At 42.7% G+C, this 144,179-nt stretch overlaps 3 protein-coding genes and 1 pseudogene across 4 annotated transcripts; 1 reads left to right on the forward strand and 3 right to left on the reverse strand.

Moving 5' to 3' along the window:
• The first annotated feature begins 390 nt into the window (after positions 1 to 390).
• Positions 391 to 39,181, forward strand: LOC141941644 (uncharacterized; annotated as a pseudogene).
• Positions 39,182 to 42,506: 3,325 nt separating this feature from the next.
• Positions 42,507 to 48,685, reverse strand: TTLL2 (tubulin tyrosine ligase like 2). 2 transcript variants are annotated; one of them, XM_074864805.1, is made up of 3 exons: positions 48,595 to 48,685; positions 47,844 to 48,047; positions 42,507 to 44,401 (listed from the first exon to the last, which is right to left on the reverse strand). In XM_074864805.1, exon 3 carries the CDS (start codon positions 44,391 to 44,393, stop codon positions 42,747 to 42,749), a length of 1,647 nt encoding a protein of 548 aa, XP_074720906.1. In that variant the 5' UTR covers positions 44,394 to 44,401; positions 47,844 to 48,047; positions 48,595 to 48,685; the 3' UTR covers positions 42,507 to 42,746. The 2 variants fall into 2 exon arrangements, with proteins under 2 accessions (XP_074720906.1, XP_074720905.1); XM_074864804.1 differs by having other exon boundaries at positions 47,840 to 48,047.
• A 5,620-nt stretch (positions 48,686 to 54,305) lies between these two features.
• Positions 54,306 to 72,879, reverse strand: UNC93A (unc-93 homolog A). Its single transcript, XM_074864806.1, has 8 exons — positions 72,793 to 72,879; positions 70,198 to 70,379; positions 69,171 to 69,400; positions 66,235 to 66,360; positions 63,114 to 63,331; positions 61,837 to 61,972; positions 60,096 to 60,227; positions 54,306 to 54,571 (listed from the first exon to the last, which is right to left on the reverse strand). Exons 1-8 carry the CDS (start codon positions 72,877 to 72,879, stop codon positions 54,306 to 54,308), a joined length of 1,377 nt encoding a protein of 458 aa, XP_074720907.1.
• A 2,342-nt stretch (positions 72,880 to 75,221) lies between these two features.
• On the reverse strand, positions 75,222 to 94,069 carry LOC141941823 (protein unc-93 homolog A-like). The gene is made up of 8 exons (XM_074864807.1): positions 93,983 to 94,069; positions 91,388 to 91,569; positions 90,361 to 90,590; positions 87,425 to 87,550; positions 84,304 to 84,521; positions 83,027 to 83,162; positions 81,286 to 81,417; positions 75,222 to 75,761 (listed from the first exon to the last, which is right to left on the reverse strand). Exons 1-8 carry the CDS (start codon positions 94,067 to 94,069, stop codon positions 75,496 to 75,498), a joined length of 1,377 nt encoding a protein of 458 aa, XP_074720908.1. The 3' UTR covers positions 75,222 to 75,495.
• Between the last annotated feature and the right edge of the window lie 50,110 nt (positions 94,070 to 144,179).

Below are 144,179 nucleotides of genomic sequence, written 5' to 3' on the forward strand. Positions count from 1 at the left end.
AATAGAATCTTATATCTGTTCCTGTTTGTCTGAGACTTTAGGATTTGATAGTGAGAAAGCAGGCAGTACATCTAAGCTATTTTATCTGGTAGAAATACTGTGATTTCATACGCTTTTTGTATTGCATGTATCCTAACAGTATTTTACATATATATGTGTATATTCATATATACTTTTATATATATATAAATAGATATATGTATGTTTTGCAGTTTCTGAAGTCAGAAGTTACTCTACATTCAGCCTGGCCTAAAAATATAATCTCTTGCATGAAAAAAAAAAAAAAACAAAGAAAGAAGACAAACCACAGGATTTACTATGTCAGTATGACATATTAGTTCATGGTGGTTTTTACTGCACATCCCTAATACGGATTTCGGAAAGCAGGGCATGGAAGCAGATGCCTTTAAGGATGAAGACCATATGTCACAGCAGACCACCAGTGATCTGGCAAACACTATACTGTCTTCCAATATAACAATTAAGAAGGTCATGTCTTCCTTATCCCCAGCTCAGGTTGACAATACAAGTGAGTCTTCTAGCAAGCAATGTCCAGTTTTATACAGTTCAGAAGTCAGCGGTATGATGGGCAACAGTAATGTCTCAACAGATAAATTGGGCTGCACTCAAGGTTTTCAGCATGCAGGGCAATTATATTATTTGGCCAGCTCTGATTTTTTTCCTCAGAAGTTGGCTTCTGGTGTAACCCAGGCTGGAATTCATGATGCAAGTGACACCTTGGAAATGTTCACTCCTCCTCTGCTCCCTGCCTCAGAGCCTGGGATGAACCATTATGCTCCCACCTACAAAATCACAGAACAGGTTAGTTTTCTTTAAATAATCACTGAATTTATAACTCCATATTGTACGTTTCTGATAGTTGCACAGCCTCTTCAGGAAGAAAGGGCTGGTAAATTTGTGTCTATCTATGAAGCAGAAAGCTTTACTGGCAAGCACTAGGAAGTGTATCATAATCCTATGCATCCATGCAACAAAGTGCTTTTCCCAAGAGACAATTAATCCATTTTTTTATTATTCCTTTTGTTCAATAATCATAGCTATATCCCTACCTCTGGCAAAAATGACTGTATGTTCTAGGTCCATGTTCTCATGTGTCTAATGGTTGTGGGGCATGTTTATGTTCTTATTTGCACCTGTCTTTCTGTCAGGTCTCTCCTCATGCTCCATCTCCTTTTTTATCTTTTTTCCATTTCTGACTTTTTCTTCTTCTTAGTTTTGACAAAGTGATGGAAAACAGTAACTCCACAGTATCTCTTCCACTGAGTGCTCTATAAGATAGTAAACAATACAGTGGCTTAGTTGCATATTTTAAATAAACTCTTATGTTTCCAATACAGTTGAATTTATTATTTAGGATGTGTCCTTGTTGGCAGTTCTCAACACTTTCTCCACTGAAAGTTTATCATCGTTTTAACATTTTTTGATGATGTCAAAATCAGAAGTTCCTATGCTAACAAGGCTGCATTGTCTGCCTCTTGCCCTGAGGCCATCTCACCTTAGGGCTTTTTTCTTGATGTTGTTGAATAGACAAGAGCTGGGAAAACTGTTGTTCTTCAGTCATATGTTAGGAGATTTGCAGGTGGGCTGTGCCAGTGCGTTCGCTCCTCAACTATCTAAATTTCCTGTGTCTGAGGACTGCTAAATGGGGTGTTGAGGCTGCCCTGGGATCCAGTTCTCCACTGTCTTCTCAAGGGGATACTTAAGAGTCAATCAGGAGTCCTCACCACCCTTGGATCACAATCTAATGACGATTTTAGTACCTTACATATGGGGACAGGAAACTTGTTATTCCTTGGATGCTGGGAAAGTATTAATTGTAGGTAAGGCTGAAGTTGACGATAACTTCTTGTGAGTCCCAGGAGTCTGCTACTTCTTTTCTTGGATGACATAAACCAGATCATTAAGTTTAATGACCAGAATGTATCCTGTGATATCCTAAACTGTCAACAGCTGCTCATAAAATCTGACACTGGGTCTTGGGCATTCTTTGTTCTTTGGTGGCTTCTGGCAATTGACTATGTGAATTACTTAAAATGTTCTCAAAGATTCTGGTAAAGAAAAAGTGAACTTGGGGTTTGCTTTGTTAGATGGTGCTCTCAAGTGATACCTGAGAGAGGGGAAGTAGGGTGAAAATGATGCTTCCAGGCAGACTGCTGGGAAGCTCCAAGCACAGCAACAACATGAGGGTGTCTTTACACTGTAAGTTTTAGTTCTGGAACAGATCTGGTACTTCACAATAAATAAATTAAAAAAAAAAAAGAAAAGAAAAAAAAGATCTGTCTCTTGCACTGCTGATCTCTGGTAGTTCTTCTCAGTGGACAGTACAGATGAAACAGATGAGTGGGAGGAGTCAAATAAAGATAAACTGGGAAATTCAGAAGGCCAAGACAAGTTGGATAGGTGTGTACCTGCAGAGAGGCGGGAGTGTCTGGACTGCAAAGGGACTGAAGAACTATCAGCAGCAATTAAGTCAGAGACGGAGTCCATCCTTTCTCCATGTTAGTGAAAATTTCCATGGAGACAAAGACTGAACTTGTTCTTCTATCTTTTCGTCCCTGATTGCAGACTGTGCTCATATTTCCTCCTAATTGCATCTGTGCTCTGTGGATATTGACTTTTGAAAGCTGCTTTTCAAAGATGATACTAGTAATTTCATTTATCAGATAGTTCAACAAACAATGAAATGTTGTACCCTGGCACATTTTGAAGTTTTACAGTGAAGCCTGACCTGAGGGTATTACCTGCTCTGATGCTGTTTTAACACCTTGGTGCGAAACACGGATAGACACTTCTTTCCCTTTTGTGCTTTAGCTTCTGTGGGAAGGAAATCCCAGCACACAAACCAGAAGAAAATGCTGGCTGGTGTGAGGCTGAGTAGCAAAACCTGGTAAGGCACATACTGCCTGCACAGTGTCAGTGTATCCTTTGAACTGTAAAATGGCAAAAGAGTTTTAAATACAAAAGCCAACATTCTTTATTAAAAATAATACACACTTCAAGAAATACCTACCCCCAAAGTCCAGATATGATGATTCTTTCTGATTAAAAATCATCCAGAAACATACTTTGATAATATATCTTCATGATATTTTCAGACTCCAGGGCAGCAGGACCAGGTGATGAGGCAGCAGATGGAGCAGCTGCAAAGGCTGGTGGCTGAACAGCAGAAAGTCATCTCACTTTACAACCCAGGTACTTGGGGAATCCCTCTTGATGCCGTGGCACTCTCACCCGCTGATGCTTGCACTCCAGCAGTGAAATGTGTCAGTTAGTTGTTTTCAGTGGCTGCGGGCTCCTCCTCTGGCAGTTGAGCTAAAACGTTCATCTCTTTACAAAGATTACACACAAGATGTAACCCCCAGAAAATGCTTCTTTCCACTTTTGTATATTAAAATTCCATGAGAACCATGAGGAGGAGTCCTTTATGTTTAATAACAGACCTTCTGTACAGACTTCTATTGAAGTATAGATTTGAATGGTACTGCAGACAATTATAGCATAGTGGTGAGCATTACAGAAAAGCTGAAATATCCTTTTTTTCTGTACCTATATATGAAGGTTACAGCTTTCACGTAGAACAAAGAAGAGGAAGAAAGTTGACACACCCTGCCTCTGTTAATAGACTTTTACCTTTAATAGTACAGCCTGTTCCTCACAGCATGATACAACTCCTTGAACAGCTTCATTTTACCAGTGGCATTGCTAGAAAATGCCATCTGCTCAGCAGGTAGAAAAAAAGGATCCCCCCATCCTTCCCACCCTGTCGACAGTAGTAGCACATTCTTCTCAGCTTGTGACCCCATGGTGAAAGAAGAATTTAGGGAAATCACATAGACTTGTGACAGCATTGGCCTGGCTTTAGCAGGGCTGCTTGTGCATAGCATCAGGCAGGGAGCGTCCAAAAAGGCATAGGAAGACCAGGTGATCCTTGGATTGCTGCTGCTCCTCAGATAACCTGCTGGGGTTACCTAATCCACGTGGTAGGAGTCTCAACAGCCTAAGGCATCCCCTGCCTGCATCTGTGCATTGATCTGGCATCAGGTTTCTCAGTCGATTTTTAAGCTTCTTTGACCAGTTGAGGAGCTGCAAGAATCTCGTTCTGCTAAGATTTCTGAGGATACTTAGGAGAAGTGATGGCACCTTGCATGCTAGAGTTCTGTGTACCCTGATGGGGTCTTACAAATAGCTTTTTAGAGCTGAAAAGCTACATTTTTTTCAAAATTTGCTTCCCATGTTCCAACCATACATGGTGTGAGGAAGTCCTCTCAGTTAAAGACAGCCACGTTTTTTGCTGTCCCTCCATGCATGTATAAAAATACTTCATAGCACACCTAGTTTGACCAGTTTGGACAGAATAATTTATAATCAAAATTCTATTTCAGTTGCCATATGAAGAACATCTGCCTTCAAAGGCCCACTCAAAACAATAGGCATTACTTTATACAGAGTTAATGATAATAATAAAACCATCAAGCATTTATGGTCTCTTGCCTTCCCCCCACCCCCAGCACAGAAACTCTGGAGCTGGCACTTGTTAGTTGGGTTTAGGGAACCATGACCTTACATTATTGTTGCCATGAAAGAAATTGAAATCTTAGCAAGTTTCATCTACCTCACTAATGTATATAGTAGCAGTTACTAGCCAACAAAATAAAACGGTTTAGAAAAGTGGAATAAAACAACGTTGGCCAGGGAAATGTTTGCAGACTTTTAACTTCCCTCTACTTCCAGTGTAACAAAAATGGAAGAAAACTTAAAAAAACCCAGTCTTTTAAACCTGTGTATATGCATGCATAATTAGATCTGTATAAATATACCAAATGGTCTCTGTTGGCTTCAAGTGTCAGTGTCTTTTAAGAATATCTGAGCTCTGGGGCTTTGCTTCATTCCCTCAGCCACATAGGGTCAGAGACCTTTCTGTTAGAAAGACAAAAAGTTGGGCTGGACAAACACCAGACAACTGCATCCATTGTGCTGTTGGGGTGCAGCAGATACTGACATTGAACATGTTAGCACCTTGAAAAGCTGTATGGCTCTCAGAGGTGCAGTATGTACATAATTAGCAGTCTACATGGGGGTATACGCACCAAGTAGGAAGCAAGGGCCAAACACCACCCCACAGCGACCATCAAAAACCTGGCTTTCTGCAGCTTAGGTTGTCTGCTTGTATTATGGGGACTTTTCTGAGCTTCCCGACGATGCCAGCAGTGCAAAGCAATATGAGACTGAAGGGAACAAGAAACTTGAGAAAGAACACAGTGTCACATCTGTTTGAAGGTCTTGTTTTCAAACGTGATGCTGTGTGACAATCAGTTTTTTAGGCTAGGGGGGTAAGCAGGATCTCAACCATCGACCCCACAGCCAGAGGCCAAGCCACACCAGCAGCGAAATCAGCAGGCCCAGCTGTCATTGTACTGACTTTCCTGATGGAGCTATGCCACTGTGAAATAGCTGTCAAGAGTCACTGCTGTATACTTGGGAGACAGCTTGAGAAAGAGACAGAATGAAGGCTATGGCTGAGTAAATTAAATCTTCATGATCCTGTGCTTGTTGCCTCAGAGAAGTCTGGTTGAAATGGCAGGCAAATGCTCAGCAAGCTGTCTGCAATGGCCAGGTTGAACAAGTACACAGTCTGTGGCTTCCAGGTTTCCTAATCAAAGCCAAACATCCACAGAGCACTTATGTTGCTCATTAATCCCTGCCCAAATGCCACAATTAGCAAGATGCTTGTTGTTACTTCCACCGTTAGCTATGAGCAGAACAGTTAGGCTGCCCCACTTTCTTCGGGTTCTCAGGAAGGACTGAACAGCATGCAAAGGAAAGTGCCTTGGGTACTGCTACGCTTCATATTCCCCCTTCCCCAGTGCTGTAAATCACTTGATGCGTTTCTGAAGAAAGTGAGCACAATTAGTATCATGAGCTGAAGACCAAGCTCATACAGTAAGAAATATTTATAGGATGCTGTTTGGGTGTATTTACATATCCAGATACATTTAGCTAACATATAAAGCCACAGACAAAATGGTTACTTGAATGAAAAGGTGATCAAAATCTGCACTGAAAGTTCTCATTTGTGAGTGGAGACAGTGTAGGTTGAGGGTAGCAAAAGACATTGCATGATCTGGTCCCATTAAGCTTTAAAGAAGTAAAATATGAAGAACTACTAGGGTTATAATTACCTTATTATGGTAAAGGTAGTTGCTTTAATATTGCCATGCATTTAAAGAAATAATACAGTGACCAACAATAAAATCAACACCTCATTGAACTACAGGTTGTCATTGAAACGTCTCATGGTAACACAGACAGAAGTGGCTCTGCCCATCTGCTAGCTGTGTGGTTAGAGCACCTGTCCAGAAGCAGTGAGGTGGACTTTCATTTGAGTCTGTGCCAGACCAGATTTAAATCCACAGATCAGCCTTCTTCCAAAAAATGCCTTAACTGCAGGGTGAGGCAATTTCAGTCGCAGGCACTCTCTATTCTTGTTGAAGTCAGGTCACAGGACAGAAAGGAATCATGGTGTGGAGAATAAAGATAAGAAGCAAGCCTAATTTTGTAACCTTATAAAGGGGTTTCTTTCCCAGAAGTAGTGAGCCTGGCCTCCGGTCCCTATGCAGAACTGCTTAAGCCTTTTCCACTCGGAAGTCTTCTAATAAAATATGTAACAGCCATCTAGAACTAAAAGGAAAACCTTCCCCTCTTTTGCATCAAGGAGAGCCTCAGAGACACTTTGCAATACTTAACTTTTACCTGCTAAGGGACTTAAGGAGTCCTAGAGGAAAGGTGTGTTTTACGTGCTCAGGAGTGCTTTGTAAATTCTCTTTAATTTAGCATCCCTGTAGCATATGATAATTTTGTTTAGGACTGATGATTGCAGCAAGCACATTTTACAATTTAAATAAAATAACAAAAGCAGAATTTGATTATATCACTCTGAACATGCAAACCATCAGGGAGCAACACTGGGTTTTGTGCAATACCAGTTTAGCAAGAGTTTTCTAGTTTGGTGCAAAATATTTGTCTTAAGCTTCTCTAATTTTCTTCTCTGGTAATTATTTTTAGGCCTTTCTGTTTCTCCTGGGATACCTTCCCACCTAGCAGCCACGATGCCACCCTTTCCATGCTTTCCAGCTACTTTCATTCCTGTCCAGTTCCCATCAGAAAAGCCTTCCCAAGTTGAGACCCTGGAGTACTTACAAAGCTCTCCCTTGGCAAAGCACTCTGCTTGGCAAAGCAGATCCCTGCTGTGCATGCCAAATGAGAGCAGTTCAGAAATCTCAGGAGAGCATGTGCAGTGTTCAGATTCAGGTGGGTAAAAAGCGCTGGAAATCTGAAGCTAAGGCTATTGTGCAAGTCCTGTGAATTTTTGCCCTTGCTAGTGATTGTTACTGATTTTATTGCAGGTCAGGGGAAGGTACTTTGTTTATATGGTGGTTTGTTCTAAAAGCTTTTAAGGAATTTTAAACTTGATTTTTAAAATTTTTTGAATCACTGTCATCCTGTGTCTCATACTGACAGAGAAATTGGGCCTTGTAGATATAAATGGAGAAGAAAGTCATTAAATTGAAAAAGCTGTTATATGAAGTAGGGAGGATGTTATATTTAGGGGGAGAAGTATAAAAAGTAGGAAGTGGATATAGCTTCCAAAGGCAAGAGGGTGTGTTTCTTAACTAGGAAGGCCTGGTCTTTGTCAGCAATCTTGGTGTTTCTCAAACTGACACGGAGTCTCAACATTTGGAGGAAAAACAACGTAAGCTGTGACTTGGCGTCATTTTGTTACACTTTGCCAGCCTTGTCTTCTGTGGGAAGATACCAAAGGGTGAGAAAGAAGAAAGAGTGATTTGCAAGAAATCAAAAGCTGATTTCAAAATGGGTGAAAGAAGAACAAAAGAAGTGGAAATGAAACCACTTAAAGGGGAAGAAGATGTAAATCAGATCTGCATCCTGGATTCCTTTGAACTTTTATAGCAAGACTTGACTGTGATGCTGTGAGACAGTCCCATAGTACAATTGAAACTTTAATTTCATATTCTTCAAGCTAGCTCAGGACCAGTACTCTCACTGAAAGAGACTTGTCTCCTTCCTGTGCCTGGCACTATTATTTTCTTGCTGGATTAACCTGAACCAGGGTCAGTTGCCCAGTGAAGTTTATCAGAGAGTTTCAGAAATACTTCTGCCAGCACAAATGTGGGAAGCGGGGTGGATAGGACAGCTGGAACCTGAACACATTAGAACAGAGGACAGGAGGAGGTATGGCTGCTTTTTTTGACAGCAGTGCTGACTTAGACTTGCTTCATGTATGTAAAACTAAGGCTTGAAGGTGCAGAGGCCTTAGTACATCAGGTTAACTCCTGACTGGAAGCTGGTCAGTGCAGTTGCCTTTGAAATATGCTTCAGCTGAACGTGTGCTTGAGGACTGGGCTGAACTAAGACCTTCCTGACTGTTGTGTCGAGTGTGGGTTTTTAATGCTGAAACATAAACATGAATGTACCAACAGCTTGTATAACACTTCACGTTCTTATTTAAAGGGATAAGCACCGAGCCATTGCTTCAGTGTACTGAGAACCCCACAAAAAATGTTTCCAGACAAGATGCTCACGAAGAGAACAGAAAAGAAAACAAAGGTGAATTACACAGTTGCTTGGACACTTTGTTCTTGCCTTGCACTGGGAAGCACTAGTTGAAAATAACAGTGCTGGGTCACCGCTCCTATTAGAGCATTCTGGAGACAGCATAGCCCCACGCAAGACTGAGGAGGGACACATGGGTTTTACATCCCTTGCTGCTGTCAATCTACTGTGTCACCTCTGCCTCCTCAGCCGTATTCTGGTGCAAGGCAGGTGAGAAGGTTGCAGAAACAGCACTGCTTGTCTGCCATCAGACTGGAGATTTTTGGTGTGTAGCTGGGAAAGGCTGAGAGAAGGATGTGATGCTTTTGTATGCCTGTTGTTGGACCAGAAAGTCCTTTCAGGATGTTGCAAAGGGCTTCAGTAGCACTGGGTGCATTAATGAGAAAAAAGTGAACTATATAGTTCCTGGCAACAGTGGGTAGTATGAATGAGCCAGTAAAGGCTTTTTGCTCCGACTGACAGGCCTAACATGAGCTAAAAGGGCAAGTCTTCATTAGCTGACACTTACAAAAAAGATTAATTGAAGTGGGAGCCTTGTAGTGAACATAGCCAACAAGCTTCAATAGGAAGATGAACAAATTTGCATTTTTGTGAAATAGAATAGAAAATGCCCAGTTAGAAAGTCTCATGTGTACAAATACTGCTTGTTAAACTGTTTAATGAACTGGCTTGCAGGTCACATAATTACAGACACATGAGTAGTTCAGTACCGTCTAGCAGAGTGTCTCCACTGCAAAGTCCTGCAGTGAACACATTAACCAAGCATTACAAATCTCTAGAGGCTAGGAGTAGAAATCATACCATTTGCCCTTTCCTTATTTCTAGCAACTAGACTTCAGGAGCCGAAGCCTCTTTTTTTCATGGGTTACATCCTTCCACCTCCTTAATTCAATTGTATTTTATAAAGTGTTTTCAAAAATCAAAATCTTGCATATGTTGTTGAAAATTTAAACAATTCTCATTTATTTTATGTTTATTTTTCATTTATTCATTCTATAAAGGCTTTGCTTTCATTGACCTTTTTCCTGCTGCTTAGATAACTGTCAATTAAAAGAAAGGAGTTTCCCTGAAACTTTTTCTGCTGTCAAAGAAGAACAAAGAGAACAAATAAAGGAAGAGATTCCTCCATCTCCCTTTGGCATAGAGGGGAAGATGAAGACTGGAAACATAGAAGACAGGTGAGAAATTATCTTAATCAGCCCATCAAGCTACAAAAGCATGTTTTCCTTGATTGTACACATACTGTATGCGTTATATTTGCAACACAAAGGCTCTTTCCTTTGAGAGTGGCAGGTATGCGTGGGCAGAGATTGGACAGGTCTAGGAACTGGCAGTTAATCTACTTCTATATAATAGGATGCTGGTTTAGCCAATTTAAATGAACCGGTTTTGCAGCTATGATCTTCAAAGGATAGAAGTCAGTCAAAAGCTGGCAGGGCTAGATAACTTCTTTTGTTATGCCATCATTTCTTCTGCAGTGGTCATCAGTTTGTGATGACAGCATCAGTCTGAGTAGTTCATTCATTCTTGTCCTTGCTCTGACTCTTCAGCTGTGACAAGACCAATTTTTATGTGCCTATATAGTGAACATGTCAGTGAAGTAATCCTTGTTAAAATGATCTGGAGAGAGGTAAAATGCAACTTTTAACTTGGACCAGTTGTCTGATCTGGTTCATCACTGCATTGCAGAAGTATTTGTAGCAGCACACTGAGGGAGTGCTCATGGCTAGGCAAGAATTGCTAGGTTGGCGGTAGTGATGGAAGAAAGGCTTGTAGAGTTGTTACCTTTCCTCAGCTGTTGCAGATAGAAGCAGCAGCTTTTTGGCACACCAAGCCTTCCATCAAGTATAAGAGAGAAGCAGCAAACTTCTAGGCAAGTACAGACTGAGAGTGATTGTCATGAGTGTGTTTTAGTGCATTAACCATGTGGAAGTCGGGCAGAGAAGGAAGACAGGGACCCGCAGAGCAGAGGGCTGGGAAGAGGTGGCAGGACCATAAGCACCTCTGGGCAAGTGGGCCTGTTCACATATGCCTTTTTGGATTAGCAGTGAGCTTCTGAAGTCTGTCTCCCAGTCACCCTGACTTGTGCTTTGGTTTACACTGTGGTCTTAGCATGAGCTGGATGAATCTAAAGCACAGAATGTACTCCAACTCTTCATGACATTTTCGCTATGGGACAAGGCTATAGTTAGTTTGAAGTAAACTTCCCTGAAATGTGTGTCATCTAACATTGAGTCCTCAGTAACAACAGTTTTGCTCTACAAATCTAATCCTATTAGGCCATGGCATGTGCTAACAGACAGTCAGACTGACAAATGAAAGGATTATCCCTAGAACAGTGCTGTTAGGTGGAGGTGGGGTGTAGAAAGAACAGTAATGTGCTGCATAACCAGTACCTCTATTAAATCCAGGATTTTTTAATATTCAGTAGAAATTATTAGTAAGTGACTAAATTAAGGCTCTAAGCACACTTCCAATGAAATAAGATACATTCATGTATGCTGTATTATGCTTCATTTTGAGTCAGCATTCAATTTGTCCCTCCACAACGTTATAGATGTTATTTTTCTCCTCTGTCACTCTTCACTAGCTAATTCAACCCACTCTGTCAGAGATAGTGAGTTCTTTGTGACTGTAACCAGCTCTAGTCTGGAGAAAATGCCTGAAATATTTTTCCTTTTGGCTATTTTTTTATTTTTAAGGAGAGATTGATACCAGCCAAAAAATGTTACTTGCTAAAAGTGTAATTAATTTTTAGACTAGACAGGATGTTTTAAAGTGAGACTCAGATGTCACACAATAGTGGGCTCTTTATTAAAATGCTTCACATTTTAAAAAATGCAGAGAACATTTCAGTTCTAAACTCAACATTGTATCCATTTCGAAAGAAAACTAATTGGAGAACCTTATAAATAAGTACCTTCTTGTGCATTGCCTAGGCCAATCACACTACCCATCGGTATTAGACAGAAGACTTCTGAAGAATTTGTTGAAGAACAACTTAAAGTAGACAATCATCTCGTAGAAAAACAGCAGAAGGAGCAGCAGGTACTCTGCCACTGGTGCATTCACTTTTTTTTTTTTGACAAGTTCTCATGGACTTGGGTATTGTGTGGGCTCTGTTTTGGCTCACTGCATGACAGCACATCTTTCCACTGTTCTTTCATGTGATGTTGGAAGATTTTTCCCAAAAGTAAAAGAACCTGTATTACTCAGTCACTGTCATATTCCCGACTGTTTCCCACTGGATTCTTCTCTTTCCACATACTTTCTGGGTCATAGTTTGTTCCTGAGTCTCAACACGATTAGCTAAATTAGACCTCAGGGTTGATTCTGTTAGTTTATTTCACAATAAATCTTTTGCTTTTTGCCTTATGTGCAGTTTGAGATGACTTTATGACTCAGCATTTTGTTAGGTTTGTTGGCTTGGAAGATGCACATTTCATCACTCAGGAATTTTCTCTATGTCTCCCTGGCAAAATAACATCTCAGACTGATGCATTTATATGTTTCTGAGTCACATTGTAAAAAACACTCAAACTTCATTTAAAAACAAAGAAACACAGAACTTTTCTCATCTTCTATCATATAAGCAGTTAGCATCACCTTAACCACCTGACTCTACTAATAAATTAATGGAGCTGTCACATAGTGACTGCTTCTAAAAGTTCTCGTACTTTCCCTGCAGTCTTGGGGCTGTTACTTATGTACTCAGTTATCCATAGCCAGTGTCTTTAAGACTTCTGGTGTCTCAGCTTTTTCAATTATCATAAATATTTTTCTTTCTGGAGAATGATACTCAGACTGTGATTGTCAGGATTTTTGTTTTTTTCAGAGCAAGGTGAAAGTAACACCTCAGAAAGCTTTTCTGAAACGAAAAGAAGGTATGGCAAGGCTCAAAAAAAATAAACAGAAGCCTTTAAAAGAAGACAGCAGGCATTCCAGAAGAGCTGGTTTGGACTGCTGGGATCATTTCTCCCAGCCTGGCCAAGTGGATGCAGGTATAATGAAGCCAGGGGAATGCTCTGAGTTAAATCTGCAGGTCAGTAGTTCCATGCAGATCAGTACACATGAAAAAAAAGCAGACTGTGCTTTAGCTAAGTGGGAGATAAAGACTCAGACTGACTGTGAAGTAAAAGTAGTTGACCAAAGTGCAGAAGAAAAAGAAGTGATTGGGAGAGATGAAGATGTAAAGGAAAATCCTGTTGACTCACCACAGAGAAGGTGGCCTGAAATCCTGCAACCATGTCCTGAAAAAGTAACAGAAATGAACCTACAAGAAGGTGAGGAAAAGGAAACTCATCATATGGATTCTCCAGGGCAAGCAGGCAGAACTGGTGGAAGACCTGTGGAGGGTACTCCGCAAAAGGACCTAGGTAGGGTGGAGCAGCTTCTGAAGGGTCATCTCATACAGAGAGCAAAAACCCCCTTGGAAGTCCTGCAAAATCATTCTCCACTTCAGGATTTAGAAACAGATCACATCAAGGAGGCAGGGTGGAGTGCAGGCCCTGAATTCAGACAGGGTCAGAAGTGGGTTCAGGTATGCCCACAGGAACTTGTTTCAGGAAGCCAGATCTCAGACAGCAAAAGACACATCCATACTAGGTTTAAGATGGTCAATGATAAAATAGTAAAAATTACATGTAGCTCACCTAAGGCTGTGGAGAAGGGAAGCTCATCCTCAGCTTTGCAGCAGGAGTGGCAAAGGAAAGGGACAGCTGCCTCAACATGGCATGTTGCATCTCTGTCCTGTGAGTCAAGCTGCTTATCCTCCAACAGTGATGATGACCCCAAACCTCACCATGCTCAGTACCCCTCCCAGCATGGGCCTCAGGGAGTAGATCACATTGACAGACATCTGGATCTTTCTGACGGTGATTATGCTAGCGATGAGCCCAGTGGAACTGAAAAAATGTCTGCTAAAAAGTACAGCAGATCACCCCCAAGGAGGCGAGATAGTCAAGCAATCTCAAGACAGAAAGGTCTCCCCTGCAGCACAAGCAGCAGCGATTCCAGTACTGGGGCTGTCAGGCTGAAAGGGAGCAAGGCTCATCTCACAAGATTGAAAAGAAGAGAGCAAGAGCTGGAATCAAAGAATGAGGATAGGGCCAGGGATGTTAAAAGCCTACATCTGCCATCCTCAACAGTGGCTGGTGAGATTCCTGCTTTCAAGATTAAAGAAACCCCTGCAGTGGAGGAACCATGGAAAAAACTGTTTGCAGACACATTAGGTAAGAGCTACCCAAGTTTTGATTTACATTTATTTTCCATAGGGGAAAAAAATTTCTCTTGGATTTATGACTCATTCTGCCTGTGCTCTCCAGGTATATGCCCACCTCTGTTAGTATCTGTCAGTCCTAAACTGGAAAAAAAGAGAAGAGGGGAGAGATATATCTGCAAGCCCCTTGTTATGCTTGGGTCTCCATTGTCACTAGCCATTTTTCTTAATTCTGTTGCTTGAATTACAATTTCAGGTGCAGACTTTTGACCCCATAAGATGTGTGAGAGATTCAGTGAGTCCCTGGAGTCAGTGCTAGGGTTACCTGTAGCTTAGGTATGTTTCTCCCACTGACCCCTTGACAATGAGATGTTCACATTTTCTATTTACCCTCCTCAAAGATAATGTGACTTCAAAAAAGGTGGACAAAATAATTTCTCAAATTTGCATGTTTTTTTCCTAAGACACAGAGAGCCTCACATCAGTGGAAAATGATGATTTCCTAAGAACATCTTCACTCAGTTTGTCCTGAATATGGTCCCAGTTCTTTGGTCAACCAATCTTTCTAGTCTTTTGGCCCAGCGATCTTACTTCTAGCAATGAAATGGTATCCTGTTTAAGCAGGATTTACTCCTTTTTATTAAACTGGTTCTTGACTTTTCTTCTCTCTTAGTTTCCACTGAACGACTTCCCCCACATTGACTCCTCATCCCAATACCATTGGCTGTGTCTTTGTGTAGGACCAGTCAAAATCAGTTGTCCTGCCTGCAGTAATCACCGTGCAGAAATATTAACTTCTGATGGCTCTCAATTGCTCTGTCACAACTTGCCAAACACACTTAGGCTGCTGTTAAAAAAGGGTTCCTGAGGCCTCTTTGAAAGCTACATTCAAAATTAGGTTGAACTATCAGGTGGCATTCACATTCCTGAAAAGGAATTCAGCTACTGACTCCGATATATCCCCAAATCCGTTTCACTCATCATGATTTGTAGGGCTTCGATTGCACTACTAAGAACTCTGCTGGGAACAGAACACTTGCATAATTAGGCAAAGATACATTAATTCTTTTTGATAGATTAAGCAATAAAGCTTACTGCACTTATGCGGTCTGTGGCTTTAAATACGTAGAAATGTTTCATAAATATTCACAGAGTTCTGTGTACTAACATAAATATCTTTATAGAAGAAACCCAGAACATCCTTACCAGAGGATTAGAGACTGGTGTACACTGCCGAGGAACCCCTTCACTGACTAGGGTGAAAGAAGAACAAGAGAAAGCAATGCATTTTCGCAGGTAAATCTGTATACACCAGAAATTGATTTGTGTGTGCAGTGAGGCAAATATTTCCTTTAGGATCCTTAAAATCAGACTGCTAAATTCTTACTTATTAGCTAGCTTCTTTTAGAGGGCATCTATGTTGACTCAGAACTGAAACACTTATTTAGCTGTCTATATTAAAAGTAAAGCGCCTAACTGAAGGGGGCCAACTCTGAAAACACTGGTGCAGTTTGGGTCTTAAAGCTGAGTAATGCCAAATGCTTTTTATAAGTTGCTGAACATCTTCAGATAACACTGAAATCAGTAAGAACTCAGGATAATTTGTTTTATGGGATTGGGGCCCTGATAGAGTGAAGGATAAACTTCTCATATCACATTCACATCACTGTAGCCTGTATTTCAAAGTTAACAAAAGTGTATACCATATGTCAATGTTAACAGAATTGTTATTTCAGGAATACCTATCTTCAGACTAGACTGAGGATGCATTTTGTACCATATAAATGAAGAACTTGAAAATTCAAGAGAGTTGCTTTTGTAATTTGTAATTATTAAATGCTGAAAATTGTTTTGGTTTTGTTTTGTTTTACATCTTCATAGAAGAAAAACAATTCTTTACCACAAAATCCCTGCAAGAAATAAGTTTTGAAACTATGGGGTTTGGAATGGAAGTGCCTTCACAACTATAACTAATCACAGGTTATGCAAATGCCTCTAATAAAAATTGAGCATACTTACAATCAAATTAAATATGTATTTTTGACGTGATGAAATCTGTTAGAAATTACTAGGCACTATCTACTGTAAACACAGGAGAGATTCTTTTCCTCTTTGCATTTCAAACCTAGTTCTTAACTAGTGCCAAATTAATGTAGTTTAGTGATTTGAATTTTTATTTCAATATATAATGCAAAGTAAGAAATTATTTTTCATGTTCTTGTCCATTCCTCTTGATTTCAAAGACCATGGGATTAGTGCCAAAGGGTATTTCTGAATTACATTTATCAGTTTGTATAATTTCCTCCCATAGATGTCTTTCAGCAAAATACTTTCAACGTCTTAAAAATAAATGGTTTCCTTAAAGGTCCTTCTCGTTTGTGATCTTGAAAACATATCAGAAGATGATCTCTGGCTGACTGTGATAGGTGTTCCAGATGTGAATATTTGTGGGATTTGGCAGTTCATAAAACTACTAATGAAATTAGGTGCTGCTTTTACTTTTATTGGTGTAAATTTTGGCTGTGGAGTGATGTACTGGTGCAGAATTACTGCAGTGCTGCACCCTGCCAGCATTGCATTCTCCTCCTGCTGACAGTGCTGCCTCTCAGATGACATGGCTTTGATTTTTTTTTTGTAATAGTGCGGTTTTAAAAAGAGCTTTCCGTCGATTTATTCATGTCATTAGCCATAGTAGCCCCTAGCATTTCCATACAGATGTTTATCCAGAAATGCCTGTCTAGTATAATGTGCACATCTTTTCACTTACTTTTTCTAGCTTATGAGCTAAAGCTAATTGCGAAAGGCAGCTTATTCTCCTTGAATGTGTTGGCCCTGTGCTGATTTATGCAATCCAAGAATCTGTTTTGCATTTTCAAACCAGTAACCCTATCAGGAACACAAGATGGCCACCACATCAGTAACACTTCACTTGTGCCATGTTGACAACTTGTGCTCACTGGAAGCAAAGAGAATCCTTTTGAGAGCAGCACAAACATGCCTGGACCTGCTCAGTCTATCCATTCTTTCATTTCCAAGCACTTTGTTTTCAGACCTTTGCAGGCACAAATAATATAGGCAAGAGGGTGAAAACAGTTGGGAAATAGTGTCTTGTGTATATCTGGTGCCTAACAGAACCTGGACAGTGCTCAAGGCAGTAGCCTATGGCTCCACCCTTGCAGCACTGAGGTAGTTGTTGCCAGATCTTGGCATCAGTGAGGGGATTCAGTGATGGTTATTTCCTTGTTTCTTCAACAAGGACAGCTTTTTTGCCATTTTTAATACATAATTTCCTCATAGTATTGAATCTGCACTCTCTCTGGACTAACAGCAGTAGCCAACATGTTGGTTTTTTTTCCCCACATGCATTCTCACTAAAAGACTTTTTCTTGGAAAAAAGACTTTTGATTCAGCTATGTTTTTGCCTCACAGCCAGACTGCTTCAATGTGCGTCATACAGAGCTGTGCCTGGGATGCATGCAAGAATTTGAGTTAGCACAAAGTGCTTAGCCTTTTTTATGTATTTTATATCTGTGTTGTGCATCTAGCTCCTATTTGTAGTTTATAGCTGGGGTATGAACTGATTGTCAGAAGCTCTAAAGAAGTATTGTGTGTGCTTCTGGTGTCCTTGGTTATTACATTTCCTCAGGTCAGGGTCTGTTTTCTAGCCTTGAGGCAAAGAGGCACAGCAGAATACCTCCATGTGACCAACCTGTCTTACCCTGCAGACCAGAGTGGGCACAACCAAGCCGTCTGCCGGACCTGATCCCTGGGCTGCAGTAACCTCCAAACCTTGCCTAGCATGGCCTAGTGCAGTGCTGGATGGCCCATGCCAAGACCAGAGGTCATGCTAGCAATGTGGCGCTCTGGACAATTGCACACTTGGGTTCATGCTCCAGCTCTGATTAGTTTATTTGTACAAATGTGTAACTCTTGTGCAATTCTGAATAGGTTGATACCAGCTGAGATGCTGGAAGGAATAGCTAGCTGGATTTTATTTTACAGGGTGCAAGAAACTTAAGACAGTACTGTTCGGTCCTCAGTGGAAGATGTTATATATAGCTCTTGCATCTTGCTTTTGTTCTAGTACATTGTATTTCAGGGCAACTAGTCTGGATATGGAGCAGTGGTAGCTGGACATAATCATGCAGGGGCTATATCTGCTAATTTAACTGTATTAATGTGAGGAGAGTTAATACTTCTATTGACTATTGCTGAGACTTTTTTTTAGCATGCCTTTAAGCAGAATATTAGACAGGCTTATTTAGGATAGAAAACAATGAAAAACCAAAAATTAGGTAATGGATTGTAAAGAGCAGCAGGATATGGGGAGTTTGTTTATCTCTTAGTATCTCTGAGAACTTTCATGTTTTGCTGCTGAAGTGCAAAACTCCATTACTGACAGAAAACATGAGGTCATGGTCGCCTCCTGTAGCTCGTGTTGCTTTTCAAGTAATAGTGGCGGCCAGATGGTGGCTGTAGGCCATGAAGTGAGCTGAAGCAGAAAGCTAATAAATAATTTAATATCATCTTAAAAATGAACTAAGCAGCTAGATCATAGTCATGCAAATATACTCCATCTGAGGATATATGTAAAGATTTATACCCTTCCACTCTTGCTGAGTTTTTAAGTGCACTTCCAGACAACTCATGCCTTGAGACACTGAGTTCAAAGGCAAAATCTCTTCTGGGTGCTGAGCTCCCACTTTTAACATATTTACCTATGGAAAGTAAAGTACTTTATCCCCTTTCATTCAGGTCCATGGCTGTTCTGATTTGTAGTAATGACTGGGCTGCTGGAAATACAGCTCAGACCACAGCCTTGCGTGATGAAGTGCTTCATAGGTGTAATGCCAGGGAACAAGCTGTGCCTTCTGCAGGTTTGCCCTAATTTAGCTATCTGTCTGAACAGAAAATGTGTTTAAAAGCCTCTAAGTTCATGGTCATTATGTTGTCAGAAAATTTTGATAAGAATTGTTTCCATCTGCTCAATAGAATAAATTTTGAAGCTGAACGCATGCGTGAGTGTTCCCAGTGACGAAGGACCACAATTTTGACAAGTGCTGATAACTTGCCACTCCCAGCAGTATCAGCATATATGGCACATGCCCAAGCCCTCCAAAAATCATGCCCAAAGAAGGTACATCTAAAGATAGTCTTTTGTTAGTTTTTATGACAATTTCATACTTTTTGTTTACCTTATGAACAGAACACGAATGGACCAGCTCAAGACTGCCAGAAGCCAGGAGCTAACTCACCCTTTGGAATACAATAGACACCAAATTCACCCACTGCAGAAAGAAAAAAATGCCCGTAGCAAGTTCAAAGGAACAGCTAGAATCACTGCAGAAAAAGTGAAATCAGAAGAAATACAAGTAAGCTGTCTTCTGTAGAATAAATATGCAGTTCTCATCAATTAATAACCTTCCATGCAGCATCTTATGACAGTACCTGAATCCTTCCATTTGCCACAGATGGCCAATTATTCAACTTCTATTCAACAACTATTATCCTTCTTGAGGACAGTTGTGTGTACAGTGAAGGTGTTTTATGTTACTAGGACACTGCTTCGGCTTGTATTTTAAATGTACATTCTGCTTTCTTTATATAAGAAACAAATTAGGTTCTGCCTTTTATTTCTTAAGGAAGGTTGGGAGGTTTCTATGTTCCTTATTCTTCCTTGTACTGATTTGCCCAGATCTGAGGTGGCTCTTGAAAAATTTCCAACTCCTGCCACAGTGGGCTTTATGTCTTTTTGATATAAAAAGCCATTGTGCCACAGAAGTATTGGCCATCACTCTCTATTCTCATCCCTGAGCTGGGAGTTTGCTGATTTTTCTCTTTAAACTATCCTGATCTTTGGCTTTGAGGTATTTTGAGGATATCTAGCTGTGTACCTAGCAACCTAATCTCCCTAATAATATCCCTGAGTCATGTTTTTTTCTAAGTTCCTTTAGGGGATTCTATCTGTTTGAATCCTCTATTTCACCCTCCTTAGTGATAAAGTAATCTCTGAATATCTGTGGCTATTGTCCCTATTAAAAACAGCTAGACATAATATGACTTTAAGTAATTTTCTAGAATCACTGATAAAGAGAAAAAAAAAAGTAAGCTATGTGAGCCAGTGATAAAGGAGATGGGGACAATTAAAAGCCTTATTTTTATAGAATAAAATAGTAGGCAATGGTAATGCTCAGAAATGTCTGGAACAATGTTTTGCTGCAAAAGGATGTCTAAACCAAACTGATATATTTGACAGCAAACTGACAATTTCAATTATTTTCTTGACCAGAACAAATAAAACTGGCAATAGAGTAATTTGTTCAAACTTTCTATACTTTATTTATCATTTGTGTATTTTCAAATTACATATTTTTGTACCATACATACACATAGTGAATGTTTTCTCTGCTCATGTTCCATTTTTCTCTAGAGGTAACATTTACAACAGGAAATTATTAACTGTTTCAGTGAGGTTCTTTTAGTATTTTGATTAAAGGTATTTTGAATGTCCTCTCTGCACAATATTTTGAAACATCATCTTTCTTTACATCTGGGATTTAAAAAAGTTGTGAGAACTTCTGCCAGGGAATAATAGTGTTTCCTGACTAGGTCTAGTTCTAGAGATGAAGTTTGATGAAATTATTTTAATCTTTTGTTCCCACCTGATAACATAATTAGTGCAGGTTCAAAAATTTAATTTTCCACAAAACAGCTCCAAAACACTTTCTGAGTCACGTATTTGTGTGATTCCCAAGTTCAGAAGTCTGCTTCTTCATGAAAATGGCTGATGGACGTGCCAAATTCTGACCAGGCAACTCACAACAAAGAAAGGATGGTGATTAGGACACAAGTGGGCAGATACACAAGTGAAGGAAAAGTAGGAAAAGGGTGCATGTGATAATTGGTTGACTACAGAGCAAACTGCGCATATCTAGCTTAATGCCATGAATATTCCATTTTCAGTATCCAGCATGAGTGCTCTGAAGGAAGACGACTCAGTGTGGGTTTCAGCACGGGTGAGGGAAGGAGAAGGCAGTAGGCAAAAACAATGGAGATGCAGGTATATGGAAAAGGCCTCTCCAAAATGCACCAAATTTCATTACTTTAAGTTTCCTGAACTCATTTGGAAATTATGTCTCTGCAATCCCCTGGGGGATAGAATAGGGGGATAGGACCATTTAACTATTCAGGTGCCCTTGTCACTACATGAAGATCTGATGAACTGACATTTTTGCCATTAAAATATATCTTGTATTTTTGCCTTTTTTTTTTTTTTAAATATTCACATTTAAAGGTGTTTGTTTGCATGATTAGTTTGCATTTCCTGATTTTCCTTCATACAGCAAGGACTCTGTTCACTTTGTAACAATTGGTTGTTTTAAATATAGGAGCTTGCAGGGTAATGTTTCTTTGTTAGTTTGCGGTTGATTTTTGGTTTTTTAGTTTTTTAAGAAATCATTTCAAATGTGTTCATTTATATTGTAGACCTTTATATTGAAGACCTTTATACTGTAGAACTTGAAGCAGAATAAACGAGCCCATGCTTCCTTCTGGATGTATAAGGTGGGCACACTGAGTCCAGAGCAGGCAATGACAGGGCACGCTTTTTTTCTACTGGTAGATACTAAAACATCAGATTGCTGGACTGCAGGAGGAGTTCAAGAGAAATGAGTCCTGCTGGCATGCTGCCTACAGCAAGCTGAGAGACCAGGTTGAGATGCTGACCAAGCAGAACATGGAGCTTCAAGATGAGCTCAGAGTTTCAGAACATCAGAGACGAAAAGCAGAAAACCCCCCAGAAGCTGTGAATTTCATGGACAGAAAATCAGAGACCCCGGTACTGGAAGATATTTTCTGTTTAATATTGCCTGAAAAGTTCAGGAGTAGTTTTTCTTTGGAACTGGTCTGTGTGAATACTGTTCCTCCATTCCTGCCATGCTTAGCCTGAAGGGGGGGAAATCAGCTCTGTAGTAAGCCATATTAAAATATACTCTTTTTGTGGTCCTCTTCCACTTAGCCTTACTGATCCAAGAGGTGGGCACCTCTACAAGGTGATATAGCCAACCTATCTTAGACACTTATATCAGGGCAGATGACTCCCTCTACTAACTAGGGAGGGAGTCTAGATAACTAATTTTCATTCAATGCCTAAATTAGACAACTAAAATATCCTGAAATGAATTCTACTCTTTATGTATATAATGCCATTCATCTTTTTAATAAAACAGCTCTTCAGCCAGGTGCAGGTTGGTTTCTGGCAACAGATATAGTGGAACCTTTTATTAAATCTAATTTCAGTTCTTATTTTGTGCTGTAAACTTTCTGTGAAGAAAACATATGTTGAACTCCTGAATGGAAGTTACACTGGGGTGGAGCAGGAAGGACAATCAGGGTGGAAAATATAGCTGGCTAGCTTAAATGTCTCTGATGATCTCCTGAAATACAGTTTAATCATAGGTTTACAGATTCTCTTGTCATTTCTCATTCAATATCTCATTTGTTTAATATACTTGTAGGGTTAGTTGTTACCTTGGTTTAGTAATTTCATTTAAGGGAGTTAAATGAAGGGAGAAAAATGCTGTGATCCACTTCTTACATAAGAGACAGCAAGTCTTGGTGAAATTAAATGGTTGAGACTAGAATTCAAAGGACAGAAGTCTGGTTTGAGTGGGTCACTTCATCTCCTTGTGTATTCAAGGGAGAAAAATATGTGCCTTTAAAGAAGGATCAATTTCATCCTATGTGCATCAAGACAACTAGAAAAAATAATTATCTTCTAGATGGTGCAGTGTGGTGAGATGAATCCTACTCTTCCACAGAGTGGCTGAACCTAGGAGAAAATAAAATTGAGCCATTTATTCCTAGGTATTTCTCTAATTTGCAAATCTAATTTTTAGTAATGTATCTTTAAAAGACATTAGAACAACCAATTAACCTGTTCTTTGCTTTATGGAGTGAATAAGTTTTGGTCTTTCCTTTTATTTGATTTTAATGTACTTGTTAATGACATTTTTCACCTAACACTATTAAGTTCCATTGAGAATGTAATTTCAAGTTACATTTCACTGTATTTTTAATTTTCCCAGACCTACCTGTTCGTATGACTCATCCTTTTATAGATTGTGAAGATCAGAAAAAAATATTAGTCACATGTACAGAATGGAAAATATTAAAATTCCAATGAAATCAAGGATAAGAAAAAGCTAATTGGCTTCTGCTGTAGGCTAGATTTCTGTATTATTTCTACTGCTTTGGAACATTTGGTGATGTAGAACTACTGCTCAAGCCACTGAAGATTTTTGTTGTGTGAGAGTAATATTAGGATGTTGTATATGAAGATGCTAGGATGCCATATACAAAGGTTGTTGTGTCTGATACTGGGGATTTTCAGTCCCTAGCAGAACAATATGTAGAATTTCATTCATTGTGTTTAAATATAATAATCTTTATTACAACAGAAAACCAGATGGCTTTGAGGGTTGTTTGATTCTACTAGCTGTTAATTGAACTTAAAATTATATAACAAATTTTCCATTAGGTTGCAGAAGCTATTCTGCGAGAGACAGCATCTTCATCCAAACAAGAAGAAAGATCATGGAGAAATAATCACAAGAGCCACAGCATCTCTCATGCGGGACCAAAGACATCTTTGCAAAAACACTTCTTTAGAGATGAGAATAGTAAAGTATGCATTCCTACTGTCAGTAGTCGCTTTTCCACAGTTTCAAATATTTATTTAAGATAATGGTTTTTGGAATCAAAATGTGTGCAGATGAAAGTGTCTGTATAAGCATGGTCATGTTTTCTTGCAGTGGGCTTGTGCTGTGTGATCGTTCAGCATAACTTTGTAGTTTTTCCTTCTGGTTTTGCAGTAGCAGGAGACAAAACTTTTTTCCTTTTCTAGACCTAACTGAATTGCCTGTTGTTTGCAGGTATGCTCTGAATTCATTGTACCTGTTACTTCACAGATTGGTTTTATAGGGAACTGCCATACCTTGCCTCAGCAAACCATAAATCCAGTATTTTGCCATTTGAGGCTTTACTTGCACTAGTGGTCTTCTGCCTGATAGTCAGTGGGAAAATCACTTAGCTTTTTACAAGTTTTGATAAGTTAACTCAGTATGTCAAGTGACATGCTTGTTTCTGTCTGGTATCTCTACAACTGCTCCTCCACAGCCAGTTTACCACATTTCTTATATATCTGACTGTTTAGAATATATAGATTTCTAAGTATCTCATTGTGCTCTTCTTTCTCTTGGCTTTGTACTTCTTGCTTCTTATTCTGAGCGTCTTGATTATTACAACTCCCTTTTCTTCATTTTGCTCACACTTAGCTAAAATCTGTGCTCTGTTCAAGCGAACAGTCTTTCTTAAAGTCCTCCTACCTGCTGGAAATTAATCTCCCGATCTATTGGCTAAAGTAAAACTTAGCTCACATTAGCCAACGCACCTCTCTCTCTGCCTGTTTATGGACTGAAATCAAATGTAAAACATGTCAGGTGAGAAAGGAGGCAACTATTCCACTCTAGTGATCATGACAGTGTGTGTCCTGAAAGTCACTAGACAGTGGCTTTAGTGAATCCTGCATGGTGCCAGATATGAAAAGAGATAATGATAAGAACAACTTCAAACTGAATATGCTTAAAAGAGCAGAATCAGTCATGTGTGAAATACAGCTTCAAAAAGGATGCAGATATTATGTGCCTACCTTCAAGACTGGCTATATTTCTAAGCAATATATGTTGTTTATAAATCAGAAGGTGGAAGGTTTTTAGCTGCAGGAAATTGTTTTATTTGTTCTATACTGATGTCGGATATCCCCAGTCCCTTCTATAGCTGGGATCTCTCCATTTCTCTGTGCTGTGGTGGACAGAATTACTAGTCAGACAAGGAATGTATAATATACTATCTGCAGTTAAAGTGTCCAGTAAAGTCAAAAGGCTATCTTTGGTAGCTTACCCTGGAAAGGCATGAAAGAGTTTGCTTCAGCTGAACATCTCAAGCACTCTTGCGAAATGAGTTAAAATCAGAAACATTTATTCTGCATAGACACTCCCTAAGACCCAGTGAGTTCATTTGTCTCCTGTGGCACACAGCCATGTGCAAAAAATATTGTGGTTTCAGTAACAGTTCTGAGAAGGGGGAAGTTGAGGACAGCAGACTTTTGGGCTCTCTGTTATCTAAGCTTTCACCATCCATCCAGCATTGGATCCAATCCAACTGGAATCCAGCACAAGCATGAACGAGACTAGTGGGCATAGTGCCTGGATGCCCTGAGTGAACTCTGAAATGTTTGACAGAGCCACATGTTCTTTATGTGATCTGATGGCAGAAGGCGGCCTTGCAGTGAATAGAGTAGCTGCTGATTGTTTGAATCTAGAATTGAAGGCTCAGGTAAATGGAACATTAAACAGAAGCCCCAAATCTGTGTCATAGCAATAGATCTGAACATGATGACTCACTAGTGTTTCCTTTGTATTTGAGCTCTTTTGTTCAACATTTTGCTTCCCCTCAAAGATTCTGTGAATCTAGAGAATTCTGAATTTTGGATATAGATAAAACAAACTCTCATGCTGTTTCTGTCCAGAACTGAGAAACTGTGCATGGTAACACATCAAAGTGAATGGGATAACCTTGAGCAACAGAAACAGAGATGCATGTCACAGGGACATGTGTATACTTGTATATGGTATTTAAGTTAAAGCTAGCCAAGATTGGTAAGGTTCATCAGCTGTAGTCAAGAAGGCAAAACAACACTTAACATCTGACTTATTTCTGTCAAAATTGATAGAATTTGGAAAAGGGGACACATAACCCCCATTTTTAAAAAGGGAAAAAAAGAAGACCTGAGAAACTACAGGCCAGTCAGTCTCACCTCTGTGCCTGGCAAGATCATGGAGCAGATCCTCCTGGTAAATATGCTAGGGCACATGGAAAATAAGGAGGTGATTGGTGACAGCCAACATGGCTTCACTAAGGGCAAATTATGCCTGATGAATTTGGTGGCCTTCTATGGCAGGGTTACAGCACTGGTTTGATGTCATCTACCTGGACTTGTGCAAAGGTTTTGACAGTGTCCTGCATGACATCTTTATCTCTAAATTGGAGAGACATGGATTTCATGGATGGACCACCTTCCTATCAAGGAATTGACTGAATGGTCATACTCAGAGTTGCGATCAACGGCTTGATGTCCAAGTGGAGAGCAGTGACAAGTGGCATTCCTCAGGGGTTGGTGTTGGGGCCAGTGTTGTTTAACATCTTTGTTGGTGACATGGACAGTGGGACTGAGTGCACCCTCAGCAAGTTTGCTGATGAGACCAAGCTGTGTGGTGCAGCTGATGCACTGGAGAGAAGGGATGCCATACAGAGGGACCTTGTCAGGCTTGAGAGGTGGGCCTGTGCAAACCTCATGAAGTTCAACAAGGCCAAGTGCAAGGTCCTGCACACGGGTCAGGGCAATCCCATGCACAAATACAGGCTGGGTGAAGAGTGGATTGAGAGCAGCCCTGAGGAAAAGGACTTGGCGAGTAGTAGAGGACAGAAAACTGACTATGAGCCAGCAATGTGTGCTTGCAGCCCAGAAAGCCAACTGTATCCTGGGCTGCATCAAGAAAAGTGTGGCCAGCAGGTGGAGGGAGGGGATTCTCCCCCTCTACTCCACTCTCATGAGACCCCACCTGGAGTTCTGTGTCCAGCTCTGGGGCCCCCAACATAAGAAGGACATGGACCTGCTCAAGTGGGTCCAGAGAAGGGCCACAAAGATGATCGGGGGGCTGGAGCACCTCCCTTACGAGGACAGGCTGAGAGAGTTGGGGTTGTTCAGCCTGGAGAAGAGAAGGCTCTGCGAGACCTTATAGCAGCTTTCCAGTACCTAAAGGGGGCTACAGGAAAAGTGGGGAGGGACTCTTCATCAGGGAGTGTAGCGATAGGATGCAGGGTAATGGTTTTAAACTGAAAGAGGCTGGATTTAGGTTGGATATAAGGAAGAAATTCTTTACAGTGAGATTGGTGAGACACTGGAACATGTTGCCCAGAGAAGCTGTGGCTGCCCCCTCCCTGGAAGTGTTCAAGGCCAGGTTGGACGGGGCTTTGAGCAACCTGGTCTAGTGGAAGGTGTCCCTGCCCAAGGCAGTGGTGGTGGAACTAGATGATATTTAAGGTCCCTTCCAACCCAAACCAGTCTATGATTCTGTGATTTATATGTATGAAAACAATTGGGGAGCAAGTCTCAATAATGTACAAGTTAAAGACACACATTTTTGGAAGACATGATTTTATGAAAAAATACCCCATATCTGAGAGATGTTCTACACCTCTGAAAAAGACATATTCTGGTTGCCTACAATACTTTTAATGATGTTTTCTTTTTGTATTGCAGCATGACCTAGTTGATGAGGAACTGGTTACTTCAAGCTGTGCTTTAGTGAGACGAGATAAATGTCCATTTTAACTGCATATCATTAATGATTATTTTCAGAATATGGCTTGAAAGATGTACAAATTTGCCAAAATTGTTAATACTTATTAATATTAATATTTATTAATATGAATTATCTCCAAACAAGCTGATTTCTGAATGCATCACATTATACATTTAGCAGGAACGAGTTGCCAGTTTCCTGCCAGACATGCAACTATGGATAGATCTTAGTGATTTTTATGAGAAAAGATAGATTCATTTGCATGGCGGGAATTCTACTGAAAGGTATACTGATAACATTTCTTAATGGTTTTGTTGGAAAAGTTTCAACCAAGGTCAAATGTGCTTACTTCCAGTCTTATTAAATGGATTTTACTGTCTAATTTTGTAAGGGATTTTGATGACCTTTAAGCACGTTATTTCCTTGTCTATGAATGTTCTTCCTGACCATTTACTAACTCTGAAGCAGGGAAAGTATGAGTTCTGGGAATACGTAGACAGTCTTTTGTTGCTTTTTCTCAGCTTTTTGATCTGTTAGTGGGAATGCAAACTCTACATGACATTGTGATATCTGAAGGTTATAAGAGATCCTTATTTATGGGAACTGACAAATGAGAGATATCCAGGACAATTTGATTTGTATCAGAATGATGAAGAACTGTAGGTATTAACATCAGGGAGGAAAAAGCTCAGAAAATTTAAAGGATTTTTGTTGAGCATGAGGTTCAAGGAGAACATCATATTTTTAAAGTTTCTCTGGTCTAGGTGGGCCCTGAGTAACAACACCTCCTCCTGCTCTCCACTGCCTGCCTGATAGCGCAGGACTGGAGGAACCTTGAGAGGTCACCTGGTCAACCCTTTTGCGAAGAGCAGGATCAGTGTCACTGATGGTTACTTAACCTGTGATTCTCTAGCTCCTATGAGAAATATCCAAAATGAGCCAGCATCTTCTGTTGCCTACTTGTTCTTTTAGTTAAGAAGTTTTACTTCATAACTAAAATCTGTATCTCTTTTGTTGTTGCCAGCTCATCAGCTGATTAATTTTTATTCTGTTTTCAGTGGAGATGGGAAACAATTGATCTACCTTGTGCATGCTGGGAGGCTGTTTCTTCCTCCATCCCTGCAACCCCTCTGTATCAAGGGTCTGCATTTACTGGTGATCCATGTGTTTCCAATGAAGAAAAGTAAAAAGATTTACTGAGATAATTTGATGACTTTGTTTATGAAAGTGATGGAATTGAGAGAATCTTTATCAAGAACCTCATTGTGTGTGATTAACCCAAATACTTAGTACTTAAGTCTCTTAAAAAGTGTAGAGCTAAATTGCAGTGGTTGCCTGGGTTACAGTGATTGTTACGATTTATGAAACAATCTCTTAGAATGACATCTCTTAGAATGAATATATGATTTATGAAACAATCTCTTCGAATGACATCCGTCTGTATGAAAACAGAGACCACACATAATTCACTAAGCCTGTCTTGATTCCTCTGACATTATTGCTTTAAAAACAGGTATGCTACTGTATAATATAAAAATGTGTAATCTATGTGATGCACAAAAAATGAAATCAGCAGCTTTTACAATGGCATATGTAGCAAGCTGGAGTACCCTTCCTAACACTGCTCTGCATGGAGGCTCCCTCAACTGAAGAGCTTGTTTAGATATATCGTGAACAAAACTCACTCTGTTCATGGAAACACCTCTTCTTTCTCTCTGCCTTCATCTTGCTCCTTCATTTTTGGAGTTCTACTTCATGAGCTCATTAGTTCTTTAAGTAAAAAATAATGAGCACATGCCTCTTCTCATCATATTTTTAAAGCCTATACAGTCCCTGTCCCTTGGCTATGGCATCACCCACTGCATTGCAACAGTAAATGTTGACTTCTGAACATCCTTTTCAAAGGTGGCTTTTGGATAGCTCATAAGGCCTCCTTTTCTAAAATAGTCTTTCTAGGCAGCTCTGTGTTAAAAATATTGCCATAAAATATTTTTTATTTACAAGTCTTACTAGGTAGTTCTTTAAAAGCTTGAATTGCAATGTTCTTTCTATAATACACCACAGCAAAAAAGAAAATGCCGCCACATGTTAGTGTTTGACTGAAGCTGATGAATAATTAGGCTGCTGTGGCCCTCTTGGCACTTTCTGATGATGGTGAGCTAGCTGGCTCAGAACTAACCAGGCAGAAAAAAGCAGTTCATTTTTGCCTGATTCTACTCGCTGAGCCAGGTCCATACCCCTCTGTGGTTACTGGTGCCACATAAAGGAGGTGCTGGAAATATGTGGCTGGGAACAGAGGAGGAGGAGTGGGACTCCAGCAGTCTGGGCTGAGATTGACTTGAGCTGCTGTGAAACTGCACCAATAACTTTTCAAGTTCTCTTAAATCACTTGGTAGTTTCAGTCTGAAGATCTTTAGCAATAAAATGGTGGCTTAGGAGCTCTTTTGTTCTATCAGTCTGTAATTTCTGAGATAATAAATCCTCATCAAAAATAGTTTTAAAGGTCTTTAGTACCATACCACTTGTCTCAAGCTGAAGTCCCAGGCATATTTTGACAGTTTGCCTGCTCACTTGTATTTGAAATCATGATTATATTTGGAGAACTCAGGCATATTCACATAATCTGCCTGCAGAAAACACCTCCAAATTTAAAATAGAAATCATATTCCTTTAACAATGAATTCTATTAATTTCTGTATCTTTTAGCACCCTTGTCTGAAAGAGCTAAACAGTTGCCTATCTCCTGCTCAGAACCATTTTATGCTTGGAGGAAAAGATTTAGCCTTTTAAAATTCCACAGCTTTCTGGTGTGGCAATAGGATTTCTTTCTTGGCTCCTTCCTTGTAAGAACATCCATTAAATTGTAATGTTATTTATTTATATAAATAAGAGGTCACCATCTGCAACAACACCAGATCCCCTAAATTTCATTGATCAAATGGAGGAAATTTTAGCTGTCAAAAAATGGCCATGGTGACTGTTGTCAGAGAAGGAAATGTGCAGTCTTCCCATGTTTGTACTTTGCTAGTCCCATGTCCCTTGATCCATAGCTCACAGACTTCAGCAAATGAAGCTGATGGCAAGTATATTCTTTCCATGGACTGCTTACACTCATCTTCCCAAGCAGCCACTCTCCAGTGTGTGAGACATTTCAAAATCAGAGTACCTGGTACCATTTCCATGGGTTTTTTGAATGCCTCTTTGTTTCTGATCATCATGTGCTCACTCCTAGTCATTCATGAGCTCAATGCATTAGAGATTCTTCTGCTACCTGTTCCAACAGACACAGACATCATCCCTTGCCATTTCTGGGACAACTTCATCAATGTGAGCAGTGAGACTATGCCTTTGTCTCATACTGCCAGGCATTTCTACATTAGGTTCAGTACCTTCAAAGTTTTGACTAGGCAAGAGTGCAGCCTTAGTTTTCCTGTCATACCAACATAATGTTTTCTATGCAGCTGCCAACCCTTGGTAGTCATTGTGTAAATCCCATATATCTCATGGTGGTCATGCAAGAATATTTTATGTTTCTCTGTGCTCTGATCTAAGGTTTCCAAGAAAATCTGGGGAAGTGCTTTTGAGTAACTGTAATCTTTCCAGTCTAAATATCTGCTATAGTTTGTTTGAATCTGTTCCTGTTCACATGTCATTTCCCTTCTGTGGCTCATACCTCTATTAGGGGCCTACACAGCTTGTGTCAGCCTCAATAGATGGAGAGGTATGAGGGCAAAATGTAAAAAGGGTGGAGGTCTGGCAAATAAAGATAAACTGTCATGCAATATGTTTTACTGGGTCAGCTCAGCCGTGGTATCCCAGAGAGAGATATCTTTCCTGCTGTTGGCAGGATGATTGGGACTGAGGGATGAGAGCCTGAGAGCAGCTGCTGGGCTCGCACTATGTGCCTTGGAATGCCCTTGACTTGCATCATTGTCCAAGTAGAGAGAAACGTGGGAAGCATAATAAGACTCCAGATAGAGAATTATGTATAAAATATGTCTGTGTGTATGCCCACGTACACAAATAAACATTTTCCTAAAAGTTTTAAACACTTAATGATGCACCTGTTGTAGAAGAATTTTTAATGCAATTTGAAGATGTTTATATCAACTTAATACAAATGTATTCAAACTTTTTAGGCAATAAAAAGCTCTGTGCAAAGGGCTGATCCCTTGAGATTGATGACAAAGGAACATCAAGAAAAGAAAATCTCTAACTGCTCCTTTGGCAGAAGCACAAAACCAACTGGCAGGAGAACACCCCACCAGGGAAGACTGACACCTTTTGAACCAGAAGAAGTAAGTCAGTAGCAAGGTCTATTTAGACGGCCTTTATTTTCTTTTTCCTGATCCCCACATAGCTGCCGCTTAAGTCTTCTTTCCATGGTACTGCAGGTTTTTTGCCAGAAATTATCTTAGACACTGTTCATACATTGAGCTATTCGGGCACTTGCAGGCTAGAGCACAGATGAATGCTTTGAAACCTGCCCCCCTTGCCCTCAGAAAAAGTTCAGAGGTGATAACCTGCATCAGTGCATCGCACAGGCCAACAGCTCCCTGGGGCCAGGGGCTGGGAGCATCAGGAGCTCCCCAAGGAGTCCAGCAGGGCAGGGCCTGTCCCAGAGTCCCAGGGAGAAGGGCAGGTTAGGGATGGAAGTCAGGGTCAGGCCAGAATCCCAATTGTCAAAGCCCATAGTGATGAGACAGGTCTGGGGTCACAACAGGAAGTCAGCCCATGGGTTGGGATGTGGATCAATGAGGTGCATGGCCAGGCACAGGCATGTCTGTGATGCAACCCAACATGGCCCAAGAGTGAGAGCTGCTGAAGTGCAGCTCCCAGGAGAAGGGACAAGGGAGTGGGAGGTAGCCCTGTCTGAGGCTTCTTCCAACTCTTCCACCCACATCCTTTCTCCACAACAGTCTGAACCAAGATTAGACACCTGTACTATATCAGCAGACAGACGGCTAAACACCTAGGAAGGGGAAGTGCACTCTGGCCATGCCACTGGTAGATCCCATATTACTGTGAAGCACGACTGTATGTCAGGGCCTCTCCATTTTCCTTCAGGTTGTACATCAACCCTCTCCTACGGAGATAACAGATGATAGGAAATCACCTGGAGCTGTTTCACATCTGAGTGGTGGTTTTAAGGAGCCTAACTCATCTTCCTATGTAAAAGGTAAGATTTGTGGGAACTTTCTGTCTGCTTAGAGTGGTCTGCAAGTGACTTGGAAACACTGGTCCCCAACTCTTGGCTCACAGGCAATATGTTGTCACTAAAACTCTCCTATGATTCTTAGAAGAATTATGGAATTTATATTTTACAAGAGAGGGAGAACAGATTGTGCTGTTGCCTGCTTACTGAGTTTGTTGTCCTGGAGGCCCAGAAGATGGGAGAATGGATGTGATCTGCACTTTACTTTGGTCTAGGACAAAGCACCTTTGGGAGGATGGACAAGCTGTTAGCAAACATTATCAGTATGGAAGCAATGTGTTGCAGGAATCTGAGAGCTAGCATCTTTAAAAAACCTTCTGGGATAGGTGTGGAAACATGTGATATGGCAATTTTCATAAGCTTTCAATGACCCCTTTTACTTTGCTTTTTCTTACAGGCAGGTCTTTGCCCATTTCAGGTAGCTCAGAAGACATGCCCCTCTCACATAACCACAGCAATGACACTTGCAGCTTTGCATTCTGCAGTAACAATGAAGAAACAGAGGTATTTCACATGTAAATCTATAAAATAATTCAGCGAGTCTGTGATCTCAGTTTTCATATAAACATGCTAACTCCCATTCATCTGGGAACAATACTCTCCTGGCTTTATTTTCTTGCCTATACTCATGATAAGTACAGTCTTTAAACCAATATTGCAATGGCTTACAAATAATACAGTATCAAGATATTCCTGCACAACTGTTGGACATTAGTAGATTTATGTTGCTAGTTAACATTTTAATGTTGGCTCAGGAAGAAGAGACTCTTGATCTTAAAAAGACAGAAAAATTTCTAAAACCTCAGAATAAAGTGGCTTTTGTGACCACACACAGGAGAAGTGGCATAACTGCATATGACAACAAAGTATCTACACACAGTTCTGCATTTCTGGATGCTGAAGCAAAGGTTTGAGGAACTTATGATTCTGGCTCTTACATGTTCAGCAACTGTTTTCTTTCCATTTGTCAACTGAAATAAAGCACACCAAGAAAAAGAAAATATTCCATTCCCATTTCCTATGCTATGCAGCAGACACAAAGCTTAATGATGGATCTGGCAATTTCCAGCACTGTGTTTACAGCTTTGTACTGGAACATATCATTGCCCTGTGGGGAGCAGTACTCCCTGCTCCTTTGGATCCCACAATTCAAAATACAGCTCATCTTCAAACTATAATTAACATTAGTTAGTAACTGTTCTGGATGATATGTGACAGATGTCAATTAACTTAAGGGTCTTTTATGCTGCCAGACAGTGCAAAGACTGCTCAATAGTAAATTGGATGTGTAACAATCTGAAGAGCCCTTAGTTACATAGTTAGCATCACCTACAGCTAAGAGCCATGTAATTTGTTCTGGAAGAGTGGATCTAGCTAATACAGGTACCTTTCTTTGCAAATCACTAACCCGGTACTCAGACATAGTTCTGTTCTTTGTTCTTATGTTTATTCTTTCAGTTTCCTATAGCGTAGTTTCACCAGAATGCACTCTTGTCACCTAATTTTTGGACTTTCTCTATGCTATCTTTTGCTTTGCAAACTGAAATTAACTGGAGTTAATGTACAACATTTCTAGTTATGAATAAAAGATCAAAATTCACTACAAATGCAAGGCAATACCAGAAAGGGCAGCTTTCCTGTGTGTGTGAAAGTAAATATGGTTTTTGCACAGTTGACTAAAATCAATGAAAATATTTTAAAAACATTTCTGTTTATGTAACACTGACTGTGATGTTTTCATAATATAGCCTCCAAAATCAATATTATCTAGAAGGCCAATGTTACATCAAGAAAGAAGAAAAAGTGAGGAAGAGGTGCAGGAAAAAATAGAGTATCGTGATGGAAAGGTGAGATAAAATAGAATGCAAAAATACTTGAAGAAATCACCAACAGGACTGCAGTATAGATGAGAATCACTGCTTCAAGTAGTCATAGACAATTATGTCTCCAATTGAGTTTCTGCTCCTTAAGGGAGAGCTGAAGTGTAAAGTTCACACCATGAATGGTAGGAAATATGTATAGCTGATGGGCTGGAAATCAAGTAACCAAATTATTTTCTTATCTCCCACATGGATTTGCTCTATGACTTTCACAAAGTCCTTTTTGTTTCACCTACCTCATTTGTGGTCTGGGAGGAATGATATGCTTACCATTAGAAATGAAAATGTGCTAGTGGGGTAGTGATGGTGTTTTGTAGCGCAACATTCAAGGTCATTTTTTTCTTCCCTTCGGAGTGAATCTAATGGCAGTGAGCTGTGCCAGCTGGACACCACTTGTGGGAGAAGTCTTTCATTATACACAGCTGGCTACACCTGCAGTAGCATCGGTGGAGCTGGGCTCAGTGCAGCCTGTCCAGTTTGCTCCAGCCACCTGTCAAAATTCCTAGTGATTCCCCAGCTGCATCTAGAGATTGTTTCCAGATGCCCCTTGTCCTGAGGCCCATAGCTTAGCTTGGCAGCTGGTTTCATCCCTTTCCTGAAAGTTGCTGTCTTCCAGGAGGGGATGAGTGGGCAATTCCTATAGGCTTCCTATTGTGTCCCTGCACTCCTTGCCACAAAACTGGGTAATTTGTCCCCAAGTGGCCATGTCACCTTTTCTGCACAGCACCTCAGGAATGATCTTGAAAGGCTGGTTCTGTAGATGAGTCTATGCATTGGAAATTTGGTGCATTGCTGCTGCGAAAGGTTGTCGGCAAGGTGACCAAGTGAGCTGGTGCTAGTTTCACTGCTGATAGACAAGCACTCTTTCCAACACTGTCGCTGCTCATCTAGGCCAGACCTGAACTCAGTCCCAGATGTCTCTTCAATTACACTGCACCAGGCTTACCCAATTAAAACATTCCTTTGATATTGACTGAGTTTTCAATTCTGGATAAGATTTTTGGCTAGATAAAGTTAAGACAATAATTCAGTTTCTGTGTCTGTTCTGTTCTGGGCTTCTGTTCTCATCCTGCCAATACAGGTGTTGATTAATGAAACCATGAGCAGTCACAGAAATTGCTTTTGCAATGTAACAGTTGTTCAGGGAATACTGGTTTGAGATGACAATTCTTTTATAGTTAATGCTGCAATGGGCTCTGTGAAAGCTTCTACCAATCACAATTCCCTCTTGTAGAAGTAGCAAAACCAGTATCTGTTGTTTGGATGCTCAAAAGAAAAATAATTATAAAAAATAGTTCACTCTGACATTTTTACCACTGGATTTTATTAATAAAGTTGAGTGGTGGGCTGGACTTTCTTGTGCAACTAGAGAGAGAGGTCAAAATAGGGAATGATGCCTTTAGAAAGAGATAACAACTCTCATTTAAACAATGTGGACTTCTTGTAGCAATGCCTTTTGTCATAAGTAGGTGTAAGAACATCTTTCCATTACTAAATAGTAATGTTTAAATAAAATAATTTCTAAAAACTAATGCCCTCAGTAAGATGGAAGTATTTTTGTTGGGAGGTATTCCCTTTCTGTGGAGAGTCTGATAAAATTGGAACCATATGGCAGAGCTATAGTGCATATTCCGGTTGTCTTCTTTGGACTTCACCAAATGAATTATACTATGAAATTTGATATACGTTGAACAGAACTAGCTACCATAGTAATTCCAGGCAAATTGATTAACAAGAGGCTATGCTAGGTATGAAGTCTTCTTTGACCAATGTATTTTTTGTAGAAGGGCACACCAATGACATTATTGCCCCCTGTTGCTAAGAAGTTTTGAGCAATTTTGCAGATCTCTGCAAGCAGCCACATTTAATTCAGTAGTACCGAATGTCCATACAGGGTTAGTTACTTGGAATAAAATGGTTGTTAACCTATGTCAGCAGTCTGTGTTAATACATCAAGTAAGTTCATTTTGATTCACACAATCCAGAACCAGGGTCTCTTGAGTGACTTGTGTAGAAGGTGCACCAGAATATATGAAAAGAGTACAGACAGTTACTCACCGAGTTTGGCCAAGGAGAACCTTGAATGGCTTCCCTATTGCCACAGGGCTGTGTGCCTTACCTTACTTAACAGAAAAACAAGGTGTTGAGGTGGGAACTTGGGCCCAGTGCTAGAAGTAAGTTCATTTTGTTAAAAGAAAATTACTTTTGTCCTCTTTTACACACAAATGAAGCAAACATGATGTACCTGTGCTGCAGACATAGCTTTTGAAATACAAAGGCATAGTGTGACTTACTTCAAGCTCCAATTTAATTGGAAGGCAGTACAATGTTACTCATTTCCTTTGACTTCATTTACATTAGATGCTCTATGTGTTTGAAGGTAGAAGAGGTGCTTACTGATGGACGTCGAATCATCACTTTCCGCAATGGTACTAAAAAAGAGATCAGTGCTGATAAAAGAATGACAACGATTAGCTTTTTCAATGGAGATATAAAGAAGATCATGCCAGATCAGAGAGTGGTGTGTAACTTTTTTTTTCTTTAAGGAAAATAAAATGATGAAGCAATTTTCCAACAAGGTCCTATTATTTATCTTGATCTATCAATTCTGGGAGAAATTGATGAGGAAGGGTGTTGGTTTAACAACCCTGAGCAGTGAAACTGGTTCATCTACAAGGACAAAAGTGGAAAAAGATGAAGGTAACAGTCAAAAAAGGAACAAATGGGTAGCTGGCCAAGCAGATTAAAGGAAATTGAAAGAAGGCAAAGGACAGGGGCAGCCATCTGAAGCAAGTTTTTATGTATTTGCAGGGTAGGTAGCACAAGGGGTTCTTCCCTCTTGGCATTATGTAAATACAAATAGTTAATAATAATGTGAGCTAGGGTGGAAATAAGTGAGTCCTTGGCAGCAGTGGGACTATTTTAAATTAATAGTGCATGGATGGGAGCCAAAGCAAAGAGGTGGGGAGATGAGTTTCATGTGTGCACTGTTCTCTTGTATGCTACAGAGATGAAAGTAGCATCATCTAGACACAGCCATGAGGAAGGGGGTGAATGAGAGAAAGGAACAGCAATGCAAACATAGCTACTTTTGTGGATGGCAGATACAGAAAATCACCTTGAAATGACTTTTTTAAGATGGCTTATTTTTAAGCAGAGTTACAGTTGAATCTGCTTATGCAAATATTGTGAACATGCTGTAAACACTTCACTCTCCTTCCAGATTTATTATTATGCAGATGCACAGACAACCCACACTGCTTATCCAGATGGCCTGGAGGTGCTGCAGTTCCCTAATAATCAGATAGGTATGCAAGAGCTCAAAAATGTGAACTATATGTGCAGTAAGATTTCTATTATGAAAGTCCGATTCTGACTCCAGCAGACTGGGTATTTTCTTCTCATTTTGCATTGTCTTTGCATTTAACTTTCAGTATTTTCCATCACTTTTCTGTTTGGTTTCCTCCTACAAAGCAAAGATAATAATGGGATGTAAATGCATCTCTTCTACTTTTGATTATCTGATTATTTGATTCTTTAATTTCTTTAGCAATGTGCTGGATATCATATCCATCCTCACTACAATGTCCAAAAAAAATCTGGTCTAGCTCTGTGCAAAGCAACATGAAAGAATACTAGACAGACTTTTTATATCTTCTTTTCCACAGAAAAACATTATCCTGATGGCACACAAGAAATTGTGTTCCCAGATCACACAGTGAAATGCCTCTATAGTGACGGACTTAAGGAAACTTTCTTCCCAGATGGTACAGTAGTAAAAGTAGAAAAGTAAGTCTCGTGTTAATGACAGGAACCAGGCATTGGACACAGGTACATTGATACTGACATTTAAAACTGTGGTTGGATTCTGCATGGCTGGGAAATTTCCAGATGAAAGGAGAAAGGATTTGTAAGATAATGAGCCTTTTGCTACAGCAAGGCACTGAGAATTGTTCACTTCCACCTTGGATGATAGGTGACCATTTATCACTGGCAAAGTGACTGTGAAATATTCCTCATTTAGTTCCATGTAACTTTACACTGACCAGGGTTGCTGGGAGCACGGCTGTCTGTGCTAACAATCTGGGTATTAGAGGACTCAGGAGGAGGACTCCTGAGCTCTATTCCTAGCCTTTTGGCTCCCTTTCTGAGCTTGGGCAAGGCATTTCATGTATTATTTCTCTACTCCTCCATGTAAAATGAGGAAAAACAACAATAGGACTTTCTTACACATGCCTCTTCTGGCCTTAGGAAGAATCCTGTTGTAAAATAGATTTCCTGCTTGAAAAATGCCTTGAGATCCCTGCATGACGAAGTCATGTAAAATGCAGATTTCACCATCCATTAGGTATTATACTATGCACTGAAGTACCTTTGTATTGAAATCTCATTGTGAGATCTGATCTCTAGTGCCATCCCATGTAAGTTCAGAGGTGAATTATAACCTGAGAACGTCTCCACTTGACATTATTTTCCACTTTCATTGTGCCACATGAGACAGCTCAGTGAGATAGGTTAATAGCAGACAGTGCCTTCTCATCACTTCATTCATTGCTATTTCTTTCAGGAATGGAGATAAAACAGTGGTATTCAGTAATGGCCAAAAGGAGATTCACACTGTGCAGTTCAAGAGGCGGGAGTACCCAGATGGCACTGTAAAAACTGTGTACTGCAATGGCAGACAGGAAACCAAGTACTCCACTGGACGAATTCGAATCAAAGATAAAGAGGGTAACATCATCCTAGATAAGAAGTGACTCCTCCCCTCAAAGGGCTGCACTGTACGTAAGTAGCTCAGCCCATTTTCTTGGCAGGTCAGAACTGTTAGGAACATTTAAGTCTTTGAAAATGAATGGATGGATCTGTAGGGCTGAAATTTGCTTTGGCTCAGTGACTGGTGCTTAGTTTGGAATAACCTTACCCGAATTAAATGTCTCTTGAGTGAGACTTGAAGGAGACGCAGTCACGCCCTCTTTGTGTATGTAACATTAAAATAAATGCCCATAGTACTTCTCAGCAAAGTGTTTGTTTCATGATCCTGATCACCCTTTCCTGTGTTTTACTGCTACTTAATTGCAAAAGTGACTACAATTAAGGAGCATGGCATAAGAAGTCCAAATCTACAGAGTTTTTTGAATTTCAGTTCAGTGCTGCCTTATGCTGCCCCACAAGCCTATGTGGGTTTTTTTTCCCTCAGTTAATCATCACAAAAAATATGGAAGTGATTAATGTTTCCAGTTTGGTTGGGTTCTTTGGAGCAGAAGATGTATCAGGCCTGTACATTAGATCAAAACCTGAGCAGGAGTTGAGTGAACAGTCACAGTTCTAGATGTCCCTTACAACCTAAATTATTCAATAACTATGTGATCATAATCTAAGAACTCTGTCTTGTGCATCTGAAGTCAAAATGTAATGTTTATTCCATCCCGGTCATTATTCCAGATTAAACAGCCCTTTCTTCTTCCTCCAGCAGTCTTTCCTCAGACCTCTTGTGTTGCATTGTTTTTGAATTAACCTCTCTCACTATTGCCTTTATTCTTCCAGTAGTGGAAAAGTATTTCTGGTCAGTGAATTTCTCCAGCTTTAAGGATCTTTGGATGACACTTGATACCTAGGGGGTTTAATCATTTATCAGACCCTGCTTTCAACTGTCTTCCCTGTAGACTGCCTGTCCATCATCTGTCTTGAATTTTTCCAAAGCACTGAAGGATTTCCCCTGTAGAACTCAGCTCATTACCTGCCCATTGACTGAGAAGACCAATTATTTCCTTATGCCCTTCAAATTCCTGTAGCAACAAACACACTTTCATAGCATGCTGCTTTAGCCTTTTCTCACACCTAGGTGCACAATAATTGCAAGATTACGGAATTGTTCTTTCTTCTCTTCAGTTTCCAGTGGGTCAGACTATCAACAAATCACCATTCAAATTACAGAGCATCTTTGGAAGAAACAGATTGAATAGAGCAAGAAGTGTTGCTAATATTTATCATACAGATGCTTCAGTTTATGAATTTAATTATGATGCTGTGAACATCCATGTAGTCTGATGTCAGCTGGTGCGATAATAAAATTGCACTGTTTCCTTTACTCCTGTATAACAAAGGAACAACTTATAAACCTGTGCTTTTTCACTACTGAAATATTTAATATATTTTATGTGTTTTGTAAAAGGAAACTAATTAAAATAAATCCAAGATATCATTCTTTTCCATGTTTTGCTAAGAATTTCAGTTCAGTGCTGCCTTATGCTGACCAAAACAAATCTATGTTGATTTTTTTTCTCAGTTTAGCATCATGACAAAAATGAATGTGATTAATGTTTTCAGTTTGTCTGGGAAACTAGATGTGATACTAATGCTTTCTAAAGGACCACTGTTTTTTTCCCAGGAATTCCTTTTAATAAAAGGTCCCTGTTCTCTAGTTAATATGCTGACATTATCTTTGTTTCTATAGTAATACAGAAAACAGGCTTTGTTTGCAGCTTTTAGCCTTACATCACTGTTTGCCATCCAATAACCTGTGTATATAGTCCCTTCTAAATGTAAATTAAATAAGGAACAATTTTGTTTGTATGTTGCTTGCTCCTTGCTTCATTTAGCACTCTCGACTGCACTTGCAGGAACCATTCTGATTCTGGAATAATTCAGCGTATGGTACTGCACAGGTGTAACAGTAGGGGATATGTGATTCTCTAAAACTACACATGCAGCGACGCATGCGTGCAAACACCTTGCTGACGTATGCATTCACCTTGCTGATGCATGCATTCACCTTGTTAGCACCTGCTTACATGGAGGCTGCAACAGGACATAAGCACTGGCCTGGTTTTACTTTCTGGCAAATCAACAGCAAACCTTCATCTGGTGAAATCAAAGGGTGAGACTACTGAGGATTTCACAGCACTTTTGCCAACCTGTGTCTGGCCACCGCTTTTACCAAGACACGTTTTTCAAGTGATATTTTATAGTATAATAGCAAAGGGATTATTGAAATAAGGGGCACAAATTTGATTTGAAAAGGAGAAGACAGAAAAACACCTACAAAAATGACATGCTCTGTCAGGTATGTTATAACTGGGAGTCCTTCACAGACCAGTTATGCCACATTATTTTTCACAGGCTGATTCTCACACCCTACCTCCTCCACTTTCCACTTACATTACTTAACCAGAAGCAGCAATGGCTCTACCAGCCATAGTTCATAGCTGTGGGACCACAAATAATCCAAAATAAGTGTAACTGCCTATGTACTTAAACTGTAGCAATACGCATACCTACGTTACCGGTTTTTGTCCTAGAGGGTTTATACTGAACAAATTTTTATGAATCCTTCAGGGAGGTGGAACACAGTTCGGAAACCCCACTTCTTGTCTTTCCACAGGTTTTCTGGCATTAGCAGAAGCATGCTACAGCCAGTATTTGGTCTCCATTTTGATTCAAATTTAGAATACACTGTGACTTCTGAACAGAGTAACTTCCATTCACACAGCTGGGGGCAGCAAAGATGTACAAGGAAAGGGTAGTATTTTGACCATCACCTCAAATGCTTCAGTTCACTGTTAGTATTTTTCCATGCACCACTGATCAGTTTTATTGCAAGCAAAACAAAGCTGCCTAACCACGGTATCCATCAGGTGGCTAATGCAGAGTCTGCAAGAGAGAGGTTTGATCCTGTCTTCAGAAAATTATATTCGCAGTTTATATTCTGCCCTCTGATAACAAATTTCTCTGTTATCTTGGGAAGTCTAATTATTTCTTTATTAAGAGTTTATCTGAAACAAAACACTGGGGCAATATATAGATTTTTTTTAAAATTACTTTTCATAAGAATTCCTACAGAAACCTACTGGTCATAAAATGAAAATTACTTCTTTCTGTTGTTTCACAGAATGCAAAATTTATCTCTGGAAATGAATGTCAGGAAGCTCACTGGATTCTTCAAAAACATGATAGTTTTGTGTCATCTGTATTACCTGCACCTTTGTGAGTGCATGTTGAATGCTTCCTGGTGTAAAGTGACCATTTTTTCAAGTCATAAAGACCCCTTAGTTAGAAAAGGAAAAGAAGCAAAGATTGCTGAGAAAAGTAATAAACAATGACCGGCATTTCTGAGGATGTTTTGAGAAATGCAATTCTCCATTTTTATTCTGGGATTACTTTAATATTGCAAGAAGTACTTTTAAAAATTGGTACTCTAATTTTAAAAAGTAATCTCACGGTAATTGCTAAATTGTTAAATTTTTAAATTGTGTATTGTTTGAGATATCTCTCTTGCTCATTCAATTTTGGTGTACATCTACCTCCTTCCAGCTAAAGTTGTCATTTATGGTATGTCTATCTAACCTAACATCATGAAGTTACACAGAAGTTAAGTAGCCTACCCTTTTCTTTGTGTTCTGCTGTTCCAATGGTAACTGTTTGCTAATTAATTTGTTTATTTCCTTTATGATGCTCTTTATATCTGTCCCATCCCTGGAAGCTTGAAGTGCAGCTTCATTGAAAGGAAAAATAAGGACAAAATCTCCTACGCGGGGGATAGGCCTCTGGTCTTTATCGGAGAGGAAATAGGGGCGTGTGGTTAACCTGTAGTTGCAGAAGTCAGGTGTAGGTAACCAGCAGCTGAGTGGGGCAGACTTGTGTGGAGAATGCCCAGCTCCAGGGAAGTGTTTATTTTTAGTTTCAGCTTTTGCTTGGGAGGGTATTTTTGGCATGTTCATCCTTTCCCGCAGCTGGGAAGTCAGTGTTTTTCTTGGATGTGCTCTGGCAGCTCTCCTAGTCAGGGTAGCCACCTTACGAATTGATGCTCTTGCAGCCTGCAAAGCAGGTTGTTCAGAAGAAGCACATTTAGACACTTTTTGGCAAGTGAGTAAGCCAGGAGTCTCCTCTGTGGCACTCTCACCAGCTGTGCTCCTTCTGCCAGCCTTTATCCCGGCCACTTGTTTTTGCCTGAAAGTGTCAATCTGCTTGTAGTTCAGCAGTTCAACAATATCATGAAGAAGTTTTCTTTTCACAGTGTCATCAATGGAACAGTCTAAACACAAGGCTGGATTGTAGTTGACTTCTAAAAGCCATGGCTTGAATTTGTCATCAATCAGGATGTCAAAGCCAAAGAGCTCAAAGCAGTTGGAAGCCACGGGTAAGGGGGTTACAGCCAGGAGGGTGAGAATCACTATGTTATTGATCTTCTGCCAGAGGACCACGTCATCAACCCCAAATATTCGAAGGTAAGAACGAAATTTGCTGAATGTCCATTTGCAGCCACGGCCAATCCCTTCTTTATACTTTTTATATGAGGCTCCATATTTGTTGATGCTGGTGTTTGTTAGGTGGGCATAGACATTGTCCAGAGAACTGAGGTCAAACTTTTCAGTGGCAAACCTCACCAGTCCTTCTTTGTAAGTGTAAATGGTGAGGGGGCAAAAACTGGTGACACACACATAAAGGCGCAGATCCAGTTTATAACCTGAAATGAGCAAGGGGTTGCTAATGTACTTCTGCACAATGACTGTACAGTCATATACTAAGTCTTTAATGTCTTGGAAAATGAGTATGCCCCTTCCACGGGAGAGATCCACAGGCTTGCAAATCCAGTAGCTAGGTCTTCTGTCTACTGACTGTCTCTCCTTGCTATATTCTGCTATAAATTTGACATAGTCATTGGGCATGATGAATGCCACTGGACTAAATTCATACAGAGCTGATCCATATGCTCCTTTCATACGTTTCAGATGCCTTGCCAAGTAGTCTTTTCTGGTGATCCGGACAGCTTCCGGGTAGTGGTTGAGTCTCTGCCATGGTTTAATGCTGTGGTGGTCTGTCATGTGGAAAGGTGAGTTCCGCCAGTACAGGTTCCAGTCTGCATCATCTTGTCCCTTTTTGTCAAACTCAGACCAGCCGCGTTCCAGTAAAACCTCACGGACTATTGAAGGGACATTCTCATGGAGACGGAACACCAATGGCCTCAAGATATCTCTTGTATCATAGTCATCTGCCATCATTTCCATCTTACTAGCTGAAAGAAAATAGAATCGCCAGGAAGGAAACAATGAAATTAATGTCACAGATTGTGCCAGCAGTCATCACCTTCATTTTATTCTTAATGCCTGTCACTCTCAATGTATTCTCAAAGTATGTTGTCCCTGTGTGTTTCTATGGTCCATGACTGAGAAGTCAAAGGCTGTGTTTAAGTTGAAAGATATATAAAAGGGCTTCTATTCCAGATAGTTGTTAAGGCAGCACAAAGCACTGACTGCTACAAAGTTATGTGTCTCCACACTTTCTTTATGTTTTCTTTGAGGTAGCTTACTGCAGCAGTAGTTGTCCCAAAGCTTTTACAATTCTTGGATACTTAGACTTTTTTTTTTTGCAACTGCTGTCAGCCTAATGGCTGTAACTTTGCCTAGTAAGACCTACTTTGCACTGCTGCATAACTGAGACATTCTGCCAACTCAGCATGTTGCCCTGCTCTGAGCAAACCCTCTTAGTTAAGATTATAAAGCCCAATGTAAAACTGTCAGTAAACAGTAGGAAAATGCCTATTGATTCCAATGCTCTTTTCCTCTTCTGACATATGCTGATTTAAATCACTGATAATCTTCTGCTATTCCCCCAGTGAGGTCCTCCCCAGTTCCTGAAGAACAGGGCACATTCTTGTCTCATCACTTTCCTCTCAAGAAAATAATGTTTCATAGAAATGTATGTAGATTCTGGATGAAATACCATTTCCTACTATCTACAGTAGAAATAGATGATGGTCTTCATCTATTTTTATGGGTAAGAAACATACTTGGGAGTTATTTTGGGCATAGCAATTCTCATATAAACAGTTCGTGATGTGTGCTCTTCCCTCCCCACCTAGTTCCATACATACAAGACTCAAACTAAAGCACCTGTCTGGTGGCATAGCGGACAAAAAGTCCTATGGACCTGTAGATCTGAGACTGTTGTTGTTTCCCTCAGTTTTAATTTCCTGAAACCCTACAGAGCTGCTCCCTGAGGATCAGACTCTGTGTTTGAAACAGAGTGTCTTGGACAAGAGAAGAGTGTTTCTGCTGAGGACCATTCTGACACAACATTAACATACCAACCTTCACCTCTTCTCAGAAAGTAGCAAGCAAAAGAAATACAAAGAGGGTGGGACATATGCTAGACAAGACTCCTTCACACCCTATTAACAGAGTGACATCCTTGTCCTTTCTTTTCAGGTTGAGTTTTAGACTCCAGAATAAGTAGCCTCTGCCTTCCAAATAACTTCAGAAACTAAGGGAACATGTCACACCTGGAAGTACTCAATGCAACGTGCAGCCGAGTTGGCCACGGATGCTTTTTCTGTGGAAAAATTACAATTTGTTGAAATGGACAGCTTTTTTCCAGGTAACAGAAGTAATCTTTTGCCAGACTTTTTATTTAATTTGAATTTTGTTTTGAAATTGTCAGAATATTTTCATATTTTTAAAAGACAATGGTTCAGAAAGGCTTTTTAAAAATGTTAATTTAGTTTTAAAACTAAAAGCCCAAATGTGAAATGAAATGCTTTACCAATATCAAAATGTAAATCAACATAATTCAAAAGCTTTGCAAGTCACAAAAGAGTTGAAGATTCTTTTTATTTGAATGTGAAAAACAATTCAAAAATTCTTGCAGGATGAAAAAACGTGTTTCTCTCTTCAATCTAACATTTGGTGACTCTCTCATATGATGTACCTATGTCTTGGCTGTCCAATGCATTCTGCTGCTGCTAACAGGCTCTGAGGGCTGTGTAACAGTCACAGAGATCTTCTACAAGCAGTGTTGTGGAGTCTGTAACAAGTGCATTACAATGCAGAGAACAAACCCAGCAGAGTCTCAACCAGGGCTTGATGGGAGGAGGGTTTTAGAGAAGGGTCCAGGAAGTATTTCAGGGAGGCTGGGAAGCAGGGCTAGAAGTGGTAAAAGTACATAGGACTGTAGTGTGTAGGTTAAAAATAGTCCTGGACCATCTTATATTCTGTAGTGATGGAATCATTGCCTGAAAATGAAGGGATTTGAAGCAACCTTTGGTCCAGGATGTGAGGAATGAGACTCCTAATGGAAAGGAACTTTAGGCCTCATTACTGGGCTGAGATTGTGGCCAAAATTTGATTTCTATATACGATGACTTTCTATATTCCAAAGTAATATGTAATTCTATATTCCAATAGTAATAAGTATATTAATATATTTAGTGATGTTTTACAGTCAGATTTGCAGTACCCTTCCATCTCAGGTTTAAGCTAGTGTTGGAAGAGATCAAGATCTAAACTGCACTGGGATTATTCCTCTGAATCCCCTTAGAGATCAGAGATTCCCTCCCTTTACAGACTGCAGCTGAACTCTCCTCAGCGAGAGGTTTCCTTGGGTGAGAGGTTTATAGGGAAAAGGAGAGAAACATGGTAAGTAGTTACTGAGGTGCAGTCATGATGTAATAGGACTTACATAAAATACCACAATAGGGAAAGTAGTCTTGCTCTGTCTCTTGCAGTCAGTGCTCCTTTTCAGATACCACGAAGTTGGGGGCTTGCTGCTGAGTTTGCACACAAACCTAACGTGGTGGTCCCAGGAAATGGCTGTTATTTTTGCTTCCACTTTCATTCCTGGGAGTTCTTTTTCCTGTCTGCTTATTAAACAGCACTATGTCACATGCTTTAAAAAACCCCAAACAACTATACAAAACTAAACAAGTTTTATAGTAGTTGGTTCAAATCCTTGGGCAAATATTATTAAATTAAGAAAAAATCTACGTAATTGAAAGTAGCCATGCTAAGCATTTGGATGAGTCAATTTACGAATTACAGTTAGCTTTGTCTTTTCTGCAGTGCTCAACATTGCTACTAGAAGTGTTTCAGTGAAAGGCACTGTTGTACATGAATTCAGTGCGTGGTAAACTGTGCCATCACTGTCTCAGAGAGGTAATCATAAATTAAGGTGTTAGTAATGTCTGAACAAGGAAGCCTTCTTTGATGGTTTGTTTATTTCAGCCTGTGTTAACGGAACATCTTTTGTACCTCCTGCATTCAGGGAGCAGTTTACAGGAGATTGGCTCTCCAAGTCTAGATATAACAAATGTCAGCTTCAAATTCCCTGGTAATTAACTGCAAAGAAAATAAACCATTTTAACTAACAAAGAACACCTACCCACTTTTAAGGAAGTCATATCACATATAAGCAGAAGCTCCTGTGGTGCAATTATGAAACAGTAATTCTAGGATTAGGCATCGGTCTGAATTAATGAACACAAATTTCACTCACTTTACTCTGTATAAATGTGTATCTAGATGAATGCCCATCTCTTCATTAGCTCTGCTCCCAAGAGGGCTGTGTTCAGCCCATTCCGTAATAACTTGGAAACCTACAGGTGTGTTCGCAGACATTTTTCCACAATGCAAAAAACCTGCTACAGCTGTCTCTGACCACACTCAAGTTCAGCACCTACCTACCGCTGTTGCCGACTGGCACCCAGAAGCAGAGACCTCTCCCCTGAGGAGAGCAGGACGCTGTCACCTGCGACCTCACCGCTCCAGGGCCGTGCGGTGGTGCCGCTGCTGCGATGGCAGAGCTCGCACTGGCGGCCCCGGAAAAGTGCTCACGTCAGCTCGGGCTTCATGCTGGCCGGGGCTGATTCCGGTTGCTCGGTTTTACACCTATGGGAGGAAATACGATCCTTAATGGTTAGGCATTAAAAGTGTGTGTTTGCCGAGTTAATCCGGAATGTCTCCGTGTAATTAAACTCGGCAGACCGACCAGGCGGTCTTTCCTATCGTCCTCAAGCCCCCAGGGACACAGATGGTAACGCGGGCCTGGCAGCTGCCCACCTTCGGATTTAGTTTCAGAAATAACCATTGTAATTGTTTCTTGAGGCGATGGTTTCTGCCCGGTACAGCATCCAGGTTCACCCCGCCTGTCCCAGGCCGCGCTGCTTCACCCCGCGGCTCCTGCAGAGGCCGGGCGCTGGGCCGCTGCCCCCACAAGGCCAGGCTCTGCAAAACCGCCGCCCAGGCTCTGCGGGCACACGGGGCCCGGCGGCGCTGGGATACTGCCGCCAGCACCGGACAGCCCTCCCCGCAGGCACAGCGGCGAGCCTGAACTGCCGCACATCGCGCTTCTATTAGCGAAAGCATTAGCACTTAAAGCGGTGGGCGCTGGGGCGGGGGCCCGGCTAAGCCCCCCCGCCCCGGCCGCACATCGTACCTGGGCCCGGCCGGACCCGCCGCCGCCGCCCTGCCCGGCTCTCCACCCGCACCGCCGCAAGCCCCGCCGCCTGCCCCGGCCCACCCCCGGCCGCGGTAGCCGGGCGGGCGGGCGGAGAGCGGCGGGGCTCGGACAGGCCGGCGGGCGGCCGCAGGCCGTTGCTGGGCGATGGGGAAGGGCGGGCCCTCGCCTTCGGCTCCCCCTCTCCTCCCCGGCAGCGCAGGCGGCGGGTGACGGCAGAGCTCACCACAGCTGCCCCGGCCCTGCCCTCGCAGGGGCTGGGGCTGTTTGTTGATTTAACCGCCCGCAGCGTTTTTACCGGAGCCTCCCGGGGGAGACGCACACCCAGGGCGCCCGTAAGGGAAAAAACCCGTCCCCTGCAGCTCCCCCTCGCCTGCGTGGCGCTACACCTGTCGCCCGCGCCCAGGGTGCTCTCTGCTCCCACGAGGGTCGGGACCCCCCACCTGCCCAGGGCGGAGCTCCGTGCCCGTGGGCCTGATGGGGAGAGCCTGCCGCCCAGGGCCCGCGCCGGCAGGGCCGGGTGACCCGGGAGCCACCTGTGCTGGTTGAGCCCCTGCAAGTCTCCTCTGTCCTGAGCGTGCATCTGAGCCCCCAGCAGCTTGGACCTTTGGCTCATGCCATAAGACACCAGGGTATTATGCGCCTCATGAAAGCAATTACTCAATGTGTCAATGTTAATTACCTGAACCTAACTATTTTACATTGCAGATGATTGCCACAATCCACAGGCTTCCCGACACCTAGGTCTTCAACAGAGATTGATGTGTGACCCAGACTCAGTCCCTGAAGTCTCTGGAAGAAATGGCTCAGGCATCCTTCCTCAGGGCTTCTTCTCCTGTCTGACATAGGTGGCCCCTCACTCGGAGTCCTCATTAACTGCATTGTCTCATGGTTCTCTTGCGTGAAGGCCTGACTTACCTCCTATACCTGTATGGAACCACAGTTTGGAACTGAGGATACCAGGGAAAACGGGGTATTTGGTAGATCAGCATTGCCAGGCTTATTACCTATTGCCAGGTTTAGACCTCTTGAAGGTTTCAGGCATGTGACTGGGCCATTCATCTGGCTACAACTTCAAATCCCAAAGCTAGTGTCCGTTGAGATGGCTACAGCTGCTCTCATTAACCTCACACAGTCAGAGTCAAACTGATAAAAGCTATTGTTTCATTGCGGAATGAACACTGTTGCAGTGGGTGAGATAAGAGCTTGTGTAGTAGTGAAACACGGAGTGAAGAAGGGTGAGTCTACCTGCACCCTGATGGTGGTCAAATCTTCAGTATAGACAGACCTATGCTGCTCGCTGCCTGCTAGGCTGAAGCAGGTCTGTGGAGTCTTCCTTGGCCATGAAAGGGCAGAGGCCTCCTGCCACAGCAACCTCAACCATCATTTTGTTTCTTGCATTTCAGTGAAGAGGTGTTCCTAGCTGAACTTCTGCCTGAAGTTTTTTTGATATAGTATGCAGCAAAACTCCTGTTGCCTTCATCATAAACAAAACCACATACATTTTATAACTGTGTATTTTCCATTCATAATGATGCCCTAAATGTCAATTTCCATTTAGATCATGTCCAAGACAGTTGATCACCTTTATCCTCACCCTGTCCCAGGAGTAAGCATGTTCACAGCATCATCAATAGCTGTAGCTGTTGCTTTCATTACCAAAGTAATGGAGTTTTCTCCCTTATTTTAAAACTGGGGAAATGACTGCAGTAAAGTTCTGTGACAAAATCAAGAGTGGAAAACAGCTCCCCAAACCACAGGCCACAAGGTCCTGTCTACCATCCTGACCATCTGTCAGGTACTGAGGTTCTCTCCAAGGTCAGAGCACCTTTTTCTTGCTCCTTGGTAGCTCTGCATGGTTTCAGCTGAAATCTGTGGAGTGGGGAGCCATTTGCTGGGATGCCACTGCTGAACTTTACTGCAGACAAATCCTGGGCACACAGAGTACAAAACAATTAAGGAGGTGTGCTGGGTTGACCCTGACCACCAACAAAGCACCCACCTCATTGCTTACTAACTCCCCCCACCAACAGGATGGGGGAGAGAATCAGAAGATCAAAAGTGATAAAACTCCTGGGTTGAGATAAAGACAGTTTAATAGGTGAAGCAAAACTGTGTGTGCAAGCAAAGCACAATAAGAAATTCATCCACTACTTCCCATCAGTAGGCAGGTGTCCAGCCACTTCCTGGAAAGCAGGACCTCAGTGTGAGTAGCAATTGCTTGGGAAGACAGACGTCATAACCAGGAACATCCCCACTTCCTCCTCCTTTCCCCCTAGCTTTTATTGCTGAGTACGGCATCATGTGGTATGGGATATCCCTTTGGTCAGTTTGTCTTAACTGTCCTGGTTGTGTCGCCTCTCAATTTCTTGGGCACCCACAACCTACTCACTGAGGCAGCAGAGTGGGAAAAAGAGAAAACCTGGATGCTGTGCAAGCACTGTGCTGTGCAAGCAATAGCCAAAACACTGGTGTGTTATCAACACTGTTTTAGTTACAATAATCCAAAACAGAGCACCATATGGGCTGCTATGAAGAAAATTATCTCCATCCCAGCGAGACCCAGTACAGGAGTAAAGTGAAAAAAGAGGAAAAAGAGAAACAAATAGAAAAAGCTATATATCTTCTGAGGGAGGGATCATCTTTTTGTTCTGAGGTTGTGTTGCATCTTGTGTAGTGAGATGCTGATTTTTGTGTTGGGCTGTTACAAATAAACAATAAATTATTACATTCACACAGATCAGATTTTCACTGATGATCTCAGAAATCCTCTTTGCTTCACTTGCTGTTGAACGTTGCTGAGTAAAAGAGAATCAGAGGAGGATTCGGGGATGTATTTCACTGTCTGCTATGAAGACGAAATTAAGTTTCTGTATCAGATGGAAGCAGGGCAGGGTGAGAATCATTAGCAGCCTAGTAAATCCATCTGCAATCTCTGAGCAGCTGGGGAAGCCATCAGGATTCTGCAGCCACATTAGTTTTGCCATGTGTATTTCCAACAGAGAGATTAACAGCATGCCTTTGAGCTGACAGGGCAAAGGCACAAGAGAAAGGTGGATCTGTGAGGGAGCACGCCTGTCACCTTCTTTTCTGCAGGACATAAGGAACTCTACTTGATTGTATGAGACCTGGAAAAGAAGCTTATCATTTGAGAAGCCATGAGTAAACACAGGGGAGGTCTGGAGGGGAGTCCGATTCTTGGGAACAAGAAATGTTACAGAGATAGTAAAGTAGCATGAAAGGTACTGTTATTTAAAAGCCCTAATAATTTGGGGATTTTTTTTCCACATAAATGGTATTGATTTCTATCATGTTGTCACACTATATAGTGCCTCATCCTCCTCTTATGTTTAATAGCTGAGAATAAGTAGTTTCAAATTTTAGCTCCCTGGCATGCAGTAACTTAACTAGCCATGTAGTTTATTTCCAGGGGCAGCACTAGTCTTGGAGATGAACAGCACTTGTCTTCAATTCCTTTATGCTGTCTGCCTCACACAGAGGATCCGATCATAGTATCGTTACCAGTAATGATCAGGATATCTGTACAGTGCTTTGACATCAAGATGTGGGGACACTGCCCAGTAATTGCACTGTAGCACTCTTCTCCCTGCAGTAAAACCACAAAAATACAAATCTGAAAACAACATGGTATGGATAAAACTAAACAGAAGTTGAAATAAGCTGAGGGACATCCTCATCTGAGCCAGTGCTAGATGCATATAAGTCTCAAGGAGATATTACAGCATAGGCCCATCCTCCTTTTCTCCTTCTCACTCTTATGACATGTGCTGTTGTCTGCATCCTTTTCATGGCTGGGTTCCCCAAGTAATGCGCCCTGGCTGCTTATCTTGAAAACAGCTCTATCCGTGGATGGGGAAGTGGGAAAAGTTCAGAATGACTGAAGTATTTGGTCGTGTGGAAGTCATCTCTTTTGGCAGAAAGCTGCTGTAAGTGGTGAGGGAAAAATTGGAGACAGGGAAACCAAAAGGCAAAGAGTGCTGGGATAGAGGGATGACATGGACAGAAACACAGTTGTCTGATGACCTCAGACAAGTTGGTGTACTCAGCAGCTAGCAGATTATGTGGTGTCCAGATACGAACTGTAGATATAGCCAGTTTATAACGATGTTATTTACAGCAAGTGTTAAGTAATGCTCTTTAAGGACAATATAAATCTTTATAATTAGTGGTTCCATGAAATAATGTGTGTTGTCTGCAACTGGCTGAGCCACCCCAGTTGCTGTCATTTTCTGATTTTGTATGTAGGCTTTTCAGGTTTGATTGTAAAGCTATGGTACTAGGTCTGATCCACAGATACAAAACTGTGAGGACTTTAAGAGTCCTGATTACATTTATTAAGACTTTATTAATTAAAAACAGATAAAACAATTAATTGGTCATCTGTATGAAAGGGTGAAGTCAGATAATCTTCCCTTATAAAGCTGAGGTCATAGAGTCATACAATCATACAATACCAGGATGGAAGGGACTCAAGGATGATCTGGTCCAACCTTTCTTGGCAAAACCACGGTCTAGACAAGATGGCCTGACACCCTGTCCAGCTGAAAGTGTCCAGTGTTGGGGAATCCACCACTTCCTTGGGGAGATTATTCCAATGGCTGATTGTTCTCATTGTGAAAAATTTTCCTCTTGTGTCCAGTCAGAATCTCCACAGAAGCAACTTGTGCCTATTACCCCTTGTCTTTTCCACGTGACTCCTTGTAAAAAGGGAGTCTCCGTCTTCTTTGCAGCCACCTTTTAAATACTGGAGTATGGTGATAAGGTCTCTCCTGAGCCTTCTTTTCTCAAGGCTGAACAAACCCAGTTCTCTCAGCCTTTCCTCATATGGCAGGCTTCCCAGTCCTTTGATCATATTTACAGCCCTTCACTGGACCCTCTCCAGCCTGTCCACATCTTTTTTGTATAGTGGGGACCAAAACTGAACACAGGTGTGACCTGACAAGTGCTAAGTACAGTGGGATAATGACTTTTTTATCTCTGCTGGTGATGCCCATGTTGATGCAACCCAGCACCATGTTGGCTTTTTATGCCACAGCAGAACACTGTTCACTCATATTGAGCTTGTTGTCCACCAGGACCCCCAGGTTAGAGATCCCTTTCCACAGAGCTGCTCCCCAGCCGGGTAGATCCCACCCTTTGCTGTACTCCTGGATTATGTTTTCCCAGGTGCAAGACTTTGCACTTGTCCTTGTTGAACTTCATAAGGTTCTTGTTATCCCACACTTCCAGCCTATCCAGGCCTTTCGAAAGTGTCCACTTCCCCATTCAATTTGATATTGTCAGCAAACTTCATCAGGGTACAATTGATCCCCTCATCCAAATCACTTACGAAGATATTAAAAATCATTGGGCCCAATATCGATTCCTGAGGGACGCCACTTGTGACAGGTTGCCAGACTGAAAAGTAACTATTTACAACCACGCACTGGGTGCAGCCTGTCAGCTGGTTCCCCACCCACTGCACAAACCACTTGTCTAGATCATAACATATCATTTTCTCTAGGAAATGTCAAAAGAGATTTTAACTCCTAAGACATTTGCATAATACTGGCCTTGAAACCTGTTCCTTTACCATCTTTCTGGAGACAGTGCAAGTTGGAACGCCCTTGGAAACAGGCCTGCAGGAGCCAGCCAGTTTGAGTTGCCTCCATCGCTCTGACTCTGTTGCATTACATGCGTGTTTCCTGGGCACACGGTTCTATATTTTCCTTCTTTGTAGCAGTAGGTGTCCCAAGGGAGCTCTTAGCTTCGACGTATTCAGCTGCTCCATACATCACCATAGACAACACAAGCACAGACAATAAAATGTACAGTTTGATGTAGACTTGCAGTTTGGTGCTGTAACCAAAGGCGATGACAAATCCAAGTGATTCCCAGAGACGGTAATTTGCAAAGGCAGCCTCCTTGTGTTTCTCAAAAAAGATGCCATAGAGTACTAGAAGGAAGGAGAGACACGGCTTGTGAAGGTTAATTCTGCAACCATGTATTTTCTGCAAAGGGAATAAATAGACCCCAATGGGGAAGATAGACCCTCCCTCGTAAATGCCACAGAAAGGAAAACACAAGCTTTGTCTTAAAACACTTTGTGCTCTTGTGAATTATTATAAGTGAAATAACAGAACAAAAAGGGCAAAATAGAGAATATCAGAGAGAAAGGGAAAGAAAATGGGAGGGGGAAAGGAAGAAAGGATGGTCTCTGTTGAAGTGAGATGGCAGGAAGTTTATTTTTTCAAACTATCAGCCACAAAAAGGAAAGTTCTTGCACTGACGAGTGAGTAAGTAAGGAGGAAGAGGAGATGGCAAGAAATGGCCATTGACACTGTAGAGTCTCCACGTATAACTATGGAGAAGGTTATACCACATCTTCAGGTGGTTTTGTCTAGGGACACCATGGTCCTTAGGGATCAAGTTGCTCTTTCGTCATGGGGTAGAAAGGATCAAAGAACCATAGGGACCTCCCTGCTGCCATCCTTCACCTCTCTTTGGGGGAACCTGCATGGACCCTGCATACACTGTCTGCCTGTTCTTCAAACCATTTCTTTCACAGGCCTAAGAACATGCAGAGACTGTTCACATAAAATGTGTGTTCCTTGTTGTCACCAGAACTTGGCCTCAGGGAGCCCCCCCAAGTGAGGCTCGTACAGTGATGCCAATGGTGGTAGCGTGTGCTAGTCATAGTTGCCAAGTTACGAGAAGCAAACTGACCCAGAACAGTTGAGGAGAGCACTAGAACTGGGGTCAGATTTAATGTGTAGAGAAGATTTGCCTGTCTGAGACAACCAGGTTTTCAAATTTTCAGCTCCTGGATAGGTTGGCAGAACAAATCTCCTTGATGCATACAGAACCTCTGGGCAGCAACTGGAAAACTTGCTTGACCTAGAGACTCAGTTAAAGTGATTGTCCTAACGCAGCCGTGTTCACTGGGAAGCTCCCGCTGAGTTCAGTCAGCCGCACGCCCGCAACTGGGAGTGAGGGTGGCATTCCCAGCCTCCCAACCTGACTAGTCCGGCACACAGGGAAGGGGAGAGAGCTTGCTTTCCTCTGGGTGCTGAGCTGGCATCAGTGGTGATAAAGTAGTGGGCATTTCCACTGACTCAGCTGTGGTGTGCAGGGAGGGAAGGGGAGGAATATCAGGAACCTTGACTTCTCATCCACTTCCCTGTCTGACACCGCATCTCTTTGAAATATGCACATTCAGCCACAAGGTGCAGAGGAGTACAAAGTTCTCTGGAAATCTGGGTAGGCTCAACGAACCCTTGAGTTTTGTGAAGAAGGGGGAGACATCATCCTTATGTAAAAACTTACTGCATCCTGATGAATATAAGAGGACATTTACTGAATGTTTCAATTTAGACACGATGGAAAATCTGGACAAGTGCCTCACAAGATGTACTTAGTTCATTAAACTGGCTGAGTGTAGTGTAGTGTGAATTATTTCATAATTCCTCCAAGTTTTGCCTAAGAAATGAACAAGTGCAAGTTGTTCATATAACTTTTCTGCTCTGCCCCGTGTTATCTTCTGGAAAGGGATTAGCGAGGAGAGTTTCATATAGGAAGATTTCTGATGCCATGACAATTCTGTGTGTAAAGATTCTGGCTTTCAGCTGGTACCTGTTTTCCCTTGCAAGCACGAAGCCTTCTTTTTCAGTCAAAGCAATGGGAGAATTGGGTGAGGATCTAGTCCAATGTTGAGCTATCGGAAGGGCTGACTTGGCAGGAAAGTCCTCTTTTCCAGGATGCATATGTAGTATTAGGTAGCAGTTACATTGGAACACAGTGTTGTTTTTGCCTCGAAGCTAAACATTGGTCCTCATCACAAACACTGTCAAGTGCAGTGTGGCGCAAGTTGCCTGGCTGAAGCTTTAGCAAGGCCCTGCTAATTATCTCCCTGTTTACCACTGCCCACTTTCCCACTCCTTTGCCTGGTCCTAGTAGGGAGAGGCATATAACAGGACTGCTGGAAATGTTTATAAACGTCCATGTTTATAAGCATTCCAGTCTGATTCATAGCCTTTCTAAAGATGCACGTCAGCCTGGAACGAGCTTTATTTTACTGTAGTCTACCCAATAGCTCTGTGCTACACAATTGTTGTGCCCCAGTGCGGTTATTGCCAGAGGGATAATAACTGCATCTGTTTTCAGGTTAGATAAGAGAGGGCACTACACACTGTGAAATGGAGCAGCTTTCCTTGGAAACAAGTGAGAGTGTCCACACATGTACACAAACAGGTTAGGGAACGGTGAGAAGTGACTCATCTACTGTGAGCCTGTACATCCTCCTCTAGGGGGAACTCCAGGATTAACTATCCGCAGCAGGCCAAGGTGAGCCATCCTCGATTGCCATAGAATGCCTTAAGTGTGTGGCACAATGCCATTGTATTTATTCAGGGGGTGACCTACTGAGGCCCAAGCAGCAGTCATGGAGCTTGCCAAAGGAAGGACCACAGACCTTAGTCCCCAATGCTGTTTTAGAGGCCTTATCGGACCTCATAGCCTTTGGAGATGGGAATTTCTCATGTGATGTGCATCTGCGTAAAACTGATGAAGGGGAGAAGAGATTTAGTCTTAAATGGGCATGTCAAACTGAAGATCCTGTTCTGGGGTGCAGCATTATGGAGCAAAGTCACTGCACCCTTCTGATAAGGTTTCCTGTCATCACTTGATGTTTCAGTGTGACAATGCGACAGAGCAAACTCTGTGTAACTTTATAACTGGGAGCTGTGGAAGAGCTGATCAAGGTACAGACAAAGAAAGATACTCTGCAAGCATGAGGAACATTTGTTTTTTTCGCAGCTAACACAAACATGAAATTTTCACAAGTCTCCTGCAGGAATCTGGAAATGGAGATGACCTGTTCCAGTGCTGTAACAGAGGTCAGTCTTGTCACATAGCTGCAGAGCTCCCTGGCCATCATGTAAGCATGAAGCATTGTCCACCGTCTGTGTCTCATCTGGGGGTTGGGAACTGCAGCCACTTCCCAGCCACCTTCTCTGACACATAGGTCCTCCGGACTTACCCCGTTTTTCCTAACGAGGGCATCAGGTTCATCTTTGTCAGGCATGCAGGGACCTTACTGAGGAGCTGTCCTTCTCAAAGGACCTCTCAAATGTATGTAAATCCCTGAAGAGAGGGTGCAAAGCAGATGGAGCTAGGCTCTGTTCAGTGGTGTCCAAGAAAAGTGGACAAGAGGCGATGGGCACACACTGAAACACAGGAGGTTCCCTCTGAACATCAGGAGAAGCTTTTTCACGGTGAGGGTGACTGAACACTGGCAGAGGTTGCCCAGGGAGGGGTGTGGAGTCTCCCTCCCTGGAGCTACTCAGAAGCTGACTGGACATGGTCCTGTGGAGCTGACTCTGCCTGGGTGGCCCTGCTTGAGCGAGGGGGTTGGACCAGCTGACCTCCAGAGGTCCCTTCCAACTTCAACCCTTCAGTGATTTGGAAAGAAGCCAAGTGTCTGAGGGCAAGGCTTTCTGGGAAAGAGAGAAGCAGGATAAAGGGCAGGTCCCTCATGCCAGTGGAAGACTAAGATATGGCTCTCAAGAGTGTTGGGAAGAAGCCTGATGAACAATTAGGAAGACTGTGGCTGAAGAAGCAGGCAATGAAGGAACAGCTTTGCTTCAGAGAGAGCAAATCCTCACTGGTGGTGTCCTTCCGTGAACGTGAATAATGAGAGCCCTGATTTAAAACTGTATCACAGGCACAAGGGTTGGTATGAGAGAGGATGAGAGGGTGTCCCTTGATGTGTGTATTAGCTCTCCTCTAAGGGATATGAGCTGGAGCTGCTGGAGGAAGAGAGCAGAAATCTGGCCGGTCACTTCCTTGTGTGTAGAGGCGGGACTTTAGGTGTGCTTGAAAGGAGATCACTGTCAGTGCCGGGCAAAGGACTGTGGTGTTTTCCCTTTGGCTCTCTAGGAGGAAGATGATCATTTATCTAGTGGGTGAAATCACCTGAGCTACTGAAGCAAGCAGAGGGACCTGAAGGAGGGAGGCCCAGACACTTAACCTGATGTGGGCCCAGACGAGCTAGTTCTGTCACATGCCTATTCCTATGGCATCTGCCAAATATGAATCTGAGATAGAGGAAAACAATATTCATGAGATCAGAGGCAAAATACGGGAGCAGATGGGAGAGCATTTATTTGTCTCACTGACAGGAGCTATGGCATTGACTTAAAAAGAGTGTGACTGACAGTCATGAACAGACTTTACTTCAAGTCCTCACAGAGTACAGCTCCTTCCTGCCCTCTCCAGCATTTTAGAGCCTGACTTTCGCCTCTAGAAGAGAACTTCCTCTCATTTTGATTGAGGGGTGAGTTTAAATAATCCCTTACGGAAGTCGGTTTGTATCAGCTCATTATCTGAACTGTCAGTACACAGTAATTGCACTGTATCACAAAGCAGAGGAACATAGAAGATTGTAAGAACAACTGTAATGCATCAGATAAGAAGTCCAGTGGTATACCTCCAGTGACAGACTCCTAGGATAAGTGTAAGAAATGAGGCAAGTATACAGTGCTCTTTCCCGCCCAGTGCCCTCCTGACTCTGGCCTTCAAAGACATAGGGCCTTTCTGAGTTGGGGGCTTCCTCTGGACCACCAAGTTTAAGAGCCGCCAAGAACATCTTCCCCTGAAGGGTTGTAGTTCCAGCTTAAAAACAGTTACATTTTTGGCTGTGAATTCTGTACTTTGATTATGCATTGTGTGAAAAAAGCATTCCTTTTGATTTCTGTAAAGCCAGCTGCCTGATAACTTTTATTTGGTGTCACTAGTTCTGTTATTAGGAGAAATAGTGAACTTCTAATCACCTTCTCCATACTATTAATGATCTTACTGATTGCTTTCCTTACTTATCACTCGTCCAGGCTAAAGTGGCCTAGTTTGTTAGTCTTCCTTCAAGTGGAAGTCTCCCATGACTCAGCTCCTTTTTATTGCTTTCTTATGCCTTATCACATTGGATTGTGATTTTTGAAAAGGGGCAAATCAGAACTGCATGGATTCACTTGGTTGTATAACGTTGCTCTCTGTGGTTTTCTCCTTCAATTTGTTTCTAATAACTCCCAACAGCCAATTTGCTGCTTCTTTTGTTGCTGAGCTTTGAGTTGATTTTTTATCCAGAGTGCTGTCCTTTATTGCAAATGACAGGCTAAATGTATCCTTCTTCTTAGTTTTCTAATTTTCTTTGAAACACTTATACTCCTCCAGAATGTTTACTCTGAATAGCTGCTACCACCTTCTGAAGTGTCCTTCTCTCTTCATCTTGGAAAAAATTGTTTAATGAATATTTTACTTTCCTACTCCCAACTTGTTCTTATTTCTTCCACTTTTCAATGAGCTAATGGATTTCTTTTGGACGCTGTCTTAAAGCCGTTATCATTTTTAGGCACATGTTGTTTTATAAATACAAACTTGCAGATTTATATCTCAAGAGAATACATTTCATTGTCACCAGGACTTACCATTAACTTGTGTCTGCCAAATGGCATCAGATAGGCCCCAAAGAGCAGGGAATACGAAAAACACAGCAAGCTGCTTAGGATGAGGTCTCCAGAGCAGTAGTGCTATTATACAGGCGGTGTTTGTAACTGTGGCTGTTGGTTTAGAGAGAAAGAAGGGAAATACAGATGCGGTTACAAACAGGACAGACAGTGGTAGGTAACGTGTTCAGGTTCTTCCCCCAACTAGAGCACAAGGCAATCCGAAAATCTTACTAGTTCCCTGATATGTGCACTGACTGAGTTGGTATCTCAGGAAACACAAGACAATGCAGTCCTTTTGACAGTCTTCAATTAACAGTTCTGAGCAGTGTCGTGAGCCAAGAGGTCCTCAGTGCCGATATGGCTGTTAGCCCAAAGGACAAGAACTGCCACTGAGTAGGAGAAGGGGCTGCCGGAAGACCTGCAGTCACCGTGTGAAGCATGTGGAAAGGGGGAGGAAGCGCCCTCCTGCTCTCCTTACCTCACCCTTAAGCACGGGTTTCCTTTCCAGGACAGAGGAGACAGCTAAGGATAACTAAAGGGTCTGGTGACTTTTTGTCTTTCCTTTTGAAAGCGGTTTGTCCATGAGTCTCTGACTCCTCCCCCCCCTGGCGCACCTTCACAGGCTGAGTATAAAGACTGTTAAACAGAACTGAGAGGTTCAGAGGTCTTGCATACCTAACACTATAGTTCTTGTATTATTATCATTCTTATTATGTGTTTTGGTCTTTTTTAATCTAAAATGAGTTTCACAGAGTGAGACATACACCTAGGACAGACACATACGGAAGAATCTCTGAACTAGTGACTGTGGCATAAAGGACTCTGAACGTCTTCTTCCTTGTCCAGGTTTAAAATTTCCTGCGGAGGAAATGTCTAGAATTTGTCATAGGCTGACAACTCAGTCAATGATGTTTCTAAAGCTACAGGTTACTGTGTAGTGGAAGTAAGGTATCAGTACACTTTGGTAGGCTTAGTGGATACAGGGACACAAATGAAACACTTCTTGGTATTTTTCTGCCTCCGTTACTCTGTTGTTACTCATTGGAATGGTGTTCTCTGGAGAGGGAGATGTTCTTAAATATACGAGTCTCTTCTCCTTCTTCTGCAAACTGGAAATTACTGTCCCATGCATAAGCCCTCAAGTTACTCTAGCCTGACACACTGGCAGATGACTTGCTTTCATTTTTCTCCCTATAGAACAAGAGGTGAAAAGGACACCAGGCCAATCTGCAGAAATCTTCCTAAAATTCCCAGATTGCTTGCTGAAATTTCCAAGTTCACCACCCCCTGAGACTCAAATTAGCAGTGGATCTCATGAGGTTCTCAGCTGCTTTCGCTCCATAAAGGTGAGGAGGTTTCACCTCAGTGGAGAAATCCTTCTCAGGTATAGTGTAGGCCCCAACATCTGTATTGTAAGATCATTTATCACTGGTTGCATCAGAGCTATAAAGCATCAAAGCTGTAGGGCGCTGTCTGAGTAGATAGTGCCCTGAAAAGCAGGGTGAACTACACCACCAGCAGAGTGATGCAAGGCAACGACCTCAATACAGTGGTTAACTGTGCTGCTTCTTTTCTCAGGAATGAAGTTTGCCTCCAGAGTGACTGTGGTTTTAGTTGACAGCTGACAGTGAGCTCTCCCTTTCTAGTGCATGCAAAGGGGGGAGCACTGGATTTGATATATTACGCGAGGTGATCAGTCCTTCAAGTGACCTCTACATACCTAATGCAAATAGAAGTTTTCTTCCCGTGAACTGAGAGATCTTTCCAAAGAGCAGAGAGCAGAGGGAATTTACAGCTGAAAAGCAGATCATCACATAACCAACATAATGTATCCCCAGGGCACAGGTCACATACGTCTGGAAGAGAAGAGACAGCGGTGCCACATTTTCTTCAGTGAAAATATGCAGCTCAGGTTCAAGGGTCTTAGCCTGAGTGTTTGGTAAATATCCAGCATGGACGAGATCAAAGGAGCACAGCTAGAGAGTTTGCTGACAAGTCCCTGGTGTATTGACATAGTTGGTCTTCAGCAGCAATAGTCCTAACCCAGTTCCCAATCAGACTGATGTCATGCAAACAGAGCAGTAACAAGCAGACAAAATCACAGCACTGCTTGCTTTGCAAACAAAACTGGTGGAAGTGGCACGAGGAATTTTCTACCCTTCCCTTCATAGAGCAAGAGATGAAAATTGACAGTCAGCATTATGGTCATTAGAGAGCAGCTCCCAAGAGATGGAGAGGACCTCACCTGTAAGAGCATACAGCCAATGGAGGTGGCCATGGAGTGCCCCTTTTGATCCATTCCAGCACAGGAGCAAGCGCACTCCACCCTCTGCTTATATGCAAGGTCTGAAGGCTTAAGTGTCAAATAAGCACCTCGGGAAGATTGCCCCCTTTCTCTGGAGGCTTTCTCACTGAATGTCTGGAGAACACACCAGCTGTGTGTCTGGGTTTGTAGAGGAACTGGAGGAGCAGAGGTGGTTTTGATCACTTCAGTCCATCAGGGTTTGGACCTGTTGCACTAGTGACTGGTGAGGGCTTTCAGCCAGCCACGCTGAGGATTTGCCCTCTTACCATAAAGGTTGTCAAAATAAAATACGTGGTATGTGTGCTGACTTGCACTTATACGAGCTCTAGGGAAACCAGAAGGAAGGAAGATAGAAAAGCTTTGCAGACTTCTGGCTTTTCTCCCAGTTTGTTATTTACAACAAGCTGAAGAGTTTGAACCTGTAGCTCTCTGCTGTGGCCTCCGCTGGTGAGTTAAGCTCCCTACCGCGTTCTTTTTGAGGCTCTTCCAAGGGACACATTTACTGCTGGCCTCTCCCGATTGAAGATGTCACTCAGAGTTCATTCAAGTCGAAGTAAGCAGTAATTTAGCAAACCACAAATCACCGTTGAAATCATCTTGATTTAACAAGTAACTACAGATCAGATGCAATAGTAAGACACAAAGGCACACAAACCAATCAGACAGAAATAGATTTTCATTGTCACCCACACCTTTGTGTAGTCACCAGAAAGAAATCCCTGTTCAAATCCACTGTACATTGTCAGAGGGATTAGAAGACACTGCCTTTTATCTTTAAGATGCTGCAAAGTTGCTAGGAACGTAGACCAAAAGGATGGTGTCTCTAGTGCCTCTTTCTCAGTCTCTGCTTGGTCAGATGTGATCTGGTCCAGAAATACAACGATCAGCAACACCGCTAGCACACCACTAGCTGCAAAAACAGAACAAAAAGTTCATGAAAAACTGAGGAATGCTGGAAGAATGATGGGAAGTTGCCTGCTGCTGTTATTGTTCTGACTTAGGGCTTAGTGCTCTGTGGGACGTTTTGGCCGCTGCCTCCGATTCCGCTTCAGTGTAAAGGCCATTTCTGTATAAACAAGAAGGCCTGATCTACTTTCACATCTTCTCCATAGAGCTGCGCAGCTCGCAAATCCCCTCAGTTTAGCTGCGACTGGCCTATTGCGACGGTTGCCAGGCCGGCTGCGTGGCCGCAGAGGGTGAGCGCTCACCCTTCCAGGGCAAGCCAGGGGTCGCGGGGTTTGGGAGCCAGCCAGAAACAGCTCCCTCGGGAGCTATCAAAGGGCTTTAAATCAACACGAGAGAGGAATATTCGCTTCCAGTGCCAAGGTTTTCATGACTGGGGGGAGGATCTTCCTTCAAATACATGGAAAGAAAAATAAAGGGCTAGAAGTAGAACTGCTGTCCTGGATCCCAGGATATGTCACTTTCTTGTCTTTGTGGGGTTTTTTTTTGTCACCTCAGAGCCATGCTTTGAGTACAGAATAGGTGCTATTTCAAAGATGATGGTGAGCAACTGTGGGTGACTTGAAAAAGATGCAGGTTACAGCTTTGAAGCTGTAATTTCCTAGCAGAAGCAGCATACGAAATAATATGTGGAGTAGGTAGTCAGAAAATGATCATGTACACATCGGTCTAGCTTTGTTGCTTGTGGAGTGAATCAATAGGATTTTTTTCAGGTTATGGAGAAGATAACTGTGTCTCATAATATACACGGAGCAGCCACAGATTCACAACTGATTGCTTCGTTACAGATGCAAGGCATGATTATGTTTCCTCTCTTACTTAGGCTGGCTAGAATTCCATCCATGGAAACAAGTGGAGTTCAGAGTAAGAGGAGAACCAGGCACCTCTTCCCATCCCCATTGCCTGTTTAATGTGCTCCTATGTTACCGTGTATGGGCATGCTCTTTTCTGTGAACTTTTAATGTCCAAATACATTAGCGGATTTACAGCAAATTGCCTCAGTTTTTTATTGCTTGTTATTTCTCATCCACGTCTCCTAGAAGGAAATTGTATTCTGCAGTGTCCTGGTTCTCCCCCACGGCTGAGTTGTAAACCCTTTGTGACGTAAGTCATTGTCGGTTCTGCCAGGGTGTTTGTTAGTGCTTATGGGCTGATTGCAGGACTTACATGGGCGAGAGCAAGACGTCCATATTTACAAGACAAATATTCTAACAAATACATCAAAGGAATCAAGAGGAGTTTTAGGAGATAAGCAACTGCATGGCTTAGTAGTGGTTTGTACAAACATAAATAGAAACATCCACAGTCCTCGACAGAACTGAAGAACATAAGACTTATCCGCTATTGTCTCTACCCAAGCTGGGCAAAACATGTATTCAGCAACCAAATAGAGGAGACATGTAAAAAATGTCTGTGAATGAGATATTTAGCTATTTGGTTTCCCTCGAGGTAGGAAAAGACATATCTTTTTATTAAGAGCTTAAAAGAAAAATGAAACCCTGCTGACGCAGGGTCAGTAGACAGCAGGGTTGCATTCATTTTGCATGAGCAAAGCCTAAGGGAGTGCTGTATATGTTAGTCATCAAATTTAAATTTGAACTTGTGAGCCAAACCTGCCTTTAGCAGAAAGGCATCAGCTCCAGCACACTCTGGAAGGGAAGTGGGGGGCTATTCTCTGCATTTTGTCACCAGTTAGGAACGGGGCTGGGGAAGGAGGAAGTCTGCTGCAATGCCCTTGTCCGGTGAGGGCTGGCTCTGACCAGATCACATACGCTCTCTGTGAGCGTATGGCAAATTCCGTGCATCTGTCTCAGCATAGAGAGTACATCTGTGTGCAGAGACGGCAAAGATATTTTAACAGAGCTTAGGTGACACATTGCCTTGCCAGATATTTCCCCTTTATGCAGAGAATAACTTGTTTTGAGACGGATACTTTTTGAACTTTCCTCGCTGAATGAATCTTTGCACATCTATTTTTGTCTTTCCGAATTTTGATGGCATCAGCCTTCCCCGTCTTTGGTTCCTTTCTAAGCCTTATGCAAGGAAGGTCTATAGCAGCTGTAGTTACTAAATGGGAGACGTGCCAACATGCTAAGTGCTTCTCTTTATCTTTGCCTTTCGCACTAAGGTATTATAATTCAAGCGTCACGACTGAGAGTTGAAGTTGTAAAATCTCAGCTTTTGAGATCAGGATGGAGCCAAAAACCTGCCCCCAAATGACTGCATGTTCTGGGAGCTGTGGTTCAGGTCCACCTCTAATCACATGCAGTTCTTGTGCTAGGACTGTTTTACACGTGGTAGGACACCAGGCAGTTCTGGTAGGCATCCCCAGATGACTAGAAGTTGGTGAGTTCAAGTACCACTGGCTGGGCTGCTCGTAGCATCTGGGACCTCTGCATGCATATATAAATCTGCCCAAGGCCATCAATAACTAGTTTGCTATTGCTGATCCTGAAGGTAGTGAATTTAAAACCCTCTCTCTCGTGCATAACTGGGTAAAGTGCTGTAAGCCTCTAATTGCAATCTGGGCATCCTTTGGATTCTGGTCTGTAGAGCAACACTGACTTTGGGTGAAATCGTGGTGTCGTCACCATACTGGACTTCAGCTTTATTCCAGGTGAAAAATGTAAAGAATGTCTTGCTCCCGCAGACAGGAATGACACAGCACAGGCACAAAGCATTTGAAACTCCTTAGGAAGGAGCTGTTTACAGCTCTCACATATCTTATTTCCTTTTAGCAGATTGGATTGAAGGAGGAAGTTGGAAACTTAGTCTGCAAAGTCACACTAGCTTTCACGAGTAGTATGTTCCCCATCCGTGATACTCATTGAAGCTTGTGTGATTACTTACCAGTGTAGATCCCTAGCAGAGTGTAGATTAAGGAGTTGGAGAGTTCTGCTGACCCAGTGGTGTTAGTGGTATGAGTGATGCAGTCATACGCTCCGCAGCATGCCAGGTTTTCTTCTGAGATTTCCACTAATTCAGTAAGAACCAAAGGAAGAGATCAGATGAGTGCACGCTATACGAAAGCAGATAAGGAGAAAGGAATCCAGCACTCGGTGATTGGTCCTGGTTTGAAATCCTTCCCGATTAGAGATGCTCAACTTCAGGATCCCATTTTAACACACAAAAATTTGGCTTAAGAGATGCAGTTGCTCAAGACAGGACACTAAACGGATGGTTACCTGGAGACGTGGACTAGAGCCAGAGGCTGAGATCTGAAGCCAAGCTCAATTTCAGTATGTAAAGCTCCAGGGTGTATCTGTACCTCTTAACCGTAACACCCCGCAAGACAGGCCCCTCAGTTTACACCTCCACTGAACTGATGGACCTCAGTTCTTACAGCCAGAGCACGTTATCCCTCTCCAGATAATTTCTTTATACGTTACAGGAACGGAAACCGCCTCGAGACATCTTTTTGTTTTATAAATTCAAATTACGATTACTCACTAATGCAGTCTTCCAAGAAATCAGCTTTTCCTGGCTTTACTACTTTATTACTGGCTTTATTACTCTTTGAGAAGACACTTGAAACTAGAACAGTTTGGCAGGTTTTGCAGTAAGACCTCTGCTTTGTTCAATCCCATCAGTGTTGTGCTGGGCATGTGTCAATGCCACGCACACACGTGTACTCACACACCCTGCGTGTCACCACGACACCGTGCCCACTTCCTCCAGTACCCTTTCTGTAAAGAGTACTAACCTGAAGTGTGAGCCTGAGTAAGCTGTGTAGAGTGGAAGGATGATCAAAACCCCGCACAATTATTTCAGTGCTTTCACTGCAGAATTTGTCCCTGCTCCAAGCATAATAAAGGGCAATACAGTGTACCTTGGCTGACGCCTTAAACAGGACCTGATCTGCAATTTTTCAATTAGGGTTGTTGTGTCACTACTTTTAGTGTGTTTTGCTCCATTGCTTCCAATCAAAGCTGTTTAACTAGCTTCATAAACAACTTCAGGTTCAACATCAGATAAAACTTTGCAACATAAGTCATTACCTTATTATAGCCAATGGCTACGGCTACACAGTTTTGAACAAACAGACCCTCGGCAAAATTACCATATGCAAAAGGTGAGTCACACTGGTAAAGCATGGCAATACATAAAACAAGTTTTTTATCTGTTCATGCATCACCTGAAGATGAAGATGCACATGCAATTAGTGATATGGAAGCTGCAAGGCAGGGTTTGCTCTGTTCCTCTGGAAATAAGGCTGCAATATTGATGAGCGAGAAAGGATGACTCTTGTAATTTACACTGATTACTGTCTTCCGTTGTACCTCATGGTGTAGCTTGCCTTGCTGTGTCTAGATGCAGTGTTGCAGGCAAGAGGTCAAGTGCACGTACATGTCTGAATTTGATGCATTTTGATTCTGCAGATACATACCATATCTTTCTGACTGCTCAGTCAGTCACTGCTACGTTTTAAGTGTAAGACAACATGGGTGGATACCTTTCCTGCACTGTCAGAGGAGAGGAAAAAAAGCGAATGACTGGAGAGCCTCACCCCCTCGCCCCCCAAGAAGCTCCCTCTAGGTGAAAGCTGAGTCTCACTGAGAAGGCACAGTTGGGAAGCTTATGGTATGCCTGCCCATCACTGTTGTGAAGATACACAAGGCCTTTGGCTTTGAGAGCACTACAGCCTCTGCCCTGCAAAAGAATTCAGAACGGACGGTCCCTCTCGAGACATCGTGTGGCTCAGTGGTCAGGTCAGCGGGGCTCTGTTGCACTTGATACAGCCCTTTAGCACTCTGCTTTGGTGGTGTTTCAACTATAGTGGCTTGGGTTTAAAGGAAGCTTGCTTCTCCAGAAGTATCACACCTTGTGACAGCTACTTTGACATAAACCCGAGGGTTCAAAGAGTAAAACCTGACGCCAGCTCCCCGACCTTTAGTTTTAACCTAATGCCTATTTGAATACCCTCCAGAGGACATACCGCTTAACTGGGTCGGGGAAGAGAGGTAGCTTCTGGCTATTCATAGTAGCAGTGTATAGGGGAATCTCTTTCCATGTCCCTCGTGTTTGGACTTTGACAGGACAGGGAATGCACGGGAGACTGCAATGATAATACACGGTAGGTCTTTGAATCTCTAAGGTGGTGCCCAAGTATTATTAATTTATCTTCACAACTGCCCTTTTAAAGCTTACACCAATTACAGGCGTGGGAAATGAGGGCAGTGCTGTTGAGCGATTTCTTCAAGCTATATCGGCATCTGCTGTCTGAGCCTGAAATACAGCAGAGGAGCCCTGGCACGCAGTCTCCTGCCAACAGCTACTTCTATTTCTTCTTGGCAATTCTGTAAAGCACTCATTTTCAGCAAGCACCAGCATCAGCTTGACTAACCTTGAATGTTTAACAGCAAATTAATCCAATACTACAAGTTTTGCAAAAAGGCTGCTCCAGTGTTTTGCCTTTTGTTTCAATCCACTTTAAATAGAAGTCAGATGTGAAAGACTGTCACTGCCAGCAGCCTATCTGTGCTTTACAACACACGGGTGGAATTCAAAAGGAATTCAATAGACATCTATTTCTGCGCTAGCTGTCTGAACTCTCTTTATGGCTGATGAAGAGTTGATAGAAAATAGACTCTTCCAGAGAGCAATTTAGCCCATCTGTTTCAGACATCTACCTTCAGATGAGCTAACTCGCATCTGAAGTGCCTGTTTCAACTGACTGCGAAGGCAATTGAGGGTCACCAGCTCAGCTCCCGAAATCTACCTTTTAACTATCTAGAACTAGCTGATGATTATAGAAAGAAGCACCAAGATTTCAAGATATATTTTACCTTTGATGGAAGCTTGGCTGAATATCAAGGATGAGATGAGATTTCCCCAGATGCCAGAGGACTGAAATATCAGAAAGAAGACCCCAAAGTATTGGTTGATAATGTCTTTCCCATTTTTGCCTGCTTTCTCAGCGTAGGAATTGCCAGCAATGGTGAGGTAAGTGCATTTGGCAGACCAGAGCGGTGCTCCTCCCAAGCCCAGGATCACAGAGGTAGGGATTAGTGTGTACCTGCGAAATAACACTTTATTTAGCATCGTTATTATCCACTAGCATCATAATAATAACCATTTGCCCAAAGATCCAGAGGCAAAAATAGACATCAAAGAAATAGATCTACCCCTTGTGTGATTCAATACATCTCTTACATGGAACCAAGAAAGGGCCAGTCTTATGAAGTTTAGGATGTGCAAGCATTCCCAGCTTTGTCCGGGAGCTAGGCCTAGGCTAGGCTGGCTAGGCCTGTGCTCATGTGCCTTATCCTCTTGTAACTGAGAATTAAATCGCACCTGCCCTTCAGAAGATGGATCACAACAACTTTCCTCCGCAGAGGTGCGTCTCCTGTCACTGGAGAGCAGAAGTTGTTCATCCACCTCTGACAGGGCAAGGCAGGAGATGGCCTCTTCCTGCGGTCCTCTGCTCCCAGAGCCACTGGCTGGAAGGCAGCCTCCCCCTCAGTCTGTCCAAAAACAGTTCTAAAAGTCATTTGGATTTTACATGAAACTTCTGTGGTTTTAGGTTGGGTTTTTTTGGAATGGAAATCTCTGCTATACACATGAGTTAGAGAAGCAGCTTCAGGTGGGCGGATGGATGCGTTCATTCTGGCTTTTTGCACATTCGCACCTCTCTCCTTCACCTGCTACTGCATTAATTTGTCTCTGTTTCTTGCAGTACCACCTTTGGCATTCAACTTCCAAATCCACAGCACAGAGGTAGAGCAGGAATTGAGAAGAAAAAGAAGAAACTCCTTTGCCCTTACTGATTTTTTTTGAAACTCAATAGACAGGGTTAAAATATTTAAATTGTACCAGCTAGCGTAGAAGTTCCCTAAGGAGAACGCAACGTAGCAGCACATAGAGCCTGCGATGGTCCACTTGCAGCCCAGCTTCTTGATGAGGATTGGAGGGAGGAACATGGACGATAAGATGAGCGCAGCATAGAGAACGCTGAGGGAAGCAACGCCCAGGCCGCCTTCTGAGTGGAGACTGCTCTGCACGGACAGAAACAGCGGCTGAGAGAAATTTTATCACAGGCACATGTTACTGTGGTGTACAGGGAGTGACTTCAGGCAGGAAGAGAGGGACACAGAAGCTGGGGCTGGGTATTACTGTCTCTTTTCCCCAGAGCAGCCTGATTATGGATTTCTGGTTTTGCTCACAGTGACAGCCCATTTATGAAAATGTGATACAGAACTGGGTGAGGACTGCTCAGGCCCAAAGCCTTGGTAAGTCAGGCTTTAGATTATTTAATGTAACTCATGTGAGTTTCTCTCTGAAAACAAGCTGAATGAAGGATAACCTCTTTTCTTGGCCTTCACTTTTTGTCTCAGGCAGGAATATCCTCAGGTCTGCCTTGCAAGGGCTGTCTTAGCAACAGTGGAAGCTCCTTTGCTTTAAACAACAGGGTTTTTCCAATTTCTAAATTCTTCAGAGGCCAAGGTCCAAATATCCTAATAGGCTCACAGCAGCCCTTTGTAGTTGGAAGTAATTGATTCACCCACATTTTCACAAGGGAGGAATAACATTTTACTGATCTAACCAGGTTTTATATTTTTATGCTCAAAGTAGTTCTCCCCTTGTCTTGATACTGTGAAAGTTGCAATGAGAAGATCAAGATGCTACTTATCGACATTTTCCTGTTTGTTTTCATGAAAAGCTGATGCGATCCAGTACGATTTTGGAAGGGGGGATGGATGCTGGGGGAGTAGCACTGGAGAGCGCTGGAGGAGAGCGCGGCTGCTGGTAGCTGCACCGAGCACTTCCAAGCGCTGCGGTGGCTGCGTGGTCTGGCCGCGCAGGACAGGACCGTGGTGGCAGCCGCGCAGCACCACTGGGGAGAAGCAGGCAGCAGGACTGCAGGTGAGGAGGTTCTCTGTCGAGCAGCGTCACCGTATTTGAGAATTGGAATGTTTGTTCTGCAAACCGGCAAGGAGACTTCCTGATCACAGAGGCCTTGTTTCTGAAACACCACACGCCTGGTTTTGTCAGCTACAGCTTCCAAGAATTAGATGACAGGCCTCCAAAATCATATCATTAGCTTAATCCTTACTGGTTAGGGTTTTCTGTTTTTCTCGGGGGGGAGGGGAATGTTGAAATAAATGTTGAAAATTGTTAATGCTTCTCCTGCAGGCTACAATACAATAAAATAATTTCTTTTGATTGCATCTCAGCAAGTCCTCTTTAACCACCAAGACAAAATGCAGAGAGAAGAGGGCTGCATCGTGAGCACGAGAAGGCACCACTGCCTCCTGCAGCATTAAGGGAGGCTTTATGTTCCAGCACTTAACCTGAGCGTGCACCGTTTCAGATGGTGGGGCTGTCTTGCGGCTTCTTGGGTTTATCTCCCCCTGCCTCGTTAGTCTGCCCAGCTCATAACATCTCCGTCCATTTTTGGGACTGTTTTTGCAGAACTTCCCTGAGCTGTGAATTTGAGTGTCAACGAATAGAAACTGCTCAAGGAGAGGAGAAGAGAAGGATGTACAGAGCTATCAGGGACCTCTTCCTGAAATGAGGTCAACCCCTTGTTATTGCAAACAAGTGCCTCGCCTTATGTATCAAGCTCCACCTTTAAAGCATCCAGATTCTCACACCAGTGGGAAAGTCTGACCCAATTGATCAGGGTCATCTTTCAATATCCTGCCTCAAGTTGCCCATGGATGGCTTATATGCATTTATTTGTCGTTAGACCAGCAGAGTCTTCTAGTCTGAGAAGTTCCTCCTTGTGTTTATCTACTCTGAAGTATTCACAGACAGCAACAGTAACGCTCAGTCTTTTATTTTGGCTATGCTAAATGAGTGAGCTCTGATGGTATCCTGCATGTTCGAGTCGTTCTAGAAACCCATTTCTGCTACTGTGTTTTAAGATGTTAATTCCAATGCAAGCCACAGATGACTTGGATTTAAAATTATATTTTTTATTATTATGCCATGTCACGATGCCAGGAATTGCTGTATTATTTTATACTTAAATTTTTTAATGGATTGGGCATACATTTTTATTATTCTCTACTGCTGTATACTACTACTAATAAAATGATAGCAATTCAGAAATATTCAGAACAAACCCTTTCCAGAAATGGAATTTGTTTTCCATTTTGCCATATCTTCTGAGGAAAACCTCAGAGAAATTTAGTTTTCATTCCAACCGCTTTTGTGGACCTAAAGAAGTAGTGTGACACAAGTATTCAAACTCTTTGAGAAGTACTAGAATAAAATATGAGGTAAATGCTATGGATCTGGGTGAGGAATACTAACCTGCACCATGTTGATGTCCTAGCCCACCTCATAAAATGTATTGTGCATGCCGTCATCACAGAAACCATGGAAAGACTGATGGGTTTCACACTGGCCTGATGCCCTTCCAGGCCAACTGTCCTGCCAACAAGTGGGAGATGCTCCACTTACCTGTAGACTCTGTAGTCCTCCATAAGCAGTGAAGAGAAGTAAAAATCCAAAAGAAATGACCAAAACATTCTTAAGATTCCTGTCCATGTTGGTTCATACAAGACAAAAAGTCTGCTGGTGGGCAGAGCTGGCCCAATTGTTGCAGGGGATGCTTTGAGTTGGAGAAAAACAGCTTATGTTTTGTTGGAAAAAGTCACTTCTCACTGTATTTGCAGAGAGAAGAGTTGTTAATTATTTGAGCATTGGCCAGTGAACTTTACTTTTACCGAAAACTCCTTGCGGAGTTGTTACTCATTTACCTGTTGTGACTGAGGCAATAACGAGCGCTCCCAAGGGACATCTATCAGGTTTTATTAGAAGGTATATAAGTCACTTGCAACACTTGGACCGATTTCAGTATTGCCGTCGTACGTTATATGGCTCTCTCCTATCACAAGCACAGATGAAAAGAATTGCAAGCAGTGAAATGACTGTCTGGCATAAAGACACACTAATCCATAAAGGGTGAAGATTAAAAGATTGTACTGAAATCTATATTAGGCCTAATGCTCAACTAAGGTTACAGAAGCGTACTAGGAAATGAGATTGTGTTACAGGGTTGCCTGCATACACCAGCTCTATAGCCCTGTAGCGTAGCAAACCAAGGTTGCTGGCTGCTTGGCAAGCGGGAGAGTCTTCGTCCGTGGTGAACCCCGTGGCTTTGGTGTTTCAAATTTACCGAGTCATACTCACGACAATCATTTTCCCCCATCTTTCCCATCAAGTCAGAAGCCAAGAAGAAGCATGGATTCAGCAGATAAATGAAAAAGCAACTTCCCCTCCCCTCCTCCGGCCCCGGAAGGACACAGCCTTTGTGGGGTGTGTTTTGCCTTGCCAGTGCTGCCTGGCTCAAGGAGTGAAAAGTTTCCCCCTAGACAGCCAACCGTGTCATGTTTGCCTCTGCTTTCCCCTCTTTCCAGAGCCTGCCCTTGTGAAGTTGCAGTGTCTCTATTTGTGATACAATGGCCGTCCTGCAAGTCCTGCCTGAGCTTTTGAACATTCCCCTTCTGAGCACACAAAGCTTGTGCCCTCTCTGCCCCCAAACTTGGCAGGGCAAACAGACCCTTCCTGCAGCTGTAGCAGAGGAGGGATTTGAACTCGGGAACAAAGTGGAATCCCAAAAAGTCCATGCTACAATGTAGAGAGCTTCAAGTGGAGGTGGTCTGTAGGGTGTCTGTAGCGCCTAGTGGGAACGCACAGCTAAGGCTTGGTCTAAATCCCACTAGGTGGCACAATTTTGCTTCCCACAGGGACATTCGAGGGTGAGGGGAAGACGCTTTAATGCGTTAATTCTTTTAATACATGAAAGAGGTCACAACTAGTTTCTACTTTGGAGAAAATTCCAGTATGTGCCTTTTAATTTTCTTCTTTTGTCTTATAATCTTCCTGAATGAAATAATGCAGAAAACATAATCTTTTAATTCTCTGTTGTTAATGGTACTTCTATGTTGCAAGTCTAGATAGCAAAATACTGCCTTTTTTTTTACAGACTACTAAGGGAGAAGAGATTTTCTCTCCTAAGACATTTTCATTATACTGGCCTTGAAATCTGTTTCTCTACCATCTTTCTGGAGACAGTACATGTTGGAACACAGCTGGAGACAGGCCTGTAGGAGGCAGTCAGTTTCCTTTTTCTCCATCACTCTGACCCTGTTGTATCACAGATGTGTTTTCTGGGTGAGGGTGTGGTAGGTGCACCCACCCTGATGGAAAGACTGTTGAGCCAAACTTTTTTTTTCTCTATCATTTGTACCTTTTCATTAGACAAGAATTGTTGACCAAATCTGGGACTAGGAGTGGTTCCAGCTGCACCTAGACTCCTTTCTTGAGCAGGTGTTTAGAAAGCAAGGGAGTCCATTCTGAACCTCATGAGTTAACAGGAGAGTCTTCCTGACAGTTTTGTCTGAATCTGTCCTCTATGCAGTAAATATCAAGTGGACCTTACCATCTTGAAAACAGCTCTGTCTGTGGATGGGAAAGTGGGAAAAGCTCATCATGAGAAGTATTTGGTCATGTGGAAGGCAGGAGACAGGGAAATCAAAAGGGAAACAGTGCTGGGATAGAGGGATGACATGGGCAGGAACACAGCTGTATGCTAACCTCAGACAACTTGGTGGACTCAGTGGCCAGCGGATTATGTGGTGTTCAGATACAAACTGTAGATATAGCCAGTTTATACCTTGATGTTATTTACAGCAAGTGTTAAAGAATGCTGGATTAGAGCAATATAAATCTTTATAATTAGTGATTCCATGAAATGATGTATGTTGCCTGCAATTACCTGAACCACCCCACTTGCTCTCATCTTCTGATTTCATAGGTGGGCTTTTCAGGTTTGACTGTAAAGCTGTGGTATTAGGTCTGATCCACAGATACAAAAATATGAGGAGTTTGAGTACCGTTTTCATTTATTAAGATTTTATTAATTTTAAAAAAGAGAAAACAATTAGTTGGTCATCTGTAAGAAAGATGAAGTCAGATAATCTTCACGTAAAGCTGAGATGTCAAAAGAGATTTTAACTTCTAAGACATTTGCATAATACTGGCCTTGAAATCTGTTCCTTTACCATCTTTCTGGAGACAGTACAAGTTGGAACGCCCTTGGAGGCAGGCCTGCAGGAGCCAGCCAGTTTGAGTTGCCTCCATCGCTCTGACTCTGTTGCATTACATGCGTGTTTCCTGGGCACACGGTTCTATATTTTCCTTCTTTGTAGCAGTAGGTGTCCCAAGGGAGCTCTTAGCTTCGACGTATTCAGCTGCTCCATACATCACCATAGACAACACAAGCACAGACAATAAAATGTACAGTTTGATGTAGACTTGCAGTTTGGTGCTGTAACCAAAGGCGATGACAAATCCAAGTGATTCCCAGAGACGGTAATTTGCAAAGGCAGCCTCCTTGTGTTTCTCAAAAAAGATGCCATAGAGTACTAGAAGGAAGGAGAGACACGGCTTGTGAAGGTTAATTCTGCAACCATGTATTTTCTGCAAAGGGAATAAATAGACCCCAATGGGGAAGATAGACCCTCCCTCGTAAATGCCACAGAAAGGAAAACACAAGCTTTGTCTTAAAACACTTTGTGCTCTTGTGAATTATTATAAGTGAAATAACAGAACAAAAAGGGCAAAATAGAGAATATCAGAGAGAAAGGGAAAGAAAATGGGAGGGGGAAAGGAAGAAAGGATGGTCTCTGTTGAAGTGAGATGGCAGGAAGTTTATTTTTTCAAACTATCAGCCACAAAAAGGAAAGTTCTTGCACTGATGAGTGAGTAAGTAAGGAGGAAGAGGAGATGGCAAGAAATGGCCATTGACACTGTAGAGTCTCCACGTATAACTATGGAGAAGGTTATACCACATCTTCAGGTGGTTTTGTCTAGGGACACCATGGTCCTTAGGGATCAAGTTGCTCTTTCGTCATGGGGTAGAAAGGATCAAAGAACCATAGGGACCTCCCTGCTGCCATCCTTCACCTCTCTTTGGGGGAACCTGCATGGACCCTGCATACACTGTCTGCCTGTTCTTCAAACCATTTCTTTCACAGGCCTAAGAACATGCAGAGACTGTTCACATAAAATGTGTGTTCCTTGTTGTCACCAGAACTTGGCCTCAGGGAGCCCCCCCAAGTGAGGCTCGTACAGTGATGCCAATGGTGGTAGCGTGTGCTAGTCATAGTTGCCAAGTTACGAGAAGCAAACTGACCCAGAACAGTTGAGGAGAGCACTAGAACTGGGGTCAGATTTAATGTGTAGAGAAGATTTGCCTGTCTGAGACAACCAGGTTTTCAAATTTTCAGCTCCTGGATAGGTTGGCAGAACAAATCTCCTTGATGCATACAGAACCTCTGGGCAGCAACTGGAAAACTTGCTTGACCTAGAGACTCAGTTAAAGTGATTGTCCTAACGCAGCCGTGTTCACTGGGAAGCTCCCGCTGAGTTCAGTCAGCCGCACGCCCACAACTGGGAGTGAGGGTGGCATTCCCAGCCTCCCAACCTGACTAGTCCGGCACACAGGGAAGGGGAGAGAGCTTGCTTTCCTCTGGGTGCTGAGCTGGCATCAGTGGTGATAAAGTAGTGGGCATTTCCACTGACTCAGCTGTGGTGTGCAGGGAGGGAAGGGGAGGAATATCAGGAACCTTGACTTCTCATCCACTTCCCTGTCTGACACCGCATCTCTTTGAAATATGCACATTCAGCCACAAGGTGCAGAGGAGTACAAAGTTCTCTGGAAATCTGGGTAGGCTCAACGAACCCTTGAGTTTTGTGAAGAAGGGGGAGACATCATCCTTATGTAAAAACTTACTGCATCCTGATGAATATAAGAGGACATTTACTGAATGTTTCAATTTAGACACGATGGAAAATCTGGACAAGTGCCTCACAAGATGTACTTAGTTCATTAAACTGGCTGAGTGTAGTGTAGTGTGAATTATTTCATAATTCCTCCAAGTTTTGCCTAAGAAATGAACAAGTGCAAGTTGTTCATATAACTTTTCTGCTCTGCCCCATGTTATCTTCTGGAAAGGGATTAGCGAGGAGAGTTTCATATAGGAAGATTTCTGATGCCATGACAATTCTGTGTGTAAAGATTCTGGCTTTCAGCTGGTACCTGTTTTCCCTTGCAAGCACGAAGCCTTCTTTTTCAGTCAAAGCAATGGGAGAATTGGGTAAGGATCTAGTCCAATGTTGAGCTATCGGAAGGGCTGACTTGGCAGGAAAGTCCTCTTTTCCAGGATGCATATGTAGTATTAGGTAGCAGTTACATTGGAACACAGTGTTGTTTTTGCCTCGAAGCTAAACATTGGTCCTCATCACAAACACTGTCAAGTGCAGTGTGGCGCAAGTTGCCTGGCTGAAGCTTTAGCAAGGCCCTGCTAATTATCTCCCTGTTTACCACTGCCCATTTTCGCACTCCTTTGCCTGGTCCTAGTAGGGAGAGGCATATAACAGGACTGCTGGAAATGTTTATAAACGTCCATGTTTATAAGCATTCCAGTCTGATTCATAGCCTTTCTAAAGATGCACGTCAGCCTGGAACGAGCTTTATTTTACTGTAGTCTACCCAATAGCTCTGTGCTACACAATTGTTGTGCCCCAGTGCGGTTATTGCCAGAGGGATAATAACTGCATCTGTTTTCAGGTTAGATAAGAGAGGGCACTACACACTGTGAAATGGAGCAGCTTTCCTTGGAAACAAGTGAGAGTGTCCACACATGTACACAAACAGGTTAGGGAACGGTGAGAAGTGACTCATCTACTGTGAGCCTGTACATTCTCCTCTAGGGGGAACTCCAGGATTAACTATCCGCAGCAGGCCAAGGTGAGCCATCCTCGATTGCCATAGAATGCCTTAAGTGTGTGGCACAATGCCATTGTATTTATTCAGGGGGTGACCTACTGAGGCCCAAGCAGCAGTCATGGAGCTTGCCAAAGGAAGGACCACAGACCTTAGTCCCCAATGCTGTTTTAGAGGCCTTATCGGACCTCATAGCCTTTGGAGATGGGAATTTCTCATGTGATGTGCATCTGCGTAAAACTGATGAAGGGGAGAAGAGATTTAGTCTTAAATGGGCATGTCAAACTGAAGATCCTGTTCTGGGGTGCAGCATTATGGAGCAAAGTCACTGCACCCTTCTGATAAGGTTTCCTGTCATCACTTGATGTTTCAGTGTGACAATGCGACAGAGCAAACTCTGTGTAACTTTATAACTGGGAGCTGTGGAAGAGCTGATCAAGGTACAGACAAAGAAAGATACTCTGCAAGCATGAGGAACATTTGTTTTTTTCGCAGCTAACACAAACATGAAATTTTCACAAGTCTCCTGCAGGAATCTGGAAATGGAGATGACCTGTTCCAGTGCTGTAACAGAGGTCAGTCTTGTCACATAGCTGCAGAGCTCCCTGGCCATCATGTAAGCATGAAGCATTGTCCACCGTCTGTGTCTCATCTGGGGGTTGGGAACTGCAGCCACTTCCCAGCCACCTTCTCTGACACATAGGTCCTCCGGACTTACCCCGTTTTTCCTAACGAGGGCATCAGGTTCATCTTTGTCAGGCATGCAGGGACCTTACTGAGGAGCTGTCCTTCTCAAAGGACCTCTCAAATGTATGTAAATCCCTGAAGAGAGGGTGCAAAGCAGATGGAGCTAGGCTCTGTTTAGTGGTGTCCAAGAAAAGTGGACAAGAGGCGATGGGCACACACTGAAACACAGGAGGTTCCCTCTGAACATCAGGAGAAGCTTTTTCACGGTGAGGGTGACTGAACACTGGCAGAGGTTGCCCAGGGAGGGGTGTGGAGTCTCCCTCCCTGGAGCTACTCAGAAGCTGACTGGACATGGTCCTGTGGAGCTGACTCTGCCTGGGTGGCCCTGCTTGAGCGAGGGGGTTGGACCAGCTGACCTCCAGAGGTCCCTTCCAACTTCAACCCTTCAGTGATTTGGAAAGAAGCCAAGTGTCTGAGGGCAAGGCTTTCTGGGAAAGAGAGAAGCAGGGTAAAGGGCAGGTCCCTCATGCCAGTGGAAGACTAAGATATGGCTCTCAAGAGTGTTGGGAAGAAGCCTGATGAACAATTAGGAAGACTGTGGCTGAAGAAGCAGGAAATGAAGGAACAGCTTTGCTTCAGAGAGAGCAAATCCTCACTGGTGGTGTCCTTCCATGAATGTGAATAATGAGAGCCCTGATTTAAAACTGTATCACAGGCACAAGGGTTGGTATGAGAGAGGATGAGAGGGTGTCCCTTGATGTGTGTATTAGCTCTCCTCTAAGGGATATGAGCTGGAGCTGCTGGAGGAAGAGAGCAGAAGTCTGGCCGGTCACTTCCTTGTGTGTAGAGGCGGGACTTTAGGTGTGCTTGAAAGGAGATCACTGTCAGTGCCGGGCAAAGGACTGTGGTGTTTTCCCTTTGGCTCTCTAGGAGGAAGATGATCATTTATCTAGTGGGTGAAATCACCTGAGCTACTGAAGCAAGCAGAGGGACCTGAAGGAGGGAGGCCCAGACACTTAACCTGATGTGGGCCCAGACGAGCTAGTTCTGTCACATGCCTATTCCTATGGCATCTGCCAAATATGAATCTGAGATAGAGGAAAACAATATTCATGAGATCAGAGGCAAAATACGGGAGCAGATGGGAGAGCATTTATTTGTCTCACTGACAGGAGCTATGGCATTGACTTAAAAAGAGTGTGACTGACAGTCATGAACAGACTTTACTTCAAGTCCTCACAGAGTACAGCTCCTTCCTGCCCTCTCCAGCATTTTAGAGCCTGACTTTCGCCTCTAGAAGAGAACTTCCTCTCATTTTGATTGAGGGGTGAGTTTAAATAATCCCTTACGGAAGTCGGTTTGTATCAGCTCATTATCTGAACTGTCAGTACACAGTAATTGCACTGTATCACAAAGCAGAGGAACACAGAAGATTGTAAGAACAACTGTAATGCATCAGATAAGAAGTCCAGTGGTATACCTCCAGTGACAGACTCCTAGGATAAGTGTAAGAAATGAGGCAAGTATACAGTGCTCTTTCCCGCCCAGTGCCCTCCTGACTCTGGCCTTCAAAGACATAGGGCCTTTCTGAGTTGGGGGCTTCCTCTGGACCACCAAGTTTAAGAGCCGCCAAGAACATCTTCCCCTGAAGGGTTGTAGTTCCAGCTTAAAAACAGTTACATTTTTGGCTGTGAATTCTGTACTTTGATTATGCATTGTGTGAAAAAAGCATTCCTTTTGATTTCTGTAAAGCCAGCTGCCTGATAACTTTTATTTGGTGTCACTAGTTCTGTTATTAGGAGAAATAGTGAACTTCTAATCACCTTCTCCATACTATTAATGATCTTACTGATTGCTTTCCTTACTTATCACTCGTCCAGGCTAAAGTGGCCTAGTTTGTTAGTCTTCCTTCAAGTGGAAGTCTCCCATGACTCAGCTCCTTTTTATTGCTTTCTTATGCCTTATCACATTGGATTGTGATTTTTGAAAAGGGGCAAATCAGAACTGCATGGATTCACTTGGTTGTATAACGTTGCTCTCTGTGGTTTTCTCCTTCGATTTGTTTCTAATAACTCCCAACAGCCAATTTGCTGCTTCTTTTGTTGCTGAGCTTTGAGTTGATTTTTTATCCAGAGTGCTGTCCTTTATTGCAAATGACAGGCTAAATGTATCCTTCTTCTTAGTTTTCTAATTTTCTTTGAAACACTTATACTCCTCCAGAATGTTTACTCTGAATAGCTGCTACCACCTTCTGAAGTGTCCTTCTCTCTTCATCTTGGAAAAAATTGTTTAATGAATATTTTACTTTCCTACTCCCAACTTGTTCTTATTTCTTCCACTTTTCAATGAGCTAATGGATTTCTTTTGGACGCTGTCTTAAAGCCGTTATCATTTTTAGGCACATGTTGTTTTATAAATACAAACTTGCAGATTTATATCTCAAGAGAATACATTTCATTGTCACCAGGACTTACCATTAACTTGTGTCTGCCAAATGGCATCAGATAGGCCCCAAAGAGCAGGGAATACGAAAAACACAGCAAGCTGCTTAGGATGAGGTCTCCAGAGCAGTAGTGCTATTATACAGGCGGTGTTTGTAACTGTGGCTGTTGGTTTAGAGAGAAAGAAGGGAAATACAGATGCGGTTACAAACAGGACAGACAGTGGTAGGTAACGTGTTCAGGTTCTTCCCCCAACTAGAGCACAAGGCAATCCGAAAATCTTACTAGTTCCCTGATATGTGCACTGACTGAGTTGGTATCTCATGAAACACAAGACAATGCAGTCCTTTTGACAGTCTTCAATTAACAGTTCTGAGCAGTGTCGTGAGCCAAGAGGTCCTCAGTGCCGATATGGCTGTTAGCCCAAAGGACAAGAACTGCCACTGAGTAGGAGAAGGGGCTGCCGAAAGACCTGCAGTCACCGTGTGAAGCATGTGGAAAGGGGGAGGAAGCGCCCTCCTGCTCTCCTTACCTCACCCTTAAGCACGGGTTTCCTTTCCAGGACAGAGGAGACAGCTAAGGATAACTAAAGGGTCTGGTGACTTTTTGTCTTTCCTTTTGAAAGCGGTTTGTCCATGAGTCTCTGACTCCTCCCCCCACTGGCGCACCTTCACAGGCTGAGTATAAAGACTGTTAAACAGAACTGAGAGGTTCAGAGGTCTTGCATACCTAACACTATAGTTCTCGTATTATTATCATTCTTATTATGTGTTTTGGTCTTTTTTAATCTAAAATGAGTTTCACAGAGTGAGACATACACCTAGGACAGACACATACGGAAGAATCTCTGAACTAGTGACTGTGGCATAAAGGACTCTGAACGTCTTCTTCCTTGTCCAGGTTTAAAATTTCCTGCGGAGGAAATGTCTAGAATTTGTCATAGGCTGACAACTCAGTCAATGATGTTTCTAAAGCTACAGGTTACTGTGTAGTGGAAGTAAGGTATCAGTACACTTTGGTAGGCTTAGTGGATACAGGGACACAAATGAAACGCTTCTTGGTATTTTTCTGCCTCCGTTACTCTGTTGTTACTCATTGGAACGGTGTTCTCTGGAGAGGGAGATGTTCTTAAATATACGAGTCTCTTCTCCTTCTTCTGCAAACTGGAAATTACTGTCCCATGCATAAGCCCTCAAGTTACTCTAGCCTGACACACTGGCAGATGACTTGCTTTCATTTTTCTCCCTATAGAACAAGAGGTGAAAAGGACACCAGGCCAATCTGCAGAAATCTTCCTAAAATTCCCAGATTGCTTGCTGAAATTTCCAAGTTCACCACCCCCTGAGACTCAAATTAGCAGTGGATCTCATGAGGTTCTCAGCTGCTTTCGCTCCATAAAGGTGAGGAGGTTTCACCTCAGTGGAGAAATCCTTCTCAGGTATAGTGTAGGCCCCAACATCTGTATTGTAAGATCATTTATCACTGGTTGCATCAGAGCTATAAAGCATCAAAGCTGTAGGGCGCTGTCTGAGTAGATAGTGCCCTGAAAAGCAGGGTGAACTACACCACCAGCAGAGTGATGCAAGGCAACGACCTCAATACAGTGGTTAACTGTGCTGCTTCTTTTCTCAGGAATGAAGTTTGCCTCCAGAGTGACTGTGGTTTTAGTTGACAGCTGACAGTGAGCTCTCCCTTTCTAGTGCATGCAAAGGGGGGAGCACTGGATTTGATATATTACGCGAGGTGATCAGTCCTTCAAGTGACCTCTACATACCTAATGCAAATAGAAGTTTTCTTCCCGTGAACTGAGAGATCTTTCCAAAGAGCAGAGAGCAGAGGGAATTTACAGCTGAAAAGCAGATCATCACATAACCAACATAATGTATCCCCAGGGCACAGGTCACATACGTCTGGAAGAGAAGAGACAGCGGTGCCACATTTTCTTCAGTGAAAATATGCAGCTCAGGTTCAAGGGTCTTAGCCTGAGTGTTTGGTAAATATCCAGCATGGACGAGATCAAAGGAGCACAGCTAGAGAGTTTGCTGACAAGTCCCTGGTGTATTGACATAGTTGGTCTTCAGCAGCAATAGTCCTAACCCAGTTCCCAATCAGACTGATGTCATGCAAACAGAGCAGTAACAAGCAGACAAAATCACAGCACTGCTTGCTTTGCAAACAAAACTGGTGGAAGTGGCACGAGGAATTTTCTACCCTTCCCTTCATGGAGCAAGAGATGAAAATTGACAGTCAGCATTATGGTCATTAGAGAGCAGCTCCCAAGAGATGGAGAGGACCTCACCTGTAAGAGCATACAGCCAATGGAGGTGGCCATGGAGTGCCCCTTTTGATCCATTCCAGCACAGGAGCAAGCGCACTCCACCCTCTGCTAATATGCAAGGTCTGAAGGCTTAAGTGTCAAATAAGCACCTCGGGAAGATTGCCCCCTTTCTCTGGAGGCTTTCTCACTGAATGTCTGGAGAACACACCAGCTGTGTGTCTGGGTTTGTAGAGGAACTGGAGGAGCAGAGGTGGTTTTGATCACTTCAGTCCATCAGGGTTTGGACCTGTTGCACTAGTGACTGGTGAGGGCTTTCAGCCAGCCACGCTGAGGATTTGCCCTCTTACCATAAAGGTTGTCAAAATAAAATACGTGGTATGTGTGCTGACTTGCACTTATACGAGCTCTAGGGAAACCAGAAGGAAGGAAGATAGAAAAGCTTTGCAGACTTCTGGCTTTTCTCCCAGTTTGTTATTTACAACAAGCTGAAGAGTTTGAACCTGTAGCTCTCTGCTGTGGCCTCCGCTGGTGAGTTAAGCTCCCTACCGCGTTCTTTTTGAGGCTCTTCCAAGGGACACATTTACTGCTGGCCTCTCCCGATTGAAGATGTCACTCAGAGTTCATTCAAGTTGAAGTAAGCAGTAATTTAGCAAACCACAAATCACCGTTGAAATCATCTTGATTTAACAAGTAACTACAGATCAGATGCAATAGTAAGACACAAAGGCACACAAACCAATCAGACAGAAATAGATTTTCATTGTCACCCACACCTTTGTGTAGTCACCAGAAAGAAATCCCTGTTCAAATCCACTGTACATTGTCAGAGGGATTAGAAGACACTGCCTTTTATCTTTAAGATGCTGCAAAGTTGCTAGGAACGTAGACCAAAAGGATGGTGTCTCTAGTGCCTCTTTCTCAGTCTCTGCTTGGTCAGATGTGATCTGGTCCAGAAATACAACGATCAGCAACACCGCTAGCACACCACTAGCTGCAAAAACAGAACAAAAAGTTCATGAAAAACTGAGGAATGCTGGAAGAATGATGGGAAGTTGCCTGCTGCTGTTATTGTTCTGACTTAGGGCTTAGTGCTCTGTGGGACGTTTTGGCCGCTGCCTCCGATTCCGCTTCAGTGTAAAGGCCATTTCTGTATAAACAAGAAGGCCTGATCTACTTTCACATCTTCTCCATAGAGCTGCGCAGCTCGCAAATCCCCTCAGTTTAGCTGCGACTGGCCTATTGCGACGGTTGCCAGGCCGGCTGCGTGGCCGCAGAGGGTGAGCGCTCACCCTTCCAGGGCAAGCCAGGGGTCGCGGGGTTTGGGAGCCAGCCAGAAACAGCTCCCTCGGGAGCTATCAAAGGGCTTTAAATCAACACGAGAGAGGAATATTCGCTTCCAGTGCCAAGGTTTTCATGACTGGGGGGAGGATCTTCCTTCAAATACATGGAAAGAAAAATAAAGGGCTAGAAGTAGAACTGCTGTCCTGGATCCCAGGATATGTCACTTTCTTGTCTTTGTGGGGTTTTTTTTTGTCACCTCAGAGCCATGCTTTGAGTACAGAATAGGTGCTATTTCAAAGATGATGGTGAGCAACTGTGGGTGACTTGAAAAAGATGCAGGTTACAGCTTTGAAGCTGTAATTTCCTAGCAGAAGCAGCATACGAAATAATATGTGGAGTAGGTAGTCAGAAAATGATCATGTACACATCGGTCTAGCTTTGTTGCTTGTGGAGTGAATCAATAGGATTTTTTTCAGGTTATGGAGAAGATAACTGTGTCTCATAATATACACGGAGCAGCCACAGATTCACAACTGATTGCTTCGTTACAGATGCAAGGCATGATTATGTTTCCTCTCTTACTTAGGCTGGCTAGAATTCCATCCATGGAAACAAGTGGAGTTCAGAGTAAGAGGAGAACCAGGCACCTCTTCCCATCCCCATTGCCTGTTTAATGTGCTCCTATGTTACCGTGTATGGGCATGCTCTTTTCTGTGAACTTTTAATGTCCAAATACATTAGCGGATTTACAGCAAATTGCCTCAGTTTTTTATTGCTTGTTATTTCTCATCCACGTCTCCTAGAAGGAAATTGTATTCTGCAGTGTCCTGGTTCTCCCCCACGGCTGAGTTGTAAACCCTTTGTGACGTAAGTCATTGTCGGTTCTGCCAGGGTGTTTGTTAGTGCTTATGGGCTGATTGCAGGACTTACATGGGCGAGAGCAAGACGTCCATATTTACAAGACAAATATTCTAACAAATACATCAAAGGAATCAAGAGGAGTTTTAGGAGATAAGCAACTGCATGGCTTAGTAGTGGTTTGTACAAACATAAATAGAAACATCCACAGTCCTCGACAGAACTGAAGAACATAAGACTTATCCGCTATTGTCTCTACCCAAGCTGGGCAAAACATGTATTCAGCAACCAAATAGAGGAGACATGTAAAAAATGTCTGTGAATGAGATATTTAGCTATTTGGTTTCCCTCGAGGTAGGAAAAGACATATCTTTTTATTAAGAGCTTAAAAGAAAAATGAAACCCTGCTGACGCAGGGTCAGTAGACAGCAGGGTTGCATTCATTTTGCATGAGCAAAGCCTAAGGGAGTGCTGTATATGTTAGTCATCAAATTTAAATTTGAACTTGTGAGCCAAACCTGCCTTTAGCAGAAAGGCATCAGCTCCAGCACACTCTGGAAGGGAAGTGGGGGGCTATTCTCTGCATTTTGTCACCAGTTAGGAACGGGGCTGGGGAAGGAGGAAGTCTGCTGCAATGCCCTTGTCCGGTGAGGGCTGGCTCTGACCAGATCACATACGCTCTCTGTGAGCGTATGGCAAATTCCGTGCATCTGTCTCAGCATAGAGAGTACATCTGTGTGCAGAGACGGCAAAGATATTTTAACAGAGCTTAGGTGACACATTGCCTTGCCAGATATTTCCCCTTTATGCAGAGAATAACTTGTTTTGAGACGGATACTTTTTGAACTTTCCTCGCTGAATGAATCTTTGCACATCTATTTTTGTCTTTCCGAATTTTGATGGCATCAGCCTTCCCCGTCTTTGGTTCCTTTCTAAGCCTTATGCAAGGAAGGTCTATAGCAGCTGTAGTTACTAAATGGGAGACGTGCCAACATGCTAAGTGCTTCTCTTTATCTTTGCCTTTCGCACTAAGGTATTATAATTCAAGCGTCACGACTGAGAGTTGAAGTTGTAAAATCTCAGCTTTTGAGATCAGGATGGAGCCAAAAACCTGCCCCCAAATGACTGCATGTTCTGGGAGCTGTGGTTCAGGTCCACCTCTAATCACATGCAGTTCTTGTGCTAGGACTGTTTTACACGTGGTAGGACACCAGGCAGTTCTGGTAGGCATCCCCAGATGACTAGAAGTTGGTGAGTTCAAGTACCACTGGCTGGGCTGCTCGTAGCATCTGGGACCTCTGCATGCATATATAAATCTGCCCAAGGCCATCAATAACTAGTTTGCTATTGCTGATCCTGAAGGTAGTGAATTTAAAACCCTCTCTCTCGTGCATAACTGGGTAAAGTGCTGTAAGCCTCTAATTGCAATCTGGGCATCCTTTGGATTCTGGTCTGTAGAGCAACACTGACTTTGGGTGAAATCGTGGTGTCGTCACCATACTGGACTTCAGCTTTATTCCAGGTGAAAAATGTAAAGAATGTCTTGCTCCCGCAGACAGGAATGACACAGCACAGGCACAAAGCATTTGAAACTCTTTAGGAAGGAGCTGTTTACAGCTCTCACATATCTTATTTCCTTTTAGCAGATTGGATTGAAGGAGGAAGTTGGAAACTTAGTCTGCAAAGTCACACTAGCTTTCACGAGTAGTATGTTCCCCATCCGTGATACTCATTGAAGCTTGTGTGATTACTTACCAGTGTAGATCCCTAGCAGAGTGTAGATTAAGGAGTTGGAGAGTTCTGCTGACCCAGTGGTGTTAGTGGTATGAGTGATGCAGTCATACGCTCCGCAGCATGCCAGGTTTTCTTCTGAGATTTCCACTAATTCAGTAAGAACCAAAGGAAGAGATCAGATGAGTGCACGCTATACGAAAGCAGATAAGGAGAAAGGAATCCAGCACTCGGTGATTGGTCCTGGTTTGAAATCCTTCCCGATTAGAGATGCTCAACTTCAGGATCCCATTTTAACACACAAAAATTTGGCTTAAGAGATGCAGTTGCTCAAGACAGGACACTAAACAGATGGTTACCTGGAGACGTGGACTAGAGCCAGAGGCTGAGATCTGAAGCCAAGCTCAATTTCAGTATGTAAAGCTCCAGGGTGTATCTGTACCTCTTAACCGTAACACCCCGCAAGACAGGCCCCTCAGTTTACACCTCCACTGAACTGATGGACCTCAGTTCTTACAGCCAGAGCACGTTATCCCTCTCCAGATAATTTCTTTATACGTTACAGGAACGGAAACCGCCTCGAGACATCTTTTTGTTTTATAAATTCAAATTACGATTACCCACTAATGCAGTCTTCCAAGAAATCAGCTTTTCCTGGCTTTACTACTTTATTACTGGCTTTATTACTCTTTGAGAAGACACTTGAAACTAGAACAGTTTGGCAGGTTTTGCAGTAAGACCTCTGCTTTGTTCAATCCCATCAGTGTTGTGCTGGGCATGTGTCAATGCCACGCACACACGTGTACTCACACACCCTGCGTGTCACCACGACACCGTGCCCACTTCCTCCGGTACCCTTTCTGTAAAGAGTACTAACCTGAAGTGTGAGCCTGAGTAAGCTGTGTAGAGTGGAAGGATGATCAAAACCCCGCACAATTATTTCAGTGCTTTCACTGCAGAATTTGTCCCTGCTCCAAGCATAATAAAGGGCAATACAGTGTACCTTGGCTGACGCCTTAAACAGGACCTGATCTGCAATTTTTCAATTAGGGTTGTTGTGTCACTACTTTTAGTGTGTTTTGCTCCATTGCTTCCAATCAAAGCTGTTTAACTAGCTTCATAAACAACTTCAGGTTCAACATCAGATAAAACTTTGCAACATAAGTCATTACCTTATTATAGCCAATGGCTACGGCTACACAGTTTTGAACAAACAGACCCTCAGCAAAATTACCATATGCAAAAGGTGAGTCACACTGGTAAAGCATGGCAATACATAAAACAAGTTTTTTATCTGTTCATGCATCACCTGAAGATGAAGATGCACATGCAATTAGTGATATGGAAGCTGCAAGGCAGGGTTTGCTCTGTTCCTCTGGAAATAAGGCTGCAATATTGATGAGCGAGAAAGGATGACTCTTGTAATTTACACTGATTACTGTCTTCCGTTGTACCTCATGGTGTAGCTTGCCTTGCTGTGTCTAGATGCAGTGTTGCAGGCAAGAGGTCAAGTGCACGTACATGTCTGAATTTGATGCATTTTGATTCTGCAGATACATACCATATCTTTCTGACTGCTCAGTCAGTCACTGCTACGTTTTAAGTGTAAGACAACATGGGTGGATACCTTTCCTGCACTGTCAGAGGAGAGGGAAAAAAGCGAATGACTGGAGAGCCTCACCCCCTCGCCCCCCAAGAAGCTCCCTCTAGGTGAAAGCTGAGTCTCACTGAGAAGGCACAGTTGGGAAGCTTATGGTATGCCTGCCCATCACTGTTGTGAAGATACACAAGGCCTTTGGCTTTGAGAGCACTACAGCCTCTGCCCTGCAAAAGAATTCAGAACGGACGGTCCCTCTCGAGACATCGTGTGGCTCAGTGGTCAGGTCAGCGGGGCTCTGTTGCACTTGATACAGCCCTTTAGCACTCTGCTTTGGTGGTGTTTCAACTATAGTGGCTTGGGTTTAAAGGAAGCTTGCTTCTCCAGAAGTATCACACCTTGTGACAGCTACTTTGACATAAACCCGAGGGTTCAAAGAGTAAAACCTGACGCCAGCTCCCCGACCTTTAGTTTTAACCTAATGCCTATTTGAATACCCTCCAGAGGACATACCGCTTAACTGGGTCGGGGAAGAGAGGTAGCTTCTGGCTATTCATAGTAGCAGTGTATAGGGGAATCTCTTTCCATGTCCCTCGTGTTTGGACTTTGACAGGACAGGGAATGCACGGGAGACTGCAATGATAATACACGGTAGGTCTTTGAATCTCTAAGGTGGTGCCCAAGTATTATTAATTTATCTTCACAACTGCCCTTTTAAAGCTTACACCAATTACAGGCGTGGGAAATGAGGGCAGTGCTGTTGAGCGATTTCTTCAAGCTACATCGGCATCTGCTGTCTGAGCCTGAAATACAGCAGAGGAGCCCTGGCACGCAGTCTCCTGCCAACAGCTACTTCTATTTCTTCTTGGCAATTCTGTAAAGCACTCATTTTCAGCAAGCACCAGCATCAGCTTGACTAACCTTGAATGTTTAACAGCAAATTAATCCAATACTACAAGTTTTGCAAAAAGGCTGCTCCAGTGTTTTGCCTTTTGTTTCAATCCACTTTAAATAGAAGTCAGATGTGAAAGACTGTCACTGCCAGCAGCCTATCTGTGCTTTACAACACACGGGTGGAATTCAAAAGGAATTCAATAGACATCTATTTCTGCGCTAGCTGTCTGAACTCTCTTTATGGCTGATGAAGAGTTGATAGAAAATAGACTCTTCCAGAGAGCAATTTAGCCCATCTGTTTCAGACATCTACCTTCAGATGAGCTAACTCGCATCTGAAGTGCCTGTTTCAACTGACTGCGAAGGCAATTGAGGGTCACCAGCTCAGCTCCCGAAATCTACCTTTTAACTATCTAGAACTAGCTGATGATTATAGAAAGAAGCACCAAGATTTCAAGATATATTTTACCTTTGATGGAAGCTTGGCTGAATATCAAGGATGAGATGAGATTTCCCCAGATGCCAGAGGACTGAAATATCAGAAAGAAGACCCCAAAGTATTGGTTGATAATGTCTTTCCCATTTTTGCCTGCTTTCTCAGCGTAGGAATTGCCAGCAATGGTGAGGTAAGTGCATTTGGCAGACCAGAGCGGTGCTCCTCCCAAGCCCAGGATCACAGAGGTAGGGATTAGTGTGTACCTGCGAAATAACACTTTATTTAGCATCGTTATTATCCACTAGCATCATAATAATAACCATTTGCCCAAAGATCCAGAGGCAAAAATAGACATCAAAGAAATAGATCTACCCCTTGTGTGATTCAATACATCTCTTACATGGAACCAAGAAAGGGCCAGTCTTATGAAGTTTAGGATGTGCAAGCACTCCCAGCTTTGTCCGGGAGCTAGGCCTAGGCTAGGCTGGCTAGGCCTGTGCTCATGTGCCTTATCCTCTTGTAACTGAGAATTAAATCGCACCTGCCCTTCAGAAGATGGATCACAACAACTTTCCTCCGCAGAGGTGCGTCTCCTGTCACTGGAGAGCAGAAGTTGTTCATCCACCTCTGACAGGGCAAGGCAGGAGATGGCCTCTTCCTGCGGTCCTCTGCTCCCAGAGCCACTGGCTGGAAGGCAGCCTCCCCCTCAGTCTGTCCAAAAACAGTTCTAAAAGTCATTTGGATTTTACATGAAACTTCTGTGGTTTTAGGTTGGGTTTTTTTGGAATGGAAATCTCTGCTATACACATGAGTTAGAGAAGCAGCTTCAGGTGGGCGGATGGATGCGTTCATTCTGGCTTTTTGCACATTCGCACCTCTCTCCTTCACCTGCTACTGCATTAATTTGTCTCTGTTTCTTGCAGTACCACCTTTGGCATTCAACTTCCAAATCCACAGCACAGAGGTAGAGCAGGAATTGAGAAGAAAAAGAAGAAACTCCTTTGCCCTTACTGATTTTTTTTGAAACTCAATAGACAGGGTTAAAATATTTAAATTGTACCAGCTAGCGTAGAAGTTCCCTAAGGAGAACGCAACGTAGCAGCACATAGAGCCTGCGATGGTCCACTTGCAGCCCAGCTTCTTGATGAGGATTGGAGGGAGGAACATGGACGATAAGATGAGCGCAGCATAGAGAACGCTGAGGGAAGCAACGCCCAGGCCGCCTTCTGAGTGGAGACTGCTCTGCACGGACAGAAACAGCGGCTGAGAGAAATTTTATCACAGGCACATGTTACTGTGGTGTACAGGGAGTGACTTCAGGCAGGAAGAGAGGGACACAGAAGCTGGGGCTGGGTATTACTGTCTCTTTTCCCCAGAGCAGCCTGATTATGGATTTCTGGTTTTGCTCACAGTGACAGCCCATTTATGAAAATGTGATACAGAACTGGGTGAGGACTGCTCAGGCCCAAAGCCTTGGTAAGTCAGGCTTTAGATTATTTAATGTAACTCATGTGAGTTTCTCTCTGAAAACAAGCTGAATGAAGGATAACCTCTTTTCTTGGCCTTCACTTTTTGTCTCAGGCAGGAATATCCTCAGGTCTGCCTTGCAAGGGCTGTCTTAGCAACAGTGGAAGCTCCTTTGCTTTAAACAACAGGGTTTTTCCAATTTCTAAATTCTTCAGAGGCCAAGGTCCAAATATCCTAATAGGCTCACAGCAGCCCTTTGTAGTTGGAAGTAATTGATTCACCCACATTTTCACAAGGGAGGAATAACATTTTACTGATCTAACCAGGTTTTATATTTTTATGCTCAAAGTAGTTCTCCCCTTGTCTTGATACTGTGAAAGTTGCAATGAGAAGATCAAGATGCTACTTATCGACATTTTCCTGTTTGTTTTCATGAAAAGCTGATGCGATCCAGTACGATTTTGGAAGGGGGGATGGATGCTGGGGGAGTAGCACTGGAGAGCGCTGGAGGAGAGCGCGGCTGCTGGTAGCTGCACCGAGCACTTCCAAGCGCTGCGGTGGCTGCGTGGTCTGGCCGCGCAGGACAGGACCGTGGTGGCAGCCGCGCAGCACCACTGGGGAGAAGCAGGCAGCAGGACTGCAGGTGAGGAGGTTCTCTGTCGAGCAGCGTCACCGTATTTGAGAATTGGAATGTTTGTTCTGCAAACCGGCAAGGAGACTTCCTGATCACAGAGGCCTTGTTTCTGAAACACCACACGCCTGGTTTTGTCAGCTACAGCTTCCAAGAATTAGATGACAGGCCTCCAAAATCATATCATTAGCTTAATCCTTACTGGTTAGGGTTTTCTGTTTTTCTCGGGGGGGAGGGGAATGTTGAAATAAATGTTGAAAATTGTTAATGCTTCTCCTGCAGGCTACAATACAATAAAATAATTTCTTTTGATTGCATCTCAGCAAGTCCTCTTTAACCACCAAGACAAAATGCAGAGAGAAGAGGGCTGCATCGTGAGCACGAGAAGGCACCACTGCCTCCTGCAGCATTAAGGGAGGCTTTATGTTCCAGCACTTAACCTGAGCGTGCACCGTTTCAGATGGTGGGGCTGTCTTGCGGCTTCTTGGGTTTATCTCCCCCTGCCTCGTTAGTCTGCCCAGCTCATAACATCTCCGTCCATTTTTGGGACTGTTTTTGCAGAACTTCCCTGAGCTGTGAATTTGAGTGTCAACGAATAGAAACTGCTCAAGGAGAGGAGAAGAGAAGGATGTACAGAGCTATCAGGGACCTCTTCCTGAAATGAGGTCAACCCCTTGTTATTGCAAACAAGTGCCTCGCCTTATGTATCAAGCTCCACCTTTAAAGCATCCAGATTCTCACACCAGTGGGAAAGTCTGACCCAATTGATCAGGGTCATCTTTCAATATCCTGCCTCAAGTTGCCCATGGATGGCTTATATGCATTTATTTGTCGTTAGACCAGCAGAGTCTTCTAGTCTGAGAAGTTCCTCCTTGTGTTTATCTACTCTGAAGTATTCACAGACAGCAACAGTAACGCTCAGTCTTTTATTTTGGCTATGCTAAATGAGTGAGCTCTGATGGTATCCTGCATGTTCGAGTCGTTCTAGAAACCCATTTCTGCTACTGTGTTTTAAGATGTTAATTCCAATGCAAGCCACAGATGACTTGGATTTAAAATTATATTTTTTATTATTATGCCATGTCACGATGCCAGGAATTGCTGTATTATTTTATACTTAAATTTTTTAATGGATTGGGCATACATTTTTATTATTCTCTACTGCTGTATACTACTACTAATAAAATGATAGCAATTCAGAAATATTCAGAACAAACCCTTTCCAGAAATGGAATTTGTTTTCCATTTTGCCATATCTTCTGAGGAAAACCTCAGAGAAATTTAGTTTTCATTCCAACCGCTTTTGTGGACCTAAAGAAGTAGTGTGACACAAGTATTCAAACTCTTTGAGAAGTACTAGAATAAAATATGAGGTAAATGCTATGGATCTGGGTGAGGAATACTAACCTGCACCATGTTGATGTCCTAGCCCACCTCATAAAATGTATTGTGCATGCCGTCATCACAGAAACCATGGAAAGACTGATGGGTTTCACACTGGCCTGATGCCCTTCCAGGCCAACTGTCCTGCCAACAAGTGGGAGATGCTCCACTTACCTGTAGACTCTGTAGTCCTCCATAAGCAGTGAAGAGAAGTAAAAATCCAAAAGAAATGACCAAAACATTCTTAAGATTCCTGTCCATGTTGGTTCATACAAGACAAAAAGTCTGCTGGTGGGCAGAGCTGGCCCAATTGTTGCAGGGGATGCTTTGAGTTGGAGAAAAACAGCTTATGTTTTGTTGGAAAAAGTCACTTCTCACTGTATTTGCAGAGAGAAGAGTTGTTAATTATTTGAGCATTGGCCAGTGAACTTTACTTTTACCGAAAACTCCTTGCGGAGTTGTTACTCATTTACCTGTTGTGACTGAGGCAATAACGAGCGCTCCCAAGGGACATCTATCAGGTTTTATTAGAAGGTATATAAGTCACTTGCAACACTTGGACCGATTTCAGTATTGCCGTCGTACGTTATATGGCTCTCTCCTATCACAAGCACAGATGAAAAGAATTGCAAGCAGTGAAATGACTGTCTGGCATAAAGACACACTAATCCATAAAGGGTGAAGATTAAAAGATTGTACTGAAATCTATATTAGGCCTAATGCTCAACTAAGGTTACAGAAGCGTACTAGGAAATGAGATTGTGTTACAGGGTTGCCTGCATACACCAGCTCTATAGCCCTGTAGCGTAGCAAACCAAGGTTGCTGGCTGCTTGGCAAGCGGGAGAGTCTTCGTCCGTGGTGAACCCCGTGGCTTTGGTGTTTCAAATTTACCGAGTCATACTCACGACAATCATTTTCCCCCATCTTTCCCATCAAGTCAGAAGCCAAGAAGAAGCATGGATTCAGCAGATAAATGAAAAAGCAACTTCCCCTCCCCTCCTCCGGCCCCGGAAGGACACAGCCTTTGTGGGGTGTGTTTTGCCTTGCCAGTGCTGCCTGGCTCAAGGAGTGAAAAGTTTCCCCCTAGACAGCCAACCGTGTCATGTTTGCCTCTGCTTTCCCCTCTTTCCAGAGCCTGCCCTTGTGAAGTTGCAGTGTCTCTATTTGTGATACAATGGCCGTCCTGCAAGTCCTGCCTGAGCTTTTGAACATTCCCCTTCTGAGCACACAAAGCTTGTGCCCTCTCTGCCCCCAAACTTGGCAGGGCAAACAGACCCTTCCTGCAGCTGTAGCAGAGGAGGGATTTGAACTCGGGAACAAAGTGGAATCCCAAAAAGTCCATGCTACAATGTAGAGAGCTTCAAGTGGAGGTGGTCTGTAGGGTGTCTGTAGCGCCTAGTGGGAACGCACAGCTAAGGCTTGGTCTAAATCCCACTAGGTGGCACAATTTTGCTTCCCACAGGGACATTCGAGGGTGAGGGGAAGACGCTTTAATGCGTTAATTCATTTAATACATGAAAGAGGTCACAACTAGTTTCTACTTTGGAGAAAATTCCAGTATGTGCCTTTTAATTTTCTTCTTTTGTCTTATAATCTTCCTGAATGAAATAATGCAGAAAACATAATCTTTTAATTCTCTGTTGTTAATGGTACTTCTATGTTGCAAGTCTAGATAGCAAAATACTGCCTTTTTTTTTACAGACTACTATGCTCAGCATACAAACACTTTCAATTAGATCACAATGCTGCTCTTGTTTTGCAGTGATTGTAATCCTCTACAAGGCTTACAAACCAAACTGGTGTTACTTTTTCCACTCTTTTTAGGTTTATGGACCCTTGCATTTTTCAGGTGAAGAAATTCAGAAGAAATTTACACCTGGTGATATCATGCTTGTTTCTATTTCTGACCCCTTAGAAACAGCCTGCAAAATTCTAGGATTTTTGAGTTAACATGTTTAAAACCACTGGAAAAATGAATGAGAAAGTGGAAGAATAATGCTTATCCTAAACAAAAGCATAATTATCATCTGCTCTGGCAGAGGCAAGAACCAAGGATTGTGCAAAGCACACTTAGTTATAAAAACCTTTATTTTAGTGCTTTTTCTTGACAATAGCAGTAATAACAATACAGCTTTAAAAAAATCGGTATTAACTGTCTGCTATTTTTAAAATGCAGTGTTGGAATCACTTATGCTCTGGAGGAATTCTTAACTCCTAGCTCAGTCATGTCCCTCAGCAGCACAACTTTGGAGAGCATACAGGGGATGGTGGGGGTTTTTTTCTCTCCTTTCGAATGATCAAATACATTTTGGCTTGTTCCACATCCCTTGCCCAGGGCTTTGGGTTATCCAACTGCCTGTTCCTGAACCCCTCCTTAGGAATGTGCAGAATCTGTACCAAGGCGATCTGATAAGGTGGAGGATCTCTTCCTTTGGTACCAGGCAGTGGGCGGCTCTGGCCGGCCTGCTGTGTATCACCCTTGACACCTCTTCCATTCTTTCTGCCAGTTTAAGATTAAATGAGCCTCAGGAGCTGTGTACTGCATTTTGGGCTTAGGTGTCGCATAGGAGACCACAGCCACCAAACTGAAATGTCTTGCAGAGAGTAATAACAAAAATGGGAGCAAGAAGAGGTGGTTAAATTCATGACTCCGTTCTGTGGCTGATCACATTTATTTTCCTGTGTTTATTTTCTCAGTGTAAATGAGGGCAGCCTTTGCTTAAAAGAGGCTAATCTTTTGGGGGTTTTGTGCTTCATAGTTATAATTTCCTTATTTACTCTTTTGTGGTTAAATAGATTGTTTAGGTAGTTTTCTTAACAACAACAACAACAAAAAAACAACACCAAGAATACTCACCATAGGATTTTCTGTCTTAGGAAGCTTTTAATTGATTAGCCTCTTGAGTCTACCTGTAGAAAAGATGAGTATTTTTATATGCCAGCTGGCTAATGGCTTGGCCATCCTCCTAATATGGGCAAGTGTTTCAGGAGCTGTTCTGAGAGCTGACCCTAACTGGCACTGGTCTCCGAGGAGTTGATTATGAGCAGGAGTTGCAGAGGACAAGTGTTTGCCCATGGATACCTCCAAACAAAGGGATGGGTAGAGGGGAGAGTGGAGGCAGAGTCTTCATATTCCCACTTGGAGAAATGAAGCTGACTCCTGCCCTTTTTCCATGGTGAAGACATTGCAGATGTACTAGAGGGGAATATCAGGACTGAACCTGTTGTCCTGAGCTGTAGCAGTACTACAAAGCCCTTAGTATACCAGCTTGTGCTGGAGCTCTTAACTGTGGCAAAGGCAGCAGATTGCATGGTCCTTCTTGGAAAGCTACAAAGAACTACCTGGCTCACACTTCCAGCTGGTTGAACCCATGCTGCTGCTATTTAATCCATCCTGTTAGACACATGAGCCTTGAATTGTCTTTCCAGAGACTACTGTGGCATAGTCAATACCCTCCTTTGACTAAGCTACCACCACCCCAAATGCTCCCCTTCTGGGGCTGTCACACAGAAGACACTCTTTGTGGGCTATAGGGGTGTAAGTGTCCTGAGGAAACAAATTACTTCTCCAGAGAGAGTGGGGTACCTATAAAACATACAGCTGATGTATCGGGCAACATTAAATGATCTAGATCTGAAAAATATTTTACAGTTTGCAGATGGCATAGGAAAGCATGGCTGACTCCTGTGAGATCCCCAGGCATGTCTAACTCTACTGCAGCTACTCTTTTTTTGCCAGAGTCCTGTTCTCCCAGGACATTAGACTGTCCTGACATACCGGCAGTGTTCCTACCTACCAGACCAATGTCTGAGTTCTCCATTTTTATTAGCCCCTTCAGAAGAAAAAGGGCTAATTAAAATTCAGAGCTGCTTGGTCCAGCCTGCCTGCACAGCGTTTCCTTTCTTGATGTGAAAGCCTGGCCATGTTGCTCTATTCTTCCCCTCCTCCTTCACCTGCACTAGTGCCCTGCTGATTTTGGAGCTGAAGCAGGAATGGCTAAATGTAGTGCATGTGCCTTGTGAAGCCCAGCCATTCCTGACAGGGTCATTAAAAAATACAGGCTGTTGCATGTTGAGAGAGGGTTGCAACTCACTTGTGAGATTCTTAACACTGAGCTGAACAGATCAAGCAGTAAAAACTGTTTTCTTCTGGGAAGGGGATTGGAAGGGAGTTGTCAGTCAGTGAACTCATTTTGCCCACAAAGTTGGAGGAAAATAATTTTTGTTGTGCCAAAAGCTCCAGCAGTGTGAATTGCTCCTGTGTGCCTCTAAAGGTCTAAACATCTACCCCTCTTCCAGCATTTCAGCTCTCATTTCCAAATTTCCTGTATTTCCCTTCTCTTCTTTCAAATACTGCTCCTTTTGTACCATGTAATGCATCCACAGATATTGTCCTTTCATCCGTTCTCCCACGACTCCTCTACATGCATGGCTGCATAGACATCAGTATGCCACTTCTGTCTGAATCCTACCTGCTGATGTCCTCTCTCTTTCTCTGGAGGCACCAACTGCCTATCCCAATCTTCCTTTATGTGCTTGATGTATGCTGTCCTTCCTTACTGCTTTGCTGTTCCCTAGCCATCATCCTGCCTTCATCTCTCTGCTTCCCCCTCCTTGCCTCATCTCCTGAGCATCAAGACTTTCTGCTTCTTAAGGGAGTCACCTGAAAATGCTGGTTGTGTTCCCATCTCACAGGCTGTAACACTACTTTTAGGGTCACTGGCTGTAAGGTCCTCTCCCCCCTCCCTCAACACTGCTCTTAATATCTTAAGAGGCTCTTTTCCAGCCCCACTACCTATCCCTCAAGGAAGAGGAGGAGAGATGCCTTGTCTTCTGGGCTGGGATCCAGCTCATCCTAGAAGGGGAACCAAAGTGAAAAAGAGCGGAGAGGGTGTAGGCCATAGGCTTGAATGAAGTTGTGACTTTTCTATTGGTGGGACTGTGTAGGAGACACTCCCTGCAGGACACTTGTCTGCTCTGCTGACTGCAGCTGTCCAAATAACCAGTATTGTCTCTATAGTAAAGGCAGGACTCAATTTAGGATAGGATGATGTGATGCCAGTCCAGGCTCACTCATAAATTTTTATGAGCCAGAGAAACAGTTCCTTTAAGTGTTGGACTTATAGATGTTACTTGCCTCATGAGATTTGCATCTATTTTGGCTGGAGCTTTCAATGCATGAACACATCTATGAGAGTGTTCACAGATAATAATTCTAGCCTAGGAAGAGATTCAAGCATTCTGAAGGTAAGCTCCTGCCCTGTGTAGCAGCTGATCTCTCTGCAGAGGACAGCTAAGGGGATCAGCCTCTCCAGGCTGACAGCTGCCCGTGAACAACCCCCTGTTTCTCCACCAGAGTTGTCTTGCATTCATTCTCATAAAAAGGTGCTTTCATCTGGTTCAGACTCAACCCATTCACATTTTACCTTCTTAAATCTGTTGCCTGAGCACTGACATTGTACATGTGCCTTGCCCGGCATTTTGGCTGTTTCAGAATAGCTGGGGAAACCCATTTCTAATCTTAAACCAGCAGCTGTGACTCAGTTGGTAAAATTCAACACCCTGCTAAGATAAACATGCCACTGTTGTGATCTGTGCTTTTATAATGAAAGGATAGGGAGGCGGATCCTGCATATGAACAATAGATTTCTGTATGGCAGCAGCTCTGAAGTCTTAAGAGCCATTTACAGAAAACTGCTCAACTGCATACTAGTTGTTCACATGAGCATGCATCAGAAATTCCTTGCACACACCCATGGATGTGGGCTGGGAGGATGTGACACTGTCAGCAGTCCAAACCATGTTCTTTCACCTTTCCTTTTTGGTCCAGAGGTGGCTGCTTATGTTATTAATGTCCACTATCAAGTTAGCACAAAAAAAGGGTCTATATTGCTCAGCCAGAAAGCCCCTGCTTTTGAAAGGCTATCACAAAGACTTGCGACCAATTTATCTCCTTGTGGGAATAAAAGGGGAAGAAGAATGAGGCTTGGTCCCAGAGAGCAGGGTTTCTTAAAGACATGTCAGTGTAGACACCCTGGAATGTGGAAGTTCTCACTCTCCAGTACCTTCCACTTTTTATTTGTCCATCGTTTGCACCCATGGGTGGAGACTGGCATAAGAGGAATATTTACCACCTATTTATTACTATCAATGTAAATATCTATGGCAGATAAAAGGAAAAGGTAGCATGAGTCTTTTCCTCTGTAATCCTTGCTGTCCCTCACTTGTGCTGCCACTGAATATACTATAACTGCATATAGGAGCAGGAGCTCCCAAGCTGCAGAAGCGAGCAGGGGCTCTTGAGGGTAAAATGTGAAAAAGGGCTGTTCTGTACAGGGTTTGTTATAGGCAAAAAAAGGATATCTATTAGAAGTAATCAGAATAGACAATTTTGTTGTTGTTTTCTTTCCTGCACTAAATTCTGACAATAAAACTTCTTCCATATCCCAGTAGATCTCACCAAGGGCCTGGGGCAGGTAATTACCTGTTTTACTGGACCTTTTCTGTGACATAAAATATGGGGAAGCTCCATAACCTTCCCCTAGGGTGACAGAGAGTCTCTCCCAGGCTTGAGCAACAGACTCCTTCCCTTGCCCCAGTATCGGTAAATCATGAAGCCATCCAGGACACTGTTTCTCCACCAGCCATCCCTGAGCATTTTCCTTCCCTCCATAGGCCTGCCTCCTCCCACACATGACCCTCCAATTGCAGGCCCATTAGTCTGCATCTCCTTGTGTTCAGACAAATCAAATTACCTTTTGAAGTGGCTTCCTGTGCTTTGAAATTATGGACCTATGGTAGACCTCCCTGGAAACAGGTACCGAAGTCCAGCTGGGAGTGTCTTCTTGGTTGCTGCTTTGAACAAACTTCACATTTCCTGTCCTTTTTAGGGAGATTAGTAAACCCTCCGTGTATTTCTAATCTTGCACTGATGCTTATGGAAACTGCCCCACTATGCTCATGAGCATTGCAAAACTCCTATATCATCCTTGTTTGGAAACTCCTCTTCATTCCATCAGCCTATATGTGAACCTTGAACCAAGAAGCAAACAGTATTTAGGAAGACAGGGCACATAGAACTCCTCCTCTTGCTTACTATTCACTTGTATTCTTGCTTGCATATTCAATTCTCAGGAACTGTTAATATTTCACCAAAGTGCTCCTGCCTCCAGAGAGGGGCTGAGATTGCTAATCAGAGTAACTCTGTCCATTTCACAGGAAACATTCCATAACTTCAGGATGGTAAGAACTATCAGCTGCCCCCACGATGGTATGGTGGGCACTTAGTGGGAACCTGTATGTGAAAAGTGACAGTCTATTACCACTGGTTCCTTAGTCATTTAGCAGTATTACAGGAATAGTCACTGCATACAGATAGTTTAAGCCTGAATTGTATCTTTGGAAAGTCACCACTGTTGGTTTTTTCTTATTAAGAGTCACTCACAGAGTCTGCTCCAGGATCCACTGCAACCACTGGAAGACTGCTAACTCTGGCAACAGTAGCTTCAGTCCTTCATATGCTAGTGGATGGATGCCCTTGGCTTTCCCACATGAGAAAGTTAAAGCTTGGTAAAGTGAGTTTAAGCAGGAGGCTAAAGACTTCTGAACATTGTAAGACAACTCTGGAGAAGTGTGGAGGAAAAACGGTCAGAGCAGAGGGCAGGAAATCTAGAAGCAGTATCTAGCTCCTAACAGACTTCTAACTTCAGTAGGCTCTCTGTGAGAAAACGTATTTCCATTCTGTTTACTAGGTTCCCTAAGGCCAACAAGCAGACCAGATATATAAATATAACTGTGGCTACTTTAAAATAAAATGTCAATATCCTTAATTGTCAGGAATTACAATAGCCCTTTGGAGGTATGGTAGTTCTAATTATTAAGCATTAAAGGCTGACTTAAGTTTTACCTTAAACATTCTCTACCAGAGATATCTTTTTAAGTGACTATAAGTGTTTTTTCTTAAACTGACCAATAGAAAGAAATCTGAAGTGTATTACTGTCATGGTCCACTTGGTGGACTCGTGATGGTTCGTTTGCTACGATCTCGAAAGTGCAAAATTAAGGTGACCAACACCAAAGGGAATAGCAGTAATCAAACAGTGAAACTTTATTGTGTTGCCTGTGAAGCGGCACGTGATAGTTAGAGATGGATGAAAGAAAGGAGAAAAGTAAAGTTAAGTTTAGAGAGAGGAGGGAGAGAGGTTATAGCTACCACCACTGATCTCACGACGTCCTAACGGTCGCGGGTCCAGCTGATGTTGCATCGTCGATCGTCGTGGTCCTTGGTGGGGAAGCTTCCAGTTTTCATTGTCCAGAAGTCATCTTTTATGCTTAGTAACACACCTTGCTCCACCTCTGCCTCACGGGTCTCCGCCCTTCTCAGAATTCAATTATCATATCTCCGCCCTTCTCGAGCGAGGCCATCGCACGTGCGCAGGGGGGAGTGTCCATGGTGTGGTCAGTCTTGGAGGCGGGTAACCTTCAACCAGGAGGTGTGTTTTGGTGTTATAATGAAGCAAAGTTCATCTAAGGTTCATGATTTCTTCATCGATGTTATGGCAACAGTCGCGATCAATCTTTTTTGACAATGGCTATGCCATTATCTCTAACAGCTCCGGCTAGGCCCAGGTACTGAACAATAGCACAACACTCTTTGTACTACACGGCTCAGGCACCAAAGAACAGCACTGCACTGCCTGCACCACACGGTTCAGTACTCAGGAGAACAGCACAGCACTGGCTGTGCCACACAGTTCTGCATTCAGGAGCCTTTGCACCACATTCCACTCCAGGGATCGGCAACTGCGCTCCAAACAGGCCGTTGTCGGCTACCTCACTGTCCATGTCCCTGATGACAATGTTGAGACAATGCTGATCTTCTGACCGACTCTTACAATTACAGAGCCTTTTCATTGTGAGTTCTTTGCTCCGCAAGGGAAGAGAAGAAATTTAGGGAGCAAAACCACATCTCATGAAGAAGGAGCACCAGAGAGTTTACTGGAGCAATCAGAGAAAAGCAGACAAACTAGTGACCTGTTTTTCTTATTACTAAACCCTTAAACAACCAAACTCTTCACATCTTCTTTTAATGATCAGAGGCAGAACACACACATTCACAGTGCTCTATTAAAGGACCAGAACATGCATGAAGAGGCTTTCAATAAACATACAAAATCCATGACACAAAATCCTGTAATGAGTGGTAATTAATTTTGATTTTCAACATGAATGATTCTGTCTTTGTGCGTGAATATGTCCAATTCCCTCTGATACCTGCAGGTCCCTTAAGCTGAACCTGTGTTGAGCCTCAAGGCTGTTTTAAACTGTGGCCCCTGGGCACAGCTCTGGTGTCTCTGATCATCCAGCAATTTAGGCGGTGCAGGGTGCATGGGCTATTTCCCCAGAAGGCCTTTTTGCAATGGAGAGAAATGGTAAAACCAAGTGGGACTTCTGTATGAATCTAGCTGTTCATGGTAGCTTTTGACTGGAACTGGTGCTCTAAGGAGACATGGTTTGGTATGTAATGGTGCAGGCTACAACCTAGCTGTCTGCTGTGTAGGTTCCCTCTGCGGAGATGAAAATTCAACCAGAAAGAGTCTTCTGTTTCTTGTCCTTTGCATTGCCATTGGAGAACAACCAGGGCCTTAAACCCAGGGACTGAAACCATACACGGCTTGGTTTTGCAATGAGTGAAGCTTAAGTCTGTGTTTTGGGTTGCAAGCATTCCTTTACAAGTCAAGGTCCTGATATGGGCTTTTAATTAATTATACTTTTAAATCTTCCACCTTTCTATTTAAGTTTTGAGTGTTGGTGCAGAATTCGAATGGCGATCAGCTTCTGCCAAGACAGAGCTCTTTGGCAGCATGAGTAGCTCAGACCTCAGAGAAATAGATTAAATATTGCAGCCTAAAGAGTTTGCTGAAATTACAATTCAAAATGGGTAAAAGTCCTTTCATTTCAGCTTTTAAACAGAAACACGGCTCTCTTAAAGATGTAATCTACGAGGCACGTCAAAGGTTTTTGACATTTGAAATTACATCTCCAGTACCAAAGAGAGGCTGTCAATTTGTAGCTTTGTGCTTTTTCTCCCTGTAAATGTGAGTAATTTCTTTTAGCCCTCAGTACATCACCAGTATATTGTTGTTTGTAGAACTGCTTGTATTTAGTAGATGAGAATCAATAAATGAACCATTTACTGACTGTGAAATTGACTTTTGTAATTGAGAGACTGCTGAAAATATATATATATCTGAGGCAAGCAAAAATCAAACAGCATTATATTGTCTGTTTGCTGCAGATCTGAAGGAAGAAAGTTGATCCTTTTGGATAAAAGTCACAGAATTGCATAAATGTTGGATGGAAGGGACCACTGGATGGCACCTACTTCAACCTCCCATTCCAAGGAGCTAAGTCAAATCATCCATGACTTTGTTTAGATTGAGTCTTGAAAAAACTTCCAAGGATGGAGCCTACACAGTCTTTCTGGTAACCTGTTCCTGAGCTGTGCTAGCCTCCCAGTGAGGAAATGTTTTCCTTTGTGTAATGAAAAAGTAATCATTCATGGTTTCTACTTTTTACAGTTTTATGTTAATATTCTTCTGTTATGAGAAAAAAAGTCCTACCTGCACAAACTTCAAAGGAAAAGGGGAGGAAAGCTTCTTTCTGATGTCACAAATAAGGTATCTCAGCTACTCAATTAATCATCTAGGCTTCCTAAATGCACTCTCTATTAATGGGGAAACAGTGTCACTCCCAGATGGACAGGCAGAGGCACCACAGTAGGTACCAGCCAGAATGAAGGGCCTTCTGCTATTTCATCACTGAAGGTGGTGGGATTGTCCATGAAATCAGTGGGCACTTAAGGTTGTCAAGCCTGGGTGTTTTCTGCTCACTGTGTGTAATAGACTGAAACATTGCTGAAACATAAGCGGAAAAACCGATACAAGGTCTGGAACAACCTAACCTGGGCTAAAATTAATGTTCCTGTACCAAGGACCACTGCAAAATTTCTCTCCAGTGAAATAGTACCAGACAGTGGAAGTTTCCTATGGATGGTTCTGCTGATGGATCTTACTCCTATGGCAGGAAGCACTGTTGCTGAGACTTTTCCCAGAGACACACGTGAGAAATGTGTTCAGCCATTAGATGCTTACGGAGAGAGCTTGTTATTTTACAGACTGCTTGGGTACCTTACATAGCTTTATGCATTAAGCAGCACAGAGTGGCCTCAGAGAAAGAAGTTGCTGGTCTACAGAATCCATTGTGAAATTTACGACAAGTAGATGGTAATATAAGCTCTGCTAGAAATGACCATAGTGCAAAATTAGGCTAATAGTCATGAATCTTGCCTTAGTCTTCATTTTTGAACCTTTTTGCAGGTAACGGGCTAGTACAAATTACTGGGTTTAAATAGGTTGTTATTTGGAGGACTGAGAATTTGGGTCTAGGTATAGAGTTAGGACACCTATTGTTAGTTTTTGTGAGGTGTATATACTTTTCCTACAGTTGCCACTAGACCCTTTTCTCTTGAGAGGAGCATTCTGATGCTCCAAACACTACAGGATTTTAGGAACTTCCTTTAAGAAATCAGAAGCACTGTTTTACTTGCTGCTCAGGTTTGATGCAGTCTTTCTGCCTGGTTGAACTCTTTCCATCAGAGCAACTCTCAGGTACTGAACTTATTTGACACCTTGCCCGAGTAACTTCTCTGGACTTGCTCCGCATACTAATTTTCCTCAGTGATTCTTCCACATCTATTCAGAGGCTGAGAGTCTCACCTATGTCATGGCTGATCTTTCTTTTACCATGCTTATTATATCATCTTCCTCCCTCCAGCCTCTGAGCCATGAGTTGATAAAGAGAGAAGATGAACATAGCAGATATAGTTGACATGTCAGCTTGACCCTGGAAACTTGCTCCTTCAGTATCTGACTGTTTAAAAAAAACATGGCATGGCAAATTATCAAAGGGAGTTCTGCCTCTGACTTTCTGCTTCTCCCTAAGAACTTTCTGTGAAGATTTATTTAGTATCACGAAGGATATAAAATGAAAAAAACAACCCAAACCTGCCTTCCAAAGGCTCAAAAGCTCCTCTTAGAAGTGTGTTAGCAGAGACTTCATGAAAATGGAAGCCAAACATCATGTTAAAAACTGCAAAGAAGATTGGGGAGGGGTGGTGGTGGTAATGTGTAGGTACTGTGTCATGATGATCTTAAAGGTCTTTTCCAAGCTAAATGCTTTTATGATTCTATGATTCTACAGCATTCTGTGTTTGTATGCAGTTACTATTTTTGCCAACTAATACAGCAAAACCTTTTATAAACTGGGACCAGACCAATCAAGTGACCTAATTTTCATCTAATTTAGATGAGCTATTGAGTTTAAAAACCAAGGCAGGCATTGACAATTTGGTAACATGAAACACTTTGTGTGTGATTGCTAAAATTGCACAGTATTTAGAAATGAGGCAAACAAAGAACATATTTTGGATTCTGTTTTTTCCAAGGAGAGGGAATGTGGGCACCAAGGAGAAAAGTGGAAAGAGAAAAAGAAATGTGTCATGTGACTTAAAGAGCTCCTCTAGTTCATCCATCTGTTCGCTGGCAGGATCATGTCTACCTAAGACATTTCTTAAACCTTTGTCTAATCTCTTCCTAAAGATGTCCAAGGAAAGAGGTGGTATGGACCTTCCTTGGCAATCTATTTCAGACGTTATACTCTTACAAACTTCTCTGAATATATTACTTGAGTCATTCTTGCTTCTGTAGGAAACAATTACTGGGGCCTCACAAATGCCAGGCAGAACAGAGAGATAGCTTTATATGTCCTGCAGACAACATCCCTGTCTATAAAGTCTTGGATGGCACTTGTAAGTTCATTCTGAATTCTAATCCTGTCTTATTTGTGGTCTCTTCCAGCATTATATCTTCTGCAGGTGTAATCAGCTCCTTCTCTATTCAGGCCTCCAGATCATGAGTTAAATCAGTAAGCAGGACTAGATCCAGGATAGATACCTACAAAACCTCGCTCAGTTTCTTTTTCCACTCCAGTTGTGAACCAGAGTATGTAGTCACTAAGTATAGCTCTCTGTGGGTTTGCACCCAACCCGCACTAGTTTCATCAGCACTCTAGCTAGCTACAAAGCCACTATAGGAAGGAAACTATATGGTGTGTCATAATCTTTTCTTAACAAGTTCATTCCGGCTGCTACTCATTTCCATTTTCCCTTCAACAAATACTTTGTAGCAAATACATCTACTCTTTTTTTTTTTTTTCCCGGGAACTGAAGTTTTCATGGCAGGCATCTTAAATTTTCATGCATTTTTCCATCACTTTTTAAAGACAGAGGTGATCTTTACTCTTTGCCTATATACAGAAATTTTTTAAAAACCTTTCTATATTGGAAAGAGGGAGGGAAATATGTGAATTTTAGGACAGCTAACCAAATGCACAGAGGTAAAGCACTGGCTTAGTGACCAAGCCACTTGAAATGAAGTTGGTTGGAAAATCACTTAATAGACCTGTATACTGAAGAATGAAAAAAAGTGCTAACAGCACTTCTTGTCATGAGGTATCAGTTCATACAAGTTACTGTTCTTAAGTTGGTAAACACAACTTCATCTAGAAAAATAGGATCTCATTTCTGCTTGTTTAAGCAGAATTTCCCTCTTCTTACCAGGAAAACCGGATTTCAGAAAACTCTGACCAGGCCTGTTTAGGACCATGCAGTTTAGTCTGGCTGAGTTTTGAGATGAACCTTTGAAAAGCAGTCTTGTCTGCACTGAAAAGATATGTAGGTTCCCCACAATCCAACCTTTCACAAGAAGCGTATGCTTGCCATAACAGCAAATCCTATTTTCCTCCTTGGCACATCACAGTTTTCCATTTGTTCCCTTGTTTCCTGCACCATGTAGTCTTTCAAGTGTTACCATGTATTTGCACCACGTAGTCACCCTTCAGGAGAGCTGCAGCGAACTGGTGTGTCGAAACTCCCCAGACTCAGTCCTGTGAAAGGAGCTATGAAACTGCCCTGTTCTGCCTCATTCCTTTCCAAGCATTGAGGGCCCAGCTCCCCTCTGGGGAGAAGGGCACTTTGGGCCGGAGGGAATCTAACATGGTCTGAGCCCTGAAGCTGGACAGCAATGTCTTGGCACAACACCGTCAGACCGTCAGCTAGACAGCTGGGACACAGGTTATTTGTGATAGGAATGAAAGTAATGCTGTCACAAACACATCCTCATGCAGACTTCCCATGTATTAGAACAGGTAAGGATCTATGTATCTATCGCATTGGGCAGTCCTGCCTATTTAGGCATCTCTGGACCTTTACTGATTTATAGGAAAGTCACCACTGGAACAAGGTGAACATATTTGTTTGTTTTCTCCAAACTGAGAACTTCAGCTATTGAAGGACTATTTAATGCCCAGTGCTACAGGAAAGTATTTATTTTAGGGTTTCTACTTATCCTTGGTTTCCCACAGAACAATGTTGAATCCTTTACAAATAATTGCACTCATCCATACTCAAGGTCTGCTTTACCCACATTTCCTAGTCAAGCAGGCATCTAAGGTTGCTTTATAAACAAATAAAATACAAATGATCTCTTCATCCCACATATTAAACATATTAAAACCTTCTGGGAATTGCACACTGTAATCTTTCTCTTATGCTTACTCAGATGTTCCCCAATGTGAGTTTTTACTGATTGCCTAGAACATCCTCGTGCACAGACTGCACACACATTTGGGGTGTTTGTGATATGCAGCCCGGTAAATCCAGTGGGTTTGAATTAAGTGGATTGAACGTCACCAAATGCACAAAGTCATACATGGTATTTCCTCTCTGTTCCTCTTAAAACCTAATTGACAGGAAGCTGTATTACTGGCTCATGAGCTATTACTCTCTGTGGAGAGGCACTCTTGTCAAAGTGAAGTCTTAGAGATTTCAGTAAATAAGAGGAGAAGAATCTAGGATTGCTTCAGTCTCAGAAGTCACATCTGTGCTGATGTGAACCAGTGTACTTTCACTAAAGTCAATGAGTTTAGGCTGACTTAAAATAGCTGAGCATTACTGCCTGTATGTAATTAACTTGTGGGATTTGGATTTTTTTCTGCCTTATTTGGCATCCATTGAAAACCAAAGTACGTTAATGAGACTGTATGAATTGCCTGTAAAGGCAGGCATATCTCTTCAGAAGCTTCTGCCTTGCTGATGAGTGAGTGCATAGGAGTACCGTATTGCTAATCTATCTAAAATTAAGAGTAAACACTCCTCTCCTCTTATATTTGACAGGGAAATGTAGGACAGGAGAAACAGTGTATTATGAACACTTTTCATTTCTGGGGAATTTGAAGCAGATCCACACAAGAACATAAGGCTTTGCACTCTTTGATACTTGTGAGAGGAGACGTAGAGCTGTTTTGCTATTTCATACTAACCAGTACATAGGTTAAATAATACATACAGGGTCCAGTATCCCTTACTGGGGGTGCTGATTGACAGCTGGCTGAACAGGAGCCAGCAGTGTGCCCAGGTGGCCAAGAAGGCCAATGGTATCCTGGCTTGTATCAGAAATAGCATGGCCAGCAGGGACAGGGAAGTGATCTTACCCCTGTACTCGGCACTGGTGAGGCCGCACCTTGATTACTGTGTTCAGTTTTGGGCCCCTCACTACAAAAAGGACATTGAATTACTCGAGCGTGTCCAAGGAAGGGCAACGAAGCTGGTGCAGGGTCTGGAGCACATGTCGTACGAGGAGAGGCTGAGGGAACTGGGGTTGTTTAGTCTGGAGGAGAGGAGGCTGAGGGGAGACCTCATCGCCCTCTACAACTACCTGAAAGGAGGTTGCAGAGAGCTGGGGATGAGTCTCTTTAACCAAGTAACAAGTGATAGAACAAGAGGGAATGGCCTCTAGTTGCGCCAGGAAGGTTTAGACTGGATACTAAGAACGATTTTTTTTACAGAATGAGTTGTTAGGTGTTGGAATGGGCTGCCCAGGGAGGTGGTGGAGTCCCCATCCCTGGAGGTGTTTAAGAGTCGGGTTGATATAGCGCTGAGGGATATGGTGTAGTTGAGAACAGTCAGTGTTAGGTTAATGGTTGGACTAGATGATCTTCAAGGTCTTTTCCAACCTAGATGATTCTGTGATCCAGTCTGTCTGTTTCCTCTTTTCCCACGGAGTGAATACCTGCATCACCAGATTACAAAATCATTCACATGCTTACTGCTTTTACCCCATCTAATGAATCTTCTTGTCTTTTCTTAAAGTGGGAGAGGCGGAGGTAGATCATATAGCCTGTAAGCTAGCAGGCTGGACACGCTTCTGGCAGGAGATGAGAGTAATGGGCTTGAGACTCTGCAGTAAGAAGAGGGAATTGAATTTGTTTCTCGCAGCCAGTCCTACAATGGTGTATTAGGTACATCTCAACATGATTGGGTAAAGTCCCTCTGAGGAGATAGGCCCTACAGGAAGCATTCCATAGCCTCTTATTGATAATTATAGGTGTAATCTACTAAATGCATCCATCTGGGAAGTGATACTATTTAAAAAACTCTAGCTCTCCAGGGTACTGTGTAAAATCAGGTTCTATCCTGGTTTACCTAGACTGTGCTCAATTATCCATAAACTTCATTGACTGTTGGGTGGGACTTAGATTTTAAAGATTCCTGGAATCCTTTTATGGGTGAATGGTTTGGAATCTTAAGTGATAGCTTCTCTTTTACTTTGCTCAACTACTTCACATTTAACTGTTGAGCGATCACATATTTGAGTGTTCTGAACTGGGATTACTTTTTTTCCTTCCTAAAACTCCCAGAACTTCAATGTGCTGAATTAGAATAATACTGATGTCAACACAGGAAAAAAGCCCAAACCTCTCCTTTGGAGACATCACATGCAATTCCAGTCAACCATGCTGAAGTAAAAGGCAAGATAGGGGGTGAGGAGGTGAAGGAATGAGGGGAGGGAAGAGAGTCTGTTAGATAGGAAAAGACAAAGACAGCAAAACAAAGCATGAGAAGCCACGTGCTTGCTATCTACAAATAAACATGCTATGAAAGGAGATTTATGTAGGTTAAAGGACAAAGATGGTGCAAGATCAAATAACTATGAAGTAGCCACAGTTAAATAGAGGCTGCATATAAGCAAGCTGTCAAACCATCAGAAGAAAGACATTCTGGAGTGTCTATTGGAGAAAGTGACCTGAGAGAAACACAGATAATTTAAAAAATAATTGTATCAATTTATGAAAGTGACAAATGGCACCTGTCAGACTGAATTCAGTAACCCAAGATATCCTGCTTAGTCCTGTGTCCTGTGTCAGCCTTTCAGTAGAAGGGTTGTTTCTTGTTAATTTACTGGGGGAGGTTATTTTCTCCTATGATGGAAATGGGTTACAAAACATGCATTTTGATTGTTGCTCAAGATGCAAACTAAAATATTCAGGTTCAGTGTATGTTACTCACTCAGGAGTGCCCATTCATTCAGGACGATACTGTTCTAGCATCTGATAAACTGGAGAAGAGGCGGTAGTTCTTTCAGTCCCAGGCTGTCTGAAATGATTTTTCAGTGTTCTCCATTCCTTGTGCTCACAAAATCACAAAGACAGCACTACCAATTCTACATATTCAAAATTATAACTAGAACCCTTGCTGTAACTGCTATCATCATCATTTTGTCTTCAAGATAGTAAGATTTCAAGAATCATAAGTAAAGGATGTGATTTACCACTTGGTTTTAGAGATATAAGCTTCACTTTTTATAGTTATGAGGATAACAGCTCACCGTGCTTTTTAAAATGAGAGCTGAGATCCTTGTACATAATTCTAGAAACTGGGACTTCACAAAAATACCAAATAACATGGGGGTGGGGGTGAGGGGAAGCCTCCATCAGCATGACACTTCTTTTCCCAGACAAAAACATAAAACAAACCAACCTCTCCAGAAAGTATTCTGGTGACATGGGTATTTTTATAACCCATCCTTTCTAGCAATTGGTATGGAGGAAAAAACAGCAACACAGAGGTGCAATGTGAGAGGAGCACTGGTTCATTGTGAGAGCTGAGATCAGAAAGGGTATAAGGGCAAGAGGGTTCCACATGCAATGTCCATTCCTGGAGGCACCCAGGTCTGACTCTGCCTGAGCAGACAGAAGAGGAGGGACTACGCTTGGAGCTAAATAAAGGAAAACTTGGCTCCTGGAAAAATCAGCAGGAAGCAGAAAAGGTTTTTGGAACCACCTATGTCTTTAAATACTTGTTTTTAGTAAACCAGACCCAATTACCACCAGTGCAGTCTGGAAACAAAGGCATTTCTGCTTGAGAGCAGCCAGACCAGTCTGACAGTCCTCAGCTACTTGTAGCACTAAAAGTAGCAATGTTGGAAGCCCCCCCAGTTCTGGACATCACATTCCAGTTAACAAAAATCAGCCTGACACTCCTGACCACGTCCAAACAACTGGGGAGCCTGAACACAGTTATGTGGTCAATTAATCAAATATAATATTTCAAGGCTTCTCAACCTTTCAAAACTGGAATGAATTTTGCCAAACAGGAAAGAGTAGGAATGAAGCAGAACAAGTAATTCAGAAACCCTCTGGGTCTAATCTGCCAATGCCTTCCACCTCCAGTGGCATTTCTGGTCTCCCAGCAGAGGAATTCATGAGTGTCAGCAGATTTCCAGGGGTGAGAGCAGAATCCTGTGCAACCTGCTTTGCCACTTCTGCTTGTGTGAATTGGAAGAATGTGGTGTTTTATCCCCATTTTACACTGACAGAAATGTGTGTCCCTGTGTACCTCTGGCAAGTGCCTGTCCTGGTTGGGTTATTAACTGAATGTGCTTTGCGTGTGACTGATGCACCGAAGTAAGGACATAGGAACACCTGTACCAGTTCAGGCCTTGGGTCCCTCTGCCCCATGATTTGGTTTCTGACTGTACCATAGGCAGAGGCGTGGGGAGTATGGTGCAAGAGCATGCCAAGCTTCTCTCTTCCAATATCTCATTGTTTTCAGGTTGTTTTCCAGACAATACTCCTTAGTAACACTTAGCTGATGTCATCTTCAAGTATTTTGCGTCTTCTGGCCCCCAAAATAGTACAAAAAAAGTACTTTTGGCCCACAAAACTGTATCGACATAATGACAAAACTGCATCGACATAATGATGGGGCTTTTTTCTGTTTCATTCTCTATGTCTTTCCTAATAATTCCTAATACCCAATTTACTTTTGTAACTGTGAACCCAGCACTGAGTTCATAAAATATGTATGGAGGAAAACTCATGGCTGGGTGGCACAGCTTTATCCTCACGTTCTCTGAAGACACCTGGTCCCCCTTCAGGCTTTCCCCTAGTGACGAGTACTTGGCTGAATTAAGGGAGAGCAGTGGGTTATCTTAAATGAGCACAATGAACATTAGATCAAAACTCAGTGAAAGCTTGTACCTAAATACAGATGTGAACTGTGTGGCTTGAATTTTTCTCTGCAGGAAATCAGTTTTATTTAAGCAATACAGTAGTATTCTACCTAGGCATTCAGTGAAAGGGACAGTAGCAGGCTATTCTGGGGATAGTCCCTTTCTAGTTGCCTGGAAAAAATATTGTTGCTGACAAATCCATTAAAGCAATATCTTCCCCTTAAGCCTGTTAATGCTCAATAACTGTGTTTCTGTGTATTTACTGACCATATCTTTGCTGTGAAAGCTGGTCATTGGCACTTCACCCTTTGGACGGAGGAGAGGTGCATACAAGTGGAGCGCCCAACACTGCAGTCAGCGGCATGACTGGAGAACATCCAGCCTTTCCGGACCTGCCGCCTTCACACGCTGCACTGACATTGTGCAGCTCCTAATATTTTGCTGCCCTAGGCAACCACCTGTTGTGCTTTTTTGTTGCAAAGCCAGTCTGCCATGGAAACACTTCCAGCCCACCAGGAACTGCTGTGCCGTCATGTCATTACAGAGATGTTAAAATGTGGATTGCAGATGTATGCTCTGGGACCTGAGACATGACGTACTGTATTGCTTTCGGACTAGACTGCTTCACTCTTGTTCATGCCAGCAGAGTCTGGTGCAAGTTCCTCTGTATCACCTGAGACTCTTTGTGCCATGGCAGGTAGAATTGTGCACCCGAACGCCTAATTATTGATGTCTTCCATGAAATGCAGTACTAAATGCTACATAAGCTGTCAGAGTGAGCAACTCGATGCCACCAGCAGCTGCCCAGAAGCCCAGGGTGAGTGTGCTGCGTGAACCGCTGTCCTCAGGACAGCCAGGAATAGGGAGTGATGTGTACGAGCTGTCACTGCAAGGCAGGCAGTGACACAGCGGCATTGTTTCATAGGACTGAGAGTCTTGCTCATGAGCAGCAGCGGAAGGATGACAAGGGTTTGTCCCACTGCTTCTGCACACACACAACTCGTGGCCCTTTAAAGACATCATGTCTGACCTCAGTGACTCTACATGAGGGTCACCAGTGAAACAGAAAGGAAATACCACAGCACCACACAATTGTTTCCAAGAGAGAGGGTTTCTGGTAGAGAGCCAGGTGCTTATACCTTGCCTCACATGGCAGTCAGTGGAGTTGTGTGGGGGCCAGGTGCTGCTCATTGTATGTGTGTCAGAAGGTGGCCTGTCCTCACGCAAACTGAAACAGGCTGTACATTTCTGTGAGCTGAGGTCTGCTATTCCACTTGCGTACAGGATATACAGTACATCTGGAATAATTAATTTCTCAGCCTATTGTTACTTTCTTGTGGATCAGACGTTTGCTGCTTCTGAAGCCTGTTGACTGTATTCAGTATTTCTTCCTGTTTAACTTCGTTATTCCGGCCTTCTACTTTTTTTTTTTTTTTTTTTTTTAGGGCTAGTCTTTTCATTTTCCCCTTGAACTAGAGAATTTGCCTGAAGTATGGATGAGTCACAGATACCGTATTTCCTCTTCTCTGAAACACATTTACATTTTTGAGGAATTACAGCTGACAGCTATGTGCCATACGTTCCCAAATATCTTTTCAGGGAGGAGAAAGGAGGAACAGTGATGCTGAAATCAGCCTGAAAGGTAAATGACTGAAAGGAAAAGAGAGAGAAGTAAGAGACAGAGAGTCTTAGAAGGGCAGCCGGATGCAGGCACTCACTGTGCAGGATTTGATGGCGGTGCCTCAACTGATAATGTTTCCATAATCAGAGACACTCTGTCATACCTGTCAGCAGCCATTCAAGCATATCACAAGCAGCTCTAAATACAAATATCAGAAGCAAAAGGGATAAATATCCAGAAAGTCAATTCATTTCCTCTGCTCCTAGCCCAGCATTTTCTGAAGTGAGGGAAGGTTAGTTTATAAAGAGGTGTAAAAGATGCTGCCAACCCCGCATTATCCCATCAAAGCCATTGCACTGGTTTTAGCTGGGATAGAGTTAATTTTCTTCATCATAGCTGTTATGGGGCTGTGTTTTAGTTTTGTGATGAAAACAGTGTTGATAACACAGGGATGTTTTAGTTATTGCTGAGCAGTGCTTACACAGCATCGAGGCCTTTTCTGCTTCTCACACCACTCTGCCAGCAAGGAGACTGAGGGTGCCCAAGGAGCTGTGAGGGAACACAGCCAGAACAGTTGACCACAGCTGACCAGAGGGATATCCTGTACCATGTGGTGCCATGCTCAGCAATAAAAGCTAGGGGGAAAAGTTTGCCAGGGATACTGTTGCTTAGGCACTGGCTGGGCATCAGTCAGTTGGTTGTGAGCAGTTACGGGTTGTTTGTTTTCCCCTTTACTTGTTTTTTCTTGGTTTTGCTTTTCTTTGGTTTGTTTGGTTTTTTTTTTTACTTATGAAACTGTCTTTATCTCAACCCATGAGTTTTCTAACTTTTGCCCTTCTGATTCCCTTCCCCAACTCACTGAAGCCAGGGGAGTGTGAATGAGTGTCTGTGTGCTGCTTAGCTGCCTGACAGGCTAACCCACAACACCCATACAGCTCCAGAGGTGTTCCAGATTGTGTCTCTCACCTGAAGGCTTGCAGTATTGTATTTTTAAAGCCTTTCATTTTTTTTGTCTCACAGATCAACCGAAAATGGAGGTTCCTATCTTGTCTTGTGTCCCAAGCTGTTTCCTAAAGCAGATCTTTTGGTTTTGTTTCTCATGTTTCTGTGGGATTTTTTTGTTCAAGTTTTGTGGGGTTTTTTGACATAAAGCTGTAGCAAGTATTCACTTCGTAAAGAAATCTGCTACTGAGGTTATTAAGGGCTAAAAGGTTTACAAAAGCCTCTGTCTTTTCATTCCCAGATTGTAAGGCTGTGCATGTCTCAGTAATGGAAGTCCTATCTGAGTATCAGAGTGAAAATCAGTCTTCTTATACCCAGTCATTGACAGGACAGGCCAATTCCAACCGTCTCTTTATGTATATCAGAGTACCTTACATAAAAGTCTGTCAAGCACTCATCTGTAGTAGAGAGTATTTGTGTAACGATCAGTGGTAGCACACTGCATTCAGCTGGAGCCCCAGAAAGGGTCATCCTGACCTTCCGTCATGACTGGAAGAAGATCATGTTACAATCTCACTGCACTGAAAAAGTTATTCCCGCAAATCTTTTGTAACTTCAGCACAAGGTAGGCTCCATAGCTGCTCTTTTGAAGAAGCACAGGTAGGAAGGAGTTTTGATATGTCTCTGTGAGATTTCACTGCACAGCTGAAGGGTGCAGCTAGTAAGATGCAATGTGCATATCCATCCTGCTTCCTGGTTATCTCCTCATTCCCAGTGTCCTGCCTTGTCTCACCTGAGAGTAACCAAAATGTTATCAATTGTTCTCTCCACTTCCAGGCCGTGCATGGGATGAACAGGACAGGAGAGTGCCAGCACTCAGATGCTGCATCGTGGGAGGCTGGTCCTCTGGAGGTCTGCTTGGTGCGGGACAATCTGGAGTAGGAAGGACAGGACAGCAGAAGAGAGTGAGGTACTCATTATCTGTAAAAAAGATCTCTGTGTACTTGCTTACTTGTCTGAAGATCTGCTGATAAATCTCAGAATATTGAGAAAAACAGTGATAGAATGGGAAACACTATTTATTGTTTTTAATTTGAGTAGTTAGAGCCTTATTTCCCAAATCTGTGTTGGATGAGACATTTCACTCCATTAAATGATCTGTCCCTCACTTCCTCAAGGACTATCAGTTCTGGGGAAAGCATGATCCTTTCTTCTCTCCACATGTCTCAAAGACATTCCTATGACAAGAGGCATTAAGGCTATTCTAGGTGGATGGCGTTCCATCCCTCCATTTATGTATGAGGGGAAAGCTGGTTTAATATGATCACTGAAAAATGGATAGAGTTACATGAACAGGCTTCAAATGGGGTCTTGCTATCTGTGAACATAAGCGGTCCCTCAGCAGACTCGATGAAGTTGGTAGCACTCTGCTAACAGCAGATGTGGGATATTTGAAGGAAGGACTAAGGAATGAATAGATAAAAGATTGAGGCTTCCAAACTACTTGCATCAGGAAAAGTATTGCCTGTGAAGTTTCCATGGTCATTTGCTCCAGTGTCATGGGTTACTGTGGAGAAAAAGCACAGGTGCTTTGAACCCCTCCCTGCCTGCTGTGGTTAGTATCTGGCAACAGGCTACACTAATAAATACCCAGTGATAGCTTCACTGCTGTTGCAATCATTCCGTGACAGTATTTGAAATTTTGCTTAGTTTGCTAAAGGAGATGTTATTTACACAGCTATCCAGTTTATCTCCACAATTTCAACGTGGGTCATGTCAGTCATGGCAGAGCTAACGAAAGATACTGGATCCACAGCCCTAGACACTAAAGAGGTGGAGCTCCAGCAAGACATGTCTTTCCTGATGGTTTCTTGCCAAAAATATTGAGAGGGAAGGAAGGGGAGGCTATTGTCTGACCCTGTGAGTCCCTGATACTGGGAAAGTCCCTCTGGACCATGGGCCATCAGTGCAGTTTAGAAGAGTGCTCGGGTTCAGAGCTGACTGAGGAACAAGGGGACTCCTTCTGCTGAGTATGTCATTTCTTGGACATGGCTGAGAGCAATGTGTTGGTTTTTTACATAATTTACTTCCCACTAGCTTGACCATTCTTAGTCAGTTTTGCAAAAAATCTGAAGATTAGCATAACAGGCCTTTAAGACCAACTCAATGATTTAAAGCTTCAAACAGCCAGACATCTGTGTGCCTCACTAAGCATTAGTCAACTCCGAACTGTCTCCCCAGACTGTGTATTCTGATAGCTCTTCTTCAGTGAAAGTATGAGGAGTCTAACCACTGGAGCTCACTGCCCCTACTAATTTGCTGCACACCTCTGCCTTTTCCTTTGTTCAAAAGATATCAATGACCATTCCTGGGTCCTGGTGGCAGTGTTGGGTTTTTTCCCCCAGCATTTGTCAATCTAAAGTAGAATCCATAACCTGTATTCTAGACCCAGCAATGGTGAAAGCACAAGTGAGTAACAGCTATCAGCCTTTCAACCATCTCTGCCCATACTCTTGTTCAAAGTGGCTTTTGGTAGTATAGTAGCAGCCAGTGTCTTATCTATGCTACATTTCCTTCTTGACAATGCTGGAGATACAATGTTGGGAAGTTTGAAGAAGATAAATCCAAAGTAGACAAGGGCAATCAGTTTTCTAAACCAAGAGGACCTACTACTGCCAATTATGGTTGTCATGTCAGAGTAACTTGATATAAATCACTGAAGTTGCAGACAGTGCAAACTATGTGAGAGAGGAAAGAGGCCTAGGACCATCCAGGTTACAAAGTTTTTGCCAGAACCACTTGTCCGTTGCCTTTGTTGTCTCACTTGCCTTAGTGCTGTGAGTACCAGTAAGGTGCTGGAATATGAAGGAGAGGACTCTGCTAGTCTGAGATGAGAGAAGTGGAGCTGTTGTTTCCAGTAATTGAATATGGTGATATAATTTATAGATGCTCAGTCACAAGTTTGCATGAATCAGACATAATGCCCCTGATTAATTAGATTTTCTGTTTATCACAGCACCACAATCTTCAGGCCAAAGGTGATAGTTCCCCTTTTATTTACAGTCTTCCAGGAGGCAAAAGGCTTCTGAGAACTGGAATTGCTTGGCTTCTCACATCACTGCCAGTCACGTGGGCTGCCCTTCATGCTGCGGTATTTCTCATGGTTTGCCCAGCATCATATGTCCCATTGCTGAATTAGCTGTCCTGTGATCCCGGTACACATGCAGCATGTGGAGGTCTATGCACATGAGCATGTGCCCACACATGCATGACAATCATCTGGTGCTGTTCTCTGTTTGAAAGAGATAAAGATAACATTTAGGGATTTTTTAATGTGAGTTGGGAAAGCAACTCCTAGATTATGAGTGGGGTTTTTTGTAGATGATTCCAGGATTGCTTTGTGGTTTGGTGGTTAGGGTTTTTTTATGTTTTTTTTCCCCAGCATTTAACGTCCTCAGGTAATATAATCCCCATGAAAAATTATATTGCTTATTCTGGAACAGGTCTGGTTAGCTCCAGTGAACCAGAACACTGATATGATAGTCTATTATTGTTACTTTCTATGTTTTAAAGCACTAGCATTGTTTTTATCATTGACGGAAATACAGGAGATAATGAGCAGCCTGAGCTCACTGCTCAGACAGAAGTTGGGATGGGAGAAGGTGATCTGCTCACTTTCTTGAATAACACTACAGCAGTCTGCTGCTGAGCACTGTAGTTCAACGTACCATGTCATATGTACAGATGTCAAGGCCAGCCCTGGATTTGTCAAGTCCTTAGTCATTTGGTTTCTGGAGAAGGGAAGAAATTAAGCTGAAAAGTGAGAGCTCTGGATTTTTTCCTTTAGTAAAGAAAGTAACATTGTGTGAAGTGCTCTGATATGTGGTATTGTAGTCCCAAAATACAAAGCATTGTCAAAAACCTAAAGAGAAAGCCTGATTTTCATGCAAAACCAAAGTAACACAAAGTCTGTGCAGATGCTGAGGAGCAAGTGAGCTGCCTTCCCAAGGCTGCCCTCCAGCCTCGCAGAAAATGAGCAATTTCGATGCAGCTGGAGCAGGTGGAGTGATGAGTGTGGAGTGCCAGGAGCACAGCTTCCTCACTGTGCAGCTTGGTGGCCTGCTCCTTCCCACTACGTGGCTGTTCGTTCCTGGAAGAGGGGAGGACTCTCTGGTTTGTTTTGTGGGAGTAAGTGACAGTCATGACTAAGCTACAGCACTGAAAAAAATTCTGGTAATATCAGCCTTTTTTTAAAGCAGGGAGGGAAGAGGTAAAGAGAAAAAAGGTGGATGCATGGGAAGGTTTGCTGGCATGTGTAGGAAAGGTGGAATTCAGTTCCATAAACGAAACAAACAAAGATGTATAACATTCTCTGTAACATTTCACTTTGCTATTCAGGCAGGGTCTTTCTGAAGTCAGTGGGAGTCTTTCCACTGCTTTCAGGGGATTTTAGATCAGGCCCATCCAATTGCTTGGGTTGCTGACATATATCTGGCCCTTTACCTGTTGCTTTTAATGAATGCTGCACAGGAAAAGTATCGGTCTCCCCTATGCTCAGGAAGCACCTAATGTGTTGTAGCTGCAACTTACTCTGTTGAAGCGAACAAGTGGATACAGCAGCCTGGTGTTTATTTACCCATATTAGTTTTGAGTTTACTTCAGCTAAGGAGATTGTGCAGAGGACGTGGCTTTGACATGGCCCTCTGGAAGCTGGATCCTGGGAAGGAATGATCCTTCTGAGGAAAGATGTCCTGCTGAGCAAGGACTGCTTCAGAGCCAGCCACTGTGCTGGGAGCAGAGGCATGCCCTAACCCTACCCCCTTACAGTACAGGTTCCTTTTCAGCACCTACAGCTTTGACAGAGGGTTCTGTTCTGTGTCAAGCAGAGGGTTAGGGTTTTTTGCATGGTTTGGGGTGGGATTGAAGTTGTGCTAATCTTTAGTTTAGAGAGGAAAACTCTTCAGCACAAAAAACCCAGCTGCTCTACAAACTCAGGGAAATGCCACCTTTTCTCTGTTCATCTGCAGAGGAGAAAAGGGAGAAGCAGAGAAGAGGTGCTTGCAGAGTAGGTTAGCAGCAAGGTCAAGCCTGCAGGTTCCCATCGTACTGCAGTTTTCTGGACAGACCTTTATGATTCCGAGTATCCTAGGGAAAAATCAGTATTGGAATCCTATTAATTCATTTAAAAACAAAACAAATAACTCAGTTTTTATTTTTAATGGCTGAGAAAAAAGTGAGAGACCCAATGTCTATCTAAATGTAGAATCAGTCAGTGTCTTAATGCGCCCAAACTTAGAACTGAACCTTTGTTTTCCCTTAAGGTCAAATAAGCCACTGAGTGTGCCAGGTGGGTGTTACTGGCCTGCTGCTCCAGACTCTCTAGTGCTAAAGTACTCTGTTGCAATGCTCTCCTACAAATTGATTGTTCTGGCTTTGTAGTGTCCCTAGTTTGGAATTTTTCATGCTGATATTTTTGCGTGTCCTGTTTGAGACACCATTACTTGGGATTTTACTAGATGCCACTGAGTTCAGGCCAGTCCAGCAGCCACTGAAGTAAAAAGACAATTTCTCTTTGGATGGGTCCACTGTTCTGACAAAACATAGGGGACTGGTATCATGACTGGGCAAACCTGTTATAACTTCCTAAGACTTCTAAGTATGGAACTGTTTTTGATGAAGTGCTTAGCTGTGTAGTGAGTCAAACAGAATACCCCTTCCCCTCACTACACAAAATGTGAAAAAAACAACAGAAGCTTTTAGGATTAATGCCTGTGTTGTGACTCGGACAGGCTAAGGATAGCACCAGAGTGGCAGGACAAGAGAAGCCTTTGCCTCTGGAGAGAAGAGGCTCGGTTCTCTTAGGAGAGACTCCAGGAAAAGTTACATGTAGGAGAAGGACTGAATTACTTAAAGGTTATGAGATAGCCTCAATGACCACCAAAGAAGGCTGCGAATTGCATACAGGTATGCTTATTTTTTAATAACTGTGATGGCCACCTCCAATTGCAGGAGGGCCACAAGCAGGCTGAACACAGACCTCATCTCCAGGATGGCTTACACACATCCAGCTAAAGAAGGATGTTAGAAGTGAAAGACAATACTGTTACAGCAGCCTCCACTCAGTCTCACAGGATGCTCAACGTGCAACAGAAGCACGTTGAATGTCCAGCAAGGGATTTCTACAGGGGTGGTCACAGCTCCACTGGGGAGAATGATGTTGGAGTGATGAATGTGCATTAGGCACGGCCCTCCAGTAATGCAGAGGGGTAGCTGAATTAAGAAGCAATATTTCCATCAACACTTGTGTGTCACCACGTACAGGGTGTGTAGCCAGGCAGGCTCCTTTTTAACTAGCATGCAGCTTGGCTTGTGAACCAAAAGGTTGTGGCAGAAAGGGAGAAATTCACAGATGCCTTTTGGTGTAATATCTATCTCAGAGTTTTAATGTGTTCATCTCTGTACTATCTGAGCACACAATTTCCAGCCATGGCCCTATGAATTCTTGTCTGTCACAAGGTGTGGTTGTGTTTTACAAGTAACCTTGCGCTGGCTGGATGAAATATGAACCCACAGCATTTAGACCAATAATACTGTACAAGTTGTAGTGTTTTTCTCAGACTCCTGAGTGTCGGTTAGCTGCAAAGCTGCCAAAGGACATTCCACAGCCAGAGGAAATTGAGTGTAGGTGGGCAGCCCAGAGCCTAAGTGCATATTTCATAAACTCTCAGTTGTTATACTTACAGGGGTGAGTCACACAATAACCATCCTACTATCAAGTTCACTGTTGGGTGTGTTGAGTTTTTTCTTTTATCTCAAATGTCATGTAAAAGTTGCCAATATTTTCCAAAAGTTTAATTTCTGAAAGTGGGAGAAAATGAAGAAAAGCTAGCTAGCTGACACATTTACATGTGTGCAAATACTACTTTAGTTGTGCACTGTTTGCATTTTTAAGTGCCAAAAAATATTTTAAAATATTCTTGTATTATCTGAGGCTGAGGAACTCTGGCAGAAAAAAGGGGCTTGAACATCTCTATTATCTGATGTCAACCAGATATCTTTCATTATTAGACAGGCCTTCAGTGCTGGAGAACAAGTGGCTTTCTAAGTGGCCAGCATCACCAGCTGGGTAAGTAGGCAGTCATTCACAGGAGGCATATATAAAATATTTATATATTGTGCATATACAAAATATTTTGCCCCCAGGGATTAACCCAGTCTGGAATAAGATAGAAATTGTTGGGCTTTTGTTATGCCTAAATCAAGTTTTTAAAACAGAGACCCTTTTCCAAGAGACCTCCTAGGGTAGTATCTGGTGCAATCAACATTGTTTATGATAAACTCCAAGTGACTGACCTGTGATGGCTGCCTCCAGTCTGTGTGCGGCTCTACACAACCAGTCATTTCTGTGGGGTTTGATGGCACCACAAGTGAGTGGGCCTGGGGAGAGCTCCTCAGAGATTGAGAAGGAGCTGTGTGGGCCTTGAGCATCCCCCTCTGCCCAATACTCATGCCAGTCCTTTTCCAGTGCCTGCTATCCATGTTGCACACAAGAAAGCCCCATCCCCTACAGTGAACAGTCCCCAGGAGGGTCTTCTGCCAAGGGATCCTCAGGGTTTCTGTTTCCACTGGGTTTGTCATTTGTGGCATTTCAGGCAGGGGAAGGGTGGAGCAATGCTTTGGTCAGGGATGTCTTTCAGCCCTTTTCCTCTCCTGTGGTAGAAGAATTTTAACTTGGCCTCTGGGCCACCAAGGTCTTGCCCAGCCCATTGCAGACTGAGTCCCCATGAGTCATGGGCCAGCACCAGCTGACATGTCTCCTCCAGCTGGCAGGAAATGGCTTGTAGTCACAGAGGCAGAAATAGGAGGATAAAAGGAGTATCAGCAATGATAGTCCTCTCTTTTCACTTGGTTACTTCTTGGATTAACCTGTTTTAAAAGCCATTAATATCCTGACAGCATAAATGAGGAGAAGCCTGTTTGATTTAGATGATGTTAGGAATTCGTTCTCTACTTTGAAGCCATTCTTCCTGCTCTCAGCTTTGTCCTTCAAAAACATCCTGGAAAAGGCAAACCTCTTTATTCACATTGCAGAGTCTCCATGTAGTCCTGCTTCTTTTTTTCTAAACTACACCCCAAGGGAACAGAAAAGCTATAGAAATGCTACCTAGACCTGAGACAAGACAGAAGATAGGTGTCCTCTTCAGTCATGCACCATTCTCCATTCGTAGAGGTACTGATTCAAATGTGACTCAGTAATTTGATTGTTGGAACTGAGTGTCTTGCAGGCAACACTAATGCTGAGGAGTGGGGAGCTGATGACTTTTTTTGCTGAAGATAAAAATAATTTCTGATAAATGTAATGTGGTAATTGTTAAGAAGGAGACAATCACTGTCTTTGTATTGTGCACATAAACAGCACAACAGGCCTTGACTACACATTGAGAGCTACCAGTATTGGCTTGGCAATCCCAAATCCATATTTGGGTACTTTCTAAGCCTGTCTCCCCTTCATTTCCTTCTAGTGCTCAGGGGCCATATCAGCAGGCAGGAACTAGTTTCAGAAGAAAACACCCTCAATTTTTTGTGAGTCAATATCTCTTCTTCCTAGGGAAGCTGAGGAGCATGTCAGGTGGTGTACTGTACAGGTGTCTTCTGGATGCCAGTTTAGGCCTCTGGCGCCTCCCAGTCCTGTGCAGTCACAGAGCGTTTCCTGACATTGTTCATTCAACAGCTATTTGTTTCATAATTTTTTCACTGTAACCACTTTTTCCCACTGGTACTGCAAACCATATTATTCTTGCGGAGGCTGCATTTCAGTAGTTCAGTCACCCATGTATAAACTAGCCTTTGTATCAAAACATTTAAATTACAGTTTTGCAATATGAAATGAGCAATGCCACAAAAATGCTAAACATTATCAGTTGCTGGTTTTATTTCCTTCCTTTGGAACAGGAATGAATGAAACAGTTGTGATAAATAAGACTATATTACTCATACCTTGTACTGCTAACTAATCTGAATCTCAGATGAGTGTTTTTCCCCTGCAGGACAGATATTGCTATGTCTCTGGCCAATTTTCAGCTTGACTATTGCATTTTGTTTGTTACTTCTCCCCATGGATTCAATCTGATGTGTCGTTCTCTTTTACTTGCCTCTCCCCACCCCAGCACAATGCCTTGTCTTACGTGCTGCATCCAGACAATGTTTTAAGTCATTACCTTTTGTGTTTGCCCGCCTCACAGTGCCTAGCACAGCTGAATCAGCTAGGACTCTGCTCATACTACTGAAGCTAAAGAAATCTTTTTCATTAACATTAATAGTTCAATCTTATTTTGGTATGCTGCTGCACATCCTGAATTCCTGCTAATTTTTAGCAGGACCAAGTGGCAAAAAGCCACTCCAGCACAGGCCAAACTTGTGCTCCTAGCTCCCACTGACATGCACTGGAGCAAGACACATGGTAGCTTTTGAAGGTCTTGTCCTTAGATTTGTAATGCATTCCAGAAATTTGGTATGAAAGGTACTATAGATGCACAACTCAGTACTACAGAAGTAGGAAGATGGCATATAGCTGTGTTATTTAGCCAGCTCAGTGGTTTCTGTTATCCAGTACAGTGTATCCAAAAGTGACCAAAATAAACCACTTCAAAGAAAGGTGCAAAACATCCCTGCATCCCACATTAGGTAGTTATGGGATAGCTGCTGCTATTGCTTCTTCCAACCCACTATATTTAATAGCTCACTAGTGCTCTGAAGCTAACAGGTATACATATATTCTAAAACTCTCAGATCACTCATGAGAATTAATATTTCTGATGAATGTTCTTGCTTTCTGTGGCAGTGACTGATCCTTTTGTCTCTGAGATGTTTGTGGGGCCATTAAGCTGTGCCACTGAAACATGTCTCACTAAAAATGCACTTGCTGCTGGCACAAAGCATAAATGTCTTCCTCTGATCTCTAAGTGATCATTACTGGCACAACCCAACAAGCAAAGTGAGGGTTGTTGAATGGTGAGCAGAGAAGTTTTTAGGGAACTGTGTTTCAATTTCAATCTTCCATGAGGTGACTCATAAAAAGAGTGAACAGAGATTATTATTTTAAGAATTTTGAGAGACCTCTTGTCTGTGTCCTTTTAAATAAATGCAATTTAGTTTGTTTCCCCCCCTCATCTAATAATCATGGGCTACTTCTGCTGTACTTGCTAAGTATGTTCACTCTTCACCAGATGAAGTTTACCTATTAGTGCAGCTTGTACTAGAGATTATTCAGTGCAGCTGAATCCCAGTTTTTGCTTATTTTATGGCACACTGCTCATTATGCAAGGTGAATGATGTTGTCTCTGTGTAGAAGAACAGAGTGTCAGTGCTGTCTCATTTTCAGTTGGTATCTTGTTACAGATGTCCAGTTTCTGTGGTCACTGTTTCCCCTTGTTGCTTGTTAGCTTTCCTCTTAGTGTTATCTCCTCATCTTTCAAGGATGCAATAGTCACCTCTGCAGGGCAAAGGATCTCAGTAGGTAGATTGTTTTGCTGAGGGAAAAACACACACATAGTTTAGCATTTAATGAACAGACTCTGAAGAGGTGCATTTAAATCAGCACTTACGGCTGAAGGTCTATGGAGAAAGAAAGATAAAATAGTCATCAGTAAAAAAAAGAAGTTATATGAAATAAGGACAGGAGGATACAATGCTGTAAATATTGAACTAAAATGCTAGATTTTCTTGTAGGACAGATCCAGTTTATGAAACACTAGAAGACCTTTTGTAGAGCTAGTGTTGAATGCAGGTGTGATAGAGAGCTGAGACAAGGTATGGCTGTTCGCTCCTCATGTAATGGACATGTGAGACTGTGTCAGGTGGGGGAGATATTTCCCACTGGATAATGTGGTGTGAGAGGCACTGCAGCTACAGCCTTCTTACACTCACACACTGAGCAGCTGCTGTGTAGGAATTGGACTTGTTATTCCTCCTTCTCACTGCGATATCTTAGTCTCCTGGAATAGCCTCATGCCATTCCCCTGCTAATAAATGTCCGTGGTTGCTTCCCATGCCATCCCTTACCTGCACCCAGCTCTTCAACACCCTGAGAATCCCATTTCTTGAAGCTGTGCTGTCTATCCTCAAGTTGCATGTTCCTTCAGGCATGAGGAGCCTCTTTCCTATATCACAGTTTCCCAATTTCCTTCTGCATTGGGACAGTTGTAGCCAACTCTTCTGTGAGGAGGCAGTCCAGGCAGTAGTGATGCAATTTAGCTGCTTTCATGTGGGAAGGTCAAAACCACTGTTGCTTGCCTTTCTAAAGGGCCCCTGAGCATCAGGAGCTGAGAGCTCATGCATTTCTGGAAATCAGGTTCCACTAAAAGGTCTCACGTGGGTCATCCACAAAGTGATGTACTCCAAACCATCAAGTGCATGCTTTGCCCCTTGCTAAACAAACTGACTTCACTGCTTCCCTTCACTCTTCATTTGCTCTCTCACCTTGGTCACACCAACTAGATGTCTGCATACCATCCTCCTTTCCCTGAGCATTATTTTCTCCTAATAACATGTATACTTTTTGACTCCCTTAGCCTGGGTGGCTTACCTCACTGCTTTGCCAAAAAATATTTCTCTTTTTCCTCAGATGTTTCCCTCTTGGTCATGACCGACAGTATACCAACTATGGTTTCTGCAGTGACAGTTTTTGCAATTCTTCAAAGTGAAAGTTTTAAATACCTGTAGATGTTCAGATCAGAGACTGTGACCCACAGCTCTTATTCACAGTATTCCCCTGTAGGAGGAATCTCTCTTGAACATATAAAGTTTAACTTAAACACGGGCCCAAATCAAGAGTGGTACCTCCATATCTGTGAAGGTGGAGTGACAGTCAATTCCTGAGCTGATCAGGGTATTGTGCCTGGGTCCAGTATTGTGCCTAGGTCCATCCCTGTCATGAGCTGATACAGATCTGCTGATTGAAAAACATGTAACCACTGGGATACATCAAAATCAGGATCCTAGTCTGAACTTTAGAGTCTAAGTGTGTTCATTCTCAGGAATCTGGAAGAAAGAAAACTTTCAGGTGATCCAGCTTTGCACTGCACTCTCATTCTTCTCCACTCTTTCTACAGCATGGAGAAAACAATTGCTCTTCTGGACTCAGGAATATGAATCAAGTAAAGTGGTAACTTAACAGGAAGGAAGAGAGAGTTGGCTGTATTCTCCAGTTGTTGCCATCTTTCAGGTGGCTTTTTATAGCCCCTGTAACTCAGACAGGCTACAGCATCCTTGAACTAGCAAATGGCTGCCCCTGCAGAGGCATCAGCCATGCAAAGGCAGAGTCCTTTTATATAGCAGGGCCCCAGGGAGTAGATGGACAAGTATTTTTACCAATGTGCAGTGATGTTATTTAGATATCAGTGAACACTTTGAAGAGCATCCTCATCATGGCTCTGCACATACGTCCTGCTTAGTGAAGAGGAGTTAGGGCAAGCTGTCATTGCCAACAGTAATGCTACATTCATGTTGCAAAACAGCTGCAGTGGAGATGAATGAGGAAATCTGTCCAAAATGCCTTTTCTACTGGGTGAGGAGAAAGGTAAGGGGCAAAGGAGAAATCACTGTACAACGAAAGACATATTTTACCAAGCTGACTACAGATAGAAAGAAGACAGACATTAAAATGCCTACTGTAATATACATTTGATAAAAAACCAAGAGAGTTCAAAATCATTTTTCAAGGTTAACTGAAGTGTTGTTTTCATTTTTTTTCTGTACAAAAGATTTTCTATCTCTTGTATTTGAATCTTCTCCCAATGTGCTGTACAAAGCCAGTGTATCTCCTGCCTTTAAGAAGGGCTATTGGGTTCCATACTTAGGGAGGGATTTCTTTAAGTTCATGTTCACTCCATTCTTTTCACTGGACTTTTATCTGTGTATCTGGGTGCACTGAAGCAGATGTGCTGCAAATAGGGAACATGCTCCCACTTTTCCTTTTGTTTCTTCCTGATCAGACTGGAGCTGAGAGCTGTGTAAGGTGGTAGCAGATTTTGATCTCCCACTGCCCTTGTCGGGGTGGATTTATACTAGAATAAGAGCCAAGCTGTGTATCTCTGGTCTCCCACTGTAACTCCTGTTGAGATAAAGAAAAGAGGCTACTTCAGCAATTAAATTGGAAGACGTCTCAAAATTAAGTAACATCTCTGGGACTCCATATGGACTCGCCCAGCTGGGCATCTGTGGAGTTTTGGCTCTAGTTCAAGAGGCACAGCTGCTATTCACATGTGTGTTTCTGGGTCTCCATTTCTGACCCATCCACCCCCCTAAACCCACAAGCCATCCCAGTATCCATGTCCATAGACTTTTAACACTGGCTTGCTGCAGATGAAAGATGACCACCAGACCCAGCAGGTCAATATAATCCCCTAATAAAACATCCACTGGTACTGGCAAGAAAGCCCATAGGGAATATATCTTCTGGAAAGACAACAATTAAAAGAGATGGTTGGGGTAATTGCTCTTGATTGAAGGGAGAAATACTTTTTCTAGCAGAAAAATGAGCACTTAAAAATGTTCGGCCAGCCGAGGACAATTATCTGGCTGGTGATGCGCAAGTACAGAGGGCAGCTAATCCATTTTAAATCACTCTCGCAGTCAGGAGAGTGACTGGAAAATGCCACCAGTCTGGCTCTTGCTCTGAGTGCAGTCAGGGAGACTTTGATGGCTGAGACCAGGCTTGTTGGGTGCAACCCCTCTTTTCCTTGCCATGTGTATTCAGTTGGTAACAAGGTGTTTCCTTCCTCCTTACAAACCTGCAGAGGCAGCCTGGGGCCTAAGCATGAAGAGGGGAATTAGTGTTCCCCTCCCAAAGTGTTGCCTGTAATACACAATCTGCTTCCAAGGTTTAGCTGACAATGCTCTGTTGTTTTGGGAGCCCGCTCCATATACCGCCTGCCCACAGTGGTGGCACTGGCCACAACAGGAGAAGCTGTTCTTCATGTCAAAGAAAATATACAGGCGTGACTGAAATGCACGCAGAATACATCAGCTGAGGAATACAAAGCCATTTCTGTTGTCTTTCCCCCACTGATGTGTTTTAAATACTGAGTCAATAAAATCTTTTTTTTTTTTTCTTCCCCTTGGTTGCACTAGGATGATGAAAGGAGAGCAGGCTGGTTTGTGAGGGATACGAAAATGGCAGTTTTCTAAATTTACTCAGAAGCCTTCAGAACCAGTCCATCCTGGGATTATGTCTGCAGCAGGAACCAAACCACCTGCTTGGATTTCCTTTAACTTGTGTGAGTAAAACACTTCAAACCGGCTTATGTGTTACAAAAGAGGGAAGGGAAGAAAAGCTTGAGCACTGGCACGCTTTCCCACCGCCCCCCTTTCCCTGTAACTGTGAAGATCTGAATTCAGATGCTCGTTTGCACCAGCACAACAGGGAGAGAGAAGCCTCCCGGTTTTGTCTCATTTAAGAAGAATTACAAACCACTGAAGTGCTGCTGTAGAGTATCAAATGCAAGCATTACCTCATCACCATGTAGTGTTATTGGCTGGAGATAACTGGAGGTGGGGTGTTGGTGCCTACCCACTCGGTGAGCACTGGATTTTCTCATTATCTCTTTCTCTTTCTTTCAAAACAACTGACCCTTTTAATGGATGTCACCTACAGGCACAACCCACTTTTGTGGAAACGTCTTAGAGAACCTGGGAGGAGCAGCACAAAGATGGTCATGAAGAGATTGAATGAGATCAACAGAGACAATTTTAAAATAAATAAGTAACTCTTTAAATGCAATAAACAATTGTGTATTCAATATGACAGTTTTAACCATGCTTTTTAAATTGCTGTTAAATCCCACAGAACAGCTCTAAATATTATGTAGACATTAGAATCCATAGGGCTTCTTGATTTTTATTTTTTTTATTAAGTCTCTGTATGCTTCCTAAGGCTAAATCATGTCATTTTTATTCAGGACCACCCTCTGCCATTGGCTTTCAGAAAAGTTGTCGCTGATTGCAGTGAGCATGAAAAGCCTAGTGATGACATTACTTACCTCTTGTGAGGACCTGGCTTCTCAGTCATTGAGGACATGTTGCCCTATCAGGAGACACCGGGAAATTAGGATTTCAGCTCTAACGTAAATGCCCAAATACTTTCTGGGGGAGAAATTTACCTCTTCTTTTACAGACAAGGAGAGCAACAGCAAAGTCACCTGCTAATGTGATAGCTGCACAAAAGTGACAGAATCGAGACTAGAGGCATTGTGTGAATACAAGCAATGCTCTTGCCACTGGCCTTGGTTTTCACTTAGATCTCACTTCTGTGAAATTCCTTTTGTCATAAAAGCAATTCAATGTAAATTAAGCAAGCATCTCGAGGTTTATCTCTTGATGAATAATGTGGCCAGGTGCAGACCCAGTTCCAAGACTCTCTTCAGCATCTGTGCTATACAAAGCTGTATGCCATGTGTGCTGCGAGTGGCCTTTAATCCTTTATTTCCTTTATGGCGGTTATTAATAGGGGACTGAATTCTCTCTCTCTTTGTCTCTCGCATGTCGTTTCCTTTGTTTCCTTTTAGGAGCAGCACAAGGGGATAGAGAGCAGACAAACTGCATTATCCTGGTAATTAACTATCTCAGCAACATAGTGGCACCATGGCAGTGGTAATGCTGTGTAACAATTTGCATACATTAGTTTTCATGTCCCAGGAAAGCAATTTCTGTAGCATTTAAGAGGAAAATAAGGAGAAAAAAAAAAAAAAAGGGAGGGAAGATGGGTTGAGCTGGGTAAATATATGATTTTAATTCAGAATTGTATTCAAAGAAAGAGAATGAGTGAAGCTCTGAAAGTGCTTGGAGCCTTGTTAACATGGACACAATTATTCCTGAAGCAGTTAGTTGACAGTGCAGATACAGTTTGGAGATATTCAGCACCTTTAGGACCCACTGATTTCAACCAGCACTGTTAATGCAGACTGTCTCAGCTGTATGCAAAATCATGGCCCTGCATGTGCAGCGCTCGGGATAATGCATGGGGGCTGCTCCCTCGCTGCATTGCTGCCTGGCTTGTGGATTTCAATTCTTGCAAGGAAAAGAGCTCTGAGCAAAAGAGAAGACCGGCAAAACCTGTCACTATATCAGATGATCATGGACTAGCAGTGTTTCCATTGGAGAGACAGAAGCTTTGGCAGTGAAAATTTATCTGTGGCTGCCAAAGTCCTTTACATCCTGGGCTCCTTTACACATGACGGCTGTTAGAAGAGATGGCAATAGCCTCCCGAACATTAAGAGGAGATAGGGGCTCTCAGATCTGGGGTACAATGAAGCAGTCCATTGCAGGGGCTGGTCGGAGGTAGGAAAGAGGGTCCAGCTGCAGCTGCTGTGCTGCTGCGGCTGCTGAGCGTCCACTGCCCCTGTACCCTGGGTACAGGGGTGAGCTTCAGCAGAGGAAAAAGTAAAGCTCCTACACAGGCAAAACCCAAAGCACTGTTTTCCTTCGATCTAAACCACTCTGTGGTGGTAGTGATGCCATTACTGATGCCACGCTATAGTTATCTCAGCACGCCTTTGAGTCCAGTTTGGTTGAAACAATTAGATTTGAAAGAGAGGTCTGTGGTCTGGCAGGCAGCAGGAGAGGGAGCACCCTGAGCTGGTTTCAGATCGGTGGGAACCTGCGAGCTCTGTGTTATCTTCACAGATATTTCTCCACATCCATATCCATGTGACCTGGCAGCATGTGGCCCTTAAATTCTCTTCCTGTTCTTTTTGATGATTTACTCTCTGACTTTGGGAAAATTACTTAATATCTGTGTGCCTGAATTTGCCCATCCATAACTTGGGTGTATTAATTAAACAGCTTCCTCAGAGGGATGTTGTGAGGTTTAATGAATTCATGCTTGCAAAGTAATTTAAGATTTCAGATGAAAACTGCTAGAGAAGTGCTAAACACATTATAATTAAAACAGGATACAAAATAATAATAATAATCAAAAGGCCCTGAAGCTGCTGATCACTGTAAAGGGGGAATATTTGTACTTGAAGTTACTAATAAAAACATCAAACACTGTTACAAAGTAAGATTTTTTAGCTACAAAGCATTAGTTAATATTTTGCTATTTATTGTTCTGCTTAGTATTTCCATTGTCTTTGCACGGAAAGAAAAATCTATTAAACTGATTTACTCTAGAAGATCAGCGTTGTGCCCAAAATATGTCAAGAAGAGTGTAAAGCCTTGGCATGCTTGTTCTTATGGCTATCTTTACTTGCAGCAGAAGTCTATAGGATGACTCCCTTGAGTGAGTGCAGAATCTTTTGTGGAATCCAGGTCTCAGTGTGCAGGAGCAAGGGAATGAAAAATTGTCCACTTGCCACAAACAATGAAGTCCTCACAGAGTACCAGATCCTTGGAAAGGAAACAGAAATTGTGTAGCACATGCCAAAGTCTTTTCAGCTATCAGAGATTTCATTATGTAACACAGGAAACACAGGGATTAGTGTGGCTTTATGCACCTCCATAAAATGAAGGTTGTCTTTGCGCATGCCCAGCCAAAAGCTGAGGAGAGGAAGCCGATGACTCTTGTGAGGTATTTCAGAGAAAGCTGTTGGAGAAGGAGCAAAGCAAAACCATAGAAGACCAGGCAAGAACAGAATCCCCATTCAGTTCATCAAGACACAATGCTTTTGAACCCAAAAACTTTTGGATCCCAAAAGCAAGACCAAGACTGTTTAAGGTTTATGCCAACTGGTTCAATTGTAAGCCCTATAAACCACAACCCTTGCTGTGTAGCCTGCAAGGCCTGTGTCCCACCTCCATAACAAGGGGGGCAGCTGATCCCTTGGCAGGGAGGGTACCTGCCAGTAGGTCAGTGCAAGCTGTCAGTCTTGGGAGGAGGATAGGAGCTGACCTACCTTGCAGATAAAGTCCTCAGACAATGGTCATTGGTTTCTGTGCTTCATGTACAACTAATACCAAATGAAGGGCTGTGCAATCTTTTAAGTAGAGATGGCTTTCCTGTTAAGAGGCAATTTATGCGTGTCCTGTCTTCAGAGGTCAATGCTGAATTGGGGGAGAAGAGACAAGAGAGTATTTTGACTATTTGGAAATGTAAGGACATAGGTTGGACTTCGAATTTCAGGTTTTTAGGCATATCTATAAAACTTGGCTCTCACATGGGTAAAACAATAAACATTTTTAATGTCCTCTAGGGATGGATTTTGGTTTTATGGAGCTGTACTTGATCCCTCCTGAGATGAAATGGGCATTTGTCTTGGTGTGGGAGAATCTCAGAAGCTGCCTCTTCAGGTCATGGCAAGCCTGAAGGGCCCCTGGGCAACCATCAGGATCCTGGCTGACATCAGCCTCTGAGTTTTGATAGCTTTCTGGCCCCGGCTTCCCATTTTGCAGCTGGGGAACTCAAGCAGTGCTGGTCTTGGGACAACAAACATCCAGAACCTTATTCCTGTTAGCTGATTCCTGGTTCATCCTCAGACGATGAGGTCCCAGAAGAGCAAATTATACAGAATGTCTAGTTTAGGGAGGACTATATATGCTGTATAGCTCTTAACATCCTTGGACATTGTGTTTTGATAAAGTATACATTTTAGAGATTTAACAGAGAATGAGAAAGAAAGGGATAGTCCATCTCTATTGAAAAGACAAAAGAGAAAATGTGGGAAGTATTCCAGCCCTCTGACAGAAAAATACCTTAATATATTAGTCATATGAGTGATTGCAACATATTCTGGCAGTTCTGATGCCAAATCTGTGACTGAAATACCAAGGAAAGCCAGGTGTCAATAGTCTTTCTAGCAATGACTGACACCCCAGATATATTCTTTGAAAAAGCCCATTTTGTGTTAGATAGCTTGGGGTCCAAATGTTTACAAACCCAAACTCTGAGTTTACCCACACTCTGGGGAGCATTTGTGGGTCTGACAGTGGCTGCATTTCTAGAGTGGTACAGAAAGTCCTCAGCCTTGGTGTTGTGAAAGTAAATGTGGGGATGCCTTTGCTCAGAGCAACTTCACAAAATAAGAAGTTTCCTTAGTGCTGTGGGCAGATGTGGCCCAGCTGTGGAGTTGGGACTGTGTTAGGTGAAGTAGTTCATGCTTTCAAACAACTGATCTGGTCTGGTCTGGGAGAAGGGAGGAATAATTTTCCCATTAAATCTGTTCCTGCCTAGTGTATTTCAGATATTTAGCACTCAGATTTCTTCTCTTCTTGTGGTATGGACAGATACTGAAAAAAATAGAGGTGTGTGGCAACTGGATATCACTCTTTGCTTGAATTTCTCAAACTATATTGCAAGGGTGAGAAAATGCTCCTTTCCCCTGTTCTCACAAATGTAAGGGGTATAGAGGCAGGACAGAGGTGCTGCAGGTAACTGAAGAGAGTGATGGAAGAGGTGGGAATAGGGTCCCAATGTTCTCTGTGTCCAGGGGTGTTCCAGGCTCAGGAGAGCAGGTGGAGGTTGACAAATGAGCTGGAGACAGAGCTGTAATCGTGGGCTCTCAACTTGCTCCCTTGCTGAGCGTTGGAGTTCTGTTCTGTGCCCAAGGAGGGAACTTTGGAAAGGGCAACAAAGCACATCACATTATGAGAAGAAATGATCATAAATATCTCTGTAGCGGAAGACATAGTTCTTGCTTAGAGCTCTCTGAATTATCAGAGCGTTTAGTGCTCACTACATTGGATTTTTAGTTATTTTTAGCATTTCAGGTTGTCAATAAAGCACTTAAGTATATATAGATATGATGACTGTGGGGAGCTATAGATGATAAACCAAAAAAGACCATGAAATATCGTGGGTTTGACTTCCTCCATGTAAAAGGCCACTAAACTTCATCCGGTTACTTGCATACTGATTTCAGTAACTTATGCTTGGCTAATGCGAGTTTGATCCTGATTTGAGGATGTCAAAGATGCAGGAGTCACCATTTCCTTTGGCAGTTTATTCCATGAGTTTGTGTCTCATAACGGAGGGGCTAGGGATGGGCCTGGTAAGAGGAAAGACTGAAAATAAGGTTTATTTAGACCTAACTGCATAACTTAAATGTTTGGCCATTTACTCCAGAGGTTTGCTAGCTGCTTGTTTATTCCAGGGAAATAATTTCTATATACTTTGTCAAGTCATTTCTTGATATTTGTCCTTTATCTTGACTTCCTTGTTCTAAGCAACCTGAGCTTCTTCATTATCTCACTGTAACACATTTTCTCTGGCGTATTGAAAACTTTTCTGGCTCCTTTCTGCCTCTCTTTGAATTTTCAAGTATCTTTTTTAAAATGGTGATAACAAGATTTGTCTACAGTATTCCAGCATTGGTCTCACCAGTCTCACTTACTCTGATAAAATCGTTCTGCTCACTCCTCCTCTGTTCATGTACTCCTCTCTTCTTGTACAAGGTCAAGAACCATGGAAATGAAAGTGTAAAATCCTTTTTTTAGTTCCAAATATAGCTAATTGTTTGGAATTACATAGTGTGGATTTCTCAAAGTAGGAAATGAAAATATACTAGATGATAGGTAAAGGAAACAGGACAAGAGCCTGAAAATAGCCAACTGTTCTAGAATAAATCCAAGACTAGCTCATTTCCCATATCTCTAAACTTATTTTTAGGCTAGTCATTTACTGGATGAACTCTTGTTGTACTTTTCTTGACATTATCTCACTTAAGGATGTCTACGTGAAGTTTGGATAAAACACAGTCCGCCCCTGTTGCAGCTCTGTGCTTTCTGTGTCTGCATCTCTGTTAGGATTTATACTCATGTGCACAGCTGCTGGTTGTTTCAGTTATCCTATCTTTCATTTTCTCACTGATCTGTGAAGAACATGGGTGGAGCCTTTTTTTTCACTTGGAGGAGATGTTGAGCCATGAATATGTCTGTATGGCTAATTTTACAATGACTTTGCATAAAACTAAACAACACCATTTTATCACACTGACAGTGGTCCACCTATATTACTCTTCTAAGTGTGAGTAACAAAGAGCTCCAGTTTAGGATTAGAAACAACACTTTGAGCAGATGTTTGAAGACATATTTTCAAAAAGTTGTATTTCTTCAGTCTGAAAACTGGACAAACTGATACTGATCAGCCAGATATCCAGTAGAAAATTTGAAGAACCCTTGAGACTCTGTCAACTTCTTCGAGGTTGTTTAAGGAACTTAAAGAGAAGCAGAACTCTTCCAAATATCTAGTCAAACCCCAGAGCCAATGAAGCAGAGTATTTCATAACTTAATTAAAAGTGGGGTAAAACAAAGCTGATTTATGAAAAAACATCAGAACAAGTAAAAATTCTAGAGTCTGAAATTGAGTGCATACAACATTATAAATTTTTACATTTATAACAGGCCAGTGGATTTTTATAATAGGCTGGTGGACCATCCTGCTCCCACTGCAGTCAGTGCAAAAGACTCCAGGGAAAAGCAGGACTAGAATCTCTTTAAATATCCATTTTTTATATGGTGGAGTTTTTTTATTTTTAGATGTTTTTTAAGGCTGGGCAAAACACAATTCCAATAAAAGTCAAATCAATCACAGAGTTCTAGGCATCTTTTCTTGTACCCCAATTTTACTGATTCTTTGTGGACTCCCTAGCACTTATTTCTCTAGGACAGGAGAATGAGGGCTATGAGCCAAACAGGCTATTATTTATTACAATCTGTAGTGGGAGTGATGGCAGCTGTTGATGGTAGTTTTTCATTAACAGTTAGGTAAAGCCAACAAATGTTGTAATGCACTGCGCAACGGCAGATGGTGAGCTACAGAAAGAGTTTCTACCTCAACCAGTGCTCCATGTTCATCTCCACTTTGAAATACCACCTAAGTAGAAAAGAGTTTTAAAAAGGACCACCTGTTCAGCTGCTTTATTCCCACTTAACTTTTATGTGTCTGGAAATATAGTCCAAACACAAACTGCTAGGATAAAACAGACCGCTTGCCATGAAAAGGAGAAAATATCCCTTTCCACTGACAATTTGGCTCCTACCTATAGTGCACTTTCTAGCCTGTTTTATGCTTTTTCTTTGTAGAATTGAGTGGATGCCTAGGCCCAGAATAAAACACCAGCCCATGTTGAACCTCAGACTCCTAGAGCTTTCTTTTCCAGAATCAGTAGTGTAGGTTAGGGTAGAAATATTCTTTCCACACTGTTCTTCATGTCCCACTTAGCATGTCTCCTGAAAACTTGCTCATGTTCCTTGTGAGTTAGCATTATGCTCAGATTATATCATAGGCAAGAAGGTGACCTCATGCAGAAAAGCCTAAACCTGACTGTTTGAAGTGGAATAATCTGAAGGACAAAAGCAATATTTAGTTCTTGAATTTCAGTGATATTAGTCTCTAGGAAAACTCTTTCTCTACCAGTATCCATTTCTGCAAGATTTATGATTACTGGCAGAAAGTTTTTGATGGTACCAGTACTTTGGATACTGTCATGATAGCTACAATACAGGATCTAGAGAGATGTTGCAAATGGTTTCCCAGGCATTTTGTAGTGTCTTGCATATCTAATGATGGTAATGCACTTCTAGCATTGTAATTTTTATATTGAAGGTAAAAGAATATAAATAATGGATGGATTGGATCAGGGTACTAAACCTTTATGTAGTTCCCAAGTCTGCTAGTGGTCTCTGCTGTATTCTGAGTCAGGAGCTAGTGAAAACAGCAGTGTACATATAGGCCCTCCCTGCCAGTAAATAGGTTATTTGATGCCTGAAGCATCAGTGCAGTTTCTGTATGTTATTGCTGTTATATAGTGAGAATGATGCAGCAACATATTTCCAAGTGAATGCATAAACTCCATGAGTCATAACTATGTTCTGAAGGGAGGGACAGAAACTCATTTTTGGTTTATCTGTCCATTTCCACTGCAGTGCCTGGAAAGTTAAAGCAAAACAATCAAAAATATAGAGTCAAAGTCTAGTAAATTGATATGCTGATGCCCATATGAAAAAGTAACCTAGTGTTGAAAAGTAAGTTAGATTACTGTAGTTTAATCCCTGTGCTCCAAGAGAGCTGCTACTCCAAGAGTGGCTGGTAACAGCAGGTGTATTTCCCATGTCCCAGCTGCTTCATTGCTACTGTTTAGTGAGATCATATTGTTGATAGAAAAAATCACTATAAACAGCAGTCCAGCCAAAAGGCATTGCATAGACTCTCTGCAATACAGCAAACATCTCTCAGCAGGAACGTTAGTGCAAAAGGTGCAGTTAGATGTAGGATGCTGTAACTGGCATTCTGCCTTGCGGACTAAACGGAAAATGTTCTGCTCTCCCCTCAGTCTCTTGCTGCAGCAGACATGGAGAGCAGCTGCTTGTAATGAAGGCAGTGTATGAGCTGGAAATATATGGGCCACTACATTGTATGCCACTTCTCCTTCATTCAGTCACTGGGAAGGAGTATTTGTGAGCTTTGCTCACTAATACCTCTTTGCAAACACGATTTTCCACCCTTAAACCATTAAACATGAATTGTGGTGCTTTGTGTACCTATGAAATGGTGGTTTTCCATGGCTGTTAGGAAAAAATCAGTAGCAAAATGTTCAATGATGACATTTAAGACTAAACAATGGAAACATATCAGCATTTTTCTCATTAGGTGAACCTGTGGAAGCTCTTGTGGATACAGCTTGGACCTGCACAAACTACAGAGGACACATTGAACCAGTTGTGACTCTCTTTTAGGTACAGATCTTAAATGTGTGAGAAAATCATGCAGAAACAAAACCTTATTTCTGAACGACACTGTGGTCCATTAGAAAGTGAAGGGACATCAATGTCATGGAAACTTTATTATTGCTCCCAGTTGATGAAATCCTCTTTATCACCAGCAACCTTGATATACTTCTTCTCACAAAAAGAACATAAACTGTACTTATTTATTTTTTTCTATGAGGAAAGTCATTGAGAAAACAGAAGAGAGTTTTCCATGGGAGAGACTGCAATGCATATTTTTCCTCCCAAGTGGTTGCAGCAACACTGAGAGCAGAATCGTGCCTGACTTTGCATGTAATTACCAACAAAATGTCTGCAATCCCAAATCAAAGGGGACCTCACACAGATGCTTAAAACACCTCTTTGGGAGCTACCTATGCTGCATGCGCAAGTGGTTAAGAACATCTGCATTCCAACATCAGATGTGTGACTGCAGCCCAGAACACTATAGAGGTGGCTCTCATCCATAGCACTTGGACCCAGACTGGAGATGAGCCCCAGGCTGCAGGCAGTCCCCATCTTTGATTCAGATCTAGACTTCTCTCTCTTTTTAAATTTAAGAAACACTGACAGTTCTATAAATTTTCAATAGAATTACATGTTCACCTCCCATCTAAAAAACTCCTTATGACTGGCATCAGTGGAATGAATCTTAAGGAACAATTACCCTCCTCTGAGACAGCATTGCTTCTTTCTCCTGTGGAGCTCCTGGTCTCCTCCCCACTGGGAACTTCTCAGTTAAATCTGGGAATTGGCACCCTCGGACACCCTCAGTGGGTTTAGCAGCTCTTCCCAGCCTCTGCTGAGTGTACAGCCCCATGCCAGAGAAACAGCGCACATCAGACCAGGTGTGAGAAGCCGGTAGATGCTACAGTCTCTGCCAGAGCAGCCATCCACTCGCAGCCCACCAGTGTGCAGAAAGGGGTGTGCTGGTCTGAGCCCATGGTAGAACTTTATAAAGCGCCCTGGCGCAATTCTTCTTCAGTGGCTTTTGATTTGCCTTGGAGCGATGGGGGGAAGGGGGAGGGAAAGGGGCTGTCTTGCTTTTTGTTTCCTCAGCTGGGGACTTCCAGCCTGTCATTTTCTTCTGTGTATCTTAAGTCTCCAATCAGGGGCAATTATGATAGCACATTATGTAAATATTAAAGACAATTGCAGAGCTTTAATTAAAGCCAACTTTGTTTCTTTTCTCCTTCCCTCCCTCACTCCTCTCGATTTAGTTGAGAACACAATAAACTTAATCAGCTGCCCCAAATTATGCATGCATTAGCCCGTGAGATTCAGCAAGGCCAGGCTTCTCAAGGACAAAGAAATATACTGAGCTCCAGCATCTCACTTTGTTTTCTCCAGCCATCTTTTGTGGTGTGTCATGGGAAAAATTCTAATGAGTCTCTCTGTGCTGCTGGAGAAATTCCTGTCAGGCGCAAGCCAGTTGCTCTCTCTCCTCTTTATTTTCCAGATACGAATTTTCTGTAACCCTGTCCTCTTGTGAAGAAGGAAAGTTGCATCAGGATAAACTGGAATGGCACTGGCTGATCATAATCTATAACAGTTTTGCTTTTCTGGAGTTGATTTTCCTCCCTTCTCACACAACTTTAAGCTTTTTGGCATTGCGGCATACTGACGAACACATGTTAATTTGCATTTATAAAATAGTTTCTCTACATCTACTTTCATTGTGCATGGATTTGATTGTACTTGTCACATAGTATTTTTTTTAAATCTGGTGTAAAGCTGAGGATGTGATACGAAGTCTTCTGCTTCTAGGGAAATTTCTGGCACAGTGGAGATGCAGAAAAATTTGCTAACCCTCCCTCCTCTAAATCTTCCAGCTAACAAAACTGCTCAAATTAACAAAGCATCAGGAGGGAGAGACACACTGTCCTTCTGACTTATCTTTTAGGAGGGGAGGTTGCAAGCTGACCCGTCTTTTTTGTAATTTTTATTTGCCTTATCTCTCTGCTGTGGGTTTAAAGACAAAATGATTTTCATCTCCAGGACTGGGTTCTTTCTGCTGAGACCCACGCAGCTCTGCTTTGTGCTCCCTGACCATTTCAAACACGAGCATGCTTTAGATAAGCCTGGTTCTGCGGCTCTAGGCAAATGAATTGTTTCCTGAAGCCGGGGTCCTGAATCAGCTGCGTGCCCGCATGCGTGCAGACATGGGGAGGAGGAGGAATAAGGAGGGGATGAGGAGAGGGGGCAGCTGGGGGACATGGCTGTGCTGTTCCGTTGGGGCAGCAGCTGGGTTGCCAGAGCTACCTGAAAGCATAAGCTAGTGTTTTGGGGTATGTGTGTATGTCCCCAAACTTGGCTGTCATTTTGAGAGTGTGCTGCGTGGTAGTGGCAGGAAGCTGCTTTGACCAAGTGGTTGTGGGTGTTCTTGTTTGCTCATTGACAGAATAATAAGTTGCTGCTCTTTCTATTAGGAGAAAAAAAACATGAAAATGCAGTCTTCTGGAAATACTTGTGCTTATTTATGTCAGCGTGGCAGCCTGATTTAAGAAGACAAAACAAAAATAGAAATTTCTCCTGGTCTCTGGCTGGCTTACTCTCCAGCACGCCACAGGTAGTTTAACAATAGGCAGGCTCAGTGTGTGCCTGGTGTGGGAAAGCACCGAGAGGAAATGAGGCTGTAATCTGAAGCATGACATCATCACATCTACTGAACCAGCACCCGTGCTTAATTTCTCCAGATCAAAGACAGATATTTACGTATCTAAATTGAAGCCATTTGCCTTGATAGGAATTAAATCTATACCATTTAACACCTTTTCTGAGACATTATCCACTATTTTTTAGAAAATAAATACTTTGGGTTTGATTTGACCTTTATGTGCTATGAAGAAGCTATTCCTCTAGCACAGCCCTCTGCCTGTGGATGAGGAAGGTGAGAATGCTCCTCCTCTGAGGTGCAGGCAACCGTTCGAGAGCCAGACCCTTGCAAGGGACCACATCTAGAAGGGAGTCCAGTTCTGGAGCAGCTCAAAGGAGAAAGGAAAAAAAATCTTTGTTTACCATCTATGCAAATCAGCTTGTGCGCACCAAGGTGAATTCAGAGGGGCTCCCCAGGCAAAGCTGAGAATTTGTTACCCTGTTTCTATTGTATCCTACTTAGATTTTATTTTCACCGCCAAGAAAGTGTTAATTTTAGTGTAGATTAGCTCACTTTAGTTTCAGAAGGTCAGTTAGGTGTCAGGTATGTCCCATTAATTTGGGACACAATACTTACTTTATTTACCTACCTAACAACAAAATCTACAGGTGCCTAGGCCCTATAGGGATTTTAAGTGACATAGATATGGCTTGCTAATTATTTCCTGCTAACACTACTGTTTTTGTAGTGAAGACACAATCTTTGTTTTTTTTACTGCCTAGCCATGCAAGAATATACTACAAATATACTAATTACTGACAGCCAATAGATTTATTCTTTTGGCTGTGGTGTAGTGAATTTTAGCTGTGCCTTAAGTCCCAATTTTCTGAGCCCATAATATCTCTGTTCATTTGGGTATGTGTTCCCCTTCCTATGCTATAATATACCAAGGTATATTACACTTCTCAGCAGAAAATGCTGACAAATGAGAACAAGCAGGGAAGTGAATTTTTCAATCATAAGAAGGGAGTTGAACTATTAAAATTAGTGAGACCAAGATGATTTTAAACATATGGTGAGTAGGAAATTTTGTATTAATTTACCTGATAAGTGACTTTCTTCCTTTTAAGCCTAGAACACATAAGAATAGAACAGCTACTAAGTCTTTTGACAATCTCATCTCCACGTTTTAAGGATCTGTCATTCAGCATTTACATTTAATCTTCTATTTCAGAGAAAAGGTACCCTTTGGTCTGACTGCCTCTCTTCTTTTTATGGAGCAATCTTCAGAATTCAATTGTAAAGAAAAAGAAGGTCTTGCTTAATAATAAAGTCGCAAACATTCTGCCTTTTAGATCTTGGCAACTCCCGCTTGCCTGTTGTGTAGTGTATAAAACTGTTATTTGTTTGGGGTTTTAATGCTTAGCTCTCGCTAGCAGGACGAATGCAATGAAAACCCAAAGGATTTGACTTTGTTGTGATAAGCCAAAGTCTCCACTGATGGAAAGGAAATGCATTTCCTGAATCTCTGGACAAAAGTTACCACAATAGCTTTAGTGCAGTTTTGATAAAGAGGCTTATTGAAATAATGCGATGGAGAATTGTCCGGTGTACTGCTGTACAGCTAGAGGGTAAAAGTTCTCTGCATGCTACTAAATAGCCAGTCTGTTGAGCAGGTCTTCAATACCTCAGGTGAAGCTAATAGGTAGCAGCTGCCTCCTAGGGAGAATGCAATAGCACTGCAGGTGTGAAGGGACACCAATGGTCTGAGCACCTAAGGCTATAGAGAAGGAAAAAAATGTTTTTATGTGCATCTGAAAGAAAGAAAGAGAATAAGCTGGTGTGTGACAGCTGAATCCCCCAAAACAATTTGGAGGAAGGACAAAGACAGTTCAGAAAAAAAAGCAAGGTAAATGCCAGGTCTGCCACATATGGTATTATGCAGAGGGTCACTGAGTAACGAACAACGATGCACCAGGTACAAGTACAATAAGGTGTGTATACATTTAATATTAGCTTTGATATATGGTTTATGAAATGAGATAACAATCATAAAACATTGTAACTTGCAGAAAAGCCCTCTTGGGTGGAAGGAATAGGGTA

The sequence above is a fragment of the Strix uralensis genome, chromosome 3 (assembly GCF_047716275.1).
Source record: "Strix uralensis isolate ZFMK-TIS-50842 chromosome 3, bStrUra1, whole genome shotgun sequence".
In the NCBI taxonomy this organism is placed as follows: Eukaryota; Metazoa; Chordata; class Aves; order Strigiformes; family Strigidae; genus Strix; species Strix uralensis.

Bases quoted from the DNA above. Each gene is read 5' to 3' on its own strand.
- TTLL2 (XM_074864805.1), bottom strand. From the start codon at position 44,393: ATGGAAATGATGGCAGATGACTATGATACAAGAGATATCTTGAGGCCA.
- UNC93A (XM_074864806.1), bottom strand. From the start codon at position 72,879: ATGGACAGGAATCTTAAGAATGTTTTGGTCATTTCTTTTGGATTTTTA. The intron at 66,361-69,170 runs GTAAAATATATC...TTACTGAATTAG, and splicing joins CAGCCAAGCTTCCATCAAAG to TGGAAATCTCAGAAGAAAAC. The intron at 54,572-60,095 runs GTAAGTCCTGGT...CCTTCCTTCTAG, and splicing joins TTGGCAGACACAAGTTAATG to TACTCTATGGCATCTTTTTT.
- LOC141941823 (XM_074864807.1), bottom strand. From the start codon at position 94,069: ATGGACAGGAATCTTAAGAATGTTTTGGTCATTTCTTTTGGATTTTTA. The intron at 87,551-90,360 runs GTAAAATATATC...TTACTGAATTAG, and splicing joins CAGCCAAGCTTCCATCAAAG to TGGAAATCTCAGAAGAAAAC. The intron at 81,418-83,026 runs GTATGTAGAGGT...CTAAACCAACAG, and splicing joins AAAACTTCTATTTGCATTAG to CCACAGTTACAAACACCGCC.